Source organism: Ovis canadensis, chromosome 5 (assembly GCF_042477335.2).
Source record: "Ovis canadensis isolate MfBH-ARS-UI-01 breed Bighorn chromosome 5, ARS-UI_OviCan_v2, whole genome shotgun sequence".
NCBI lineage: Eukaryota > Metazoa > Chordata > Mammalia > Artiodactyla > Bovidae > Ovis > Ovis canadensis.
Genome location: NC_091249.1, coordinates 30,784,519 through 30,905,002, shown reverse-complemented (window position 1 = coordinate 30,905,002; position 120,484 = coordinate 30,784,519). Strand labels below are relative to the sequence as shown.

The following is a 120,484-nucleotide window of genomic DNA, read 5'->3' as shown; positions in this document are numbered from 1 at the left end:
TCAGGGTAAGGGGCAGGCACTTCCTTCACAAAAGTCCTGGCGGAAGGATGGGAGGGAGGTTGGAACGAAGTGGGACATTCCTGGGAATTAGCCGGACATCTCAGGCATTCTGACTTGGCAGCCAAGGGCCTGTAGAACTGGGTGGGGAGGTTTTCCACCTGCCATCTCCAGCATCCTGCCACCAGCCAGATCACTCAAACAGGGGTTTCAACGTTGTTCCTGCTGCCAAGTTCCATTTCCAGCAACGTGACTCTCCATGAACTCAAAGAACCCTCTTGCTTACAGAATGCCTAGCCATACTTGATAAAATAAACGCCTTACCAACTTGTGAGACTCTACAGGGAAGCTCCAGGAACCCCACTGGGAAGTTGAAAAGTAGTGTCCAGATGCCAAGACCAGTAACGGGATTGGGATTTTGTGGCCATTTGGGACAGAATCAAGAGCTGAGAATCTTAGAATGACACACCTGGGGCGTGTGTGCATGCTAAACTGCTTCAGTCACTTCCGACTCTTTGCGACCCTAGGGACTGTAGCCCGCCAAGCTCTTCTCTCCATGAGATTCTCTAAGCAAGAGTACTAGAGTGGGTTGCCGTGTCCTTGTCCAGGGGCCTTTCCAACCCAGGGATCAAACCCGGGTCTCTTATGTTTCCTGCATTGGCAGGCAGGTTCTGTACCACTAGCGCCACCTAAAAACCACTTTTGGGGCACCTGGTGGCCACATGCAAAAACCCTCTGGAAGAACTTGCCTGGGACTTCCAGGCAAGTGGTGGTCCAGTGGCTAAGGCTCCATGCTCCCAATGCAGGGGGCCCAGGGTTCGATTCCTGGTCAGGGAACTAGTTCCCACACTCTGCAACTAAGACCCAGCACGGTCAAATAAATAAATAAAAACAAACATTATTTAAAAAAAAAAAAAAAAAAGAACTTGCCTCCAAAGCAGTCCTGCCAGGAGCCCCAGAGACAGAGCCTGGAACTAGGAACGAGTCCCCTATCCCAGGTCACAAACACGATCATAAAGTGGCATCCGAAAACAACAGGATGCCCGTCTGCTTCAGGTACTAGGTGAGTGTGATGGAGACTGTAAGACAAGGATGTTTACAACAATGGAAAAGAAGGCATCAAAAACAGAAGGGGCCATACACTCAAAATAGACCTACTGATCTGAAAGAGAAACATATTTGCAGAACTGAAAGATAGCGACATAAGTACTTATGGGTTTGTGCATGTGTGCTCAATCACGTCCGACTCTGCCACCCCATGGACTGTAGCCCCACCAGGCTCCTCTATTCACGGGATTTCCCAGACGAGAATACTGGAGTGGGGTGCTACTGCCTCCAGGGAAACTTCCTGACCCAGGGATTGAACCTGCATCCCCTGCACAGGCAGAGCAGATTCTTCACCACTGAGCCACCTGAGAAGCCCTTTTAACGGGTTCAGCAGGTGGATAAGCCACAGCTGAAGAGAGAACCAGCCAAGTGAAAGACAGAGCTGAAAGAAATCAGCCAGCAGCTCCACGGAGGAGGCTGAGGGGCTGAGGAGAGGGTTAAGTCCTAAGAGGTGTCTACAGGCAGTGGGACGAGAGGCAGCGAGTGTGGGTATGAAGACCCTGAGGATTGTGGAAAATAGACCATGTTTATTGGGGGGAGCGTCACTCCTTGAGGGAGAAATGCATCTTGTCGTTGATCATCTTGCGCTCAGGGTTCAGGCGCTTCAGGATCTGAGCCAGCACATTCACTGTCTGCTCGCTGCTCAGCCCCGTCTTCTTGGTCTGGAACTTCTTCAGCAGGTCCTTGGTGGTCATGGGCTTCCGTGTCAGGTAGCGGCGCACGGCGTCTTCAGTCACTTGAACGTCACTGGAGGTGGGGAGCTGGGTGTCAGCGGGCGTCCTCTGTCCCTGAGCCCCCTGACCCCCACCACCCACCGGCCCCTGCTGTGCTCGCCCACTTACCCACTGCTGGGGGTTGACTTCCCAGACTGGGGCTGAGGAGTGGATTTTCCGGACAAGCTCTGGGGCCCAGCGTCCAGTCGCAGCCGCTTGGCTGCCGGCGTTTCGCTGGTGCGCTTCCCTGTGGGAGGTGGCGGTGGGACTGAGACCAGGTCTGGGAGGCTGGACCACTGGGTAGGGGGGTGGGAGGACAGTGCTGGGATCATGTGTGCAAGGGGCTCAGAGGATGCGGAACAGGAAGACCAGGATGGGGTCAACAGCGGGGTAGGGCGGGCAGGGTGGGATGGTGGGGTACTACTCACCCTGCTCCAGCTTGCTGGCGGCTGCCCGGAGGGTGGAAGAAGTACTGCCTGCCTCAGTGCTGGGTGTGCCTGGCCGGCTGTTACCCCTGGAACTGCCCCCTGATGGCTTCCGCTCCCTTTTGGGGGGCGTCTTCTTTTTCTGTGGAGATCGCAACTGAGCATACATGTCAGGAGAGGGGCCCCCCACCGTCCTCCCTGGCCAGCCCTGCCTCGGCTGGGCCTTACCGCCATGAAGAGTGCCGAGGAGGCTTCACTGTCGATGTCACTCTCCTCCGAGCTGTCGGACTCCTCGCTGCTGTCTGCAAGGGGCCAGAGGAGGGGATGTCAGGACCGGAGACCCCTGAGCCAGCTCTCAGCCCTGTCCCAGATCAGGGCCTCAGAGGGAACAACCCACCTTTCCTCCGCTTCTTCTCCTGCGGCGTGGGCGCCTTCTTCTCCTCCTCCTCCTCCTTGTCCTCCTCAGGTGGCTTTTCCTCCTCACTCTCTTCGCTGCTCTCACTCTGCTCATCCACGCCCTTGGGGCCCTCCTCCTGCTGGGTGGCCTTGGGCTTGCCTTCCAGCTCATCCTGGGAGCTGCTGTAAGACAGAGAGCGGGCAGAGGGTGAGTAAGCACGTCTGCAGGCCGGCCCAGGGTCTCACACCCGCCTCCCGCCTGCCTCACCTGGAACCATCGGACATATAGTCCACCTCCTGGCCCTCGAAGTCCCCGTCATCACTGTCCTCAAAGGCCTCATCATCTGAGCCCTTCTTCTTCTTCTTCTTCCGGCCCCCCTTGCTGGGCAGTGCCTTCTTCTTGGTCTTGGGGGCTCTGCCACCTGGGGAGGGACAGACAAGGTGAGGGGCTCAGATGGGCATGCATCGTGTTGTGTGTATCTAATGATGCCTGGACATCTCAGGGGCTGTGGTGATGCCAGGAACGGCCCTAATTCCTCCAGGAGGCAGAGAGCTGGCCCAGGGTTGTACCAATCACCCACCGCCAAGCAAGCAATCCCAACTTCACACCCCTAGACAACCCCTTTCTCTAACTCACACTCAGGGCCGCCATTGCTGCCCTAAATCACCTGGGCCAGCCAGCCACCGGGCAACCAGAGACCACCCCTTGGCCCAGAGGCTGCTGGCACGACTCAAACTGGCCAGTCTTAAGGCCATTCCCATGGAAATCCCAGGTGAGGCCATGGCCGAGAAAGACCTTCCTGGGGCCTCCTAACCAACCCTGGTGCTTCCCCCAGCGGCCAAGCTCCTGAGGGAACAGGGGTCTGCAAGTAACCAAGCAATCCTTTCAGGGGCATTCACTTTTCTGAGTCATCACACAAGACCTGAATTAATTACAACTGCGGCCCCAGCTGCCCAGGGCTGGCTACATCTGCCTCACCCTCCTCGCCGCTGGCCTCGCTGTCATCCGACGACATCTCCAGGTCGTCCTCCAGGTCGTGGATGCGCAGCTCGCTGGCCTTCTTGCGGCTGCGCTTCTCCTTCTCCTCATCCTCCTCGTCCTGGTCCTGGTCTTTCAGCCGCCGCTGCTGCATGATGCTGAAGTGGTTCAGGACCTTGTTTCTCCTGTGGGGCAGGGGGCAGTGTTACAGCAGGGGCTGGCAGCGGGCCTGGCTCCGGGGACCCCCTCTGGGAGTGGGCCTCATCCACTGGTGCCTCCCTGCACTTCCACCAGGTGTGCCCCGAGGGAGAGCCACTGACACAACTTAGGTGATGAGAGGGACGACCTGCCCCCGCACGTGGGGACACAAGCACGTGGCAGAAAGACCCTGAGAGCACACAGGGAGAGCTGGCCCTCCTTTAGTTCCCTGTCTGCCCACAGTCCCTCAGGAGAAGGTCTCGTGTGATGCTGACACCCTAGCACCGGATCCAACTCCCCACTTCTCCAGTCCCTCTCCCCGCTGTCTCCAGTCCATCTGCCCCCTGGACTGGGTGCTCCTGAGCAGTGGAGAGATCTGGCTTGCTCACCGCTGAGTCCCCAGCTCCCAGCCAGGCACAATGTCGGGGGGTTGCAGCCCTTTTCTAGGCGTGGCCCCATCACTCACCTCTCCCACTCCTCCTCAGCCTCCTCGGCCGTGAGCGTGCGGTGCTTGGCCAGCGGCGTGAAGTTATACCAGTTGTGGACAGGGAAGGCCTCGAAAGCCCCATCAGGGCACTGGGTGAAGATGTAGTAGGAGGTGTTTTCTGTCACGCCGCCCTTCTTTATGCCCTTGAACCTGCAGGGAGTTCAAGGTCACAGTCTGTGTGGGGAAGAAGGACTAGTGCCACCTCCAGACAACACCCCCTGCATCCCTCTCTCCAGGGCCATCTGGGTTCTCCCAGCAAAACCTGAGGCTGGAAGGCTGGCCCACTGACTGCCTGAGCCTGGATTCCCACATCTGGAAAAGGTGGGCTTCCTGCCCTCACAGAGCAGACTTAGGGCTCCTGTGCACTATACATGACATGGTCCTTTCTGGAAGGACCTGTTAGATGGGCCGTAAAGAGCACAGTGCTCTAGTGTCAGACCCCTCTGGATTCCCCTCTGGAATCTTCCTTGAACCACTGCCAGCCCAGCTCCCTCCGGGCCTCCATCCTTCCCCTTTTCTGCCCCACCATGTGCAGGCAGTCTTACAGAGTGCCCCTTCCCCACCTACAGCCTTCAGGCTGCCCTGGGCCCCAGCCTACCCACAGTCCCGCTGTGCCCTGGCACTCTCAGCCCTCTCAGTCCACCCACTCTGCCACAGTCGTGCGCTGTGACAGTCCCTGGGGCTCGATGTTTCACGCCTTCGTGCTCGCTGTTCAACCGGAGTGCCCTTCATTTCCCTTAATCTCTGTCTCCCCCATGGTTCTCAACCCTCAGCTCTGGGCAGTCCTTGGCTGGGCGCAGGAGGACGGCAGGCCGGGATTCCTGCATCCCTAGCACACACTCGAGCAACCCCTTGGCTCATCTTCCCCAAGAAAACCCCTTCATGGGTGGATGAGCTGTCACCCCCAGCTGCAGGACCTAGAAGTTCGGCCAAGGGTACCGGGGAGTGGCGGGAAGGGGCACTTACTTTCGGCCTGATTTACCGTTGACCCGCAGCAGCCACGGCTGGTCCTCCGGCCGGAACTCCTTGAGGACAATGCCGTACTTCTTCCTCCGCGCCTCCTCCCGGAGCTTGCGGTTGAACTCGCTGCCGGCGCCCGACTCCGGCATCTCCTCCTCTTGGTAAATCTTCTTGTTGCTCAGGTCTCGTTCCAGCCGGGCCTGGGAGACGGAAGGCGAGACTTCTCATCAGGCAGCCTGCTCCCCATCCAACAACACCCCTTCCTCCCCGCAGGCTGAGCGGTGGACCCTCTGAGCCAACTTCCTGCTTGGCGAAAAGAGGCTCTGTGAATGTGGGTGAAGGGATCTGTCTAAAGCCCGCTGCAATGTCTGTTTTTGCAGCTTTTTGAAAGTTTGAAGTTATTTCCAAATGAAAAATTAAAAAAAAAGAAAAGAAAAAAAGACACCCCAGAGTCCAATAACTTCTCGTAACCTGTTTGCTGCAAACCCCATCACAGGCTCACCTGGTCCAGAGCCTTCACCTCCGCCCTGTTCTCCCTTCACTTGCCCTCGACCCCACAGTGGACAAATCTCTTTACAGACTGTTTGTAATCCTTTAATAGCCTCTGCTATGGATGAATGTTTGCATGCCTCCAAAATGCATTCTTTTTGGCTGTGATCTCGGACTTCTGGAATCTTAGTTCCCCCACCAGGGATGGAACCTAGGCCCCCAGCAGTGAATGGGCTAGAGTCCTAGCTGGAGTCCTAACCGCTGTATCTACAGGGAATTCTCCCCAAATGCATATAACCTAATTTCCGGTGTGATGGTATTTGGGGGCGGGGCCTCTGATAGATGATGATTAGGTTGTGAGGCTGCAGCCTATTAGGAGTGAGATAAGTGCCCTCTTTAACAAAGGATTCCAGAGTGCTGTGTACCCAGGTGAGAGTACAGTGCAAACGCACCAGCTATGAACCAGGACACCAGATCTGCTGGCGCCCTGATCTTGGACTTCCAGCCTCCAGAACTGTGGGAAATAAATGTCTGTTGTTTACAAACCACCCAGTCTCTGGACTTCTGCTAGAGCAGCCTGCAACTAAAACAGTTTCTAAAGACCGCTCTGGAGTCTCCAACAATAGGGGCTCTGAGTCACCTCTAGGAGGCAGCCCCCTCCTCTCTTGCCCAGATAGATCTCGACCCAGAATGCCCATCAGTGGGCACAAATTTCAGGAGAAAGCCTCCTGCAAGGCCACACATATCTTGTCCTCAGGGGTGCCCAGAGGCTCAGCCTGGGCCTTAGTTATCATTTATCTGCACGTGGGGAGAGGGGAGGATCCTAAGCCTTAGTTACTATCACAACCAAGCAACTATTACATCAAATCCAGGGTCAGGTTTTCTCACACCCTCAGAACTCGGACTTACCTGATTCCAAGTAGTGAGGTTGACTTTATCGGCTGCATTGAAAGCCATGATATTGTATTTTTTGGTGGTATTTCTGGTATGGGCAAAAAGAGGCAGTGCTCAGTTAATCATTCATTAATTCAGTAAACCCTCCCAGGCTCAGTTCTTTGTGCTGGGCAACGCTGGGGACCCATGAAAAAAACCCCAGAGATCAGTTAAGGACAAATATTTCTGGGAACTCAAGATGGGATAATTGGGAACTCAGCCCTGGGCAGCGGGGTGGACAGGCAGGGACTGCCTCCTGAAGGAGGAAAATACTGTAACGGAATTTCGCAGGATCAAAAAGAATCCACCCAGTAGAGTCACTGTTGCCATTCCTGGCTGAGGGAATCCTAGGCAGGCAGGCTGCGTGTTACTGTATATTAATGTACTTATTCATTCACTCTATTAAAAAAACAGTGATGCCCCAGAGGCCTCGGCTCAACCCCAGCCCTGGAAGAATCAGACACTCCTGGAGCCTCGAGATTTTAATTCTTTTCTGGAGGGAAAGGGGGTTGGTAGGGTCAGGGACTTACTTGGGAACTCTGACGACATACTCAGTGACATTCTGGCTGTTGGGGCCCTGAGGGGAGAGAAAGCAGGACAGTGAGTGAGAGGCTACAGAGGCCACCTCCGGGACCGCAGCCGAACCGCCTGGCCGCACACTTACGAGGGCCGCCATGGGCGATGGGCGATTGACCCGGGTCTGATCAGAACCTTTCTTTACGCCTCCCTCCGGGTGCGCGTCCCTCGGAGGCCGCCCTCGAGGTGTCCGGTCTCCGGCCCGGGATACAACCGATCCTGGGGAAAGCTATCCGGAGGCGGCACTGGGTCGGCGATTGGCTTGAGACCGCCTGTGCCAAGTCTGCGCCTGCGCAGCCGCCTAAACCGGAATCGAAATCCTCCCGCAGGCCTAGGGGAAGCAACCTACTCCCAACTGAAGGTAGCGCCTTCTGTATCTAGCGCTCTGGCGGCCCGCAGTTTGTATAGCACGATAATCCCATCAGGCCGATAACCTCATCACGCGGATAACCCAATCAGGTGACGTGGAGACGCCCCCAGTGACATTACATCTCAGGACCGCGGGGTATCTTGGGAAGGAAGGGAGGAAACCCGCCACCCTCGCGGCCTGTCGGGCCATTTGCGCATGCGCTACTTTACTGCGGAAGTGAGTCCGGGGAGGTCGCGTTACCACAGCAACCGAGGCCTCCTTGGCAGCCGACTGCTGCGGCTCTACCTGAGCCTCTTTGGGGTTCATTTCTCCCCACAGCCCCCGGGGGTAGCCCTATCATCTCGCCAAATAATCGGGCCAGGGGCCCATGTGACGTTGAACCGAACCAGGAGAGGTCAGGGCCTGTGTAGGGGATGGAGTGCGCTCACCCCACGGGCCTCAGGCGGGTTGGGTTTGTGCAAGTCCAAACTGCCCCAAATAGGCAGGCCCCTGAGGCCCCAGAAGAAGGGAAACATCGCGGGGGTGGCTGGCTTACTCGGGAGAAGGGAAGGAGGTTATGGAGGGCGGGAGAATGCAGGTAACCCCTCCTCAAGTCCAGGTGTGCACACGCCCTTCCTCCCGGCCCCCTACCTTATTGTAACACAACTTCGCATGCTCAGGGTCAGGTATTCAGTGATCCACGTTAGCACCTGCTGGGCTTCCCTTGTGGCTCAGCTGGTAAGGAATCCACCTGCAATGCGGGAGACCTGGGTTTGATCCTTGGGTTGGAAAGGTCCCCTGGAGAAGTGAAAGGCTACCCACTCCAGTATTCTGGCCTGGAGAATTCCATGGGTCACAAAGAGTCGGACACGACTGACTGACTTTCACTTTTAGCACCTGCTGCGCTGGATTCTGGGAAGTCCGTGGGGAATGTAGGAAGCCAGCACTATAAACTACAGGTCTCCATAGATGTTTCTGATAGTTATGGACATTTATCTATTCCTCACTTGCTACGATTATGTCAGAAACTATGCCAAGTACTAGAAATACAGGGACAAGGAAGACAAACAGATTCTGTGCTCTTGTAGTACATAGTCTGACTGGGGAGACAAACAAGAACAAGTAAACGGGCAGACTCATTACTGATAGTGACCATTACTGGAGGAAATGGAATTCTTTTTGTGGGGTGGTGGGGAATTAGGGTTTTGAGACTGGGAACAATGGGGTGGGAGGCTCTTTAGACAGAGATTAGCTGAAGGGTGAGCTGCAACCTGAAGGGACTGCAGTATGGACTTCCAGCAGGGGTGGGGGTCGGGGAGGAGCAACAGGGAGGTGATGAGTACAAGGGTCTGAAAGGAGGCCACTGGGCTGAAACAGTAAAAAAAGGGGAGGGTGGTATGGGATGAGACTGGAGGGGTGGACAAGTCCCTGTCCGTCTCAGAGCCTCAGTTTCCTCAACTGTAAAAAGGGGTGATTCTTCGAGGAGAGGCTGCACACAAAGGGCCTGACCTGCTTGGGTTCACACCTCACCCACATGACCTATAGCAGTATTAATGGGTGCCATGCCTGGATATATCACTGGGTGTGGACACCCCCCCCACCCCAGATACCACCCTAGGGCAGAAATAGATCTGCCAGCAGACATGTGTCCAGAGTAACCCATTGTAACTGTGGACACAATCCCCTCAGCACCAACTGACCCCTACAGGCACCAACCCCTTTCCCCTGTCCCTCTTCCTCAGGCACGCAGACATCCTCAAGTCCCCCTAATCGTCTTTGTGATGGCCGGTCCAGGCTGTGAAAAGGGACACAGTGCAAATACATGGCAACCAAGTATGGCTTCTGCCACATGGGGCTGGACCAGCTGCTGCAGCAGGAGGCCCAACGGGGCACCCGGTGGGGCCAGAAGATCCATGACCTCATGCTGCAGGGGATCCTGGTGCCAACAGTGAGAGCTCCCAGGCACGGCAGCAGAGGGATGGGGGGGCCCATTGGGAGGGGCTTCCCAGGAGGATGTAGGAGCCGAGGGGCCTCTTGAGGGCAGGGGACACTGGCTGCTGCTTTGTCAACTGAGCCTCTGTGTCCTCAACTGTAAAATGGGAGAGGAGCTGGACCCTCAGCAGAAGGCTGGGGTGTGGGGTGAATGACTTCGTTCCTATAAAGGGCTTGGCAGAGTGCCTGGCCCTTAAAACGCACTTAGTGAACTTTGTTTATTGTTTGTCATTAAGTTGTGTCAGACTCTTTAAGACCCCATGGATTTTATCCTTTCAGGCTCCTCTGTCCTTGGGATTTACCAGGCAACCCACCAGAGTGGGTTGCCATTTCCTCCTCCAGGGGATCTTCATAACCCAGGGATCAAACCTACATTTCCTACATTGGCACTGGGATTCTTTACTGCTGAGCCACCTGGGAAGCTCTCAGTAAACTTAGCTAGTATTTATTCACTTTGTGACCTTGGGCATGTTGTCAGTGGCCCCTTCTGCCCCCAGTTCCTCACAATAAGATGGAGGTCATCCCAGTTCCTCATGATAGTCATGAGCAAAGGAGCCCAACAAGCCTGGCGTGGGGCAGACGCTCCCCACCCCAGCAGACGGTAGCTGAGCCCCAGTCTCAAAAGTGCCCCCAAAGACCCCAGCTCATCAGAGCTGACTCAGGATCCAGGGCACCCACCAAATGTTCCCCCGAATTCACCAGAACTTGCCTAGGTGACCTCGTAAGTGAGGGGCCCCCAGGCACTGAATGCAGCCGCCCCTTCCCTCCCCAGGGAGTCATCCTTGATGTGATCAGCATCCACATGCTGTCCTGCCCAGAGAGCCAGGGCTTCCTCGTTGACAGCTTCCCCCAGGAGCTGAGGCAGGCCAAGGAGTTTGAGTGTTTTGTGAGTGACCCAAGAGGGTATGAAACCAGGCCTCATCCACACCTTGGATGGAGATGCCAGGCTAGAGGAGCTGATGACAGGGAAATGGAGTTTTGTGTTAATTAGGGGATGGTAGGGAGGTGGTTGGAAGTCTCTAGACCCCCAGGTGAGCTCTTCAAGGGTGAGGACAAAGTCATTTTAACATCTTCCTACACAGTCAATCCTTTTCCTGGTGGCTCAGACAGTAAAGAATCTGCCTGCAGGAGACCTGGGTTCAATCCCTGGGGCAGGAAGATTCCTCTGGAGAAGGGAATGGCTACCCACTCCAGTATGTTTGCCTGGAGAATTCCATGGACAGAGGAACCTGACAGGCTACAGTCCATGGGATGGCAGAGTCAGACACGACTGAGTGACTGACACTTGCACTTTCCACATAGTCCCTGGCAACTGGTAGACAAGCTGTTTGCCCACTGAGTGGCAGGTGGGCTTAGCATCACCTCTGGGTCGTAAAGATGGACTGTAGCTCCCCACTTATCCATTTATTCAAACTCCTGTGCCCAAAATAGTTCTTGAGGACAAGCTAAGTCCTCTGGACTTCACCAGACACATGGGACAGGGACCAGCAGTATCTTCCATGCAAAATACAACAGAATTTCTGGTAGCGATAAGTGCAGTGAAGAACAGAAAACAGAATGACATTACGGAGAGGTTGTTGATCAGTCTCTAAGTCATATCCCACTCTTTGCGACCCCAGGGACTGCAGCACACCAGGCAGGAAAAGAGAAACTGTGGCAGGCTAGGGGCCTCCAGGCTTTCCTGGGACTTGCTGGGCTTGCTGAATGCGGTAGAAACGCATTCAGGTGCCAGGCGTGGGGAAGGAATCAGACAAAGGTCGCAGGGGGCTGGCCCCCACCCCCCGCCCCCCCATCCTGCCCTCTGTATGCACCTCTACTGAAGCAGTTTTGTCCGGATCGTTGTGATGAAGGTAAAAGGCAAATAGTGGGTCCCTCTCCAGGCCTGGGAGCTTGAAGGGCAAAGGCCGAGCTAATGAATGACTCTAGCCAGCACCTGGCTTAGGGTAGACGCCCAGTCACTCACGCCAGCTGGATGGTCTCCACAGGTGGTTGAAAAGCATCAGGACAGAGGCTGCAAAACCCCCAGGGCCTCGGGTCCCACGTGATCCACTGACATGTTCAGTTTGGACTATTCACTGTTTCACACATTTTTTTAAAATTCGTGGCCAACCTTCAAAAATCCAGAGATGCCACATGAAAACTCCCGGCTCCTCCTGAAAAAAACGCCTGACTTGGCAACACGGGAGCCTGCTGGTCCCCATGGCAACTGCAGCCTGAAGTCCTCCGAAGCTTTTCACCAGCCCAGCACTGTTCTCCACACTCTGCACAGATGAACTCTGATCTTCCGGAACGTTCCATGCACCCTGCTTTTTCACAGAGGGATCAGGGAGCTAGCCTGGGTCACACCATTCAGGCAGCCAAGGCAGGACCAGGGCTCCGGTTTTAACACGTGGACGGGATGTGCTCCCTCTGTTCCCTGCCAGCCCCCTACACCTACCAGCTCCCTCTTCTTTACGGAGGCCCGTTTAGGATCCTGCTCATGTGGTGGCTTCATGCTAAGAAGCACAGCACACGTGCTTTTCTCTGGTACCCGTGTGGCTCTAAGAAGTGAGAAAATGAAAATAAACAGGGTCTTAGCTCCCTGACCAGAGACTGAACCTGTGTCCTCAGCAGTGAAAGCTTGGAGTCCTAACCACTGGGCCACCGGGGAATTTCCAAGAGTGGGCTTTCTTTTTTTTTTTTAAAAAACATATTTATTTATTTTGGCTGCACCAGGCCTTGGTTGTGGTATTCAGGATCTTTAGTTGTGGCATGTAGAACTCTGAGGTGTGGCATGTGGGATCTAGTTCCCTGACCAGGGATGGAACCTAGGTCCCCTGCATAGGGAGTGCTGAGGCTTAGCCGCTGGACCACCAGGGAAGTCCCAAGAGTGCGTTTTCCTTACCGAGAATTTTGATCTCTGTGAGCCATCTGACCCCTGCCTTAGGGTCTATCTAGGGTCTGCGTTAAAAGGCCACCCAGCTTAGACCTCCAGCCCTGATCCTACCAGGCTTTTGAACCTGTTTCAGGCCACTCTGGCTGGTGTGAGTTGGAGCAGTGAGTCTGGCTTGAGGCTGAAGCTCCACAAGAACATGATGCCCAGGAATTCTTCCCTTTATTCTTCCTGCTTTCTGTGTGCTGTTGGGGGGACAAAGGTGCTGAAATTCACAGGAAGCCAGAGCTAGACACTGCCTTGGCATTCCTAGAAGACCAGAATCCCTATTTTACAGACAGGAAAACTGAGGCCCAAGCAGGGAACATTCTCTGAGGTTGGCCCCTACTCTGTGGGTGGCAGTGGGCTGGCCTGGTTCACGTGCTGGCCTTGGAGCCTTTGAGACCAGGGCTGAGGTCACACTCAGCTGCTGTCTCCACGTGTCCACTCTGGGTCAACACTCCTAGCCTGTTTCCTTGTCTGTGCACAGAAATACCACCAGCATCTCCTCACTGCTAGTGAGGCTGATGCAGGGAAACTGTCACGTCTGTTTCTGAGTTGACTGCAGTCACGTCTGCCCCCATCCTGAGAACACACGCTCTGGGGAACTGAGGGGTCCTTAGCCGTTTGTCTAGAACTTGGCCTGGCTCATGGCAAGAAGCCACTGTTTGTTGTTGTGGTTGTTGCTTTTGTTGTTTTTTACTTTTTTGGCCACATTCTGTAGCATGTGGGATCTTAGTTCCCCCACAAGGGATTGAACCTGTGCCCCCTGGAGGTGGGAATGCAGAGTCTTAACCATTGGACCACCAGAGAAGTCCCCAAGCAGCGTCTGTTGAATGAGCACACAGGAAGCCCCCAGGAAGCACTAGGCTTGAGGGCCAGTGGGCCAGACCAGACCAGACACCAGTAGCCCTGACTGTCTGCATCAGGTCAGGTTGTACAGGAGATCCATGAACAGTCTCCCCAAGATGCCCAGGGACAGAAGGCCCAGTTATGGAGCCTCATGTTTCTCCCTAAGGATCACCTATACTGTAAGACCAATGATTTGGGGAAGTTCACAAAAGAATGTTTTATTGTTCATTTTTTGGCCTTGAGGCATGTGGGAATCTTAGTTCCCTAACCAGGGATCGAACCCATGCCCTCTCCATTAGAAGCATGGAGTCTTAACCACTGGACCACTAGGGAAGTTCCAGAAGTAGGTTTTATAATAATGACATGTGTTTTCAAACTTTTTCCTAAGTATAGCCTCACAGGAAGCTGCCGAGATGGTGGAGAGGTCCTGCCGGACCCTTCATCTGGCTTGTATTTGTTTTCACAGTTGCCTCCATGGCAAGTGACATCCGCTTTCCATTTCCCAAACTGCTACCATTACCTTTCTTTTTTTTTTTTTTTCAAAAAAAAAAAAAAGGTAGAAAAGGGAAGTGGATAGAATTCAAAGTCTTCAATAATAGCACAGGCAGTGACACGTGGACTCAAGTCAGTCAATGAACGTTTTTTGAAATGCATTTATTCATTTATGGCAGTGCTAGGTCTTCGTCGTGGCAAGCGGGCTTTTTCTCCAGCTGCAGACAGTGGGGGCTACTCTTTGTTGCGGTACTCACTTTTATTGTTTCAGATCTCAGGTTCTAGGGCTTCAGTAGCTGCAGCTCCCAGGATTCATTGCTCCTCTGCGTTTGAGATCTCCCTGCTCAGGGATGGAACTCATGCCCCCTGCATTGGCAGGCAGATTCTTTACTGTCTGAGCCACTAGGGAAGCTGGGGGACATCCTTCATTCTTGAAAAAAAAAAAAAATTTTTTTTTTTTTTTTTTTTGCTGTGCTGGGTCTTAGTGGCAGCACGTGGGATCTTCAATCTTCCTTGCAGGAGGCGGGATTTTTTGTTGTGGCTACAGAACTCTTAGTTGAAGCATGTGAGATCTAGTTCCCCAACCCAGGCCTCCTGCACTGAGAGTGGAGTTTTAGTCACTGGACCACTAGGCAAGTTCCTGTTCTTTTCTTTTTAATCCATGAATATTTTAGTACATATTTCCTAAAAAGTGAAAGCCTTTGTAAAATTGTATCATGCTTCCATTATTACACCTTAATATCCTCCCTGTTGTGAAATAACCAATCATTAGGGAAATTCCTGTGAACACTTCAAAATCTTTTTCTTTTCATGTCTTGTCTTAATCGGGATTGAAGTAAGGTTGGCCCACTGTGATCGGTTGCTTTGTCTCGGTCCTGACTCAATATGACCAGTGTCCTTTTAAAAAGAGGAGATTTACACAGGCACAGAATGGCCACTGAGGACACAGGGAGAAAACAAGCCAAGGAGAGAGGCTTCCGAAGGACTCCATCCTGCCAGCACCTCAGTCTCAGATTTCTAGTCTCCAGGACTGTGAAGTGGAATTTCTTTTTTTAAAAAAATATTTTTGGCTGCTCTGGATCTTGGTTACTGTGAGTGTGTTTTTCTCTAGTTGTGGTGCGCAGGCTTCTCGTTGCGGCGCCTCTAGCAACTGAAGCATGCGGGCTTCAGTAGTTGAGTCTCCCAGGCTCTAGAGAACAGGCTCAGTCTTGGCGGTGAACAGGCTCAACTGTTCCGCAGCACGTGGATCTGAATTCCCGGACCAGCGATCGAACCCCTCGTCCCTTGCCTTGACAAACAGATTCTCAACCACTGGACCACCAGGGAAGTCTCTAAGAAATGGAATTTCTGTGGCTGGAGTCATCCAACTGTGGTACTTGCTGTGACAGCCCTCACAAATTTAAGATAGAGGGTCAATCAGGGGCTGCTGTAACACACCCCCACCGGCCCCTTCTCTTACAGATTCATTCATTGCTGATCGGAATCAGTAACTTCATATTCCAAATCGATGTGAAATGTGTAACTTACATTTGTTTCCCCCACATCAATTAGCTGACATTCTTCCCTTAAAGAAGGAATGTCTTTCTTCAGTGAGGACTGTTTGAAATATATTGGTTCCTGCCAGACAGGTGGGACACAAGCTCATCTTCTCCCTTCCAAGAGCCCATGTTCAGACTGAGGGGTTGAGGGTGTCCTAGCTGCCTCCAGTGGCGACAGTGAGGTTCATTATTTTGTCTTCCTGTGTTTTGTTCTCTTGCATCCTTACCATCTTAGTTGCTGCTGCTGCTAAGTCGTTTCAGTGTCTGACTCTGTGCAACCCCATAGACGGCAGCCCACCAGGCTCCCCTGTCCCTGGGATTCTCCAGGCAAGAACACTGGAGTGGGTTGCCATGTCCTTCTCCAATGCATGAAAGTGAAATGCGAAAGTGAAGTCGCTCAGTCGTGTCCGACTCTTAGTGACCCCATGGACTGCAGCCTGCCCGTGGGATTCTCCAGGCAACAGTACTGGAGTGGGTTGCCAGTGCCTTCTCCGGACCATCTCAGTAAAATAAGTGAATTTAAAGTATTTAAAGTAAGTCTTCTTTTATTTAAATTTATTGGCGTCTAATTGATTTACAATATTGTGTTGGTTTCAGGTATACAGAAACATGATTCGCTTGTATATATACTCATTCTTTTCCAGATTCTTTTCTGACATACATAGATTATTAGAGAATATTGAGTAGAGTTCTCTTTGCTGTACTGTAGGTCCTTGTTGCTTATCTGTCTTGTATACAATACTGTGTATACGTTCATCCCAAGCTCCCGATTTATCCTTCCCCTCCTCCCCACATGTCCCCTTTGGAAACCATAAGTTTGTTTTCAATATTTGTAAGTCTGCTTCTGTTTTGTAAATATGTTCGTTTGTGCCATTTTGAAAACTAGGTTTCACGTATGACTGATACCATATGACATTTGTCTTTGACTTACTTCACTTATATGATTATCTCTAGGTCCTTCTATGTCACTGCAAGTGGCATGATTTCATTCTTTTTCCAATTTTTATTTTTTGGCCACACTGCATGGTATGTGTGATTTTAGTTCCCTAGCCAGGGATCTAACCCGGGTCCCCTGCATTGGGTGTGCAGAGTCTTAGCCATGGACCACTAGGGAAGTCACTATTTCTTTCATTTTTTATGACTGAGTAATATTCCATTGTGTATATGGACCATATCTTCTTTGTCCATTCATTTATAGATGGATATTTAGGTTGCTTCCTAAATATCCATGTCTTGGTTATTGTGAATAGGGCTGCTGTGAACACAGGGGTGTATGTATCTTTGAATCATGCTTTTCTCCAGATACGTGCCCAGGAATGGGATTGCTGGGTCTTACAGTAGCTCTGTTTCTAGGTTTTTGAGGACCTACCTACCGTTCTCCATAGTAGCCTGCACCCATTCACACTCCCAACGACAGTGTAGGAGGTTCCCTTTTCTCTCCAGCCTCTCCGGCATTTTCTGTCTGTGGACTTTCTGATGATGGCCGTAGTCGGTCTTCTTTTTTGTGATTCAGTGTGTCTCATTCGGGGCCTAGGAGTTCCCTCACGCTGCAGTGTCCTCCAGGACACAGCTCCAGTTCACACTCATCTTCTCGCTTTCTTTCTGTGCAAGACTTCCCACCCTCCACCTTTCCCATCTCTGGCCCAGCCCTGGAATCAGCCATTTCTCCTGGAGGCCCCTGGGCAGTGGTGTTCCATCTGGGGCCCAGGGGCATTATTGCTACAGGTGCTCATCGTTTCCAGGCCTCTCCAGCAGACAGGGCCAGGAAACACATACTTTTGATAGGAAAAAAAAAAAAAAAAAATATATATATATATATATGTATATATATATATATCACAAGTTCATACTGTTGTTTCCAGCTCACACTTAACATCACAGTGTTTTACGTTTCTCTTTTCCCTAAAAAGTCTGCTTCCTAAAACCACTGATATTCTCATTTGCATTATTAAATTAGATGCAAAATAGTTTCCAAATAAGTAGCATACCAATGTTAACTACTGAGAATCAAACTACCATAGAAAGTTTAAGACTTCCTTGCAGCTATGGCTTTCCTTGGGCTTCCTTGGTGGCTCAGATGGTAAAGAATCTGCCTGCCAATGCAAGAGACTGGGGTTCAATCCCTGGGTCAAAAAGATTCCCTAGAGAAGGCAATGCAAACCCACTCCAGTATGCAGTCCCTAGAGTCACAATAGTCAGACACAACTGAGCAACTAACACTTTCTGGTTTTCCTTATAATAGCTCTCCCTGTGGACGGACCACAAAAACACTGGGTCCCTAGCGATAATTATTTTCTCCCTGCATTTGCAGCATGACATTGACACAGGGTTCATTCATTTCAGCCTGGCTTTCAGCATCCAGGGATTGCTTTTTTAAATTAAAATTTTGCATATGCAGCATACTTAATGATTTCAAAGTCACATAAAAAAGTAGAGTCACCCCTGCCCCCAACTATGCCCTCCCCTCCCTAGAGGCAACCATTTTCATGAAGTTTTGGACTGTCCTTTCTGCTGTTTGTTTTTGCAAATATAATATAGGTGTGTGTGTGTGTGTCCCTCCTTATAAAAACTAGCATTCCATATACACCAGGCTTCATTTTTCGTTTAACTTTACAGTATACTCTGAGATTTTATATCAGTGTCAAGAAGTCTTCCTCAGACTTCCCCACTGGTCCAGTGGCTAAGACTGTGCTCAAGGGGCTCTGGAATGCACAATAGTTGTGGCTCAATAGTTGTGGCGCATGGGCTTAGCTGCTCTGAGACATGTGGGATCTTCTTGGACTAGGGATTGAACCCATGTCCCCTGCATTGGCAGGCAGGTTCTTATCCACTGTACCATCAGGGAAGTCCCTCTTAGTGGTTTTAAATGGGCATTTCTCTTACGATGAATGAAGCTGGGCATCTTTTCTAAAGTTTTGGGCCAGTTTCTTTTCTTCTTCAGTACAGTCTATATCTTTTGCTCATGTTTTCCCATCCTAGAGGACTGTTGGTCTGTTTTTCTTCTTGAATTCTGGGAACTCTTTATATATTAGCTGTTTGTAATATAGGTTGCAAAATTCCTCCCCGCCGCCTCTCCCCCGCACTGTTTGTCAATTATTTTTTTACTTTATTGTGCATTTGTTTTTTTTTGGCTGTGATGCCCAACCTGTAGGATCTTAGTTCTCTGACCAGTGATGCAACTGGGGCCCTGACAGTGAAAGCACCGAGCCCTAACCACTCAACCGCCAGGGTGTTCCTTACTGTGACTTTATACATTTATTTGGCTGTGCCTGGCTACAGCATACAAACTCTTAGTTGTGACCTGTGGGATGTCGTTCCCTGCCCAGGGATCGAACCTGGTCCCCCCTGCATTGGGAGGGTGGAGTCCTAGCCACCAGACCACCAGGGAAGTCCCAAGAGTGGGCAGTTTTATCTTATTCCCAACTTTACTCAGAATGAAAGTTTCCATTAAATAAGATGCTGGCTTAGGATGTTTATCAATTCCTTTTCTTTAAATTAAATCAGGAATGTGTGAATTTTGTCAATTAAATTGCTATTTCTCTGTTTAAAAGGATTCTCAGATGACTTTTTCTTTAGTTAAGATAGTAACACAATAAATTGTACTGAATCGTCCTTGCTTTCCTAGAATGAATCCCACTGGGCTGTGGTTTTTTTTTGTTGTTATTTTGTTTTTTAATGTGCTGACAGGTTCTATTTCGAAAGGAAATTCTGGAAGAACTAGGAGGTGGGGTTCAGGGATTGGACCAGAGATTGAACCCATGTCCCCTGCACTGGCAGGCAGGTTCTTCTCCATTATACCATCAGGGAAGTCCCTCTTAGTGATTCGAAATGGGCATTTCCGTTACAATGAATGAAGCTGGGTGGCCTTGGAGATCCTGGGAGGTCTCCCTGGAGTTAGGAGGGGACAACTCTTGTATTTTCCCCAGTCAAGTGGTTGCGTGAGAGGAAAGCAATGTAAAACTGCTCAAATCCGTCTTAAAGGGAACATGTGTGTGTGCTTAGTTGCTCAGTCATGTCCGACTCTTTGCAACCCTATAGACTATAGCCCAACAGGCTCCTCTCTCTGTCCATAGGGTTCTCTAGGCAAGAATACTGGAGTGGGTTGCCATTCCCTTCCCCAGGAGATCTTCATGACCCAGGGATGGAACCCAGTTCTCCTGCATTGCAGGTGGATTGTTAACCATCTGAGCCACCAGGGAAGCCCTTTAAAAGGAATATTTCAATCCAAATACCCATCAGCGAGGAACCAGTTAAGTAAATTGTGACACACATCCATACAACAGAATGGGCTTCCCTGGCAGCTTGGAGTTAAAAGAATCCGCCTGCAATGCAGGAGACTCAGGTTCCATCCCTGGGTGGGGAAGACCCCTTGGAGGAGGAAATGGCAACTCATTCCAGTATTCTTGCCTGGAGAATCCCATGAACAGACCGGGCTACAGTCCATGGGGTCGCCAAAGAGTTCGACACAACTGAGTGACTAAATGAAGCAACAATAGAACAGAATAACATCTAGTGATTAAGTAATCAGTACCTTTCTTGTGTGTCAAATACACAACCATCTCCAGCTTACTAAGTGAATAAAATCAAGAGCAAATCAGTGTCTTTATATGAAAAAGCTTTTTCATGTATATGAAAAAGCAGGGAAAATAACATCAGAACCAAATTTGCTTGGTATATGCCCAAAGAGTTCCAGGAGACACAAGAAACAGATTAACTTGATTGCGTCCAGGGAGGGTGAAACTGGGTGCTTGGGGGCAGCAAGGAGACTCTTCACCCTTTCCCACTGGTCTTGTTTGGCTTATGAGCTCTGCCAACGTCCTACCTGTCCAAAACACAAACACATAGAAGAAAAACTTGGAAAGACAAGAGTAAAACAGACCCAGGGGGCCTGGTTTTTTACTGGGGCAGCACCACCCTTGATCCTTGATCTTGGGGCAGGGGTGGGTACAGGAGGCCACCTCACTCAGCCTCTTCCTCACCCAGCCCCCTTTCAGGGATGCCCAGGTGGGCTGGGCCCCCAACGTCAACGTCGTCATCGTTCGATGGTGACGACGATGCAGAGAGCCCTAAGCCAGGGCCAAGTGGAACGCTGAGCAGATGACTGTGAGGCAGCCTTCAGCCAGCACCTGGAGACATACTACACCCTATATGAACCTGTCCTGACCTTCTACCCGAAGAACCTGCTCCCAGCCTAAGTACCATCCCCCCATCCCAATCCCAGGCCCCACTAGGGGACCAAGTCCAGCTGAAACAGAGCAGGGGTTACACTGTTACCTGGGTCCCAGACGACTCTGGGCCTGCCTGGGTTTCCCCGAGCACATACACTGGGGGGGTGGGGGTGGGGGTTCAGTCTCTTCCATTAGGCAGAATGGGTGCAGCTGTGTGGATTACGAGATGCTGCTGCAGGTCTGAACAGAATGGCTCCAAAACCACAACATTAAGTATGTTTTAGAACATGGTGGAGGCAGTTTAGTTGCTCATTCATGTCCAGCTCTTTGCAACCCCATAGACTGTAGCCCACCAGGCTCCTCTGTCCATGGGGTTCTCTAGGCAAGAATTCTGGAGTGGGCTGCCATTTTCTTCTCTGTGGGATGTTACAAGATTTAGGATCACGGCAAGCGGTCAAGCACAGCTCAGCTCCGATGCAGCCATGGGTCCTCAAGGTGTAGAAAGCAGGAATCTCTGTTTCCGTTTGGATTTTTGGCTGTGCTGGGTCTTCGCTACGGTACACAGGCTTTCTCTACTTGTGGCACGTGGACTTCTCTTGTTGCAGAGCTCAGGCTGAGAGCGGACTCGGTAGTTGTGGCGTGCGGGCTTAGTTGCATTATGGTTTGTGAGATCTTAGTTCCCAGACCAGGGATCGAAACTGTGTCCCCTGCATTGGAAGCTGGTTTCTTAACCACTGGATCATCAGGGATGTCCCCCAAAGTAGGGAATCTCTTAACTCTTGAAGTGACCCATGCAGTTCCTATACGCTGCTATGGAGGTAAGAGAACTTTGGCGTCATTCCTGGTCCCCTCCCACAACCAAAGGTAAAATCCAAAGTGAGAGGAAGGAGCCTGGAGCACCATGGGTGGGGTGGGAAGGCAGTGAGCCAGCCTGGCACAATCCCCATCCCGTGGGTTGTCCCAGGGGACAGCGCCCCCGTGCAGTCTGTGCAGCCGACTGAGTGCCCAGCGGTAACGCATGGCCTTTCTAACCCAGTTCCCCCTCCCCTCATCCGTGTGGCCCTGGGGCTGCACCGACCAGCCCTGCCCTAGCAACTGGAAGGGGAACCTGTTCTTCCCTGGTGGTGTGTGGGAGAAGAGGTGTGGAGGCCATGACCTCACTCTACTCTGAACTGACCCCCTCTGCTACCCCTTGTCTACATCTTGGCCAAAGTTCCGGAAAACATTTTTGCCAAGTGCTGCTGTCATTGAAAGCCTGCAGCGAGTCGGGAGAGGGCCAGGGGCCCTGACATCCCCCTCACCCGAGGTCAGAGCAGGTGCACTGCCTGAGGTGAGATGCTGGTGAGGGGAGCCTTGGGTTCCAATCTAAACTGAGGCTGTAACCCCAGGGTGACAGCCTTCTCCCTTTCCTGGGCCCACAAATGTCTGACTGGGGCCACTCCCACAGGGGTAGGTCCCTAAGGAGCCTCGCGTGGGAGGTCAAGAGGGCCGCGAATAGCCCCACACCATGACACCTGATTTCCCCTGCTGGAATTCGACCATACCTCCCAGAACTCTCCCATCAAAGTACGCCTCTAGATGACCCTGGGCCAGACAGCTCAAGGAGTCCTCCACAACCGCTCTCTCATCTCCCGTCCTCATCCTGAGGCTGCCAACCCCTGGGACAGATGTCCTTCCCTGGGACAGGCCAGGTTTCCACCTCAGGGCTCGCCAGCCAAACAGGCCACAGCAAGGACCAGATCACACAAAGCTTGGTGTGGGTTTGCTCCAGCAGTGGCAGGCCGTATCCATGGGAACACCTGTCCCCAGGGACCGTCCTGAGTGCCCTGCTCCCCAAGTTCTCAGTGGGACAAATGCTGGGGATGAAGGAGTGGGGGACTGCACTGCTGGGGCTCTGCCTGCTTCTCCCTTCCTTCAAGACCAGACTTTAGGCAAAGTTTTTTGGGGCCCCCATCCATCTCTCATTGGCCAAGCCTTATTCCTCTTCAACTTGTTTCCTCTAGAAACACAACTGCGGCCGGCACGCAGTTTTAGACAAAAAGCACTTTATTTAACCAAAAAATGGGGGGGGGGGGTAGGGGTGGTGAGAGTTAGGAAAGCACAATGCGCCTGCAGAAAACTATCATCTCTTAGAATTGTTCTTTTTTTAAAATAAAAAAAATAAAGGAAAAAACCCAATACAACACAAAGCTTATAATTTCCAATCACCATTATCAGGCTTTTACAACATCTATAAAGAACAAACATCTGCTTCAAAACTCTATGGGGGGGGGGCGGGGGGAGAGAGAGAGAGAGACAGAGAGAGAGAGACGGCACCCGGCAGACTTGGGGAGGTTTTGTTACCATTTATTTGTGAAGTTAAAAACGAGCGATAAAAAGTAAAAACTGCCATACAATTTTTTGTTTTGTTCTCAATTGTTTTCAGTTTCCATGTCCTCTTGAACAAATGAAACACAACAGACCAGTCCTGGGGGCAGGGGGCAGGGGGCAGGAGGGGCAGCGCAGCGGGTGAGGGGGAGCGGAGCTGGGTGGAAGAGGAGCAGAGGAGGAGCAGACAGGCTGAGGGAGGGGCTGCCTGGCACAGGGTGGAGGATGGGCTTTCCTAAACATCAATACCTGGTCCAAGGAATGTTCCAGCTCTAACTAAAAAGAAATAGCAAGAGTGACTTTGTTTCCTTTTTTAAAAGTTTATTTTAAAAACATGAAAAGGGCCAAGGGTGGTCGCAGGGAGTGAATGAATTGCTTTCTCCTGAAAGAGGCAGTTTCAGGAAGGCTGGGGCAGGGTGGGGGACGATAGAGATTTTTATATATATATATATATAATTTTATAAGTTTTGTTTTGCTTTTTAGTTTTTAACTTTTTTTTTTTTTGCAGAGATTTAGTTCTCGCTATCTTCTCTGGCTGGCTCAAGATGAAGGATCCCAATTTTGAAAGAAAAAAAGCATATGAGACACACAGAATGAGCAAGAGAGCGAGAGCCTGGCACTGCCCGTGCCACGACCCCCAAGCCACTCACAGGGAGGGCTCCCCTGGCACCCCCCCTTGGCAGCCATCGCTCTCTCGACAAACAAACGGAAAAAAACAAACGAAAAAAAGCCCCCAAACAGAACAAAATGGAAAAAAAATAATAAAAGATTTTCACAGATGAAGAAGTTCACATTCATTCGATTCATTGAGCCTGCGGAGAGGGAAGAGATAGGAATTGGTCACTACGGGGCGGGGAGGGGGACAGGGCGCAGGAGACTGGGGGAAAGTGGCAAGGAGGGGGCCAGGAAGCCCCTCTCCCGAGCCTGTGGCAAGCGCAGGCTGGAAGGATGTGTTTGTAGCTGTCTAGTCAGTGCTCTAGGACTGGCTTCAGTCAGACTGGCTCTGAGATGGAGGAGAGTGACAGGAAGAAGCAGGGGCCGCACAGAGAGAGCGAGAGCGAGAGAGAAGCACTGAGGGCTGGGGAGGGGGAGGCGGGGGAGGGGTGCCCTGTGTCTTCAGAAGGCAGGCGGGCGGGCAGCTCCCGGCGCATCACGACATGACAACCAGAGATCACGGTGTCCCCACAACACCCCTGTGAGGTAGGTTGGAAGGTGGCAGCGATCGTCATGCCCACTTCACAGACAAGACTGGGACACGAGGCGGGCGCAGGCGCGAGAGCAGAGGCCGAGCCTGGGCGTGGCGGGCGGGCCCTGCGGCCGGGCCCCTTGGCGCCGCCCCCGGCCCCGAGAGCTGTGGCCGGGCCCCACGGGGCAGCTGGCAGCACACACAGTCACTTGGACACGCGGGGAGAGATCGTGGGTTTAAAAATAAAAGAATCAAAAGAACAAAAACCATGAGAGTAATGCAGAGAGGGGCAAAAATATCCGTTTTCTTCCCAAGTGGCCAGATTGTGAGTGAGCGAGTCAGCAGCCGGGACGGCGACCTCCGGCTGAGCGGATGGCCTACCCCCCACCCCCAGGACTACCCACCAGTTCAACAGTTCCTCCTTTTATCTGCTGCGCGCTCTCCCCCAGCATCACGACAGCGTTACACAGGAACAAGCAGGCCGGCGGAGAGGCCTCTTCTTTAACCTCTGGACCCAGCGCACACTTCCCCCAGCTCGTGGGGGCTCCCGGAGACCTCTGGCCACACGGCCCCCGCTGCAGGCATCAAGGACACACCCCGCAGGGGAAGGGGTTTCCGGCGCTACCCACTAAGGCAGGATGGACGGTGGCCGGGGGTTGGAAGGAGAAAGGAGGAGGAGGAGGGTGGCAATTCCCACTTGCCTGCTGCTGTCCCTGCTGTGTGGGCGGAGGCTGGGGGCCGCCGGGACCTGGAGTCTGTCCGTAGTAAGCGGCTTGCTGTCTGTAATATTCAGCCCAGGCAGCACTGTAGTCTGGCTGGGAACCTGGGGGTGCTCCTGGACCCCCTCCGGTGGCCACTTGAGCTGTGGGGGAGCAGAGGGTGGGTGAGCAGACCAGGAGGCCGGCACACCTGGTCCCACCCCTGTGGCCTGCCAGCTCACCCTGCTTCTTGTAGTACTCTTCCCAGGCCTTCGTGTAGTCCTGCTGCGGGGGGGCTCCAGGCTGCTGGGGCTGCTGGCCTGTGGGAGCAGGCCCTGAGGTCAGAGGACAGGCGGGGATGTGGCCACCCACTCGCCCACCCCTCCCTGGTTGACCGGAGCTCCTGTGGTGGCTCACGCACTCACCGATCTTTTTGTAATACTCTTCCCAAGCCTTAGTGTAGTCCGACTGACCAGCAGGTGGAGGCTGAGGGGGCTCACCCTGGGTGGGTGGGGCCGCGGGGGCTGGTGCCGGGCCGGGCACGGGGCCTGGGGGCTGCTGGTAGTAGTGTGAGTAGTATGCGGCCCAGGCGGCGTTGGGGTCAGCTGCGGCGGCTGCGGCTTTATCTGTAGGCAGAGGGTGTGCAGGCTAAGCATTGGCCAGGAAACCGGCCCCTCCCCTCAGCCCTGCTCAGATCATTATACTCACTTGGGTCATGAGGAGCAGGCGGCTGCCACTGAGGGTAGGTGTTGCCCCAGCCCTGGGGTGGGTACTGGTGAGGAGGGGGGCCTCCAGCACTGAGGGTGAAAACAAGGGACACATGAGCCAGGTTACCCCAGGGTCCTTGCAGAGGACGGCCATAGCCTGGAAGGGGGCCCAGAGCACCCCTTACGTGGAAATGCAGATTCCTGGCCCAGGTAAAGGCGTTAGACAACTGATGCAAGGGATATAGGCCACGTGGACTCAAGGCTGTGACAATCCCCCACCACACCACACAGGATTACAGGATCTACACGTGGAGCGGAGACCTAGAGCAACACCCACAGCATCTTTTAAAAATGTTGTCTCTAAAACAAGGGTTGGCCAGAGTTGTTTGGCACCTCTGCAAGGTGGAATGGCCTTCTCGGAGGTGAGGAACACGGACATAGGGCCTGCCGGCCTCCTTGTCAACACTGTGACCCCCACATCCCAGGAGCCCGCAGGAATACTCACTGAGGGGGAGCCCCCGGTGGGCCCTGATTGAAGGGCCCAGGGTTGAAGGGCCCCATGGGGCCGGCAGGGCCTGGTCCCCCGGGGCCTGGTCCGACTGGGCAGAGGGGACCCTGGAGGAATGAAAAGTGGACGAGATCAGTGGAAGAGGAGGAGGAGCTGGGCCCAGGTACCCAGAACCCCCCTTGAGCTGAGCCCACCTCGATCTTCTCTTCAATGAGCTGTTTGGCATGGTCGATCTGCTGGGGCGAGCCCCGGATGATGAACAGCTTGAAGTTGGGGTCTCCGTTGGGTGGCAGCTGCCGAGATATCTCTACAAAGGCGCCTGTCTGCTGGTTTATGGCTTTCACATTCTCACCACCTGCAGAAGCCATGGGCAGTGAGCCGAGGGCAGGAGGAAAGCGGGGGGACGGGTGGGGCCTGTGGAGGAGCCACTCACCTCGGCCGATGACCAGCCCGCACTTGTGGGTGGGGATGGAGAAGGTCATCTCCCCGCCTGGAGGGCCCCAGTTGCCTTGGCCCCTGCCTCGACCTCGGCCTCCTGGGGGCATGCCAGGACCCCCTGGAGGACCTGGGGGACCGCTCTGCAGGGCAGGGAAGAGATGGGACAGTTAATGCAGACAGCCAGCCTGCCCTCCCACCCGAGCCCACCCACTCAGCACACCTGACAACACCCACCCTGAGGCTCTGGAGGAGGTCGTTGATAATCCGCGCGGCGTGCTCACACCGGTCTGGGGGTCCCATGATGTGTGCTATCTTCTCAGGACCCGTCCCATCGTCTGAGCCAGCAAAGGAGAACAAAAAACAGTTACAAGAGACGCACTATTCCGAACCCCCAATGTTGCCTCTTCATGGCGGTCGCTGGCCCAAGCCATGTCTGGAACATGTCAAAGTGCCGCTGGCTGCCTTTCACGTGTTCAGGAGCAGATGAGGATCCCTCCTGCACTTGGTGCCCCCAGAACTAGCAGACGCACTTGGCAGAACCAAGAACTGACAACAAATCTCTCAAAAAGCACGGGGGAGTCTGTCCTCCCCAAAAACCACTGGGACCGGGCAGAAGCCCACAGCTAGGGCCTCAAGAGCTAACCTCACCCAGGGGCCCAGGTGGCCTGTCAGGAGAGCCCTTGAGAGGGGAGAGGGAGAGATGGCTTGACAGGACAGGAACACACACTCCTCAACTTGGGAAGCCTGCCTGTCATTCACCTTCTTACGGGGCTGCTCCCGAGTGGGGACAAGGCATGTCCCGTTGGTCTAGGAGTAATGAGGCACCACAGACACTAACTCCATTGCCAAGCTGCCTGCCTTGGACCCCAAGAGTGAGTCTCAGCAGATCCCAGCTAGCCCCTGACCTTGTTTAAACTGTATCCGAACACCAGCGTCATTCTGGATCTTCTTGATCATCTCCCCACTCCGGCCGATGACCACACCCACAGAATGCCTGGGTACTGGCACCTGAGGGCGGGCGGGAAAAAGGAGGATCAGCTGGGCTTTGTCACTGTCTGCAGTCGCCCCACTGACCACAAGCCAGCCGCCACCCCTGCCACTCCATCCACCCAAGAGGCCCGCACTCACATCGATGCCCCCGCCGATCCGGGACCCATACTCGTTCCGGTCTCCAAAGCCACCCTGGTCACGCTCCCGCAGAATGTCCATCACCATTTCGCAGGCTTGCTGTGAACATACAAAGTGTGGTGCTTGCACGAACACTGCTGCCCCACTGCATGCCCCAGGGTCACAGGCCAGAACTAAGGACCAACACAAGGCTGCCAGGATCTTTACCCACTGCCCTAAGAGGCGGACATGGTGAGCACCCCGGCTTTCTGGACTGAGGCCAGTTGAGGCCACCTGCTCATATACAGACGGCTGGGAGTGAGCTCAACAGAGAATGAGTCCAGGACTGACCTCAGAGACTGTGCTCTAGAAAATCTCTCCACTTGCATCCAAATCTCCAGCCTACCCGCTGCCCTCTCTCTGCTCCCCAGAACCACCCCCTCAGCCCTGGGGCACCCACCTGCACTTTGTAAGGGTCTCCGATGATCCGCAGCGGTTTGTCCACATTCGTGTTCTGGGAGCCATCCTGGATTAAAATCATCTTCACTCCAGCCCGTTCCTGTACAACCAGAGTGGCGTTAGTGCTGAACTCTCCAAGGACTTCCTGGGGCATGGGGAGGCGGGTCACACCTGGTCCAAAAGGACGAAGGGCTCTGGCTCGGTGGCGGGGGGCAGTGGCGTGCACAGGCACAGCCACGGGAAGGAGGCTGTCCTGGGACGGGAGGAGCCTGCACCCTCACCTGCAGCTGCTTGATGGTCTCCCCGCCTTTGCCAATGACCAGGCCAGCCTTGCCAGCGGGGATCATGATCTCCTGCACTGTGCCGTTCTGGCCCCCATTGGCGTTGTCGTGGAACTGGCCTGGGGGGCCCCCACGGCCCCGGGAGACAATGTCATCCAGCATCATCTTTGCTTTCCTGGAAAGGGAAAACACAGGCGCTCTCTGAATGCTTGCCTGGAGGCTCAGCCCTGCTCCCAGGAAAGGGGGTTCCAACCCCCTCTCTGGGTCTGACAGAGGGACCATCCCCAGGGCTGGGGCTATTCTGGGCCAGGTTCCCCAGATCTCAGGAGGCTCACTATGTCAGGCAGCCCCCCAGTGCAGGCAGGGCATGAGGAACATGATGTGGGAGTCACCCTAAACTTCAAAGGGATCCAGAGGGCTTCGCCCACCCACTTTGTCATAAGAGGCCCAGCAAGAGACTTACTGCACAGACTCCGGGGCTCCTGTCAATGACACGCTGCGTTCAGGTAGGCCACCGCTGTCTGGAGAGAGGAGCGGAGAGAGGATCAGCACTTTTTTCAGTCAATGTCTTGGGCAGACAACCAGAAGGACCTTCCATGGAGATGAGATTTCCAGGAACAATTGACAGCTACTTCTGCCACTGTACAGCACCCTGACAAATCAATTTACCTCCCCAAACACTTGAGGGTGCTTTATGCACGGCCAAGATGAGGAAGCTTGACGTCTAGCAAAGGAGGCAAACATTTTAGTGATGATAATATGGAAGGAGAAGCAGATTCCAAAAGATTCAAATGGGCCCCTTCCATCACCACCCACGTGAGTACCTTCCAGTCAATGTACTGCGTGTCAGGCAGGGCGAGCACTCAGAAACCCCTGCAAATCAGGTACCTGCCAAGGTGCAGGCGGGACTGGATTCAAGCAAAGGCCTGACCTCAAGCTGGTCCTTCCTAAGGAACTCCCCTGCCTCACACTTTCCCACAAGGTGTTGTAGCTCAGGTGGCAACACAGTCAGAGTGGGATGTGGGGTGCAGCTCCCTATAGTGGATTCTAGCCTTCCCCGCTCATGGAAAGCAGAGGGAGACAAGATTTGCAGCTACACCTTGAGGCGCTGTGCAAAGGCAGCACACAGAACATGCTCAGTAACACCAGCCCGCTTCACCTCCATCCAATCGCAGCTTTCGGGATCATGAGAGAAAGCGCCAAGAGCCCCAGCACAGCCACCCATCCCCACCCAGCTCTAGCGCTCCTACCTGGAGAGATCTGGACTTTGCAGCCTGAGTCCTGCTGGATTTTGTTAATCTGTTCACCTCCTCTGCCTATGACTGGGTGGAAAAAAAGAAGAAGAGCAGAGATGGATGGGGGAGGCTGGCGCTGAGAGCCCCCCTGCCCAGAGAATGGATGAGAGAGTAAGCACAAAACAGCTCCTTCAAAATAAAAGAAAAAAATAACAAAAATGAAAAACAAACAAAAATTGCACAACACATCAGGTTCCTTCAGTTCTCCTGTGGCCTCTCTGATTCTGCTCAGCCCCTTCTGGTGCCCCTCACCAGATCTCTGAGCTGGTGGCGGGGGGGGGGGGGGGGGGGGGTGGGCGGGCGGGCTGCCCAGGCAATCACTCCCCATTCCACTCACCCTTTTCTGCACCTGCCCTAAAGCCTGGGCCTGGGTCAGAGGGACAGGGAGAGGAGAAGGCATCAGAAGGAAAAAAAAGTATGAACAGACTCATCTTTGGGATTTCCAACCACAAAAGAAACTACATATATAAATATGTATCTCCACCATATGTAATGAGGGGAAAAAACAATCACTGGCTCCTTCAGACCACAGGTCTCAGGGTTGGCAGGCACCCTCCTGAGAGACTGCCCTGGAGGACACGGGGCAGGGGTTAATGGGCACCACGGGATCACAGCAGTTCACACTCACTTAGTCCCACCATGCCGTCTGGGACCCGGTATTCCTCTGTCATTGAAGTCCTACAAAGAGAAACAATGAGAGTCAGCCTCAAGTCAGGAAGAAGCAGAGAGGATGGAAGAGCCAGAGGGCTTCCTGGAAAAAAACACCCTCAAAACCCAGAAGCCCTGCCTCCTGCAACATGGGGACCAAGCCCCCACAGGCCTAAGCAGAGTCTGACAAGTGCATGGGGGCTCCCTCACCCCACAGCAGACCACCCAACCTCTCGGGGGCCCCGTTTCCCACTCTGGGCCACAAGAGGCTTAGCCTGGGGTAGCATGACCCACTGGACCAGTGCTGCCCACCGACTCAGGGCAAGAGTGAGAACCTGGGACACTTTCACAGCAATCTGACAGTGTCATCCAATACCTATAGATTCTAACTTAAAAGATCAGTTTTCTATCTTTTTCACTTCATTCTTCTAGTGAGTGGTTTTTACTGCATTTCCCAAAATTTTAGCTAATAGTAAAAAAAAAAAAAGAACATGGTCCTTCAGAAAGAATGCTCTAGGGTAAAAAGGTAGGCAAGGAACACACCCCCACCCCAGCTCTCAGGGAACAAGAATCCGCAGAAGCAGGTGAGAGGTCAGGGCCAGTCCCCAGGCTTTTCCAGGAGGAAGGATGGCAGGGCTTCTGAGAATCCCCATCCAACAAAGGGAACAAAGGTGCACAGAGAACCCCTTCCCCATTACAGCTAACAGCCACAGCCCTACGCTCCCTATGGCCCCACAGACAGCAAGCAGGAAGGACAAACGAAGCTCCTTCTGCCTTTCAGTCTTCTCCTTGGTTGACCAGAAAGTAAGACAAAGCCCTCCCTCCAGTTAGCAAGAAAGGCCAGAGACAACGAGGAAACGACTTGCTCTCCAACCCACCGCTTACCTGGGGGGAGGATGAATGGGTCCGAGTTGAGAACTCATGGCTGAAAAGAGAAAACACAAAGGACAGATTGGCCCAGCTCCTCTCTGGGACCCCAAACACCACACCCTGGGCACACCTGCCATGCAAGGGACCAAAAGCTACATCCCAGTGCCTCTGAGCCTCCCTGAGTGAGCACAACAGGGCCACCTCACAACAGCCATGCTCAGAGGTGGCTGCTTCACAATCCAGGCTCTGGGGTCTCACAGGCCCTGGAGGGACACCAAGCGCCTCCATAAAGGAGAGGTGCTGTCTGCTCAGTACTTCCAGCTCCCCTCTGGAGAGTACTTCCTGCTAAAATCTCTTAAGATCCTGAAGCAGCCTCTGCCAGTGTCACCCAGTGGACTTACAGTCTCCCTGGGAAGCCAGCTTCTTGCTCTCTGGTTGGTCTGTGAAAAAAAAGAGGATGTCAGATGCAGTGCCTACCCACCCACAGCTGCCTCAAATCTGATGCTGGTGCCACATGTCCTGGCAAACAAGCCTCCTGCCCCCCACTCTCAACATCAGATGCAAGACAGGAGAATAAGAGACCTCATCTTACCACCAGTACTCAAGGATAAAGAGCCCTTTATAACGGGGAAAATGATGGTGACCCCAGTCCTTCCAGCTTAGATCCAAATCAGCCTTGGGGAAGTTAGGCTGATCAGTGAGTGATAGTTTAGGCTGCGTGCCTCCAGGTCAGCCACACTGCACTGACATGGGGCCTTAAGAAAAGACTAGCTTAGCAGAAGAGAAGGAACAATCTTGAAAACTTACGACCTGGACCTGGTCACAATCAATCTGCCCTCCTCTCAGCCACCTGATACTTCAGGACGGCAGCCCAGACAAAAAGAACGAACAAAGCTGGAATTGCTGAGGTTTTAAAACACCAAATGGCAGCGGGCTCCCCCCACTTAGAACCACATTCCAACAAAGGCACTTCACTCTCTGCCCCCAGCCCTTCCAGCAAGGCAGGTAGTTACCTCCATCTTCTAACTGCCTCTTTTGGCCCCCAAAACCAAAATCAGGAGTGCTGTTATTCACTGTGGTAGCTGCGTCGCCTCCAATCTTGGCTGCGATCTAGAAGTGAAGTTGCGAGCAGAGAAGAATTACCACCCAAAGCCAGCCTCTGTGGTGCTCAGGTCAACCTTTCACCTCTTTGGTTCATGAATTCCCCAACAGGTCTTGCTGTCTGGCCTGGGAGTGGCATTCCCTGGATTTAGGGATGAGCCTGTTGGTTAAGGCTTCCCTGATGGCTCAGCTGGTAAAGAATCTGCCTGCAATGTGGGAGACCTGGGTTCGATTCCGGGGTTGGGAAGATCCCCTGGAAAAGGGAATGGCTACCCACTCCAGTATTCTGGCCTGAACAATTTCATGGACTCTACAGCCCATGGGGTCGCAAAGAGTAGGACACGATTGGGCGACTTTCACTGTTGGTTAAGACATTTCAAGGAGTTCCAGGAATTTCAAAGCAGCTCCCTTTCTCTATCAAATTTGTGCCTAAACTGTTCATGGCCATAGGGTAACCCACACTAACTTGTTCTAGGGATGAAAGGAGCAAAAGTTCAGGTGCCCTCTACCAGGGAGAACTTCCAGACACTTCCTTGCCCAAACACCTGGGCCTCTGGGATGCTCAAGAGCACACCCTCAAAATTTTTCCATTTGTTGAACAAATCTTAGGGAAGTTTGCTTTAAGGCATCTGAAACCCTCATCTAGACCAAAACAAAAGGCCCTTTTCCGAACACATGTTACATTTTGGACACACAAACACTGAATAAACCCCAACCCAATAAATTTAAAACCAGAGTATGCTGGTAGGATTACTACAAGTTTTCCAAAGAGATACAAACCATGAGCTGAGGATCTATATTTTAACCTAAAACTTAAAAAAAAAACTTGAAGCCTAAACTCTTGGGATGCCCAGATGGGGTCTTATCCAATCAAACAGAGAGCACCACCTCCCCTTGTTTTAGCTGCCTCTCAATTAAGCCAGTGAAGGTGGGGAAGTGAGGGGTCAATCATATCAACTGCACCTAAGAACTCTATCGCATGCCTAGGGTGAAAGCCACAGACCACACTGGGAGGGGATCAGGGCGTTCCCCTAATGGGACCTCCCTGTGCTGGAGGCTTTGGGGGCAATTCTGACTGAGAAAGCACTAGATGGCCTGAGCCCGGTCAGTTTCCTTTTGAAAGGGCGGCAAAGTCCTCGCTTTCTGTGGGCCTCTTCCCCTCAGGCCGTGGGGCGCCAGGGAGGTCACACATCAGCATGTGAAACCTCCATGTAGTAATCACGCCCCAGAACACAGCGGTGGGACCCTTCCCTTCTTTCCCCAAAAGAGAAATAGGGTGCTTGCAAATGACCTGAAGCATCAGAAAGAGTCAGTCCCTAGGCCTACCCTCCCCATTTCAACGAAACGCTTGGCCACCGCCTGGCAGCCACAGGGTCCCCTTTCTACTTTCCAGGTTCAAGAGGAAGAACTTTTCTAATCCCCTAAAGTCCCTCCTTCCTGGGGACCAGGCAGAAAAGGGACTAAGTTGGGAGCAAAGAAGGCTCTTTGCCCTGATGGGGAGATGGGAGCAGAGAAAGACCTTCCCGGGAAGGCGGAACCCCTGCTTCTACGAGTAGAGTGTGCTAAAGGGTGGGAACCCCAAAGTGAGTCCCCGCGCTGCAGGGGACCCTGCACACTCTGGGGCCGCTTTTGGGTGACCCCTCCCAGACGACCCTTCCCCCCTGTAGGGGGTCACTCCCGGGGGGAGTGCCCCACTCCAGGCTTCTGGGGAGGCCCAGGCCCCCGCCTACCGCCCCACGTGACCCCGTGGCGGCCCCGGCCCCCCCCTTGCGACCCCGCGCGCGCGCACGTGACCCCGCCCCCTCCCCCGCCCGCCCGCGCGCCCCTCGGGCCCGCGGCCTCCTCACCTGGCGGGCCCGCTGCACGGCGTCTGCGAAGGCGTCCTTGCGGATTCCCGGGCCGCCCCCGCCGGGTGGCTGCGAGGGGCCACCGGCCGACCCTCCACCCGGGCCACCGCCGCCGGGACCGCCGCCGCCCCGGTCCCCCGCGCCCGGCGGGCCCGGTGGCGGGCCTCCCCCGGCGCCCCCGGCTCCTCCGGACCCCCCACCCCCGCCGGCGGGTGGCGGCGGCCCGGGCGGGGGTCCTCCCGTGCTGTAGTCCGACATGGCGCGGCGGGGCCGGGCCTGACGCGGAGGCTGAAGCTGAGGAGGAGGCGGCGGCAGCGGCGGCTCAACGCGGGAACAAGGCCTCGCTCCACACGGCCGCGGAGCACTCTGGGAAGCCAGCGGCTGGGAAGACGATGCGGGGGGGGGGAAGGGGGGCGGAGAGGGACGCCCCCTCCGGTCGCCGGCTTGACGGACGGCGCCGCCGGGCCAATGGGAGGTGGTCGCCCCTCCCGGGACACCAATCACAGGCTCTGGAGGCGAGCGGCCAATCGGAGTGCCGCGAGAGGCAGCGGGCGGGAGGTACCGCGAGATCGACAGCTCTGGGAGGCAATGGGCTGCGGGCTGACGGCTTTGGGCGGGCAAATTGAGGTGACGGGGGCGGCCGAAGGCCCAATGAAGCGGGAGTTCCAGAATCGCGGGGCGGCTTCTGAACCGGATTGACGGCTCCTAAGAGTCAAGCGGACAGGAAGGAGGAGTCTGGCGAAAGACTTCTTTGAACGGTCTGGGTGGGCGTCCAGTGAGATCGTCGTGTACGCAAGCCAATGGGTACACACGGAAGGCGGTCTTTACAGAGATTGGCAATTAATTTAAGCCAATCTCTGGCGAGGTCGGTGTGATGCGCTTGCGTTAGGACTGAGTTACTTTAGCGTTAACCAGAATCCTTTTCTAGTCCCGTCATCTAAGCCAATGGCTGAGTGGCGGGGGAGGGTGTAAGGTGACTGACCTCACCCTAGGCAAATGACAATGAAGGAAATGGAGGTGCCCCGTTTTGGTGGGAGCTAGTGGAAGCGCCGCTGCATTGGGGCGGAGTCAGCCACCAGAAGCCGGGAGGGGATTAGCCGGAACCGGATTGAATGGCAGCCGACGTGGGCATTGGCCACCGGCTGCAGGAATTCAGGCCTGACGTCTGGGTTAGAGTCCCCGGACGCCGGCCGGGTAAGCCAGGCACGTGGCCTGCTTGAGGCCTTGGAGACGGGTGCTTCCGGGGGTGGGGTGGCCCCCAAAGCAAGAGGAAACTCAGGGATCCTCTCATACCCTCTCCTCTTTCCATCCAGGGATCTCGAGTGCTTACTTCTCTTCCAGAAATGGAACCAGCTCTCCTGCCAACTCAAGGGTCTAGATTTCCTCCCAGCACCGAGGGATCCTAGACTCTTAATTCGACACCCTACACCAGCTTCACATAAGGTCCTTGGATCCGAGCTCCAAGCTCTGATCTAGGCCCTCAGTTTATCTTCTGGACCTAGGCGTCTTCCAGGCTTCCAATTCCCGTTCAAGACTAAGACGCCCAAGGTACTCCCGCCCTTCCTCCCTCCTCCCCCCACCCTCCACAGGACCCAGGTATCCAGATCCCCAGCTGCCCTCCTGAACCCAGATATTCCAGACATGGCCAGCAGAAACCATCTGTTTATTCCTCATTGTCTCCACGTTCACCCTTTTGCCCTGGAACCAGGACAAGTCGTAGCAAGCCAAACTGGAGTCCAGACTAGTCCCAGGCTGCACCCAGGGGAGGAGGCACCAGGAATCTTCTGACCCAGGCAACCAGCCTGCTTCTCCTGAAAAGTCTGCCTTCGGTCCCGAGCCTGGAAGGCCCTTTGGGGCCAGGAGACACTGGATCTTCCCCTCCATTTCTGCCCAGGGTATGTCGCCTAGTTCACTGCTTATACTCCCAGGGTCTTCTTCATGGCTTCATACACCACGTAGCTGATGCCGCCTGCAGGCAACACCTTCAGTAATGTGGGGGTCATGCCTCGGTACAGCCCTGGCCAGCCCTGCTGGGCCAGGATTCTCCGGAAGACTCCACACATGGTGGGGTTTGAACCCTCCACAGTGTCTGTGGGGACAGAGGCAAGCTCAGGACCTGGGCCAGAGATGACTTGGCATCAAGGGGCGGGGGTGGAGGGTCGGGCGCTGGAATGTTGGGAGATGGGGACTGAAGCCAGGAGCAGAGGGTCTGGGGTGTTAGTTGAAAAGAAGCTTGAAAGCCTTTTAGAGGAAATTGGTCAGTTTACGGAGAGTGAGGAATTTTCAGGATTTGTTTTAGGGAACATCTTAGAAAACATTGCAACTTCAATATTCATTGGAAGGACTGATGCTAAAGCTGAAGCTCCAGTACATTGACCAACTCATTGGAAAAGACCCTGATGCTGGGAAAGATTGAGGGTGGAAGGAGGAGGAGGCAACAGAGGCTAAGATGGTTGGATGGCATCACTGACTCAATAGACATGAGTTTGAGCAAACTCCAGGAGATAGTGAAGGACACGGAAGCCTGGCAGGCTGCAGTCCATGGGATCACAAAGAGTCAGGCACAACTTAGCAACTAACAACAACAAAGATCTGCTAGAGCTTTGCAGTGTGCTAAGGGGTAGTTTGGGGACATTTTCAAGCTGAGGGTGGTAAGCTAAGAACCTCTTTGGGTATTTGAGGATTTGTTTAGGGGTTTGAGAGCCCATTTGTGGGAGGCACATTTGGGGAGTTCCCAGGATATTGGGGGAGGTGGTTATGAGTTTGGGAATGTCTAAGTGTCAGTTTTTGAATATTTAGGAATGATTTGCCTTTTGGCGCCAGGTGTGGCCTGAGTCTGATTTGGACAAGTTGGAGGTCATTTGGGAACTATATGTCTTGAGATCAGTATGGGGGCCTGAGTCATATTCAGGGTTTGTGGGAGTCCTTTGGGAGCTGGGTGTTCATTTTAGTGATATGTAGGGTTGATTGAAGGGACTGGGATCAGGTTTGGGGTAAGTGTAAGTTTGGGTGGGTTCAGGGGTCAGCAGAGATGGCCAGGATCAGATATGGAGTGTCTGGGAGTCAGTTTGTGTGTGTGTTTGGGGGGTGATGAGAAAGTTCAGAGAGTAGACGCAAGGGGTGGTGGTATGCGAGGTTGCTAAAAGGGCCAAGCTGACCTTGGGCTTGCATCCTGGTGCGCACCAAAGTCAGCGGGTAACTCGCCATCTGTCCACAGGTGGTGGACAGTGTCACAGACGACAGACTGACCAAGCCACTAGGGTCCTTCATGTCCCTGCCTGATTTCAGCCAGAGACACTTGAGCATCTAGGAGAGAAGAAGGCCAGGAGGAAGCTCTCCATGGGCCTGGGTTCACACCACCCCTGCCAACCCCTCTGCAGGACCCACACCTCATAGACGGCCAGGTCGGTGCAGGCATACGGGATGATGCCAAGCATGTTGGGGAGGTACCCACGGTAAAGGGCACGGGTGCCCTCCTGTTCCAGGATCTGCCTGGCACAGTCCAGCAGCCCCTTGTACTGGCCAGTCCGGCGCAGGGTCAGCCGCGTCTTCAGCACCTGGGGAGGATGAGGAGTAAGACAGCTTATTTGAGCTAATCGCCTCAATGACTCCCCAGCACAGGAGGCAACTGCTCAAGAATGCACATGGCTGGGTTTCAAACCCAGCTGCCTTGGCCTGTAAGTACTCTCAACCCAAAGGGTGAGGGAGGGACTTCCTCAGCAGTTCAGTGGTTAAGGCTCCATGCTTCCACTGCAGTGGGCACAGGTTTGATTCCTGGTTGGGGAACTAAGGGGGCTACCCAGGTGGTGCTAGTGGTAAAGCACCTGGCTGTCAACACAGGAGACATAACAGATGCAGGTTCAGTCCCTGGGTCAGGAAGATCCCCTGGAGAAGGAAATGGCAACCTGCTTCAGTATTCTTGCCTGGAGAATCCCAAGGACAGAAGAGCCGGGTGGACTACAATCCATGGGGTCGCACAGAGTCAGACACAACTGAAGCGACTTAACATGAACGCATGGGGAACTAAGATCCTGCGTGATGTGAGATACAGCCAAGAAAATAAATAAAACTACAAAAGAGGATGAGAGAAGTGATTTGAGCTGGGTGGGGTCTGCAGCGGCCCTAACCCAGCCAAACTCGCCCTACCTGGACCCCAGGTAGGCAGATCTGCCAGTTTTCCCAAAGAAGCCAGAAACTGGAGTTTTTATGAAATGCCCAACATTTCATAAAATGAAAATGTTGGCAACTCAACAGTTGAGCAAAAGACAGCACACTGTGTGTGGTAGGCAAAGTTCTCAGGTGGTCCCCATGGTTCCTGTCCCCCTTATACACATGCTCTGTTTAATGGCCTCCCTTTGCCCTTGAAAATGGTCTATACCTGTGAGCCTGATGGACTGTGACTCTTGGTTCACGGTACACAAAGGACAAAGGCAGAGGGATTTTGCAGATATAATAAAACCCCTAACCAGTTAACTTTATTTATTTTTTAGGCTTTTTAAATTGGCATATAATTGCTTTACAATGTTGCCTTAGTTTCTGTTGTACAATGAAGTGAATCAGCTTTACATGTACATATATTCCCTCCCTCTTGGATCTCCCTCCCACCTGCCCCCCATCCCATCCATCTCGGTTATCACAGAGGTGAGCTTCCTGTGTCACCAGTTGACTTAAGTTAATCAAGAGAAATCATCCTGAGTGGGCCTGACTCAATCAGGTGAGCCCTTTAAAAGAGTCTGAAGAAGAGACTGAAGGATCGGAAACACTCTTGGATTGGTTTTTTATATGTTGGCCATGCTTCTCTCTCAGGATCTTAGTTCCCCAACCAGAGACTGAACTCAGGCCCATGGCAGTGAAAAAAGTGTGGAATCCTAACCATTAGACCATCAGGGAGTTCCCTAGGGTTGGTCTCAAACAAACTGTTATGGAGAGGACCACAGGGCAGGGAACACAGGGCGCGAGTTGAGGACTCTCAGTCCTACAACCATAAGAACCTGAATGCTGGTAACAACCAGGGAGTTTGGCAGAGGACACCCAAGCCTCAGATGGGTTCATTGGTTGCCCAACTGACTGACACCTTGATTTCCACCTGATCAAATCCTGAACTGAGGACCCGACTAGCCAGTGCCCAGACATGACCCAGGGAAACAATGGGATAATAAATCTGTATCATTTTAAAAGCTCTTGAGTGTGGTGATTTGTTATGTAGCCATCAAAATAAAAACACTTCACAGATGCAAACTATTATATATAGAATGGTAAAGAAGGTTCTACTTCTACTGTATAGCACAGGGAACTATATTCAATATCCTTTAATAAGTCCTAATGGAAAAGATATATTTTTTCATTAATATATTTATTAAAGATTGTATATGTATGACTGAGTCACCTTGCCATACAGGAGAAATTAACACAACACTATAAATCAACTATACTTCAAAAATAAAAATACGAAGAAACTCAACCAGACAAGGGCAAGAATTATATGAAGAAAGCTTTTGGGAAAGCATGTAAGAATTAAAGATTTTAAAATTTAAAAAATAAAAAACTAAAAAAATAAATAAATAAATAAATAAAAGGAAAAAAAAAAGAAAGCTTTAAAAGACTGTTTAGGGGACGACAAAGGAGACTTGACCAAATGGATGCATTCTTGGATATGTAGACCCAATATTGTATAGAAAGTGAAAATGAAAATGTTAGTCGCTCAGTCATGTCTGACTTTGCAACCCCATGGACTGTAGTCTGCCAGGCTCTTCTGTCCATGAAATTCTCCAGGCAAGAATATTTGAGTGGGTTGCCATTGCTTCCTCCAGGGGATCTTCCCAACCCAGGGATCAAACTTGGATCTCCTGTATTGCAGGGAGATTCTTTACTATCTGAGCCACCAGATGACAATAATCTCTAAACTCATCTGAGTTTAGAGTCAATGAGTAAAAAACGAATACCAGTGTGTGGTTTTGTTTTCTGAACAAGGCAGATTACTTCTAACATTTTAAAAGGAAAAAAAAAAAAATCAATAGAGAATAGCCTGAAAAACTAGTAAAGAAGGGAGAATAATGAGACATAATATCAAGCCTGGGACTTCCCTGGGTGTCCAGTGGTTAAGACCCTAATCCAGTGCAGGGGGTGAGGGTTTAAATACCTTGTTGAACATATGCCACGGGGTGCCGCCAAAAGAAAAAAAGGGGGCAAAACTACATAGGCAGTAACATGATCAGTGGGTGTTAGGGGCTGGAGGAAGGAGGGAGAGGTGCTTACTAGGGCAGTGGAACTTTTCTGCGTGACACTGTTACGGTGGCTGCATGTCATACGTTTGTCAAAACCCTTAGCGAGCCACAACGCCAAGGGTGAACCCTGATGTCAACCATGGGCTTTAGTTAATAATAATGTATCAATATGGGCTCATCAGTTGTAACCAATGTACCACCCAGATTCAAGTTGTTAATGATAGCGGAAACTTCGTATGTAAGCCAAGATATATAGGCATGCTCTTGCCCTTTTTACCTAATTTTTCTGTAAACCTAAAACTGCTACGAAATAAAGTCTACTCATTAAAAAAAAATTAGATCATTTAAAATTTAAGAGAATTAGAAGTGCATGAAGAGAACCCAAGTGATCAGAAGAGAAAAAGTGAAAGTGTTAGTTGCTCAGTCATGTCCCACTCTCTGCGACCTCATGGGCTGTAGCCCACCAGGCTTCTCTGTCCATGGGGATTCTTCAGGCAAGAATACTGGAGTGGGTTGCCATTCCCTTCTCCAGGGGATCTTCCTGACTCAGGGATTGAACCCAAGAAGAGAAAGGTCAGAAGTAAACCCAGGGACCTCCCTGGTGGTCCAGTGGTCCAGCTTTCACTGCAGGGGGCACAGGTTCCATCTCTGGTGGGGAAACTAAAGATCCCATGTGTCAGGTGAAACGGCAACAAAACAGAACAAACAAACCCCACCAAAACAAACATACCAAGACATATAGGAATTTGGGGCTTCCCCAGTGGCTCAGCAGCAAAGAGTCCACCTGCAGTGCAGGAGCTGCAGGTTCGGTCCCTGGGTCGGGAAGATCCCTTGGAGGGGGATCTCCCCCCACCAAGTATTCTTGCCTGGAGAATCCCCACGGACATAGGATCCTGGCAGGCTACAGTCCTTGGGGTTGCAAGGAGTCGGACACGACTGAAGCAACTGAGCACGCGTGCATATAAGACGTTAGTAAAGGACAGAGGTGGCATCTTTTGTCATTGGTGATGGAGAGGAGAGGACCCATTCAGTAAATAGTGTTGAGATGACTGTGTAAGCCATCTGGAATACAACTTTGGTATGTGTCTTACGATAAAGAGGAGGAGGGGGCAGGGAAGGAGGAAGCCCTAGCAGCTGCCACCCAATCATCTTACTTCATCTTCTGTAGGGCAGATACTCTTACCTCCATGGGGTTGATGAGCGTCTGGGAAGTGGCCACAGCTAGAGAGCCAGCGAGGAGACGTTCCTGAAAGGGTGGGGACTCGTGCACTCCACAGAAGTAGTTTTTACACTGGGATGGGAGAGAGGAATGTGAGAACTAGCCTCCTTTCCTTCCTGAAACTCACCCAGGGGAAGAGGTGTGGGACCTGGAGAACTAAAATATGCCTTGGGGGCTTCTCTGGTGGCTCAGTGGTAAAGAATTTGCCTGCCAGGGCAGGAGACGTGGGTTGATCCCTGATGTGGGAAGATCCCACGTGCCTCGGGGCAACTAAGCCCAGGCACCGCAACTACTGAAGCCCCGTGCCCTAGATGGGGCTTACTCTGCAACAAGAGCCCTACAGCCCTTACTCTGCAGTAAGAGAAGCCACTGAAATGAGCAGTCTGCACACCACAACTAGAGAAAGCAAAGAGGAGCCTCCACTCGCCGCTACTAGAGAAAGCCCAGGCACAGCAACGAAGACCCAGTGCCACCAAAAATAAATAAGTAAAAAAAAAAAATTTTAAGTATGTTTTGGATAAAAATCTGAGCTTTAGGGGGTCGTGGGTACCAGAGAGGTGACGGCTTGAGGGTGGGGCTGGGGAAAGCAGATCATCCCCTCCCCCCTACCTGTTCGAAGACAGAGAACTTGATGGCGTACTCCGGGGCAATCTTGAGCACGTTGATACCGTTGCCCCTCCAGAGTGAACGGATGCCCCCTTCCTGGATCAGGCTCCGGAGACCTCCCAGCAGATTCATGAAATTCTTCTTGGAGGAGTAGACCTGGAAATATGGAGCCCGCGTCAGCCCTCTGAGGAGCCCTTCACCTCATCTCCATTCAGCCCCCATCTTTTGGTATGTGGGATATTCGTTCCCTGCTAAGTCGCTTCAGTCATGTCTGACACTTTGCAACCCTATGGATTATAGCCCACCAGCTGTCCATGGGATTCTCCAGGCAAGAATACTGAAGCAGGTTGCCATTTCTTTCTCCAGGGGAGCTTCCCAACCCAGGGATTGAACCCACATCTCATGTCTCCTGCATTGGCAGGTGGGTTCTTTACCACTAGCGCCACCTAGCAAGCCCTGACCAGGGATCAAACCCGTGCCTCCTACAGTGGGAGCGCAGAGTCCTAACCACTGTCGGACTGCTGGGGAAGTCCTGCCCCTTCTAACTCCAGCTCCACTCCCAACCCTACCCTTGTCCCTCTTTCTGATTTACATTCTCACCCCCTCCCTGAACTCCATCAGCTCCACTTCCATCCATCCCCAGCCCAATGGTCCCAGCGCCATAGTCCCCACACACCTGCATGTACACCTTGGCACGGTCCAGAGGGGCTGTGCCCGTGCGAGACACTGCCCCAGCCATGGCTCCCGAGAGGAGGAACTTCCACAAGGCTCCCTCGTTATCCACTTCCAGGACATCCACGGGGACCATCAGCTGCTCCCCTGTGTCCAGAACCTGCAGGACAGACCCAGCTCCTACCCACACTCATTCAGGCTGGAGGTCCTTTTCCTGACACATCTCTAGAACCTCCCCTCCCCCTTGGCTTCAGTCCAAGGCTTGCCCTGGTCCCCACAGCTTCCAGGTGGCATTCCACCCAGGCTGGCCTGGAGGGGAGTGGGGCATCCAGAGCGGGCCGGTAGGGTGACCTGCTCCCTCTACAGTTCCAGCTGCAGGTTCTTCAGGGCCTGTAGTTGCCAAGCTCACCTGCTGCGATGGGGGATGCTCCGGTTCTCTCTCCCCCAGGTGCCCAAACACGTACCCGTACACGTGGGTACAGCCCAGGTTCCGGGAGGGGGCTGGGGGTGGGGGTGGGGGACCGGTTTTGGTGAAGAAGGCCTTGACCCTCTTAAACAGGGTCCGGACCCGTGAGCTGGGCTTCTGAGCTTGCTCTGGTTGGGCTCCCATCATAGCTGGAGGGTCAGGACACTCAGGTTCAAATCTCTGGCCAGAGGTTGGCCCATCCAGCAACTGTGTGGGAGGGGTGCTTTGTAAATTTGGGTCCCAGGGGATGATGAGGTCACAGTGGTCCTTGTGACCTCACTGCATATGGCAGACAGAGTGAGTGTCTCCCCACCCCACCAGAGGTCCAGATCCCAATCGCTCTAAACCCATGAATGTGTTATGTTACATGGCAATATAAGGGAGAGGGAGTGGGTTAGATTTGCAGGTAGAATTCAGATTATTAATCAACTGATGAGGAGATGGAAAGATGACTCTGAATTCACCATAGGGGCTCAGTGTAATCTTGCAAGTTCTTCAACAGGGAAAAGGGAGACAGAAGGGTCAGCGTTAGAGGGATTGGAGGTGAGAAAGACTCCTCAGGCTGTTGCTGACTTTGAGGACGCGAGGAAGAAGGCCACGAGCCATGGAATGCAGGTGGTCTTTTTAGAAGCTGGAAAAGGCCAGTCAGCTGATTCTCCCCTGGAGCTTCCAGAAGGGGCCAGTCTTGCTGACAGCTTAATTTTAGCCCAGTGAGCTCCATGTCAGGCTTCTGACCTCCACAACAATGTGTTGTTTTAAGCCACTGAGTTCGTGGTCTTTTGCTACAGCAGCCACAGGAAACTGACACACTGCCTTTCATTGTCACGTCAACAGGAGATGGAAGTGGGGGAGAAGGGGAAGCCTTTAGAGTTCTGAGAGAGACACACACCGTCAGTCCCTGAAGTGACACGGGCATAGGTTTGGAGTCAGATGGCCCTGAGTTTGGATTCCATCTCAGACTCTTCTTGCTGTGTGCCCTTGGGGTACCTGCTTTACTTCTCGGAGCGGCAGTTTCCCCATCTGGAGATCGGAAGTCATGACTGACTCTACCGCACAGCATTGTCAATAGGATCCAGTGAGGGTCTTTGTTGGGAGCATCTCCATTGTCCAAATTGTCTGATCAAAACCCACGATGTCATCCTTGATTCCTCCTTTTCTCTCTTGTGCAGTCTGTCACTACATCCCGTGGGCTTAATCTTCAAAGTATATCGAGAATCTGACTGCTTCTTATCATGTACATGGCTACCACCTTGGTCCAGCCCCTTGTCACTTACTTGGACCAGCGCAGTGGCCTGCACCCCTGTTCCCCCTGCTCCAGACCTAACGGTTTAGTCTGTCTTCCCTGCAGCAGCCACCAGAGGGCGCGCATGAGTACCTGAGTCAGGGCCCACCCCTCCTCTGTTGCACAGCCCTCCAGGGCTTCCACCTACCCGCCCAAGTCCTTCTCGCAGCCCACAAAGTCCTGCTCTACTTGCCCCATCCCCTCCCGGCCCTCCCCTTCTCCCTCTCTCCTACTTGCTCACTCTGCTGCAAATAGGCCTCCTCGCTGTTCCTCCAACACACCAGGCATGATGCTGCCCGGGGACCTTTGCACCTGCTGTGCCCTCTGCCTGAGATGCTGTTTCCCTAGGCATCCCCATGGCTCCCTCCCTCACCATTTAAAACTCTTTCTTCAAACATTACCTTCTCCTCGACCACCCTTGCTGTTGTCGTTGTTTAGTCACTAAGTCGTGCCCCACACTTTTGCCACCCCACGGACTGTAGCCGGCCAGGCTCCTCTGTCCGTGGGATTTCCCAGGCAAGAATACTAGAGTGGGCTTTGCCATTTCCTTCTTCAAGGGATCTTCCCGACCCAGGGATCGAACCTGCGTCTCCTGCAGGTTCCTGCTGGGATCGAACCTGCATCTCCTGGCAGGTGGATTCTTTACCACTGAGCCACTAGGGAAGCGCTAAAATAGAATATTACTCAGCCTTCAGAAGGAAGGAGATTCTAACACCTGCTACAACATGGATGAACCTTGAGGACAAGATGCCCAGTGAAATAAACCAGACGGAAAAGGGCAAATAATTGCGTGATTCCAGTTCTAGGAGGTCCCAGAGGAGTCAAATCTGGAGACAGGAAGTAGATGGTGGGCCCAGGGGCTGGGGTAGGGGATGGGGAGTGAGTGTTTAATGGGGACAGAGTTTCAGTTTGGGAAGATGAGAAAGTCCTTGAGATGGATGGTGGGGATGCTTGCATGACAATATAATGTACTTAATGTCATAGAACTGAACACTTAAAATTGGTTAAAAGGGTAAATTTTATGTAACGTGTATTGTACCACAATAGAAAAATATTTATTTTCTTGTTGTTTTAAGCCCCTTGTTTTTGATAACTTTTTACAGCAGCCCAAGGAAAAGGACACACTTGTGTAATTAGAAAAACATACAGGACAAATTAGGAGGGCTCTTGAATGTGGACTTGCCCCTGCACCCACTTTATGGATGTGGAAACTGAGGCTCATGGAGTCATTTCCTGGTCTCCGTGAATGATGGATGACAACCCATGTGTCTTCCCTGTGAATAGTTAGAGGTGCTCCCATATCCACCCACCCCCTTTCAGTAAAAACCACAATGAAAGAGCTTAGAAAATGTATTCCTTTGTTCTTTTCTTTCGAAATAACACACACAGGCAGGGCACAGGCAGGGAGATGGGGCGCAGTGTAGGTGGAGGAGGTGGAAGCATTAGGGGAGTGGGTCCTCCCATCCCCCAAACATCCCAGTTCCTCTTTCACAGTCCTTGAATGGGGTTCCCCAAGGACTTGGAAGGAATGGAGAGAGGGGTTCCCCAGTGATACTAAGCTCAGCATCCAAATATAAAGTGCAGAATGTACAGGGTGGGGGGCTGGGGTAAGTAGGGGGGATGGGTTTGTCAACTCCTCTCTGGTAGAAAAATAGACCTGGAGTGAATTTGGAGGCTTAGGGGGTTGGGGCTTTGTTTTGCATCCTTGGTTTCCAACTCTGAAGCCTGGGGAGGGGCTGGCAGTGCTGGGGTGTGTGTGCGTGTGGGGTCCCCTTCATGTGTTCCCAGCTTCAGATTGCCTGCTTGCCGGCCCTAAGAGAGAGGGAGCCAGGCTCTGGGGATTGTGATCAGCCTATAGGTGGGAAGAGGGTGTGAGGCCAACAGAGTGCTGGAGGAGCATTTGAGCACGCCCTTCCCCCCACCCTGGCCCTGCCCCAGGCCTAGGGGCATGTCCATGCTAGGGAGCTGGGGGTCCAGCATCTCTGCAGGGCCTGGGAGGGATGTCTCCTCCCCTTGCCAGCGTCAGCTGTGTCAGGACTGTGGGCACATCCTGTAGGTTTTCAAGCTGGGAGCCTGGGACCTGGGCTTCCTGCAGGCTCCATAGACTGTGGGGTTTGTGCCATGGGGGAAGGTCTCTGGTATGTGTCTGGAACAGGGGTGTGTGGGATCCAGGGTGCTGACTGGCCTAGTGGGAGCTAGCTGGGGGCTCTGGGTTTTCAAGGTCCAGTGCCTGGGAGGGTTCAGGTCAGAGATCAGGGGTTAAGGGGTTGGCACCCAGTGCCTAGAGGTGGCAGGGTCCGCCTCTTATGGGTGAAGTTTCAATGTCCAGTGCCTGCAATGCAGAGATCTGGGGTCCTACAGTTGTAGTCACCTGGAACCGCTCCTCTGCCATCGGGTTCTCGAGAATGTGGTTTGAGGAGTGAGGATCTGGCAGATGAGGGCTTGGGAATCTGGAGTCCATGGTTGGGGCTGTTGAGGGAATGATGCTTGAAATGTGGGAATTGGGGAGCTGAAGCAGCAGGATCTGGGACCCTGTGTTGAGGTAAAGGGATTCAGGAATCCAGTGGTTAGAGGGAGAAGATTCAGGATCCAGTGGATGGGGTCCCAGGATCTAGGCCTCGCATTGTCAGGATACCGTGGCTGAGGTTTCTTGAGATCCAGAGTCCAGTGGTTGAGCTTGGAGATCCAGGACTTGAAGCAGAGGATCTAGGATCCGCCAGTCTAGGGCTGGGGATCTAGGATCCAGCACTGCCTGAGGACACTGGATCCGGTGCCTGAGGCAGCTGGTGGGGGGGGCAGTTAGATACTGGGTAGGTGCTGCTGTGGTTGGGGTGTCAGGATCCATTAGCTGGCTTGTGGGGGATCCAGTGGTTAAGACATGGAGGTCCAGCACTCAGTACGGGGGTGAGGGGACAGGGAAACGTGGGATCCAGTGGCTGGAGTATGGGGATCCTGTGGTTTGAATGGTAGGGTGGGGGGAGGACCTGGGATCCACTGGCTGTCTTGTCGGTCTCCAGTGGCCCAGGTGTGGGGGGACATCATGATTGAGGTGAGGGATCTGGGGGTGCAGGGGTAGGTTCTGGGTCCCTCACCTGGACGTGACCCCCAGGGCCTGCTTCATGTTCTCGTAGACCACATAGGAGATGCTCACAGCAGGGATAACCTTCATGAAGTTGGGGGCAATGCCCCGGTAGAGGCCCCGCACGCCCTCCTGGGATAAGATGTGACGGAGGAGACCCAGCATGGAGAGCTGGGGGGCTCCCTCAATGGAGGCTGGGGAGGGGTGGGGAGGTCAGGTAAGGCCAGAGGTCCTCCTCTCATTTCCCCCTCTTTCCCCACCACCCCCACCAGGGCTGGGCCAGGTGGTCATTGCAGCAAGAGGGACTAACAGTGGAACCTACTACTCCACGTTGGGGCTTCTACTGGCCTTGGACTTGGCTGCTCAACTTTTCACCCCAATCTGGAGGGCCCCATTTGGGGATGATGAGAAGCAGAGCAGGTATGTGTGGAGGGGGAGGTGGGAGAGGGCACAGAAGTGTCCTCTTCCTGGAGCTCCATCCCTTCCTTCTCTCAGCTAAACTCTGACTCATCCTTCCATTCTCCATCCCAAACCAGCTCTTCAGGGGAGCCCTCCTTGGTGCCCCAAGTCTGAGTCTGGCTTTTTTCCCCTCCCCTTCATTCAACCCTAAATCCATACTTAATTTTGGGATGATTTATTCAGCACCTTCCTCTCCAGCCTGGAAGCCCTTTGAGGGTTGGGAGACTATATATGTGTTACGTGTAGATAACCCCTGGCAAAAATCCCAACACACAAATGCTAAAATCCCCATAGAAATTCTCAAAAAAAAAAAAAAAATTGAGGGATAGTAGGGGGGGAGAAAAAAGAAAAATAACCTCAAAAACCAATCCAGAGAAACACAATAGAACAACTGTAGCCTGTAGCCTGGCCCTGTTGCTCCCTGGTCTGGCTATAACCCAGCCTTGCAAATTAGAACTCAGAGAACCAGCCCAGAAAGCTTGCCTCCCAACTGAGATCGCTGGGATGCTCACCCAGTACTGACTGTGTCTGTCCTCCTGCTTAGGATAAAGGGCTCCCATTCCAGTGTCACAAAAGGGTAAACTGAGGCCCAGAGAAAAGTCAGGGCTTGAGTCAAGGCCAATCCAAATTCCAGGAGGATCCCAGCCTGGGACTCTGCCTTCTCAGGAGGAAGAGCTGGGGGATGGGGAGATGGGCCCGAGTTGTGAGACCTTCCCTGTCTCCTTGTCCCACCCAGGCCTCACCTTGGGCCTGCATGCGGGTCCGGACCAGGGCCAGTGGGTAGCTGGCTATCTGGCCGCACGTGCTGGAGATGGTGCCACAGGCCAGGAGGACGAGGATGCCCGGGTCAGCTGAGTCGTGGCTATACTGCTGGAGCCACTGGTTCTTCAGGGTCTGGGAGGGGTGGAGAAGGAAGGAGGGTGGGTTGGAGCTAGGTGACACCAGGACCCTGCTGGCTGGCTTCTGTATTCTGTGATAGTTGGTCTTAGCCAAGCGGGCTTTTGCTTAGACCTCACCTAAAGGGGACTTCCCTGGTGGTCTGGTGGTTAAGATTGAGCACTTCTAATGTAGGGGGCCTGGATTCCATCCCTAGTCGGGGAACTAAGATCCCACATGCCTGCTGCACCATGGGGCCAAAAAACAAACAAAAAAAAACCTCACCTAGACTCTTTCTGGGCTTCCCTGATGACTCAGATGGTAAAGGATTTGCCTGCAATATTGGAGACTTGAGTTTGATCCCTGGGTGGGGAAGATTCTGGGGAGAAGGGAATGGCTACCCATTCCAGTACTCTTGACTGGAAAATCCCATGGCAGAGGAGCCTGGTGGGCTACAGTCCATGGGATTGCCAAGAGTCAGATGCAACTGTGCGCACTCACACAGACCCTCTCTGGTATGTGGAATAATGGCCCCCCTATTGTTCCTGCCCTAATCCCTGGAATCTGTGAATAGGATACCTTCCTTGGCAAAAGGGACTTTGCAAATAGGATCAAGTTAAAGATCCGGAGGTGGGAGATTATGCTAGAGCTTTCAAGTGGGCCTGATGTCATCACATGTCGCCTTCTAAAAGTCAGAGAAGGAGATGTGATGACAGAAACAGACACGGGAGAGACATGAGGTGGGGGAAGAGGCTATGTTGCTGACCTTAAAGATGGAGAAGGGGGCCACGAGCCAATGAACGTGGGCCATCAGAAACTGGAAAATCTAAGGAAATGGATTCTCCTAGAGCCTCCTAAAGGAAAGAAGCCTTGCCGACACCTTGATTTTAGCCCAATTAGACCTATTTTAATGGAGAAGTCAATGGCACCCCACTCCAGTACTCTTGCCTGGAAAATCCCATGGACAGAGAAGCCTGGTGGGCTGCAGTCCGTGGGGTCGCTAAGAATCGGACACGACTGAGCGACTTCACTTTCACTTTCATGCATTGGAGAAGGAAATGGCAACCCACTCTAGTGTTCTTGCCTAGAGAATCCCAGGGACGGGGGAGCCTGGTGGGCTGCCGTCTCTGGGGTCGCACAGAGTCGGACACGACTGAAGCGACTTAGCAGCAGCAGCAGATCTATTTTATGGGTTTCTCTGGTGGCTCAGTAAAGAATCCCCCTGCCAATCAGGAAACGTGGGTTTGATCCCTGGGTCGGGAAGGCCCCCTGGAAGAGGAAATGGCAATCCACTCCAATATTCTTGCCTGGAAAATTCCATGGACAGAGAACCTGGCAGGCTACAGACCGTAGAGTTGCAAGGAGTCAGACATGACTGATATGACTAAATAACAATTACTATCCCCATTTCACTGATGAGAAACTGAGGCTCAAGGGAAGTTACTTGCCCAAAGCCACAAGATAAAGGTGACAGCATTCAGAGTCACCTCCAAGTCCAGAGCTATGCTCTTGGCCAATCCCTTCCGAAGCCTTCTGTGAGGCCTCGGAAAAAAAAAAAAAGTCCAGGATCTTTTTTCTGACCTTGGGACTGGAAAGGCTCATCGGTTGCATTTCCTGAGTCAATCTTAATCCATTGCTAATGGCTTCCCAGAACTGTGCTGAGAGAGACTCAAGTGTGGTAATGGATTGGTGATGTCTGGTCTGGGTGTGGAAGGGGCAAATTAGAAGTGTTTACTATACTGACTTTGGGGCTAGAGCTGCATTAGCCAACTAGGTGTTTAATGAGTTTTTAAGAACAGTCATGTTAAAAAGAGGTTTTGATACTTGGATAAGTATGGCCAACACTGTACTTAAAAAAGAGTAAATCGTGTTTCTGCAGGACTTCTTAGAGTCTTTAAGAGACTAATTAAAATCTTGAAATGTCAAGAGGGCTTCTCAAACTACTTAGACCTCTGAAATCCCTTTTAGGGTGAAGAATGAATGAAATAAGGTTGTGTCTTATTTCTGCTCAGGAGTCTTAATGGCTTCCTATCACCTTTGGGAGAAACCCAAACTCGTGATCTTTGAGTCCTTGCTATGTCAGCTCCGTCCGGCCACTTAGGACTTCCACTCTTCAACAGCAAAACAACCAACAAATCTAATCAAAAAATGGGCAGAAGACCTAAAAAGACATTTCTCCAAAGAAGACATTTAGATGGCCCATGAGAATGTGAAAAGATGCTCAATGTTGCTAATTATTGGAGAAATGTAAATCAAAACTACAGTGAGGTATCACCTCACACTGGTCAGACTGGCCATCATTAAAGAGTCTACAAATAGTAAATGCTGGAGAGGGTGTCGAGAAAAGGGAACCCTCCTACACTTTTGGAGGGAATATAAATTGGTACAGCTACTGTGAAATACAGTATGGAGGTTCCTTAAAAAAATAGAGCTGCCATTTGATGCAGCAATCCCACTCCTGGGCATATATCTGGACAAAACTATAATTTGAAAAGATACATGTACCACTATTCACAATAGTTGAGACAGGGCAACAACTTAAATGTCCACTGACCATATAAGTACTTACTTAAATAAGTACCATGTAAGATGGTACAATGGACTAATAGCCATAAAAAAGGATGAAATAATGCCATTTCCAGCAACAGGGATGGACCTAGAGATGATCCTACTAAGTGAAGTAAGTCAGACAGGGAAAGGCAGATAGCATATGATATCACTTGTATGTGGAGTCTAAAATACTATACAAATGAACTTATCTACGAAACAGAAACAAGGCTCCAGATGCAGAAAAAACTTACGGTTGCCAAAAGGGAAAAGTGAAGGGGGAGGGATAATTTTGGAGTCTGGGATTAGCAGATACAAACTGTGTGTGTCAGTAGCTCAGTCGTTTCTGACTTTTTGCGACCCCATGGACTGTAGCCCACCAGGCTCCTCTGTCTGTGGAATTCTCCGCAAGAGAATTCCGGAGCGAGTTGCCATTTCCTTCTCCAAGGGATCTTCCTGATCCAGGGATCGGACACAGGTCTCCTGCACTGCAGGCAGATTCTTTACCATCTGAGCTACAGGGAAGTCCCATAGATACAAACTACAGTATATAAAATAAACAACACGGTTCTACTGTATAGCACAGGGAACTACATTCTATATATTGTAATAAGCTGTAATAGAAAAAAAAGAGACTTTCACTTCTTCAAGAGACCAAATTCATTCCTGTGTCTGGCCCTTGGCATTGGCTGTGCCCTCTGCTTTGTTCACACTCTCTTTTGATATATATTCAGCACATCACTCCATCACCACCTCTCAGAGGCACTCCCAGCAATGCCCCACTCCTGCCCACAGCTACTTTTGATTACACATTCTCTTTGTTGTCTTCTGAGAACTTTCCACGATCTGAAACTATTTATTTGCTGGTTTACTGCCTTCTTTGTTCACTGGAGGGGCATCCCAGGAGCACAAGAATTATGTTGTACTCTTTGAATGCATGCATTGGAAGGACTGATGCTGAAGCTCCCATACTTTGGCCACCTGATGCAAAGAGCTGATTCACTGGAAAAGACCCTGATGCTGGGAAAGATGGAGGGCAAGAGGAGAAGGGGGTGACAGAGGATGAGATGGTTGGATGGTATCACTGACTCAATGGACGTGAGTTTGAGCAAACTCAGGGAGATAGTGAAGGACAGGGAAGCTTGGTGTGCTGCAGTCCATGGGGTCACAGAGAGTCGATTTGGCAACTGAACAACAACCTTGGATGCAGCAGCCAGCACAGTGCCAGGCACTGATGGATGCTTAGGAAACAGTTGCTAAACCAACAAACGAATGAGCGAATGAATGAAGCTTTATCTCATTTGGCTATGTAGACGCTGGGTGCTGGCAGGGCAGGTAGGGTTGGCATGTATGGGGGATCTCAGATCAGGACCAGCTATGTCATTTGTGGGACCCAGTGGGAAATAAAAATAAGGGAGGTCCCCTGTTCAAAGATTACTGAAAATTTTAAGATGGGACTTTCCTGGTGGTCCAGAGGTTAAGAACCCACCTGCCAGTGCAAAGGACATGAGTTTGATCCCTGGTCCGGGAAGATCCCACATGTCACAGGGCAACTAAGCCCGTGAGCCACAGCTACTGATCCTGAGATCTAGAGCCCAAGTGCCATAACCCCCGAAACCCACGCACCCTAGAGCCTGCGCTCTGCAACAAGAGAAGCCACCGCAGTGAGAAACTTGTGCGCCGCAACTAGACAGTAGCCCTGGCATGCCACAGCTAGAGAAGGCCTGAGTGCAGCAATGAAGACCCAGTGCAGCCAAAAAGAAAGAAAGAAAGAAAAAGAAAACAAATTCAAGATGGCAACAGCAAAGCATTCAGCCAAGCCCAGGGCCCTTTTGAGTTGGCAACTGGACAGGTTGCCCACCCAGGGAGCTGGGCTGGATACAAACATTGGGGCAGGGATGCCTGGGGACTTCTGTGGTAATTGGGAGAACCTGGTGATCCTGCCAGGAGAAGGGAGAAGCAATGGATGAGGCCCCTGGAAGAGAAACGGCAAAAACTCCCAGCTCCTTCCTTTCCTGATAAATGTCCCAAGATGCTGACCATGGGGTGTGGATTTTATCATGACGATGGACACTGAAATGGGCAGGCCTTAAAGATAACATTAGCTTGGAGGTAGAGGCGTGTTTGAAGGGAGGAGATGGGCATCTTTGAAGTTCATCTTTGCCTGCTCCCTTGATTTTCTGAGCTGGAGTGGTCCCCAACTTTCACGTGTCCTGAGACCTGGGAAGACCAAACTACAGATGGAAGGTTCTTGTGGTAGGAAGTGGAAGAGTCGCAAGGGGTGGGGATGCAATGCCTGGAAAGGTTCCCCAGGATCCCATGGCCCATGGTGCTTTGCTTCTCCACCTGTAGCTATGGAGGTCAACTGATTCAGACCCCAGGGAGAGTAGACCCCAGAGAAGGGAGTGCCACAGACCTCATAGACGGCCAGGTCGATGCCCGCATAGGGGATGATACCCAGAACGTTGGGCAGGTAGCCACGGTAGAAGGCACGGGGCCCTTCTCTCTCCAGGATCTGCCACGCACAGTCCAGCAGCCCCTTGTACTGGCCCGTCCGGCGAAGGGTCAGCCGTGTCTTCAGCACCTGGGGAGAACCTGATTATCCCTGGAAAAGCTGCCTTTGGAATCACAACATCCAGGAATGAAGACAGCTGGGTGGAGACACCCTGAGAATAACTGAATTAAAAGAATCACTTGCTCTAGAATCTATCTTCTGCCTCCAAACTCTATACCGACAAACTGTTAAGGTTGCATGTGGCACCCACTGCTAACCGTCTCCCAATATCTTGTTATCTTCACCCTTAGCAATAGAATCTGTTATTTTCAGCAAGCACACAGCCTCTAGAAATATAGACTACATTTCTCAGCTTCCCTAGGTGTGTGGCCATGTGACTGAGTCCTAGCCGATGAAGGTGAAGAAGGATACAAGGCTGTCAGAAAGCATCCTTAAGGTCAGGGAGCTGTGCCTTCCTTTGTTTTTCCTTCTTGGCTGGAATGTGGATGTTGTAACTGGAGCACAAGCAGCCATTTTGGTCCATAAGGAGGGTGCCACATGCTGAGGTGGTAGAACAAGATAGAGTCTTGTTCTCCAACATTCTGAAGCCACTATACCATCCCTGGACTGCTCACCTCTGGACTTCATTTATGTGATTTAGGTTTTCTATCACTCAATCCTAACTGATGCCTGGTACAACCTGAAACTTGAAATGATTTCTCCAAAAACGGTTTCACTTGGAAATGATTCCCTTGGGGACAAGCATCCTGGAAACCAGGATCCTTAGAAGAGGCATATCCATCAATGGCTGGCCCCCGCAACTGTTATTTAAACAGTTAAACCAACACTGATCAAACCAGCCAATCCTGGAGGAAATCAACCCTGATTATTCATTGCAAGGACTGATGCTGAAGCTCCAGTACTTTGGCCACCTGATGTGAAGAATTGACTCACTGGAAAAGACCCTGATGCTGGGAATGACTGAGGGCAGGAGGAGAAGGGGGCCCTTCTCATCCAGAGCATGAGATGGTTGGATGGCATCATTGACTCAATGGACATGAGTTTGAGCAAACTGGAGATAGTGAAGGACAGGGAAGCCTGGTGTGCTTCAGTGCACGGGGTCGCAGAGTCAGATATGACTGAGCTGAGCGACTGAACAACAAACCAACAAACCACTACTGTCCCCAGAAATCACATGTCAATCTGTGATGCCCAGACCAGCTACACAAGAAACAGCACTGCTGTAATGAGTCTGAATCAGGAAGAGACAAAGTGATCACCCATTGCTTAGTGGATCAACGTGAAGTGGATCATCCCACTTCACACCTTGGAGTGAAATGGTGATTGCAGACCTCCCACAGTGCCACGAGGTCTCTGCCAGGGCTGCTCCTCACCTCCATGGGGTAGATGATGGTCTGGGCTGTGGCGCCAGCCAGGGAGCCAGCCACAAAGCGCTCCTGCACATGCAGCGTCTCCTGTTGCCCCCGGATGGCCCGCTTGATCTGAGGAGACACAGAGGTGGCGGGACCTCAGGGCTTAGCCTTCCGTGGGCTTGAACTTCCCCTCTGCTGCCCTGCTGGGGGCGACCCGTAGGGGAGCAGATGCCCACTCCCAGGGACCCGCAGACATTCCCCCACTCCCAGGCCAATCCTGCAGACCCCATGTCTACAGTCCATGCCTCCCCACACCTGCCCCCACCTGCTCATAGGCCATGAACTTGATTGCCGACTCAGGTGCAATCTTGAGCACATTAATCCCGTTGCCACGCCACAGGGAGCGCACGCCCCCCTCTTGGATCATGCTCCAAAGGCCCCCCAGGATGTTCAGCCGGTTGGTCTTGGAGGCGTGGACCTGGGTGGGGGGAGACAGGTGGCTTTGGGGTCCCTTCCAGAGGTCCAGGCCTGGGAAAGGAGGGGGTGGGTCTCTCAGGGGCCTCTCACCTGCATGAAGACCTTGAGGCGGTCCAGAGGGGCTGTGCCTGTCCGGGACACAGCCCCCGCCACTGCGCCCGCCACCAGCTGCTTCCACCACATGCCAGTCAGTTTCTCCTGCTCCGAGAACTCATCTGGGACAGTGAGGCACTCGCCAATGTCCAGGACCTGGGGATGCAGAGGCTGGGGGTGTCATGACCCACTGAGGCTGGGGAGAGGTGACTCTGCTCTAAACTGGGGTGTCTCCGCCATGAATTCCAGGATACCCAGAGAGTCCACCAATCCAAGAGATCTCTCTCGGATCCCTACCCGACCTAGCCCCGCAGTCTCCATGAGAGGTAATGTCCTTCCTGGGGACCTCCACCAAATCCCATCAAAGCCTCCTATTCAAGCCTCTGCTCCATAAAGATCCCTCCAGGGCTAATGAAATCCCTAGGCAGGATTCCACCCAAGGGTCTCTCACATAAGGATTCCAGAAGATTCCTCCAGGGCCACACAAGATCCTACCAGGGGCTCCCCATATCAGGAGCCCAGTGGCTCTCTCCTGGGGTCTCCCCCTGATCCCCAGGGGTCTCTCCCACAGAGATCATCTGTCTTCTAGCATCTTCACTTGTGGACTTCTTAACCAAGACCCTCATAGGTCTCCCAGGGTGGGAATCTCTGGATCTCTCAAGAGATTCTCAGCAGATCCCAAGGATGGATCCCCTCCAGGTGCCATCAGATCCTATCAGAAGCATCACTCAGGGATTCCCTCCCCAGAAATGACAATCCAGAGCACTTCTTCCCTCAATTTCTAATGGATCTCATCAGACCCTCCAAAAACAGTGGCTTCCTAACTTGTCTTTTCAGCAGCAGAATTCTTTATTGGGCAGAACTAGAAACCAGCAGAAGGAGAGCTGCGTGGGTAGAGGGTGGGAGACCAGAGGCCCCATCTGGTGAGCCCTCCCTTGCCTACCTCCCCAAAGCCCTGCAGTAAGTCTAAAGGGCTCCCATCAGCTCCCATCAGTCCCAGAGCCCCAGATGAAGGAAGCGGAGAGCAGAACCTCACACTCAGGCTGCTCCCAGTGGCTCCTCCCACTAGAGTGCTGATCCAGCTCCTGCCCCTATGCCATGGGGAAGAGAGGTCCCAACCATCAGGCTGGGATCGTCACCCCCACCTCACCGTGGAATGCTTCCAGAAATACAGCACATCTTCCACGTTCTCCAGCGAATGCAACAGGAAGTGGTCACGCCACTCCTGCCAGTCAATGGTCATGGTGCCATCACGGTCCATGCTGGTGGGGGGAGGGGCACAGGTGGGACAGAATCAGTGCCTGGGGCAGGGAGGTGAGTTGAGGGAGGTGAGAGATTCTAGTTGGTTTGGGGAGGAGACAGAGCTCCTTGGCACTGCAAGGCCCCCCATTTTACAGAGGGGCACACTGAGGCTACGAGCGGGAAAGCAAATGGCCCAAGATCTCAGCTCCACTCCCTCCCTGGGATTGCGTCCAGGGTTCAGAGGCTTGAGGTGGCTAAGGGGGTCTTGGAGATCTGAGTTACCTGGGATTGTGGACCCAGCTACTCACCTGTGCAGGATTTTCTCTGCCTGTTCCAGCGAAATGGAAATGCCCAGGGCTCGGAAACTCTGTTGGATCTCAGAGACGTCAATCTGACCTGGGGAGGGGACCCGAGGAGGGGACCTCGAGTCAGAGGACCAGAATAGCTTGGACTGGGGATGTCTAACAAGACCAGGGCACACAGAAACCCAAGGTGAAGTGTGTGGCAGGGTTGTGGGGAGGGGCCCTTGACCCACTGGGATCAGAGAGGTGGAATTGGTTCATATTGAGAGGGACTTGCATTTGCTGAATGAATGAAGGATTAAGTCCAGGGGTAATTATTGGGGTCCCCATGCCACAGGGAGTTGAGGCCACATTGGACATCCAGAAAATGCGATGGGGGTGGCTCTGTCTCACAGGGAATCCAGGAGCAATGTGGGGAGGGGAATCTTTGCGCCACAAATAATAAGACTTATAAATAATAGGGTCCCACCCCGTTAGGAAAAGGAGGTGGGATAGGCCAGCTGGGCCCAGAACCACCTAGCTGAGGGTGAGGAGAGCTCCCGAAATAGCCTGTGAGTCATCACGGAGAAGCGGCCCTCCCCGCTTCCTCCTGGCACTGCCAGTTCTAACCCCATTGGGGTCTCCAAGGGCCCCACAGCCCCATCCCTGGGCCTTACCATCTTGATTCCGGTCCAGACTGTGGAACAGAAGTAGAAGGCGCTGTTCCCGCTCCTGCAGGTAGAGGATAAACTCCTCCAGGTCAAGGCCGCCATCTGGGTCAGTGCCACCCTCAGGGGCGATGCCCTGGCAGGGAGAAAGGTCAGAGGGAGCTCCTCTAAGCTGCTCCCACAATGTAGGGCATAACAAGCTTATGTCCCAGGAGCCTGGGCCCATCAGTCTGCCATCGGCTCTCCCCTCAACAAGATGCCCAAGGCCATGGTAGGTCTGTGAGGTGGACAGCAGTCGTCCAACTTTCTTGGCGAGCAAAATGAGGCTCGTCAAGGTCAAGTAACTTGCCCAAAGTTACAGAGCTGGGAAGTAGATAGGTGGACTTGGGCTCTTGTTTCTGCAAGCCTGTCCTTCCAGCTGTCTCTTCTAAAAACTTGTCTGCATGGCAGTTTCAAGAGCTCTCACTGGAGACAGCACTGGGCAATGTGGTGGCAAGGACACAACCACACTGAGCATCCACTGGGCCTCTGTTTGCCCATCTGTAGAGTGGGAGGGTGATTGGAGGTTTCAGGGTGCTATGGAGACAGTCCAGTGGCATTTGAGTCTTCAGATGTAGAGGGATTGGGGTCAAGTTCCTGCTTGGATAGGAGCATCCCCAGCGGAGGGCAGCCTCAGATAGGATTGGGTCCTTGGCTGGGAAAACTTGGGGCATTGAGCCAAGTCTTAGAAAGGACAGGGAAGGGAATGTAAACAGAGAGTCTGGGGCAGCTGCCTGGGAGAGTAGTGGGTGCCCAGAGCCGGGTAGGAGGGAAGGGAGAGCATGTTTCCCGTAGGTGGGTGCAGGCCATGTCTCTGGGTTGTGCAAAGAGTTCAGAGGAGGGTGTGTCCCGGGCAGTGGGCAGTAAAGTGCACGTGGCCCCATTCCCTGGCAGACATCCTCCACCCAGAGGGAGGAGGGGGCTGGGTTTGGCAGCCTGAACTGCAGGCCTGGGGCCTCGGTGGTCCTGTCTTGAGCGATCCCGTCAGGCCCGGACACGGGCGGGCACGGGCAAAGAGACAGGGACGCTCAAGCTAGGCACGGGTCCTGGAGTCCAGCACAGGCTGTCACGGGCGACTCCTGGCGCTCCATTCAGGGGCTCAGATTACCAGGCGCCAACTGGGCCCAGCGCCGCGCATCAGGAGGGGTATCCCAGCGGGGGTACCTGTTGGGCGCCGCGGTCCGGATCGCCCCCGCCCAGCCGGGCCAGTCCCTGGCGCAACTCGCGGATGTCCACGCGACCATCCTTGTTACTGTCCAGCTCTTCGAAGAGGCGACCCCAGCGCTGACGCCGCTCGGCCTCGCCCGGGCCCCCCCGCATGGCGCCAGCCCGGGGGGGAGGGGAGGCCCGGCAGCGGCGGCCTCAGCGGGGGCTTGACGGCTCCCCCTCCCCCCCCGGGGCTCTGCAGGGCCAGCTCCGCGGCCACTGCCACCGCAGCCTCTGCGCTGCCTGCCGGGCTCCGGCACTTGTAGGAGGCGGTGACTGCTAGCCGTCGCCGCCCGCGCCAGAACTTGCTTCTCCTCCCCCGACCCGCTTTGGGGGGGAGGGGGCTGAGGGCGGAGCTGGTGGGGGGCGGTCAGGGATGTCCCGGTATCAGCACAACCTAGGGAGCACCACATTCATTCTGGAAATGGAGTGGCTGGAGAGAGCAATATCTCAGGTCTGGTTTCGTAGCTCCTTTCTACGTGCCTCAGTTTACCCTCTGCCCAAGGAGGCGAGGTAAGGAGATCTCCAGGATTGGGTTACGTAATCCCTTTCCACTTGACCTCCTGCCTCTACTAATTTTCATCAGGAACTAAAGTTCTCTTTTTTCCTAGACGTTCTCATGGACCAACTCCGCGCCATCTAGGCCTGCAACAGCACGCCCGTTCCAATTACATTCCCTACGCGGCCTCTGAAGCACAATATCTAGCCGTGCTGTCATCCCGCCCGTGCGCCTCCTTTCTCGGTTCCACTCAGCCTGGGAAACGGAAGATCAACGCGCCAGGCGGCTGCAAAGTCGGTTTCCTATTGGCCAGAGCCGCAAAAGCTGCGCCCGCCCGTCCCGCCTCTCCCACCCACCTAGGCGGGGCCTCCCCTCTGACCCCGGGCAGCCTTCGGCCCCGCGGCTCCGGGCTCTCCAGGAAGTCTTAAAGGGGCCCCGACCTGATCCGGACACCGAGAAAATTGCTCTCTCCGGACTTGCCTGGGGAGGAGTCCCAGGCACGGTTGGGGATAAGGACCGCGTAACTGAAGGCGGGCCCCCAGTCTGTCGCGCTCTGTGCACCTGCCGAAGGTCCCTCCCACTAGTTTGGGGCGCAGTTTCTCGATTCACCATTAGGGGGAGGGGCCCCCAGGCCTTTTGACAGCAAATAATAATAATAGCTAACGTTGATTCATTGCGTTGCACAAGCCTGGTCTTTTATTCACCTCTCGCGTCGTCTTCTCTAAAACCCTGAAACGTAGGTGGGACTGGCTTTCGCACTTCACGGATGAGGAAATAGGAGGTTAAGCCGCTCACCCCAGTTCATATGCCCAGGAAGGGGCAAAGCAGAGATTTCTCTAGACTTGGGATTCTTACCCATCGTTGATCTATGACCTGGAAGGGATTAATTTTCCCTTAACCGTAACACTTCACTCTAGAGTCCGCAGGATGGGGTCGCTTATTACCATCGTCCTTTATCCAAAGATACAGCCGAGAGGGCAATATAGTTCCCTGGCAATATGCCCAGATAGGTGTGCCCTAACAGGTGTGTTCCAGACAAAGCCTCTTATAGAGGGTCTCCTCATAGACGTTTTCATTCACAGATGGCCCTCGCAGGTGCCCTACAGCACAGGGGGATACAGGTATTTTCGCACGGAAATGTCCCAAACAAATGGTTTCTCACAGGTGCATCCTTGACAGGTGGACCTCAGTACACACGAGCCCCCCTCAGATGTGCTTCTATGTTAGTGTGCCCCACGCAGGCGTGCTCAGGTCTCCCTCTCAAGTGACCTCAGTTCTATGCAGCTGTCCCTCCTGCAAGGTTGTTTCCTCCACCTCATAGGTATGTGTCTCAACAGGGATTCCTCCACCCAGGAATGCGTTACACAGCCTCCCCCACCACAGGTGTATTCCATTTAAATATCAATCCATATGGGGCTTTTTCATATAACTGGGTCCCCTACAGGTGCACTTCAATACAGGTGTGTCTTGTACAGGTGTTTCTAATGTCTTTCTACACGGCAATTCCTCCTGCAAGTCTTGTTCATTTCATAGGTGAGTCATGCAGATGCATTCCCAAAACAGATGTGCCCCGCGCCACAGTGCCTCAGCCAGGTGTTTAACATGTAGATGTGTTCTCTACAGCTGTTTTTCCCCCAGGCAGGCTTCCATTCAGCTATACTCCAAATAGATGTGTTTCAGGGCAGATGTGTCCCATCGGCGTTCTTACACTTCCGTGCAGATGTCTTCTTTACACGTTAGCTCTCATGCAGGTGTGTGCCACATAGATGTGTTTTCCTTAGAGGCTCCCCATCCCGGTCTGCCCAAGACAGGAGTGCTTCACACACCGATGTTTCCATGCCCTGTGTGTTTCCACACCTGGACAATTCTACAGGTGTACCTGCAGTGCAGGTGAGAGGCCCCTTTTACACCTGTGCGCTTACACTTCTTTTTATGCCTTCGGATTGTAGGATTGGGTTCCCGTTACAGGTGCGTCCGCGGCGCGGCCCCGCCCCCTCTAGGCCCCTCCCTCTCATCTAGGCTCAGGTGCAGAAGCCGGAAGTGCGCTGCCCTCCCAGGTGAGTGACTAAACTTTCCGGGTCACGTGAGCGGGCGGAGCTGGAACAGTGCGACCCAGCCACTGACCGACGTACCGAGGGTTCGAGCGAAGGACCGGCATCCAGACTCAGAGCGAAGTCGAAGACGCCCGGATCAGGTAAGGAGGCAGGTCGTACGGCTGGGCCTGCCGCCCCCTCCCCCCTTCCCTCCTCTTCCTCTTTCCCTAGCCCAGGAACGCGCCGCCCAGAGTTAATCTTTAATCTCTGACCTCTGGTGGTGGGGCGGGGCGGGACTCGCGGGTGGCCGGCAAGGGTCGCCCCTCCCAGAGGCCAGTGCCTGGATCCGGCCCCCTCCCCCACGCCCTGGCCTTTCTCCTTCAGCTCCCAGGTGCGGGGTCGAAGGTACCCCCGGCCGGAGATGCGGTAGGAGCGGCCCCTGCGACAAGCCCCTTCCCTGTGCCACCAGCCTGTCACCCGGCCCATGGCGAGCCCGAGCCTGGAGTCGCTCCTGGCGCTCGGCCTGCCACTGCTGCTGGCCCGCTGGGGCCGGGTCGGCGGGCAAGGTAGGTACCGGTCCGGGGCGCTGGGGGGTCTGGGCTATGAAGAGCTATGTCCCTGCAACACTGAGAGGTCAAGAACCCAGGAGCGGGCATGTGATGCCTTGGGAGACGGAGTCGATAGAGTCAGAGCTGGAGGGTTAGAATTTCTGTGTCCTTCCTTGGAAGGTTGGAGTTGGTCTAGGAGAATTCCTGAGTTGGGTGGAATTGTGAGCTGCTGGGAGAGGAGGCCTGGGGGCCGGAGTCTCAGTAAGGTTGAGAACTCTGGGAAATGCGAATCAGGAGGAAGCCTGCCTGGGGCTTTAGGCCCAGGTTGCGCAGACTGGCCTAAGGTGTGGACCCTGCCTTTCTGCCCTCTATTCTAGTTTCGGGTGCCTGGGGGGAGGTGTGTGAGTCAGACACTCCGGGGAAATACAGGATCCGCCCAGCTCCTTAAGGGCTGAGGGAGGGCTGGGGAGGTGGGTGGTAGGGGGGAAGGGTTGGGTTTCCGGACACTATCCATTATAATAGCCCCCAACTCAGTGCAAACTGCAAACTGCTGTTGGTTGATTACTCGCTGCTGGGCTAACCAGGGGTGGGGGGTCCCCAGAGAAGCAAAATCAATGAGGCCATCCCCTTCATGGAGGGTACCCACAGAATGAAAGTCTCAGAAGAGCAGAGTTCTAGTGAGGGGAAATGCCCAAGGATGATGAAGATGTTTCCAGATGGGAAGGAATAGATGGGGGTTCATTTATCTTCTCTGGAGCTTCCCAGATGGCTCAGCAGGTAAAGAATCCACCTGCCATGGAGGAGCTGGGTTCGCTAGTATTCTTGCCTGAAAAATCCGGTGGACAGGAGCCTGGCAGGCTATACAGTCCATGGGGTCGCAAAGAGTTGAACATGACTGAGCAACTTGGCATTGGCTTCTCTACCACTCCCCAGCACTTTCTACGACCTCTACAAGTGTGAACACCACCACTACGACCTCTGGCCCCAGCCCTGGTTCCAATGGAGCCCTGGTGAGTTGAGTGGGGAGGGTGGTGTATAGGGGAGGAGGGCAGAAGGGATTTTATCGAAGAGTCCCTCAGGTAGCAGATGGGAGGGCCTAGACTTTCAGGGGTGACTATTGGGTTTGGTGGGGGGAGGCATTGGAGAACCCTATGGGAGAGATCAGAAGGCCAACTTGGCAAATGGGGAGACCAAGAATGCCTGGAAGGGAGTGAGCAAGAATACCCAGCCTGGCAAGGTCAGGAGCCCCCTGTGCCTCTCAGGCAGGGGGAAGGGGGAGCTAGAAGCTTAGGCGTGGCAGCACTTGGAAGGAGGACCCCAGACACAGCAGGTGGAAGAGCCCAGGAGCCCAGGTATGATAGATGGGGATCAGGAACCCTGGGGGAAGGAACCCAGTCACCCAAGGCAGCAGATGTTAGGGAGAGCGGATTACCATCCCCAGAGGCTTCTCCGGGTCGGGGGGGTGGACAGGATGTCCAGATTCAGGGGTAACTCACACCCATCCCCCCTCCCACGCAGTCACAGGAGGCCGTCACCGCCATCATCGTGGTTTTCTCCCTCTTGGCTGCCCTGCTCCTGGCTGTGGGTCTGGCTGTGCTGGTGCGGAAGCTACGGGAGAAGAGGCAAACGGAGGGCACCTACCGGCCCAGCAGCGAGGAGCAGGTGGGTGCCCGAGCTCCACCGCCCCCCAACCTCAAGCTACCGCCTGAGGAACGGCTCATCTGAAGGCTGGGGCTGGCCACAGCCACCACCACTGCTCAGGACTGCCCGGCACTTGCTCTCTCACAGCCACTGAGATACCAGCCTCTGATGGTTCCGGAGGACTTGGGGGGCCGCGGGGCACCTGCCGGGCGGGCTCTGCGAAGCATGCCGCCTCTGCTTGACTCTGCCTGCAGTTGGGGTGCCAGGGCTGGGGACCCACCTCCTCGCTTGCCGCACCATCGGTTATCTGTCCCGCTGCCGCACAGGCCCGACACTCCCCCCCTCTCCTTTCCTTTCAGTTCTCCCACGCAGCTGAGGCCCGGGCTCCCCAGGACTCCAAGGAGACGGTGCGGGGCTGCCTGCCCATCTAGGTCCCCTTCCTCTACCCATTACCCTTCCTGGTTGTGTGACCTTGGGGGAAGGCAGAGCCCTCTCTGGGCAATCAAACCCATCCAGTGCTTAACAATAGAAGGGAATAAGGTGCTTCTAAGACTGTGCCCTTGAGGGCAGGGGACACTGAGGCTGCTCACTTTACACATATATCTATATAGTGGGTGGTGAGATATTATAAGACCTTCCTGTGGGCTGGTAGGAGTAGGAATTAGCCTAGATGAAGGAGACTCCTACAGGGCACATAGGCTGTTGGGAGAGGAATTCTAAGTTCTTGAGGGCCCTAGGGGCTGGGAGGGCTTCCTGGAAGGGAGGGGCTTTTAGCTGCACCTCAGAGCCAGCCTGAGGTTGCCTCAGGATGGAGGTGGTGAGTGGTGTGGGTTCCTGAGCACAAGAGGGCTCCCAGATAAACTCAACAGGAAAATCCAGCTTTGGGCTCTTGAGGCTTTATTAACAAGGGGCCAGAGTCTCTCCCAGATCCTTGGTCCTTAACCTTCAAAACACTTTTTAAGCTCAGCGACTCTGGGCCCACTCCTGGCCTGGGGCTCCTGCCAGTTGCTTGCAGGTGAAGCTGAGGACCTGGGGGCTTCTGGCTCCTCGAGGGGCTGGAGGTGAACTGCGGGCAGGCCCTCTGAAGGCAGGGCTCCGGGGTTCTCTGAGGAACCCAGATCCGAGAAAGAATCAAGGGCTTGGGATGTCCAGGTAACACCCAAGTTGGGCTCAGGTCGGGGGCTTTCTGGAGGGCTGGGCTGGCTGGGTGCTGCCAAGAGCTGGGAGCAGGGCTCCTCCTGGGCTGTGGGATCTTCAGTTGCTTCATGGGGAGGGGAGAAGCAGAGAGGCTGGGGCTCGGTGGGAGAGGATCCAGGGTCCCCTTTGCTGCTGGGGCCTGCAGAAGCTGTCAAAGACTGGGACAGAGACTCGATTTCTGGGCTGGCCTCTGAAGGCAGTTGGCAAGTGGGGTGCTTCCCGGAGCTTGTGGCATCCGAAGGCTGAGGGGTGTGCAGAGGCAGCAGGGACAGGGGCTGGGGCTCTGGAGGTTTGTCGTCATCTGCTTGCCAACTCGATCTTCCGGGTATGTCAGGCTGGGTGGGGGTGGGAGATGGCAGATTGCTGGCCTTTGGATGAAGCAGGCGCTGGCAGGTTGGATGGACAAATGGGGAGGGACTGGGTGGCCAGGGAGTGGGGCTCTCACCAGGCTGAGGCAGCTGTCCAAGTCCTCTCTGTGGCAGCAGTCTAAACTCTGGCTGGGCCGCAGGCTACCAGTCCGCGTGGCTCTCGTGCTCAGGCTATCCAATATCTCACTTAGCAAATCCAGTTCTTCTCCAGACCCCAGGAAGCTGCCATCCAGCGCTTCCTCTGCCCACGGGTCCTGAGCATCCTCTGGGCTCAGGGAGGGTGTCCTGGGTAAGGATGGGCAGCCTCAGGTTTCTGCCCCAGACCAGCTGCCCTAAGTGTCTGGAGTCTGGGGACCCACTTTCCCATCAGTCCTGGCCCCCACTTCTAACACTACCCTCCCTCCAATCCCCTGCCTTGGAGTCTTACCTCTCTTCCAGGGACTCAGAGGGCTTCTCTTCCAGCCTGAGTCTCCTGCTGGGGCGACTCCTAGGGCGAAGGGGCCGGTTCTGCAAAGGACACATTTGGGGCCTGGGGGCAGGGCCTCAGGAGCTACAGAATCAGGGGGCTCTGTGAATGGGGGATGGTGTGGGCATCCCATTTGGGGGTAGTTGAGATGTCTGATTGGAGGCAGAGAAGGAGAGAAGGACTTGGTGATAATTCCAGGTATGTGCATTGGCACTAAGTGGGAGGGGGCTTACCTGTCCAAAGTGCTGGGTGATAGGCAGGCGCTGCTGCAGACGATCTGAGCGGCTGGTGAGGGAAGGGGCCCTCAAGGAGCCCCCCCTCTGCAGGCCAGAGTCCCCTTCCTAGGAAGAGGGTGGGTAAGCCAGGAACTGCTTCCCCCCACTGTCCCCTGGCATTGGCCACTGACTTTACCTTGTACATGAGAAGACTCTGCACACCCTTCAAGCCGCTCTTTGCCTATGGAGGAACCGAAAGAGTGATTTGACATGGGTATTTGAGAACCAGGCCCTCCACCCCGGAGGACAGATTCATCTTGCCATCTGCTCACGGGTGACTCAAAATCCATTCAGAATCCCCCTGTACCAGCTAAGGAGTCAATACAAACATGCCTCTTTGACTAATATAAAAGGAATATTCCTCGAGGAGATAACCCCCAAATGAAACAGGGAGTGGCAAAGCTGGAACGCTGTAAAAAATCAGTGTTCAAAAGCAGAGCAAAGAATAAAAATCCAACAGACGGTTCCGAGCTGCGGGAGCCGGTCCCAGGAAACTTTTGGATTTGGGAGAAAAACAAAACACTAAGCGTGCAAGCAGGAATGTTAGTGTCTCAGAAGGAATACCCCGAGACGTTTGCCAAAGAATCCTGGTGATCATTTTTAAATAGGAAAGACGTGATCTGACAAACGGGAAAGAACACAGTCAGTGGAAAATAAAAGGAGGAAACATTGCAACTGGTTTAACTGCTGGTTCAGTTTGATAAACTGTCCTCTAAACAGAAGGTTAAAACATCCTCTGGCTTGGTCACCCTGGTAACTGGTCTGTCCGCCCCAGCCTCACCGAGCGGTACATGTTCCTGACAGCTGGTTGGGTCTTGGCCTTGACGGAGTGCAGAAGGGCACCACCACCTTTCTGTGGAGAGAAAGCCAAGGCAGAGAGGCATAGGCATATCCCAGACCCCACCTGCCCACCTGGGTTGTGTGTTGCTGGAAAAACCCTTCTCCCTCTCTGAATTTTCTTTTTTATTAAATTAAAAAACTGAGTTATAATTTACATACCATACAAGTCACTTGCCTTACTTGCACAACTCAATGACTTTTGGTAGGTTTCCAGTAGTTGCATAACCATCACCATAGGCATAGAGGTTTTCTGTTTGTTGTGTGTTTTGTGTGTGTGTGTGTGTGGTATGTGGGATTTTAGTTCTCTGACCAGGGATCAAACTCTCCTGCCCTCTGCATTGGAAGCGCAGAGTCCTAACTGCTGGACTGCCAGGAAAGTCCCTCTCCCTGAGTCTTGATTTTTTTTCACCTCTTTCTATACATGGGCATAGTGAGGATGGCTATGGGTTTAATTTAATCCTGCGATAAACACTAAAAGTGGTATTACTACCTTCAGGTTGTCTGCCCAAAGCTGGTAGGATCGGAGTGTCCCTGCAGAGAAGAGAGCAGAGAGCATAGCATCTTCAGGGTGGGTGGGCTTGGGTGGGGGTGCTGGTGAGGTGGGGCCTCTGAGGCCAGGTGCAGAGCTTACCTGAGGAGGCCCCACTACAAGTGATCTCCTGCTCAAAGAGGTCTGAGAAGCCTTCACCCGTGTTTAGCTTCTCCAGTCGGCCTTCGATGAACTGGGCGTGTGGGAGAAACAGGAAATCAGGGTGCCCCAAACATTAGAATTCGAGGTCTAGGGATCTACTCCCAACAAGACATAGAAGACATCCTTGGCCCCACCCTTCCCCAACATGAGGCCCCAGGAGTCTGGAGCCCGACTCAGCAAGTCAGAGGTCCGCCCCTCTCCACCCCAAGTCAGGATCTGTCTTCAGGCACCAGACTCCCTCACAGGGTCGGAGAGGTAAGACTGCCACTCCACACATGCCTGCCTCCTCTCAATGACCCTGGGAAGAGGTCGACTCCACCTCCAGGGACCCTAGAAGCCAGTTCACCCTGAAGGACACTGAAGTTCATCCAACTTTCTTCCCAGAACCCAAAAGTCCGGTTCCCCCTCCCCCTCCCCCCATCCCTGGGGTCCAAAAGGCCGGCCTGCCTCCCCTCCCCGCAAAGGGAGTCTGACATGAACCTCCATCCTCGATCCAGGAGGCCCCCGCGTTAGGACTCAATAATTTGGTTCCAGCCCAATCTCCTCAGGGACCTAGAAGTAAAGCTTATCCCTAGGAACTCAGGTCAGGGGCTTCCATTTTCAGAGACCCAAGGATTCATGTCTCTCCCACCCCGGAGACCCTGGAGTGGGGGATCCGGCAGGGCCAACTCTCGCCCCGCCCAGTGAACCCAGGCGTCCATCCCTCCAGCCCCGGCTCCGCCCTCTGGGGTGCGCGCATCAGCGCCCCAACCCCGCCCCTTCGGCCTCAGCCCCGCCCCCAAGGCTCTGGCCCACCTGTTTGAACAGCTGCAGGTGCACAGCCCGCCGGTGGAAGGCCTGCAGCGGCGCCCCGGGTTTCTGGGCCAAGAAGGCTTCTTCACTGAAGGTGACAGGCTGGCCCTGGAAGAAGGACTCGAATTCTAAGCTCCTCGCGGCTCTCTTGGATCCCTTATTCTGCCTTCCTTATTCTACTGTCCATCTGTGTAGCGAACATTGATGGAGTGCCTCTGTGTGCTTGAACTCCAGCAGGACTTCATGGGCAGCAGGGAGGACCTGGGCTTTTACCCGGAGCGGGGTGGCAGATGGGACCTGACTCATACTCCTAAGTGACCTCTGGCGGTCACTTAGAGTGACTCGATGAGAGCGCTGATTCGGGCAACAAACAAACAAGGGAGGCCAGAATGGAGGGGAGACAGAGGAGGAGGAGAAATGGACAGTTTCCAGCAGAGCTGACTAGAGCATCAGATTCTCAAATGATCGAATTCTCCGACAACCTTTTTATAGAACAGTTGTGAGAAACTGGGGGTAGGGGTGGGGAGGGTATCAGGGTTGAAAGTCAGCAGATCAAAGCCCTGGCTTCAACACCCACCTGCTGCGGGTTTTCTCCAAGTCTTGGTTTTTTCATATGTAAACTGGGACCATAATAGTATCCCTCTCATTGTATTGTTATGAGCATTGAGACAATAACAGCAACTGTAAACCTAGCGTTTGTCTATTGCAATGTGCCAAGCACTGTCCGAGCATTTCAGACACATATGACCTTTTTGGGTGGGTACTGTTGTGGTCCGATTTTACAGATGAGCAAACAGAAGCACTAGAGAAGGAAATGGCAACCCACTCCAGTATTCTTGCCTGGAGAATCCCATGGACAGAGGAGCCTGGAGGGCTATTGTCCATGGGGTTGCAAAGAGTCGGACACGACTGAAGCGACTTAGCACGCAAACGGAAGCTCAAAGCAAGCACTCCATTACAAACTGGGTATTATTATTCCGAATCCTGCAGGCACCCACGGGGCTGCTCCCTTCTCGTTCCTGCTACTTACCGGGCTGCAGACGAGCGCATCGCGGTACCCTCCGAAGAGCAGGGCCTGAGCTTTGAGGAAGAGACGGGACACCCCTTCCCCAGGGGCCAGCGCGACCTTCCTTAGCCGCAGCCTCAGTAGAGACACCTGGGGGACAAGCGGGCAGCGCTGAGCGGGCCGGCGCTGAGCCTCGCCTACCGGATGAGGCAGGAGGCTGGGGAGCGGGCGACACTGACCACGTCTGGGGGCAGCGCCTGCAAGTCGTCGAACGGTGTCTCCAAGGTATTGGAGTCCACGTTCATCATCACGACATCCTCCAGGGCTTTCTCCCGCACTCTCTGCATTGGGGAGTCGGAGGGGGTGGCCGCTAAGGGCCCGAGTATCTCGGGCGGGGGAGGGTACACACTCCGCCCGCCCGTGCCATCCAGGCCAGCACCCGCTTACCTCAGCGAGACTGGCGTGCACTCCGATGAGGTAGGGCATAGGCGCGCTGCGGACGACCGAGGGGGCCCGGTCATGCAGGCGCCCCCCCCCCCGGGTCCCCAGGACCCCAGGCTTCTTCCCAAAGCCCTCCCTCCCCAGGCCCCGCCCCTCACCAGCAGTAGTCCAGTAAATGCGGCGGCAGCGTGGGGATCAGCACGTGCTCCCAGCGCATGGGATACAGGAGAGCACAGGACGCGTGGACACAGGAGGTCAGCTGGGGACGGGTGGAGGGGACCTTGGAGTCAGAGCCTGGACTCCCAGCTTCAGACTTCCTCTCTGGGACGGTGGCTCCCCCGACTTCATTTCTCATGTCCTCCGTCTCCTGTCCCCCTCCACCCCCTTCCTCAGCGAATACTGGGTAAGAAGTGAAAACTCAAACACTTTCACGTGAAGGCCAATAATTCTGCAAATTACACTGCTGGGGGCTGGTGGTGCCAGGACTCGGCACGTGCTAGTCTCTTCCTCTCTAGGGGGAGAAGCCAATATTCAACTCTCCGGATCACTCTCTTTAGAGGTAGGACAGCGACCCAGCCCACCAACCCCATCCGGAAAGAGGCAGAACTAGGATTGAGCCGGACCTGGTCCCGCCTCTAGAGGTGGAGCAACGGTTAGCCTCATTGACCCCACCCCTAAAGAGGTGGAGCTAGAATTCAGTCCCTCCCTGGTCCCACCTCTAGGGGTGGAGCAAAGGTTCAGCCCCATTGACCTCACCCCTAAAGAAGTGGAGCTCGAATTCAGTCCCTTCCTAGTCCCGCCCCTAGGGGTGGGGCCAGCATGCAGCCTTCATTTCCCCCGTCCTTCCTCCTGGTGGTAGGGGCGGATGCCTGGCAAATCCCATGGGAAGAGGAGCCTGGTAGGCTGCAGTCCGTGGGGTCACTAGGAGTCGGACACGACTGAGCGACTTCACTTTCCCTTTTCACTTTCATGCATTGGAGAGGGAAATGGCAACCCACTCCAGTGTTCTTGCCTGGAGAATCCCAGGGACGGGGGAGCCTGGTGGGCTGCCGTCTCTGGGTTCGCACAGAGTCAGACACGACTGAAGCGACTTAGCAGCAGCAGCAGCAGCGCTCACCCTTCGTGGGGTGGAGCTAGTCTTGTTCCGGCCCGTAGTGGGTGGAGCCTGGACTCAGCGCACCAAAGCCAGACTACACAGCATCCCCCTCGGATTTCCCCCAAGAAGGTGGAACCAGGGTTCAACGCAACCATGACCTTCAAAGGCGCAGAGCCAGGACTTTGTCCTCTGGTCTCTCCTAGTGGGGTTAGAGCTAGGAATCCGCCCCGGTTGTCCCGCCTCTAGAGGCTAAGCGAAGCCTCTGTCCCTCCCTGGCCCTGCGACCCCCGCCTCACTGTGCTCAGTTTGCTGGACGTGAGCAGCACCCTTCGCTCTGCCAGGAGGGCGGCGAACAGTCCCAGGATGTTCTCGTCGGTCACCGCCACCACCAGCTCCGTTAGGTTCCTCTGAAGAACAGAGAGAGACGCTGGACACAAGGGACCATAGGATCTCACAGCCCCCTCCTGGTTTCTGGACCTCTACCCTCCCCCAGACCTCCCTCCCGGGGTCTCCACTCACGTTCTCAGGAATGGATGGCAGGCGGCCAGAGTCGGGAGCCACGAAGCAGGAAAGCTGGCGGGGGATTGGGGGAATGGGGGGAGGGAGAGGACCGATCAGTCAGTGGATTGTCGTCACGTGGATCCCAACCTTCCAGCGTTCCCCATCTCTGCTCACCGACGTGTTCTTCCCAGGGACAGGGGACTGCAGGCCTTGTGCACTGGCAATCCTCACTCCACTGCCCTGGGGGAGAGATGTACGGGCGTACTCCTCAGGGCCTGGGTGCAGCCTCTCCTGCCACCGGTGGTCCGCCACCGTCCAGGGGTGAGGAGTACTCACCAGGTCCAGACCTACTGAAGCCTGGGTCCCAGGAAGGGGCTGCTGCAGCAGATTTAGAAGAAGTTCGTCCACCTCTGAGACCTGGGTGGGGGTTGGATATCTGAGCCACGACGTGGGTTGGGGACTCTGAGGGTCTTGACTCAGGCTAGGTGGTCTGGGAGGAGTCAAGGGGCCCAGGTCAGGCCTGGGAGGCTGAGGGCTTGGGTGGTGGGGGGGGGTGGGGCGCGGCTGGGACTCCTGCAGAAATGACAGGGAGGGTTGGTCTCACTTGGTCTTGAGCCAGGAGGTCCCCCACTGTGTTCAGCAGCTTGTAGAATACCTCAAACCAAGGCAGGTGGCTGTGGAGAGTGGACACAGTTTCCATGGAGTGCCCCTGGGCAGAGGCCCCAACCCCCACCCCAGACCCCCGTCTCCCACACCTGAGGATGCAGAGACAGCTGAGAGCACCAGCCCGCAGGCGGCAGAAACCAAACCTGCGGGCGCCGGTCAGATCCGTGAGCGTGAAGGTGAAATGCTGTACCGCGGTGCTGGGGGGCTCCCTGGGGGCAGGAAAGGCTCTCAGAGACCTGGGCACCCCACCCGTGTGAACGCCTCTCCCCTCCACGCCCGTCAGTGCTCCTCATACTGTGTCCATCAGTCTGGGGCCCTGGGCACATAGATCCCTAGTTGAAGGGCCCCTGGTTCTCTGAGTCCCTGGGTCCCTCTGTCCCTGATTCTCTGAGTCCCTGGATCCCTCAAGTTCCTGGTTCTCTGAGTCCCTGGATCCCAAAGCCTCTGAATCTCCAAGCCTCTGGGTCCCTGAGCCCCTGGGTCCCTCAGTCCCTGGAGCCCCTCAGTCCTTAGATCCCTAAAGCCCTGGGTCCCTGAGCTCCTGGGTCCCTGAATCTCTGAGCCCATGGTTCCCTGAGTCCCTGGGTCCCTGGGCCCCTGAATCCCTGGGCCTTTGGAACCCTGAGTCCCTGGGTAAATGAGTCCCTTTGTGTATAGGTCACTATTTGTCAGATTCCCTGGGTGTCTGAGTCCCTAGGCCCCTGAATCTCAGATCCCTGGGCATAGGAGCTCTGCTGTCTGAGTCTCTGGGTGTTTGAGTACTGAGGGTCCATGAGAGGTCTGGATCCCTGCGTCCTCGGGTGTCTGCTTCCTTCCATACCTTTCCACATCAAAAGGGAAGCAGAATTTAGGCACCATCTGCATAGACTCCTGGGGATGGAGAGAAGCATACACTGCTTGGCCACTCAGGTTGGGCCCCACCACAGAGCTCCCGGGGGTGGTCCGTGGTCCGAGACATTGGGTCCCCTCCCCCAGGGGAACAGGCCCTGGCCCCGGGGGAAGAAAGGAGCCAGCCTGCATACCTGGTCCTGGAAGTCTGGGGGGAACTGCCGCAGGATGGGGGGATCTGAACGGAAAATGAGCCACTAAGTTCAGGGTCCCAGGCCCACCCTCATCTCCTGCCCCCCCCCCCCCCCCCGCTGCCGAGCGATGGCCCCTGACTCACCTTCCTGCAGGGAGGCAGGGTAGGCTGCTTCGAAGAACCAGTCAAACAGGGCAGGGGGATCCCCTCTGTGGGACAGAAAAGGGTTTATTGGGTCCAGGGACCTGCTTCTGTGTGTGTCTGCACACGTGTGTGATTATGTGTGTGTGTGTGTGTGTATGTCTGTGTGTTCACGATTCTATACAGTGTCTGACTGAAAAAATCAGACTCTCCAGGTAAGACTGTGTGTGTGTAGCCGAGCCAGTACACTCCCCTTTTCTTGGATAGCCGGTCGGGTCACTGGGTATATGTGCGAGGCCCTGCCCCAAGACTTCATTGGGCCCTGGCGACTGACCCCAGGTTTCCTATCCAAGGAAAGAGGGCAGTGTGCCCTGATCCTCCTGGAAAGGCTGTAATCTCTGCCTTCCTCCCCTGGCCCTCTCCCTCCACCCACCGTGCAGAGGCTTCGGGGACTGGGCTCAGAGAGAGAGAGACAGAGAGAAAGGATGGAGAGGGAGTGCAGACACACTGCCCCAGACATGGGGACCTCCTCACACTGAGCTTCATCCTCACACTGACATAAATCCCACACAATCAATCACACACACACATGGACACACAGAGTCCCCCTTCCCCCACTGCTGACCCCGGAAGCCAGACTCCCCATCACTGAGATGTATCAAAAGGCACACGCTCAGAGCAACAAACTTAATCATAGAGAGGGAAAGGGAGAGAGAGACTGGGGAAAGTCCCAGAGTGGCCTGAGTGTGCCTGAGAGCAGAGTCCATACTGTAGGCCAGCTGAGTCCTGCTCTGATTCCAGCCACCTGCCCCTGTGCCTCACGGTCCCTCCCTGGCCTGCCCCAGCCTTGCTCCCCTCAGCCCCAGCCCAGGCCTGGTCTGGGAATCTTGGTCCAGAGGATGGGAGAGGGGGCAGCTCTTACTCGGCTGTGGATCCCATGGTCCCTGAAGGGCTGGCCCAGCGGGACCCTTTCCCCAGGGGTCCTGGGGGCCCGTGCTTTCTCAGGGCTGGGCCCTGAGCCGTCTCAGCTTCCTGTGTGGCTGAGAGAGGAAGTTTAACGGCTGACGTCCCCAGAGGAAGGCTCCTGCCCCCACCCGCTGTGAGAGACCCAGGCGTCTTGCCTTCTAGCCTTCCGCAGGATGGGTGGGCAAGAGGTCTGCAGGCTGAGAGGCCAGATCCGCCCCCCAGGTCTGCCAGGCTGGGTATGTGTGGACCCCACCATTACACCCAAGCCTTCCCTTCTGTGCAGCAGCTCAGGACTCACAGTTTGCCTAAAATGCTTCCTCTTCCCTTAACTCTTTTCCCTTTGGTCCATCCGCACTGGCCATTCCTCATGGGACCACCAGAGGGAGCCAGGATTGGAGAGTGGACACAGGGGGGGCACCAGGAAGGTGGATGGACAGCAGACAGAACAGAGGCAGCACACAATGGCCAGGAAGTGACCAGCACACACAGGCCAGAACAGTCACAGACCACAGACAGACACAGGGAGATAGCCAGTTGTAAAGGCAGCACATAGTCACAGACACGAAGTGACAAGTACAGAGGGACAACACATACATAAAGAAGTCCTTGTCCATCCAGATGACAGGTGCAGGGGGATAACACACAGGCTGCAGCCAGCAAACAGTTCCAGACAGAGACAACAGACACACACACAGTGACCACAGTTGTCAATACAAATGGAATATCAGAGAAACAGAGGCAGACAAGAGACCAAAATGCAGAGGGCACAGATGTAGAGCAGAAACAAAGGGACAGACACAATCAGGGCTCAACCTCAAGTCAGATTCATAGCCGGACATAGTCACACACACACGCAGATACGCAGCAGTGTTGTGTGTCACAGACACACAGTGTCAGAGACACACCCAAGCAGTGTTGCAGACTCAGAAACAGACAGACACCTGGGTGGACAGATGTCATGTTGAAAAACAGAGATCTGCAGACACACTTGAAAGCACCAAGGCAGGAGACATTTATGGTCATGCACATACATGCAAAATCCCACAGACAGGGACTTCCCTGGTGATCCAGTGGCTAAGAGTCCACCCTCCCAAATGCAGAAGGCTTGGGTTCAATCCCTGGTCAAGGAACTAGATCCCACATACCACAACTAAGAGTTTACATGCCACAATTAAGACCCAGCGCAGCCAAATGAAATGAATAAATATTTTTTAAAAAATTCCACAAAGCCAAAATGCTGCAGAGTTTTCAAGACTCTTCGGCTCCCTGTAAGATACTGAGAATGTCTGTGTGGACAGAGGCGTGCATTTCCACAAGCCCACATGTGACCTGGTATGGCCTGGGGTATCTGGGGTTGAACACGGTGTCCGTGTGCTTTTAGAATTTGTGTCTGCTCCATCAGGCTGTGTGAGAATGTGGATGACTGGGGATTTTCCTTCTGTGCCTGTCCACATGACTGTGGGTACCAGGGTATTTCCACTCTGGTGGTGGGGGTAAGTTACTGCATAAGCGTATGAACACACACACAGATATATACATACAGACACAGCCCTCCAAGGCCTCCAGCCAAGATGCACATGGATGAGGCTGATCACATCTTGGTCCCCCCTTTCTCTCCAAGGGGAGCTGGATCTAAGCCAGGGCTGGGGATCAGGGGTACAAAATACTCAGGCCATCCTTCTCTGCTTCACCCTTTGAGGCCTTGCTATAGAGTGCATATTTGTGGGGCCCCTTGAATTTATATGCTAAATCTCTCTCTTTTTTTTTTGGTGTGAGGAGCCAGGCTTGATGGATCCTAGTTTCCTGACCAGGCATTGAACCCAGGGCCATGGCAGTAAAAGCTCAGAGTCTTGACCACTGGACAACCAGGGAACTCCCAATGCTAAATCTTAACCCTTAAGGTGATGGTATTAGGAGGTGGGGAGTGGGTCTTTGGAAAAATGATTACATCATAAGGGTGAATCCCATGAATTGTATTAGTCTCCTCTTAACCCTGAATATTCATTAGAAAGACTGAAGCTGAAAGCTCCAATACTTTGGCCACCAGATGTGAAAAGCCGACTTGCTGGAAAAGACCCTGATGCAGGGAAACGTTGAGGGCAGGAGGAGAAGGGGGCAACAGAGGATGAGTTGGATAGCATCACTGACTCGATGGACATGAGTTTGCCCAAACTCTGGGAGATAGTGAAAGACAGAGAAGCCTGGTGCGCTGCAGTTCATGGGGTTGCAAAGAATCAGAAACAACTTAGCGGCTGAACACCACCACCACCACCAAACTCATAAAGGAGATGCTAGAGAGATCCGTCACCCCTGCCATCATGTCAGGACATGGCAAGAAGACTGCCATCACTGAACCAGGAGGCAGGCTCTCATCATAACTTCCGGCACCTTGATCTTGGACTTCCAGTTTCCAGAACTGCGAGAAAGAAATGTTTGTTATTGATAAGCCACCCAGTCCATGGTGTTCTGTTAACGGTAGGAATGAACTAAGGCATAGCCTTTGCAGAGATATTTCAGATCTTTCTTCATTTCTGGAATTCAGTCCAGTGCAGTCCAATGGCAGACCCATGGGGTGGGAATGAGAGAGGAGCTCACGCCCCTTTGCGAAAGTGGGACCCCATCTGTCCTTGTTTCTGCATCTTTTCTTGGCTGCGCTGTGCAGCATGCGTTATCTTAGCTCCCCACCAGGGACTGAACCCGTGCCCTGTGCAGTGGAAGCATGGCATTTAACCTCTGAACCACCAGAGAATTCCCCTGATTATGCATTTGTATCATAAATGAACATGGTGCTTGTTTCAGAGATCCCACGACGGTTCAGTGAGAGATTTCACGCGATATATTTAGTACAAAGTCACGCCTGAATCAAGCTTTTGGTATGTTCTGTCCATGATTAGGGGAGACGGGTCAGGAAATTGATTAAGAGAATAATTTTGGAGTCAGAGATACTTGGGTTCAAGACCTGACTTAGGTCTTTAACATCATTTATACCTTAGGCCGGTCATTTGACCTCTCTGTATTAGTTTTGTCTGGCTATGTAATCTATCACCCTATAGTTTGTGGCTTAAAAGAACACACATTTACGGACTTCCCTGGTGGTCCAGTGGCTAAGACTTTGCACTCACAATGCAGGGGGCCTGGGTTCAATCCCTGGTCGGGGAACTAGATCCTGAATACTGCAACTAAGCATTCCCATGCCACTGCTGAAGATCCCACGTGCCACAGTGAATGTGCTACAAAGATCCTGACCTGACACAGCCAAATAAATAACAAATATTTAAAAAGCACACATTTATCTGAAAATTTCTACGGGGGCCAGGGCTCTGGACACAGCTGAGTTGGGTCCTGTACTGTGGGCTCTCTATGCTGTAATAAGGTGTCAGTTGGGCTGTGGTCCCTTCTGATGCCTCAGAACAAAAAAGGATCTGCCTCCAAGCTCACGGTGGCTGTTGGTAGGAGTCAGTTTATTGTGGACGGAGCACCCCAGTTCCTTGCTTGGCTGTCGACCAGAGGTTACACTCAGGTTTTTTTTTTTTGCCATGGGGACCTTCCCAACCTGCTTCTTGCTTCCCCACAACAAGCAAGCTGAAAAGGCAATAGAGAACTCATCAAGGCAGAAATCACAGGCTTTCGTAAGCCAGTTTCAGAAGGAGCATCCCATCGTCTTTGTCATATCCTGTTGAGCAGAAGAAATTTCCAGGTCCAGCCTGTGCTCAATGGGAGGGGAGAACACAAGGGCGTGAACAGGGAGACAGGCATTATTGAGGGTCATCTTAGAAGCCACCTTCCACCTTCCCTGTGTCTTTGTTTTCTTGCTTAATCTTTAAAATTAAAAAAAAAAATTTAGGGACTTCCCTGGTGGTCCAGTGGTTAGGAATCCATTTTGCAATGCAGGGGATGAAGGTTTGATCCTTGGTCTGGAACCAAGATCCCACCTGCCTCAGAGCAACTAAGTCCCCACACCACAACTACTGAGCCTGAGAGCTACATTAGAGAGTCTATGCACCGCAGTAAAAATCCCACGTGCCTCAACTAAGATTCAACACAACCAAATAAATATTTTAAAAATTAAAAAAAAATTTTTTTTTTTGGTCACCACGTCGTTAGTGGGATTTTAGTTTCCTGATCAGGGATTAAATTTCTGCCCAGGCGGTGAAGTTCAGGCCCAGGGACGGAACCTCACTCCTGCAGTACAATCAGAGTCCCAGTGACTGGACCATCAGGGACATCCCTGTCTCCTTCCTTTGAAAGTGAGAAAACATGGGAATTCTCTGGCATTCCAGTGGTTAGAGCTCTGTGCTTTCACTGTGGAGGGCAGGGGTGCAAACCCTGGTCGGGGACCAAGATCCCACAAGCCACATGGTGCAGCCAATAAATAAGGGAATACACTTCATACATCTTTATTTTTCGCTGTGCTGGGTCTTTGTTGCTGCGGCAAGCAGGAGCTACTGTCTAGTTGCCGTAGTTGTGGCTCCTGGGCTCTAGAGCACAGGCTCAGTAGTTGTGGCTTTTGGGCTTAGGTGCTCTGTGGGATGTGGGATCGTCTCGGACCAGGGATCGAACCCATGTCTCCTGCATTGGCAAGCAGATTCTTTACCATTAAGCCACCAGGGAAGCCCCGCACATCTTTATTTAATTTTTTTTTAAAGGAGGAAAAGAATACACCTCACGCTGTGTTGTGAAGTCTCATTGATTCTCTTGCTCCTTCATTCAGCAAATAATTACTGAATGTCTGAGTTGCATAAACTGGTCTACACATGTGGTGAGCAAGGCAGACAAGGTTCCTTGAAGCTTACCTTTCAGTGGGGAGGGAAGGGGGACAGACAAAAGAAACTAGAAATAGACAAGATAATTTGCGTTAGTGATAGGTGCTATCAGGGAAACACCTGATAGGAGAAAATGGAGGGAAAGCGACTAGGTATAATTTAGAGTCGCCAGGGCAAGGCTGTTCTGAGGAGGTGTCCTTTGACCTGAAACCTGTGGAGAAGGAGGAGCCAGCCATGTGCACACCTGAGGGAAGAAGGAACAGGAACTGCTCGTGAAAAGGCGCTGAAGCTGCACTGAGCTGAGCACAGAAAGGCCACTGTAGTTTCAGCTTCAGGAGGGGGAAGGTGATGAAGTTGTCATCATCAGAGTAAAGGCCAAGGTGAGAAGACTGGGTTTCAGTCTGAGTAAGACGGGAGTTGTGGGTGGGAGGGTTATTATTTGCATACAAAGGCTGCTCTGACTGCTGTGGGAGGAGGTTGCACACTGGGGGAGGGGGAGGAGGTGGGGTGGGGGTGGGGGTGGGGGTGGGGTGGCAGGCAGCAGCAAGCCAAGGGAAGTGATGAAGGGGATTGACTGGGTGAGCAACAATGGCGGCTTAGACCAGAGTGTAGATGGGAGGAGTAAACTTGCTCAGTCGTGTCTGACTCTTTGTGATCTCGTGGAGCCTGCCAGGCTCCTCCATCCATGGGATTCTTCAGGCAAGAATACTGGAGTGGGTTGGGGAGGAGAGGAGGGGTCAAATTCAGGACGCATTTTGGAGACAGAGACAACTGGATTCAGCAAAAGAGCTGAAGAATGTTTTGGGTCTAGAAAACAATGAATCAAGGCTAACTTCTTTTTTTAATCTTTTACTTTTAAAAAATTTATTTTTAATTGGAAAATAATTGCTTTACAAGAGCTTCCCCGGTGGCTCAGTGGTAACGAATCCACCTGCAGTGCGGGAGACTTGGGAGATGTGAGTTTGATCCATGGGTCGGGAAGATCCCCTGGAGGAGGGCACAACAACCCACTCCAGTATTCTTGCCTGGGAAATGCTATGGACGTTGGAGCCTGGTGGGCTACAGTCCATGAGGTTGCAAAGAGTTGGACATGACTTGGTGCCTAGACAACAACAATAAGGAGTTTTTCTGTGGCCATGTTATATTTAGGATAATAAAGACAGCCAAGCTTGCTGCCTAGTTCATCTTTCTGCTCCACCATCCAGTGATGTGCTGAGCCTGCTGAGATGGGGGTGGCTGCAGGCTGGACTTCCCAGGCTGTCTTCCTCCTGGCTGTAGTGGGACCCAGGGACGGGGCTGGGGCCCCGTCTGGAGCTGGTGGTCTGGTGGAAGAGCTGGGTGGGAAAAGTTGGTTGGGTTTCAGCATCCCTCGCTTTCTTTCAGTCTCTCTCCCTCCTGGTTTGCCTTCCTGTGTACCAGAAGTAGGGGGAAAAACTACATTGCCCAGAGTTCTTTGCAGCTCTGGCTCTGGATGCTGATTAGGTTCTACCCACGAGCAATGCTCCTGAGAGATCTGGAATGTAGAAGTGAGACAGAACAGTGTGTGTGTGTTTAATTATTTTAAAATAGTTTTAAGTTCATTTTAATTAATTTTGTTCAGGGTCCTAGTGGACCTGTCTCTGGGGCTTTGTGGGTGTTAGGGTGATGTTTTTTTAACTCAGTTATTTCCGGCGGCAGCCCTCTGATTCTCCAGTCTGCAGAGGAAGCAGCTCCCAGGGTGGTGTTCCAACCTATTCTAGGGCTACACCGAAGAGGGCCTCATAGGCAGCAATATCAGCATCACTTGGGAGCTTGTTAAAAATGCAGCTTTTCCCCTTCCCCCTGCCCCTTACTGAATCAGAGATTATAAGGTGGAACACAGGAAGCTGTGTTCATGCAAAACTTTCCTGGTGACTCTGTGCTATACTGTGCTGAGTCACTCAGTCACGTCCGACTCTATGCGATCTTGTGGACTGTAGCTGGCCAGGCTCCTCTGTCCATGGAATTCCAGGCAAGAATACTGGAGTGAGTTGCCATTGCCCTCCTCCAGAGAATCTTCCGGACCCAGGCATTGAACCCACTTCTTTTGTGTCTCCTGCAGGTTCTTTACCACTAGTGCCACCTGGGAAGTCCTCTGGTGACTCTGCTGCCCATCAAATTTAAGCAGCACTGGCTTACAACTGTCTCCCTCAGCCCCTCCAGAGATGCTGTAAGCCCCTAAATCCTCACTCTAAATGACTCATACAGCTGCCAAGTGGATGCCTGGGGGCTCAGCAGGGCCCTCCTGCTGAGTATCCAATCCCTTTCTGCTTAATATGCCTAGAGTCTCCCACACTGAACACTGGCTGATAAAGTGCAATCAAAGTTCTTGACCTAAACTATCAGTTTGAATCCCAGGTCCCTGCTTCATAACCAAGGGATCGTGGGCAAGCAACTGTGCTGCAAATTGTACTTTCTAAAGATGGTCATAGTTGTAGCTTCTGTTTCACATGCTCTTCTAGAATCTTGCTACTCAACCCTCAAAAGTTGGAGTCTGCAACCTACCCTCTGGAATCTGGACAGGCCTTTGTGAACACTTCAATTAGAGTCCTCAGGACAGCAAACGACCTCTAAAGCTGTTAGAAAAATGCAATGGGATGTTTGCTGTTGGAGGAACCCAGCCCGGGCAGATCATGGAGAGGTCCAGACACCCTCCTGAGCCCCCAGGAATCCATTTGGTGGCTAGGTGAGTGAGTCAGTCACCTTGAAAGGAGACCTCTCAGCCTCAAAGAAGATTCTGTAGCTGATGCCACAGGGAGCACCAATAAGCTACCTTTCCAAGCCCTGCCCAAACTGTAGATTTGGGAACAAAATAAAAAATTGCTGTTGCTTTAAGCCCCTAAATTTTTGGGGGGGGGGTTAGTTTGTATGCAGCAAAAGCTAACTGATACACTGTCTAAAAGCTCAGATCTTTTTTTTTTTTTTTTTGCCATGCCATGCAGCTTGTGGGATTTTAGTTCCCCAGCCAGGGATTGAACCTGTGCCCTGTGCAGTGAAAGCAAGGAGTCCTAACCTCTGGATCACCCAGAGATGATTAGGTTCATTATGCTATCTGTGCTTAGTCGCTTAGTCATGTCTGATTCTTTGCAACCCCGTGGACTGTAGCCCACCAGGCTGTTTTTGTCCACGAGGAGTTTCCAGGCAAGAATACTGGAGTAGGTTGCCATGCCCTCCTCCAGAGGATCTTCCTGACCCAGGAATTGAAGCGGGGTCTCCTGCATAGCAGGCAGATTTTTTTACCAGCTGAGCTACCAGGGAAGCCTGCTTAGGTTCATTGGTAGAAACTGCATCCAGAACCAGGGAATTTTCTAAAAGCTCAGATCTTACAGGGTTGGTGTGAGGGTTATAAGACATGTATGTATCAGGCCCATCAAAGTGCTTCAGTGTTGTGACTATTACCCTGGCAGGACTGCCCCTGAGGCACTACCCATGGCTGCCATCTCCCCAGCACCCTTTTCTAGAGGTTCCCCCTTCAATGTTCCATACTTGCAAGATGCCCCAGAGAGTGGTGGCATCTCCATCACTAAGCACCCACCCAGTACCAGGTACTGTGCCCTGAGTCCTTACAAAAATCCTTGAGGTATGGCATGGGGGGAAAACATGAGCCCATTTTATAGGTGAAGCAATCAAGGCTCAGAGTGGGCAAGCATCCTGCTCAACACTGGAGAGTGAGTTGGTAGCATAACCTGGTCTGACTCTGAAATCACTGTCCACCCCCAGATTAAAAGTCCCTTCAGCTTCCGACTCCATCCCACAGGGAGAGGAGGGGCGATGAGAAATACACTTGGCAGAAACATGGCAGGACAATTAATTTATTGAGAGTGAGGCAGTGGGGAAGGTCAGGGAACAGCCTCTCTTGTCCACATGCTCCAGGGCTTCTTTCTCCCCAGCAGCACCCTTGAAAACTCAAGGTTGGCAGGAGCTGAGGGGAGTCAGTTTAGAGAAGTGAGGCTCAGGGGATCCAGAGAGAAGCAGGGATTAGAGGGTGGGTGGGGCTTGTGGGATAAAAGGTGAGGCACATGGGAGAAGAGAGGAGAGGCTCAGAGGGAGGGGGCAAATAAATCAGGGTTTATAGGTCTGTGGGTGTAAAGGGGGCTGGAGGGGCTTAAGGGAAGGTCAAAGATAGAGAGGTCAGGGGTGAAGGAGGGATCACGGAATTAAAGGTGGGACTTGTGGGGTTGGAGGTAAAGCAGGGCTCATGGTGGGGGGGTGCTCAACGTGGGAGAGCTCAAGGGCAGGAATAAAGTGGGGCTCAAGGTCAACAGTTGGCCAGGGGAAGAGGTGCAAGGTTGTAGGGTCAGAGGTGAGTCAGGCTGGGAGGTGAAGCGGGGATTCTCCGCGGTCAAAGGTTAGCCTCCTAGTAGGGTGCAGAGGTGAAGTGATAGAGGCGCCCTAAGCTACCTCCTCCTCAGCCTCCTCCTCAAACTCGCCCTCCTCGGCCGTGGCGTCCTGGTACTGCTGGTACTCGGACACCAGGTCATTCATGTTGCTCTCGGCCTCAGTGAACTCCATCTCGTCCATGCCCTCGCCCGTGTACCAGTGCAGGAAGGCCTTGCGCCGGAACATGGCAGTGAACTGCTCCGAGATGCGCTTGAACAGCTCCTGGATGGCCGTGCTGTTGCCAATGAAGGTGGCAGCCATCTTCAGCCCGCGGGGTGGGATGTCACACACGGCCGTCTTCACGTTGTTGGGGATCCACTCCACGAAGTAGCTGCTGTTCTTGCTCTGCACGCTCAGCATCTGCTCATCCACCTCCTTCATGGACATGCGGCCCCGGAAGACGGCGGCCACGGTCAGGTAGCGGCCGTGGCGTGGGTCGCACGCGGCCATCATGTTCTTGGCATCGAACATCTGCTGGGTCAGCTCAGGGACGGTCAGTGCCCTGTACTGCTGGCTGCCCCGGCTGGTCAGTGGGGCGAAGCCAGGCATGAAGAAGTGCAGGCGTGGGAAGGGCACCATGTTCACAGCCAGCTTGCGCAGGTCGGCGTTGAGCTGGCCCGGGAAGCGCAGGCAGGTGGTGACCCCGCTCATGGTGGCCGACACCAGGTGGTTGAGGTCCCCGTAGGTGGGGGTGGTCAGTTTCAGGGTGCGGAAGCAGATGTCATACAGCGCTTCATTGTCGATGCAGTAGGTCTCGTCCGTGTTCTCCACCAGCTGGTGCACGGACAGGGTGGCGTTGTAGGGCTCCACCACCGTGTCCGACACCTTGGGTGAGGGCACCACGCTGAAGGTGTTCATGATGCGGTCGGGGAACTCTTCGCGGATCTTGCTGATGAGGAGGGTCCCCATTCCAGACCCTGTACCCCCACCCAGCGAGTGGGTCAGCTGGAAGCCCTGCAGACAGTCACAGCTCTCAGCCTCCTTCCGAACCACGTCCAGGACGGCGTCCACCAGTTCAGCGCCCTCTGTGTAGTGGCCTTTGGCCCAGTTGTTGCCGGCTCCAGACTGGCCTGAAGAAGGAAAAGGAGGGGACACCCAGGCTGATACGGGGAAATCCCACGCTCCACCCCACCCACAGTCATCCAGTAGTTAAATCATAATAAGAAAATTATTATTATTACTATTCATTATGAATTGTTCTTTGGGGTTCCATCCTTGCTTCCCTTCACCCAGCAGCTAGAAGGACATTTTTTTGGAAAGAATTAATCCCACAAGGTCCTGTATGACCTCTGTGGTCCACTGCCCCCCACTAATATCCTTCCCTCCTCCCTCTCTCCCCCTCGCTCATTCCGCTCTAGACACACAGGCTTCCTGGCTGCTCCTCCAGCACACCGAGCCTGGTCCTGCCAAGGGCCTTGGCATGGCTGTACTCTGCCTGGAGTGCTGTTCCCGCAGATACATACATGGCTCCTCCCCCTCTCCCTCCTTTAGGACTTAGAGGCTCTGCCTGACCAATCTACACAACTGCAAATCCTCCCCGTTTCTAGTTCCTCCTCCATACTTGATTTTTCTCCAGAGCGCTGATAAACTCGTTTTTTAATTATTAATTATGCTTATTTCTGTACTCTTGCAGGGGAATGCAAGCTCCAGAGGACAAGGTTTAGGATTAGACTATCAGCTGTTATTTCTGTGAACCGCTACTATTTCTTCTTGCCCCCTTCTCTGCTTCCAACCTGGTCCGGCCCCCTTATCACCCATCCGGATCAGAACGGTGCCTTCTGCACTGACTGGTTCCCCCAGCAGCAGCTTACAGCCTCTCCACAATCTGTTCTCCCTGAAGCCACTAGAGGGCGCCTGTGAAAACCCACGTCAGGTGCCACCCCTCCTCTGCCCGCTGCCCTTCTCCCTGCTCCCATCTCCCTGGGATAAAAACCAGTCTCCCCAGCAACGCACAAGGTCCTACACAACCTGCGCCATCCCCTCCCTGTCCTCCCCTCCTCCCTGCTTCAGTCACATGGGCCTCCTCACTGTTCCTGCCCCAGGGCCACTGCACGTGCTGCCGCTGTTGCCGCTGCCTGGAATGCTCTCTCTCTCAGGTATTCCCATGACTGAAACTCTCTTCAGGTCTCTGTCCAAAGTCACCTCCTCCAAAAGAAAAGGGTCTGAAGTGGTGGTCTGGCTCCTGCGTCCACACTTTTACCACCATCTCCCCCTACCTTATCTCTCAGAGGCCACAGAATCTTTTGGCCCGACTGGAGCCACCCTTGCTCACCCAAGAATCCCTCACAGCCTTTGGCCAATCTCATGGAGTCTCCCCATAGCCATTTCCTGAGGACTTATTGTGAGCCCTACCCACACAGAATCATCTTTATCTTCCTGAATCTTTCTCAAATCAGAGAGGGGAAGTCACTTGTCCAAGGTCACACAGCTTGTCCTGTCAATCCCGAGGCTCCAGATTAAACTACTGTGTACTGAGGAGGAGAGGTGCTGGGGGAGGGAGAACCCGGGCTCTGAAGTCATGTGGGCGTGTGTATTTAGCTTGACCTAGTGCATGTGCTAAATTGCCTCAGTCGTGTCTGACTCTTTGCAACCCTATGGACTGTAGCCTGCCGGGCTCCTCTGTCCATAGGATTCTCCAGGCAAGAATACTGGAGTGGGTTGCCATGCCCTCTTTCAGGGGATCTTTTTGACCCAGGGATTGAACCCAGGTCTCTCATGTCTCCTGCACTGGCAGATGGGTTCTTTACCCCTAGCGCCACTTGGGAAGTCCCTGGGAAGCTTGACTGAGAAGTATGAGGAAAGCTTTCCTAGAAGGTTGTTCAGTGTGTGCATGCCCTTGAACTTGAGGGCTGCAAATGTGTCCACTGTCTTCGCCTATGCTGTTCCCTGTCTTACACACCTTTCCTCTTTTCACTGCCCTTTGGTCAGCCCAAGTCCCCCTTATCTTTTAGGCTGAAGACATCATTAAGAATGATACTGATAACAAAACCTACAACAAAACAAAATGCTTATGTATTTTTTCCTCTGTGCTAGGCATTGTTCTGAGTTCCTTATTAGTGGCTTTAAGCCTCACAGTCTTGAAAAGTAAGTATCTGTATTAACCCTGTTCTAAAGATCAAGAGACTGAGGCAAAGGAAGATTGTAGGGCCTGTCCAAAATCAGCCAGTGGATCCAATCAGTGATTGAGTTTGACTTTTTTTTCCTTCTCTTCCCATTTATTTATCTTTCCAGCTCCCTCCAGCAGGATGTCAGCTGCAGGGGTGGACAGAGCTTTGTTTGTTTTGTTCTTGGCTATATTCCCAGGGTGGGTACAGTAGGGCCTGGGGTATGTAGTAGGTGCTTAATAAGTATTTGTCGACTGCATGAAGTGGCAGAGCTGGGATCTGAACGCTGCAGCCTGGCTCAGGTCCATCGGTTAAATTAAAATGCCACCTCCTCTGGGAAGCCTTCTCTACCCTGCACTTCGCCTGTTGTGTCAGAGGCCTCCCCTGGATTCCCACAGTGGCCTGTGTATCCGCTTTGGCTCTGAGTGCCTCAGTCTAGATGCTAGGTGGAGAATTTTCACCAAGCATGTGGAAGTGAAAGAACTGGGGGGAGGGGGGTGCTTCCCTGCCTGTGCCTCATGGTGACTCACCAAACACAAAATTGTCAGGACGAAAGATCTGGCCGAAGGGCCCAGAGCGGACAGAGTCCATGGTGCCTGGCTCAAGGTCCACCAGGACAGCTCTGGGCACGTAATTTCCTCCTGCAGGGAAGCAGATGGACAGCAGCTTCGTCAACTCCAGAAACCAGCACCCAGTCCCCTCCCAGGCCCTCTCCACCCCCACTCTGGCCAGGTGCCTCTGCCCCCTTACCAGTGGCCTCATTGTAGTACACGTTGATTCTCTCCAGCTGGAGGTCACTGTCCCCGTGGTATGTGCCCGTGGGATCAATGCCATGCTCATCACTGATCACCTCCCAAAACTAGAGAGGGGGAGGTGGAAAGGACCAAGAAGGGGGAGTCAATGGCCAGGCCTTCCCCCACCTCCGTCTTCTGAGCTCAGGATCCCCAATCACCTCCCTGGCTGCCACCTGTCCCCCAGCAAGGTGAGTGGGGGACCGGGTCGCAGGGTGGGCAGGCGAGGATGAGGCAGCAAGTAGGGAGAGGTGGGGGCGGGGTGAAGCAGATTCAACACCCCAGCCAAGACGGCCAGTGGGGGCAGCTCTCCCTGGCTGCTGCCGTGGGCAAGGGCGGGGTCTCTTTGTGCCTGTGGAGGGGCCAGCGGGCCAGCTGTGAAGCCAGCTGTGGCGAGCGGACAGAAGGCCGGGCCCCACCCCCATCAGTTCTTTGTTTCCCAGCTTGGCCCTGCCCTTCGCGCCCCTCCCCCACCGTCCCTGGGGTGCTGGCTTCCTGGGGGACCTGGCCCCCGCACAGTGGAGGAGCGCTGCGGGGCTCAGTGGACCGCGCTCAGCATCCTCCCAGGGCCCGGTCCCCCCGCACACCTTGGCTCCGATCTGGTTGCCGCACTGGCCGGCCTGCAGGTGCACAATCTCCCGCATGGCTGTGGCGCTGATGCTGGACGCGGCGGCGCTGGTGCTGATGCTGCGAACTGCGGCGGCGAAGGCGGCGGCGAAGCACGGCTCCTGCGCCCCCGGGGCGCCTCTATATGAGCAGGCGGGGCTCGCGTCACGGCCCGGTCACCGGCCCGCTCCGCCCCCTGGTCCCGCCCCGGGACGGAGGGTGCAGGGAGGGAAGGCTATCCCTCCCCTGCCTCCTAGAGACCTCTCGGGAATTGGGATGCGCTGGACCCCCTTTTACCCCCAACTCCGGGCAGTGGGGGCGAGGCCTCTCGGGCGCCCTCAGTACCCTCTTCCTCCGTCCCACCCCTCCCGCCGCCAGCCCGGCCTGGCAACCTGGGATTTGCCGGGATTGGGTGGGGAGGCGGGTGGGGTGGCCGAGAGGGAGGGAGAGAGCCCGGTAAACATGCAGCGGGGAGATTCAGCCTCTCCCCGCTCCCGCCCCCGCCGCGAACGACGCTGCCTCAGTTTCTCCGGCTCAAGCCTCCCTTCCCATTCCGAAACGCTCACCTTAACCACGAGGGCTCATGGTAGGGGCCGAACTGGCCGCTCCAGAGGAGCCGTCTGTTTGGGGAGGTGGGAGGCGGTCGGTTCCTGCTGGACTTATATTGAAGCTGCGTAGTAAGTAAAACCACGATTTGCCTTCCATGTTCGACTGCGGATGCTTCTGGAAGCCGACGGAGGTGGGTGTGTGTGTTGGGGTGCGGGGTGTGGGGGGGTACTGTGCACTCCTCCCGGACACCTCTGTTGGGCTCTGAGTGTCGCAGGTGGGGTCATCCTTAGCGTTGCCTGGAGTCGAACATCAGTGATAAAGACATAGCTGTGGAGAAGGAAATGGCAACCCACTCCAGTATTCTTGCCTGGAAAATCCCATGGATGGTGGAACCTGGTAGGCTACAGTCCATGGGGTCGCAAAGAGTTGGACACGACTGAGCGACTTCATTTTCTATCAAAAATTTAAAAAGTTAAAAAAAAAAAAGACATAGCTGGATTACAGATTGCAGGGGAATAGAGGGCCCCTCCGAGGTGGGGGGCTGCCTTGCTCCCCCCAGCTCGGCGCCATCCTGTTCCACTGTTACAATTTATTACAAGTCATCGCCCTGCCTTTGCATTTGTAATTAGTACATGACCTTGCACAGACAGGTCACTTGGCCTCCCCCTGCTGAATTTCTTGCAAGATGGAGCCATCAAGAATGCCTGCCCTCTAGGCAGTTGGGAGGGCCCGAAAGCCCGCCCCAGGGTCCCCCGGGAGAGTGAACAGTAAGTTGTAGCTATTGGTATTGCAATTATTATTGTGACACTGGGCTAGACTGCCTGTGCTGCCCCTGTTGGGGTCGGCTTCTGCTGGCAGCCTCCCGCTCTGACATCCCAGGAAGCCTCCACATCCTCTGTGGCTTCTGGCTACTTCGGGGTAGGGGTGGGTTTGGCCAGGCCCTTGGAAGGGCTGGGACCTCACAGTTCTCACCAGTGGCTTCCGATTTTGTGGTTCTCCACAGGGCAGGGACACTTGGCAATGTCCTGGGACGTTTTTAGTTATGCCTCAATGGTTTGCGTGCGTGTGTGCGCATGTGTGTGTGCATGTGTGTGTATGTGGGTGTGCTACTGGCACCTGGTAAGTCGGTGTTGCTGAGCATTCTAGGGTGCACAGGCAGGACAGTCGCCCTCTTCTATAAAAATTATCTGGTCCAAATATCAATAGGGCTCAAGGCCAGGGATCAGTCCCCAACCCCCAGGGTCTAATGCCTGATGATCTTAGGTGGAGCTGATGTAATAGTAATAGAAATTAAGTGCACAAGAAATGTAAGGTGCTTGAATCGTCCCCAGACCTTCCCCCGACCCGCCCTCCATGGAAAAATTGTCTTCTACGAAACCAGTCCCTGGTGCCAAAAAGGTTGGGGACTGCTGTTCAAGGCTAAGAAATCCTGTGTTAATTATTTGAGAAAAAAAAACAAAATTGAGTTGGACCTTTAGGTTCACACTAGACACCAGAGCACTGCAGGGGTTTGATCTCTGGTTAGGGAAGATCCCCTGGAGAAGGAAAGGACAAACCATTCCAGTATTCTTGCCTGGAAAATTCCAGGCAAGGAATTTTCAAAGGAGCAGAGGAGCCTGGCAGGCTACGGTACATGGGGTCGCAAAGAGTCGGTCATGACTGAGTGACTAACACAACAAGAAGACATCAAAATAAATTCCTGATGGATCAGATCATACAAATAAGGTGACCCCCGCCCCCACCCCAGGATCAGTGAATTACTTCTTCTGTTATTTAAATATGTGTAGCATCCTGGGACTTCAGTAGGTCAGATAATTATGGAGCACGGTCTCTTGAGGGAGCTCCACAGAATCCCCTAACCCAGAAATTCTCAGCTGGGACTGACTCCCCCTCCACTACAACCTGGGGTTGTGATTGGCACCCGGTGGGTGGAGTCTGTGGAGGCTGCTCACTGGCCTACAGTGCACTGAAATGGCCCCTGCAGCAAAGAATTATCTGGCCCTGAAAACTAACAGCAATAACCAAAGTCGAGAAACCTGACTGAGACTTTCGAGATTATCAGACGTTACAATTGATCCCTGGGACATGGTTCCCGGATTGATATACAAAGTCTATCAATCCATGTTAATATCTCTCAAGAATTCATAAACCCGGTGTTGGCATTTCATTCTTTAATATAGCAAGAAAACATAAAAACATGAAGTGGAAGTGGTCCTGCTGGGAAGGGCTAATTTGGGGTTCAGCCCCAGGAAAATGGGACTTCCTGTGTCACCCCTCCAGGGCAGGGCTGATCTGGGGTCAGGACTGAGCTCCAAACAGGTGGGGCTTCCTGGACTAGCCCACCTGGGGAGGGACGGTCCCCCTGGGGAGCACAGGCCCTGGAAAGCAGAGGGTGCCCTCTGTCTTTCTCTGCATCAGGGCATGCCTCGGGTTCCCTGAGGGTCCGCGGGGGAGGAATACAGAGAGGGGAAGTGGGGAGGAACGTGGCACACAGAGCATAGGTGGTCCTGGGACTTGGCATTGCCTGAGATGTAGAAAACCTGCAGGGATGAAGCCGAGAGAGGCTGTGGTGGGCTGACACCACCTTCATTCCATGGCCACCCCCCCACTCCAGTCTGGCCTCTCCTGCACTCCCTTCCTGGGAGATGAGGAGTGCCAGGCATACCCAAGGGCTCCCAGACAAGCAGACCCTCCCTGTACCCAGGTGTCCCATGGCATCACTTACTACCCAGAAAGCCATCAAAGCTCCCTGAAAGAAGCCGAAAAAAGCATCGCAGGGGTGGTGCCAATGGTCCAAGACCCGGATGTAGCCAGTCAGCAGAGCCAGGGACAAGAAAAGGAGCTGGACGGTGGGCCGTAAGAGCCAGATTTTCTGTCCCCAGGAGCCGGCCTGTATGTAGAGCTGGAAGGCGGGTGGCAGTGCCTTGAAACCCTGGGAGAGGGTAATCAGAGGGACTCCACCCCGGGGCTGCATTTTTGTGCCCACCCGTGTTTTCTATCTGAACCTGCCAGTTCTGTATGGAAATGTATTTCAGCTTCTAAAGAGGATAGGGGCTGTGTCCATCACTGTAAGAGAACTGTGTGCTCTTAACTACATGCTAGCATTGGGAGAATTGTTAGGTGGTGAATGATTTCCTAAGAGTCAGGTGAGACCCTCCGGGTAGGCTCAAGCTGTGAGTGGGCACTGCCACTTCCTGTGTCAGGTCTCCAATCGAAGCAAAGTGGCCTCATCGGCGAACCCTCAAGGAGCAGAGTTTGGGCACTTGATTTTGAAATGGAAAACAGAAAACAAAAAATCCCATCAGGTGAAATTTACTTCCTTGAGATGAGCAAGAAGAACGGGACAGTGGTGCTTGTGTGTTTCAGGGAAAGATCAACTGTGGGCACTTGAGGAACACTTAAGAGGTGGGGGAATTCCTCGAGATCCAGAATATTCTGTTCATGAAATTGTCCACTCCGTACAAAAATCAGACCAAGGCCGGCCTCTGAGTTGTGTGTGGTCTGTCTGTGCACGTTGGCATGTTGGCGTGCACCCAGTCCCTCAACCACCGCCCCATCCCGGGGACGAAGGGAGTCTGTTTTGCTTGTTATTAATGATTAATAGTGACCTTTAGGCCAGATCCTGTTCTCAGTCCTTTGAGGGTATCAGTTCATCTATGTGTTAACTCATGAAACCACACCTCTAGGAGGCAAGTGCTATTTCCAAACATATGAGGAAACTGAGGTTCAAGGTCTCACCTAGTGTCACACAAAGTTGAGGTTGGGAATAGAGCATGTACGTCCACCTCCAAAACCCTGCACTTTTATCACTACAGGAAGCTGTAATTACTTTGTCTTAAAATGCAAAGGGGCAGGGATGGTTTGGGGGAGCTGGCAGCTGAATCCGCTTCCAGGGAGAAAACATTGCTGGTGTAAAGGCAGTTGTGTGACCGTCACGTGCCCCGGTGGCTGGAGCCTCTGTGTCGTTCTGTCTGCCCACCACTGAGCTTGGGTGCTTTGGGCTGGCTCTAATCTGCTTCTGCCACCCAAATCTATGCCCCTGGGTTGTTGGCTCCTTCCCAGAGGCAACTCCCTCTGCTCCACTCCCACCCCCCCCCTTCCCTTCCTGCCATTTTATTACCTAAATATTAGATCTTCACCTCAGCTGGGTCTTGGGTGATTTCCCTTCCTGCGGTCCTTGGTGGAGCCCAGTCCTGGGCACAGACCCAGCCTGGCATGAGCCCTCTCCAGCTGCAAGGGCAGGGGCCGGTGGGGGGTGGACAGAGGGTTCTGCAAGTTGCTATTCTGGGACCAGGACGCTGAATGAATCTTAAGAGGAGACGGGCCCACCCCACTCTTGCCCTTCTGACTCGGGGAACACACAAGCTCTGTGGGAGCTGTGCCTGGCACTGTGGGCACTGACCATGGGATGGCGGGGGTGGGGGGAACAATGGAGCATTTTCTGGCCTTGCTGGGTGTGCAGCTCACCTCCCACCAACACTCACCACCAGATACACCATGCAGTACATCCCCAAGGAGGCGTTCTCAGAATAGAAGGACATCCTAGGGGATGGGCAGGGGGAGCATGGATATCAGCTGGGGGTGGAGTGGGGTGGGGTGGGGACACCTCCTGGGTTCTCCTCCCTGCCCACCCACACGCCTGGCATCGAGGACATCTTCAGGATGCCCTGTGCAGCTGTAGTTGGTGATATAGCCGTTCTCACAGTCGAAGGAGGTTGGATCAGGCAGGCACGTGGCCAGGAAGTGGGGCCGCAGTTGACCTGTGGTTATCTTGGTGATACTGGTCAGGGAGAAGCTGGCCAGGCCACCAAAGATGAAGGTGCCCAGCTGCTTGTAGATCATGGCCGTGTAAGCGCTGCTCAGGAAGGCTGGCGAGCTCAGCTGCAGGCCCCTGACCCGAATCAGCTCTCCCAGGCTGATCTGTGGAGCCGAAGTGGATGGGTGAGGGGGTCACTACTGAGGGCAGAGGGTGCAAGGAGGGAGGGAAATCCTCCACGCTTTATCGCATATAGAAGGGAGGCTGTTGTTTCCCACTAAACCAGCCAAAAGTGTGGGTCTTCTCATTCCATCACACACACACAAATGGGTGACTTCTCCCACCCCTGTGTCTGAAATGGGCAAGACTCCTAAGCCAAGGAATATGGCTTCCCATTATCACCAGGGAAAGAGGGGGGGGCCCCATATTTGAAAGGGGTAGGATTTCAATATACCAGGAAAAGAGGCAGGGCATGGCTCTAGCTTATGTCAGACATAGGTTGGATTTCCTGTCCTATATCTGAAAGGAGTGGGACTTCCTGTTACACCAGGAGAAGAGGTGGGACATTATCTCCCTAGTTTATGTCAGCCATAGGCAGGATTTCCTGTCCCATATGTAAAAAGGGCAGGACTTCCTGTCATACCAGGAAAAGAGGTGGGACATCTCCCTAATTTATGTCATATATAGGCAGGATTTCCTGTCTCATATCTGAAAATGGCAGGACTTCCTATTATACCAGGTAAAGAGGATGGGCTTCCACCCAAATGCTGGAAAATTGTGGAACATCCCCTGTCACCAGGAGGAAGAAGCAGGATGTTCCATGTTTGAAAGGAGGAGGTTTCCCACCTTCCCAGGGGGCAGGGCTGCTTCCTACCTTCTGCATAAAGGGTTGAGGCTTCCCAGTCTACTGGGGGGAGGTGGGGCTGAACTTCCTGTTCTATGCCTAAGGCAGAGAGGGGGTTATTTCCCCTACGAAGTCAAAAGTGGGGGCTTACGTTGTCCTCAAGGAAAGGGGTTTTATGCCATTGAGCAGTGAAATGTCCCATTTCAGTAGGAAAAAGAGGTTGTATTTACTCCTGCTTTAGATCTATAATCAGTGGGGGTTCCCACTGTGCCAGAAAAAGGGGTGAACTTGCTCATAGCGTGTCACCACAGTTTGAAGTGAAAGTGGCCAGCCTCTTACCGTGAAGATGGAGATGAAGAAGCTCATCTTCATGAGTGCCGAGTCTTCGATGATGTAATGGGCCATCCGGGGGTATTGGATGGTGGTGTCATTGCAAAAGAAGCCCTGGATGTGGGGTTCCAGCAAACCGGTCTCACTCAGCACAATGGGGAGGCTGACTGCAGGGGGTGGAGATGACCCCACTCATGGACGGGTCACCTGAGGTTGACTCGCCTTAGGCCTTCTGGCCAGTCTGTCCTCCCAGCATCTCCACAGCCTGGACATGGGGACATGGGCGGGGAGGACAGTCTGGCCAGGAGGCCAGAGGAGGCCAGAGCCCCAGGGACCCATTCAACAGGTGGGGTCTTGGGAATGAGGTGGGTAAGGGGCAAGGATAATGATGGAAGGGATAAGGGTGGAAGGGCTCACTCTTTCCGTATGTGTGTGTGTCTTCACGGATGCATGTACATGTGTATGACTGGCTCTGCGTGTCTTTGTGTGTGAATGTGTATGTGTGCTGATGGATAGCTATGTCTATGTTATGTGTATGTGGTGCTCATGAGTACATGTCTGTGTGTGTGTATGAGAGAGACAGAAAAAAAAAAGATTATACATCGTATCCACGGATGTGTGGGTTGTGCTGGTGTGTGTGGTTGTGTCTGGTATCTGTGTGTGTTTCATGCCTGTGTGGATGGTTCTGTGGCTGATCGAGCTGGGAGAAAATGGTAGCAAAGTTGTGTGTGAGCCGCATCTGGGGCCCCTCACCTGACACTACTATCCTGAAGTCGGGCAGACCAGGGGGCCTGTCTCCAGCCGGTGTAGCCCTGCTCATTCTACAAGCCTATACCAGGCCTCCCTCCCTGTCTTGACTCTGTCATCCACTGAAGCCTAGTGGAGGCAGGCAGCTGGAACCCGACCTCTCACCATCCCCAGCTCCCTCTCTGGGCTGGAAGGGCCAAACTAGTGTCCCAGCCTGGCCTCCGCATCCCAGCAAAGGAGCTCTGGTCACTGGTTCTACCCACTGGGGAGTTGAGGGTACACTGGTCTATGCCAGCCACACATCTGGACCCCAAGCAAGCCCAGGCCACATGGGTACCCACACACCCAGAATCTGACACAGACAATTATACAACCACACAGTCTGACCCAGACACCCAGATTCAGATGTACACACACAGTCATATAACAGTATACCCACAATACACATAGGCCCATATAGACCCAGACACAAAGCTGGCTACACAAATACCATTGGATCGACCACCAGATGCATAGTCACGGGCTCCCATAGATCAAGTGCATGCATAGGAGTCACCCACAGTGAACTGCGCCCCCCCCACCAAGCCAATACAGCAGGTATCACTGCAATACAATATGCAACTCAGGGATCCAAAGGGACACATGCATACATACACACATGTGCACACACACACAGAATTATGCATTCACATGGATATGAGTGCAACACAGACCAGCCCCAGACATACAGATAGACCCAGGAGCTTGCACACAACATACACATAGTCAAAACGTACACAGAGATATATATAGTACAAACATAACCTCCCACCACAGACACATAGACAGACTCAGATACACGACTCAAGGAGACTTACAGCACGTAAAGTCATATGCAAGACTGAAAAAAAAAAGATGAGCAGCTGGATGCTGCCAGCTCCAGGATGACAGGTAAGCACACAAAATCCATTCTTGTGGAGAGTCCCTTTCTGCTCCCTTCGCGCAGAGTCTCATTGACCCAGACATCCCAGAAATATGCTGATGTCCCAAGTACATACATTAGGGCAGGCAGCCAGCCCCAGGCCTAGCAAACCTCAGATAAAGACACACAGGAAGACAAATTCCCTCCAAGGCTTCTTGGGTGTCCACATGGGGCAGGGGCTCAAGGATGGTAGGGAGGGGGCTCACCCAGCATAAGACAGAATAAGTCCAAAGCCACCAACAGCTTGGCAGTCCAGAAGTGTGGCAGCGGATGGAACAGGGGTGTCCTGCGCGGGTCTCCAGGCCACAGGCACTGGTATCGGACCACCAACTCAGGCAAGGCCAAGATGGTATATGGTAAGTTGATTGCCTGTGGGGAACCAAGGGGTTGGCATGCCCACCCAGATTGGATTAGAACTCGAGGCGATCTGGTAACAGCGGGGGACAGGCTGGTTTGAATGGTAAAGATCAGGTGGGCAGGGAGGGGTCCCATTGCAGGCCAGTAATTAGATGGCCAAGGGGGCAGGGCCACCCCGAGAATGGCCAAGGGGGTGGGACCTTCCTGAGGATGGCCTAAGGGTTGGAGGAAACTGAGGCCTCCCTGACTCCATTAGTTGGGAGTCCTATTCCATTCAGGGACTTGACTGATTTGGGGGTAAGGTCTTGAAAGTTTGAGTGGGGTCTGGAAGAAGGTGGAGAGGAACAAAGTGGGTGGGGACTAAGTGCTCAGACAAAATGCTCCGAGACCAGAGGACTCCAGGAAAGTCAGACTAGGAGTGGGGATGGTTCAAAGACTTGGAATGGGGCAGAGAGCTGGAAAAGTGTAACCCAGGACAAAATACTCAGAGGCCGGAGTCTCCAGGAAAGTCAGACAAGGGAGACAATAAAAGGGCGGAGCCTGGCGAGAGGGCAGTGCTAGCCCGAGAAAAGTAGAAAAGTGAGTGGGCCAGGAGAATGGGCAAGGCCTCAGGAGTTGGTCTGAGAAGTGGGCGGAGCTTACGGGAAAGTGGGCAGGCTGGAGGGTGGGTAGGGCTTGGGACAATGGTGGCTAGGAAGTGGGCGGGGCCTAGGGAGAATGACAAGGGAGTGGGAGGGGCTGATGAGTGGGCAGGGCTTGGGATACCGAGGGCGGGAGAGTGGGCGGGGTCTGGGAGAAAGGGAAGTGGAAAGGGCTTACGGAGTTTGACGGGGAAGTGGTGGGGCTTGGGAGTGGGCAGGGCTTGGGAGACTGGGGCAGCACTGCGAGGGGCAAGCCCACCTTTCTCAGGGTCCCGCGGGTCAAAGTCATATCGGAGTTGAAGAGAGTCCTCCTGGGAGAGACGTCTCCGTGCTGGCGATTGCAGACCTTGGGCGATTCCCTGGTGGTCATTCTCCGGCTGAGAGCCTGGTTGGGCAGGTGGGACCCTTCCATCTCCATCAACGGCTGCCCTGTCCCTCTCCGCCACGCCGGGAGTCCTCGCCGCTCCTCATTGGTCCGCCGCGGGCCAATGGGAATTCGCCTCCAGGCTTACCCTGTCTTTACTGTCCCCGGAGCACCGTCCCCGCGGGGACCCGGGGTTGCACCGAGTGGGGATGGGTGAAGGTCTTCAGTCCCACTCCTGCTTCCTACGCCCTGTTCCCGCGTCCAAGACCCTGTTTGGTCCCGTTCCAGCCGGGCTCCGGTGTCTCCCTTTCCCTGTTGCCACGCTCCTTTCTCTAAGTTTTTCAGTAAACGCCGAAGCATCTTTTCATCCTTTCAGCCTAGACACCCTCCTCCCACCCGCCCATTCCTTGAAGCCCTGGACCGAGGCGCCGGGTCCACCAGGGGTCGCCCGCGGCCCACACTGCCAAGGAAAGGGACCCAGCGTTTCCTTGAGGGAGGGAGGGAGGGATAGGCCCCAGAAGGAGAGCCTGGAGGGGTGGATCTTTAGTGGCTCAAAAACCCTGGATCTTCCCTGGGGGCGGGACCCAGGTTTCCTTGGTTGTGCTCCCTTGTATTTGTGTTCTTTTCCAGTCTTTCCAGGTCAGCCTGTGTCAGTCACTTAAGTGCCTTTGGTGGTCTTTGGGCATCTGATACTGTGTGTCTTTGAATGCATATCCCAGAGCCTTCAAGACTCTTTCAGGCTATATGTTAGTGGGTGTGTGTGACTCTGGGCATGAATCTGTCCTTTTGCGCTCCTGTGGCTGGCTTGGGCAGCTGTGTGTCTAGTATTGCATCTCTGGGCATGTCTTAGTGTGTGACTGTGTGTATGCCTGTATGGTGTATCCCCACCACTGTTTTGGTATGCTTATGATTGTGGGTCTGCTATTGTGTGTACTTATATTCTTGGGTGTATATGCTCCGAATATGTATCTGTTGTGTCTCTGTGTGTGTCTGTGGCTAGCTTTGGTGGTTACTCTTGTGTATCTGTGATTATGTGTCTCAGTGTTTGTATGTGTGGTGTGTTTGTGTGTCTGTCTTTGTTTGTGTACTTGTGTACTGCCTGAATCGGGATGTCTTGTACACAAGTGTCTGCCTGGTGGCTGCCTTTCTGGGTCAGTTGGAGAGTCCCTTCCAGGTGTTAGCCGTGCTGGGGCCTCCTTCCTGGGACAGGCTGGCTTGCTTCCCAGCAGAGTGAGCTGGCTTCTCAGGGACTGGGCCCTCTGAGGGGTACCCCGGGCCTGCCCTGGTATGCTTGGGCCTTCCCCATCCCTGTGTTCATCCACTGCCATTAGCAGGGAAACACCATTTCCTACCTTTGATGTCACTGGTGTGAAAATTTTCCCTTCCTCCAAATAGCTCGGGTCTTTCTCTTTTTTATTTTATCTCTTAAAATTTGTGCGTGTGCGGCCTGTGTGTGGCCACTGGTTTCTTTCTCTATGTACTCATACTTGACCACGATTCTGTGTGTAACACACACACACAAACCAAGACAAAGCAAATGTGGAAAATGTAAGTGGGCAGAAGCTTATACAGTGGAAGGTTCATGATCTCTTTTGCAGATAATTCTCCTAAATACCTCTAGCTTCCTTCCCTTTTTTTTTTTTTTTTAAATTTACTTATTTATTGGGCCGCCCTGGGTCTTAGTTGCAGCATGTGGGATCTAGTTCCCTGATCAGGGATCGAATCCAGGCCCCCTGCATTAGGAGTGCAGAGTTTTAACAGGGAAGCCCCCCTCCCCCCCCAACTAAGCTTCTTATAAACCTTCTAGATATGTGCTATGCAAATGTGTCTTTGCTCTGAAACCAAATCCGCATTCTTTGTTTTCTTAGCCCTTAGAGATCTCTATCGAGCCCCAAATAGATGACTCAACCTCCCCCATGGCTTGATTACTGGACTGATTCTATGAGTGATAATCTGACCATTTCTCTTTAGATGACACTTTTGACTATTTCCATTCTGAATTCTTCCTGCCTCTCTTTTGGCCCAGACATACACACTTGTTTCTGGACTCTGCTGCTTCACCTACAGGATCAAATCCGCGCCTACAAGTCACACAGAGGCCCCAGACCATCAGCCTCAACTGTGGCGGAGAGCACTTGCTGTATGCCAGGTGCCATTCTGGCTTCCAATTCGGGACAGTAATCCTAGGAGGTGGTCCCTGTATTAGCTATACTTCCCCGATGGGAACCTCGAGGCAGAGAGGTGAAGGCATTTGCTTTGAGACAGAATTGGGATTTAAAACTAGCTATGCACCAAGACCTTCTCTTATTTCCATTTCGGTTCAGTCGCTCAGTCGTGTCCGAGTCTTTGAGACACCATGGACTGCAGCACACCAGTCTCCCTGTCCATCACCAACTCCTGGAGCTGGTGTGAAAAGCAAGGCTCAGAGATGGGATCATGTGCCATTGTTGTTCCTCAACTAGAAACACTCTTGTAGGCACATCCCCTCACTCCCGCTTTCCTTATCCTGAACACTCATTACATTGGAAACACTCAGTTCAACAGTAGCTGGGTGAGCACCCTACCTCCAAGAAGTCTAAAAGCACCATCGTGCCTTGCCATGTTTACACAATATGGCAAGGGCATTCACACGCCAGGTCTGTGTTTCCCTGGCCTCCCCAGGACCAAGGAGACTCGGACCCAGCTTTTTTAGAGACCTAACCTGGAGAACGTGATTCCTCTCTCAGTTTCAATTTCCTCCTTCAACACGTGTGGACACTCCCTCAGCTCAAAACCAATCTCACTCAGTTCTTTTCTTCTCATTTTTCTTCTTTTCTTGGTTTACAGCCCCCTACTGGGTCCCATGCTCTCTCACTGTGCACTTACCCAGTAATCACTAAAGATCTCTTTCAGGCTTTGCCTGTGGGGACTCGAAGGATCCAGGCCAATGGACTTCATACAGGGTGGCAGGCAGTCAGGAACTCAGAAGGAGGTGAGTTTGGCTAGGAAAAATCAAGGCATACTTCCTGGAGGAGGTGCCTGTTTGCTGGGCCTCTGAGAGGGGAGAAGGATCCTCCCCCCTCCAACTACTTCCTGCCCAATCCCTCCCTTGAGCCCTGGAATGGCAATGGTGAGAGAATTCAGGTCCTTCCCCCAGAGGGGAGGGAAACCAGGGCCCACTATCCCCTGGGGAGACAGCTGAGCACAGAGGTGCGACTACTGAACCATGTGGTGCGAGGCAACTGATGCTGAGAGCTCCATGGTGGGCGGGGCCGTCTATGTCAGATGTGCCGACCACAACAATGCGTCATGGTGCTCCCTGGCTGCGGCCTGTGCCTTCCCCAGGCTGCCAGGCCTTGTTCCCCTACCCTAGAGGGGGTGTACAGAATTCTGCTAAGTCCCTTGGCATCTAGAATTCAGAAGTCACTGGAAGTCCTTGACTGTGACTTTGACTTTTGGAGTTTCAGTTTTTTTTACTCCTCCAGCCATTGGAATTGTAGAAAACTCAGTGATCCAGCTCACCTGGAATGAGCCTTTGCCATGGGCCTGTCACTGCTCACAGCAAGTTCTCAGCTACCCTTTGAGGTTTACTCTTATTCCCATTTAGCAGATGTGAAAAGTGAGGCTCAGAGAGCTGAAGCAGCTTGCCCCAGACCACACAGCAAGAAACTGGAGGGCTGAAATGCAAGACTGTTAGAGTGGGGGCAGCAAACTTTCCACTGAGAGACCAGAGAGAGTAAACATCTGGGGCTTTGTGCGCCAAACAATCTCTGTTGTAACTACCCCATTTGGCTGGAACATTGCAAAAATCACCACAGACTGTATGGAAACGAATGAGCGTGGCTGTGTGCTGATACAATTTTATTTGTGGACACTGAAATTTGAATTTCACACATGATTTGTACCTGTCAGGAGTCTTATTTTGAATTTTCCCAGCTGCCTCAAAATGAAAACACACAAAATGTCAGTGGACTGAGGTTTTTCCACCTCTAGAATCCATGCTGGTAACTATTATACTTTATTCATTCCTTTATTCAGTAAATACTATCAAGGCCTATAATTTTCTACGTACTGGAGGTAGCACGGAAACCAGGCAGGCGAAGATACTCCTCTTTGGGACTTATCAGTTTCTTGGGGGAAAACAACCACGAGCAAGTAAACAAACGAACAAGAATATCTCACGTGGTGGAAACTGCTAGTAAGGAAATTTCAAGGGGTGATGTAACTGGGGCCTGAGAGAGAGACACTTTCATTTGGGTTGTCCGAAACAGTGCCTGGGAGTTCTCTGAATTCCTCTTTTTTGTCAGCTTAGGCAAACCTTGTGAGCTGCCTTGGGGTGGGGTTTAATAATAAATAGAACGGCCCATGGCCTGTGAGCTTCTTGGCAGGGCGATAGTATCTGGTGAAACCTCTTTGTCCTCAGAATCTTTGTATCTATCTTCCTGGCTGGTCAGATTCCTCGGAGAAAAGATCGCACCATCCCCATCTTTCAGGTCCTGGCTGCTGGGTTGAGGGGGCGAGGGTTAAGGTGGGACAGTTTCAACTCTTGCATTCAAGTTCACACATTTGATTCACGCATGATCCTATCATGATTCTTCTATTATCAACTGCATTCCTCCCACCAGAAATGTTGAGATTTCCGTGGTCTGGAGGGGAAAAAAAAGCAACCAAGAAATGGCTGTGTTTCCACCCTACTGGGGAGCAGAGCTGGTATCTCTTTTGGGAATTTACTTTCAACCAACGCTTCTACTTTAGCTGCCACCCACCACATCTCTTTTGGAGTTGGCAGGAGGTCACCAATAATTGAGGCGTGAGACACGGTGGTTGATGGTGGTATTTTGCTAGGGAATGTGTATTTGGCATTCCACCCCATGGCTGACAAGTTTTGGTTTAGGTTTTAAAACAGTCCCTTAACTATGGCTGCAGTGAGATTTTGGGAGACAGGAAAAGTAGGCGCTGGACCTTAATTCTTCCTCTTTACTCAGAAGGACAGCTGACCGCACTTCTGGGGGGAAAGAACATTCCAGGTGTAGGGGACAGCAGGTGCGAAGGAACAACCTTGGTACAACGCAGTGGGTTCTTCAACTTGGGCAAGTGTCAGAATGTTCTTGAAGGCTCCTTCAGACACTGACTGCAGGGCTTCAGTTCCCAGAATGTCAATAGGTCTGGCTGAGGTGCTAGAATGTGCAGAGCTAGCAAGTCCCCAGGTGATGCTGGTTTGGGCACAGCGCTTTTTTATAAACCGCTAGTATTAACGGAAGCGTTTTACACCTAGGTGTCAACAAGAGCCAGTATCATTAGTGTTTTCTCCTTTTAATTCCTCAGAGAGGCTTAATACAAGGTTGAATACAGGGCCGGTATCCGATCTTTGTTCCGTTTAACCAAAACACCCCTCCCCCCATTTCCTGGGCCGCTGGTGGACGGCTGAGATCAATTCCCGGGTCCATTCTCCCTTGCGCTATAGGGGAAGTGAGACCTGAAGGATGGCGAGGTCCACCCTGCTGGTCTGGGGTGAGCCGGGCTTCTCTGGGAGCCCAGGGCTTTTCTAGGGCTGGCCATCTGTCAATCCACGGTTGCTTCCTCTTTTGAGGCAGAGTTCTGGCCGCATCTCCGCTCCTCCTCCCGCCCCCGCGGACACCACGGGAGCGCGAACGGGAAATTTGAGTTTCCTCCGCCTCACTCAAAGTTGTCCCTTTCCTACAAGGGGAATTTCTCCACCTGGACTCTCCAGCCTTTTGCTTGCGGGGTCCAGGGAGTCCCTGACGGGAAGCGTCTAGGTGGGTGGGTGGGGGCAGGCCAGGGAAGGTCCGGGGTCCCGGGAAAAGAGAGGGAAGTAGAGAGAGGACTGAGCAGGGCACTCGGGGTTCCGTTGGGAGGACTTATCCTCCAGAGGACAAGCGGGCTGAGGCCTGGCTGTTCTTTTGACTCCTCCGAAGAAGTGCTGATTTTAGGGGAGCCCTGGAGGAGCCCCAATGCTGGGGGGGCGCTAGGGAGGGATAAGGAATCAGGGAAAGAGACAAGAGAGAGAAGCAGAGAGGCGAAGAGATGACCAGGGAGATGCAAGAGAGATAACTGGGGGTCAGGAGGATTTGATGGAGCAGAGCGTGGAGAGCTAGAGAGAAAAGGAGACAGAGACATTCAGGGAAGAGAAAGTTGGGGAAAGTTTGGACCGAAGGTGGAGAGGGCGGGGCGGGGCCGCAAGGGGCGGGGCGGGCGGGAACCAACCTACCCAGCGCGTCGCTGGGATCCCCACCGGCCACTCCCCGGAAAGCCGGCCTTAGCTATAAAGGGCGGTGCGCAGGACCCGACTCGCAGCCGCCCGCAGCTGGCCATGCACTCCAGCACCCTCGCCACCCCGGACCCTGAGGCCCAGCGGTCGCCAGCGCCTCCGGGTCGCGTCTGCAACCCGCTGCCCTGGGCTCTGAGCGCCGCGCTGCTGCTGCTTGCCGCTGCCTGCGCCACCTGCGTGGTGCGGGTCTGGGGCATCCCCGGGACTCCTGCCTCGCCGGTTTCCAGTCCCGCGCCCAGCTCGATTCTCCCCGTGGGCCTGGAGCAGACTTCCGACCCCCACGCCAGCCTCCCCAACTCTCCGCAGGTGAGATACTGCCCGATCTAGACCCCGAGAGAGACCCGTACCCAGCCCCGGGACCCCTTCTCCATCCGCGTCCCCGCCTCCCGCAAGGTCTTTTCTGCGTCCCAGGCCGAGGGTGGAGAGACCTACCTCCCCGTCCTTCTTGGATTTCTGAGGTCACCAGTTCCTTATCCAGGTCTCCAGGGGGGCACCATTCTAATCCTAACCCCCCGTGAGACCCCATCTGCACCCCGGGCTTCAGATGGGGACCGTTTCACCAATGCGCACCCTGAGGGACACTGTCTGCAACCATCGCGGGGTTTCCCTTTTCTTTCGTAACTCGCAAAGAACCTCGGTTTTCTCCCGGACCCTTAGGGTACCTTCCTTTCCTTCTCAAGACTCTGCAGTATCAAGCCCCCTGGAGGGACTGTCTCCTCGTTTCCCTCCTAAGCCCTCGGGGTCCTCTCCTTGCAGACAGCCAGGGCTGGGGCAGCGCGTGTGTGTACGCGCGCGCGCGGGGTGGTTCTTTTGGAACGCGAAGGGAAGGGACCATTAAGACTAGGCTCAAGGCCTGCGCAGATCCCGGGGACCCCACTTTCCAAGGGGCTGCGTGTTGCGAGTAGAAGGACCTTTATTCACTTAGCGTTTGTCCTTTCTCTCAGCAGGGCGTGTTCGCGCAGCTGGTGGTGGCCGATGGAGGTGAGTGACTCCCTAAAGACCCGGGGGAGCGGGAGGAGGGTGCAGTAAGTGGGAGAACTCCGGGAGAGGGAAGCCTCCCGCTCTGACCCAATCTGACCCTCTTTCCCTCCCTTCTCTGAAAAGCTCCCCCTGCCCTCTTAGAACCTCGGCTCTCCCTCTCCGGGTCTCCTTCTCTGACCTCCATCTGGGCCCACCTCAGACCCCCGGCCCCTTAAGGCTGGGCCTGGATCCGCGCAAATCTCAGCGGGGTCGGCTCCTTCTACTGGACTCTGGGAGATCCGGACCCCTCCTCCCCAGCCGTTTCCCCTCCCTCAATTCTGGAAGCCCCGTTTCCTACTCACTTCCCTTCCCCCCTTCCGGAGACCCGCCTCCTCCCTCTTAGGGAGACTCTTGCCCGGTTCCCTCTGACCCTCCCTCTCCCAGACTCTCCTCCTCATCCTCCCTCTACAGACCGTCCCCCTTTCCTCTCCGTCTTCTGGGGACTCTTCCCCCCAGCCCTTTCCCTCCCCCTTCCGGACTCTCCTGCAACCTCCGCGCGTCTCTTTTAAGGAGACCTTCACCCCATCCTCTCCTCTGTTTGAAATTCCCTCCTTCTTCACCCTCCACCCCTTTCTCTCTCCCGTTAGCTTTCCTCTAGCGTCTTCGCTCCTTCCTGACAAGCTTCCCTTCCCCGCCCTCTCCCTCTCGTCCCGCCTCCTTCTCGGAGTCCCTCCATTCTATCCCCTTTCTGCCTGTCCCCTCTCTTTCCAAACCGCTTCCTGCCATCCCTAGGAGCCCCCTTTCCCCTCCGTCATCCTTTCTGGCTTTACATGTCCTCCTCCTCCTGGTTCCTGGAAGTCTCTCTCCCTCCACCGACACCCCCTCTCTCCCCTCCGCTTCCTCAATCTCCAGCTTTCTGAGTCTCTCCCCCTTCCCCCCCCAATCCTTTCCTCCCTTCTTAGCCCCTCTTTCCCCTCCTCAAGCCCCACTTCCCTCGAGACCCTCTTCCTTCCCTGAGCTCCCTTATCTTTCTCACACACTCCTCCTCACTTTTGCGTCTCCCTTAGAGCCGCTCCCCTCCTTTCCCAGGGCTATGCTCCCCGCTCACCAGCTATGCACACCTGCTCAGTGTACCCCACCTTCCCCTCCCACAGCACAACTGACCGAAGGGCCGGTGCAGTGGCGTAGCGAGCCGGGGTTGACAGGCGTGACTCTGGCGCCAGGCATGCGCTACGACAAGCGCACCCAAGAGCTGGTGGTCCCCGAGGCCGGAGTCTACTATATTTTCTTGCACTTGACTCTGAAGCGCGTGATGGCCGGCAACCTCAACAGCTCCGACTCCGTCTCCGTGGCCCTGGACCTGCAGCCTCACCAAGCCGGGGCCGCCCTAACCCTCACCTTGGACTTGCCACCCCCACCCTCGGGGAACTCAGCAGCTGGTTTCCGGAGCAGCTTGCTGCACCTGGATGCGGGGCAGCGCTTGAGCGTCCACCTGCGCCCCACGATCCAGGAGCCTCTCTCCTGGCAGCTCTCAGCCGAATCCACGGTCTGGGGCCTCTTCCGCGTGGCCGCCCAAGTTCCCAGTGGACTCCCCTTGTCAAAGCTCACGTGACCCGAGGCCTAGGTGTCACCTCTTTGAACAAGACTGCATCTTCCCTTCCTTCGTTGGGGCCCCAGGTGATGGGACCCAGCTCCTCTACCTCACTGGGCTGGCCAGGGGTCAGAGCTGCTGACCCTCTTCCTCCAGGATCCTCTGGGTCCCTCGGTATTTATTCTGAGCTGAGCTCAGACACTGTACATTATATTAATCCATTCAACTGATATTTATTGAGCTTCTGCTCCATGCCAGGCACTGTACAGGGCTAGAGAAATAGGAGCAAATAAAATAGACCCTCTCCCCATCCTTATTTATGTTAATATGTGCGAAATAGAGACTCATTTCCAACCCCTCTCCTCCCCACTCCATGGGACTCATGGGGCTAACTTGTGGGAGGGGGTCCAAGTATCTATGCTGTGTGAGCTTTATTCACTCATGCAAAATTTATCAGGCACTGTTTTAGGTGTTGGGGATCCAGCCAGGAACAAGACAAGACAAAACCTCCAGCTTTTGCCAAGCTGATGATCTAATATGCTGGCTTTACACTATGACTTTGTGTGACCCCATGTAACAGGGACATACGGGAGGGTGTGAGGTGGTACCTGATGCTGGATAATAAAATATTTTTATATATTATGACTGCTATGTACTGTACATTTACTAGACAATGTGAGTTATCTTGAGGCTTCAAACTGCCCTGTGCCTTAGGCATGGGATTTTTGTTATTCTCGTGGTATTATTTCTATGCCCTTGAGATAGTTCACCTCTACTGTATCTGGTAGTGGAAATACTGTGTAATTCTGTTTCGCAGGACATTGCTTGCCAGCTCTGTGTTCAGTGTCACCACACTAGAAATTTAAAATGGACCATGGTGATAGTATTTACACTAGGGGAAGCGACAAAGCTTACAAGTCCGATTTGATGTATTTGTTGATTGCCTACACTCAAAAGTGCTGGGAAAACAGATGTTCACCATGTAGATGACATTTATGTGGGTTTTGCCTGTAACTGTTATATTGTGACTAGCACACAAAAAAATCGAGGAAGTCTTTCTATAGTGCTGTCAAACCATTATCTGATTTAGCAAAGAAGTTCCAAGCATCATCAAAAAGCAAGTGAAGTGTGAACACACATCTTGATTGTTTCGTTCCATCTCCGTGTCTAGAGGAAAATATCAACCTCCATTTGCTTGTTTCTCACCTGCAAGCATAGATTGGCTTTGGGTTACAAAAGTGGAAAAAAAAAAGTGAGAAAGGCGTTCTGTGACACTCAGTTTTGGCTGTATGGAATTTGCAGTGGGGAGTATCTTATTTTATCGCTGGAGGTTGCCTGCTAAACATTTATGCCAATAAAATTTATAATAAATACAGATTCAATTCTCTCCTTTTAAAAAATTTTAATTTTGTTTTATTCATTTTGCTGCATTGAGACTTAATTGCAGCACTTGAAGATCTTTTGGTCTTTCTTTGAGCATGAGAGATCTTCATTTGTGGCATGTGGAATCTAGTTTCTTGACCGGGATTGAACCCAGGCCCCCTGCATTAGGAGCGTGGAGTTTTAGCCACTGGACCACTAGGGAAGTTCCTCAATTTTTCTACTTCATGAGAGCTGGTTGTTAAACATTTGCCAGCACACCACTGTCCTGACCAGTTCTCCCAACCCCCCTAATTTTCCCATCATGAAAATCTGCCCCTTGGCCCTTGGCTCCTGGGGCTGGGGTGGACAGGGAGGTTTCCATAGAGCAGGTGACCTTAATGGGGACTTAAAAGGAGGGGTGGAGGTAAGGAGGAAGGGGAAGAACTTTGCCTGTGCTAGACAGCCAGGAGGGTGTGTGATGGGCAGTGAAGATGAATTTCATTGCCTGACCCATCTCTACTCCTCAAAGAGTTCCTTCCATTCCCCACATCCCTTCTGAGGGAGCAGAACTGACATTGAACTGACAACCGTGAATATGGGCATGAAAGTGAAAATGTTAGCTGCTCAGTCATGCTCAACTCTTTGTGACCTCATGGACTGCAGCCTCTGTCCATGGAATTCTCCAGGCAAGAATTCTAGAGTGGTTTGCCATTCCCTTCTCCAGGAGATCTTCCCAACCCAGGAACTGAACCCAGGTCTCTCACATTATAGGCAGATTCTTTACCTTCTGAGCCATCAAAGTGAAGTGAAGTCACTCAGTTGTGTCCGACTCTTTGCGACCCCATGCACTGTAGCCTACCACGCTCCTCCATCCATGGGATTTTCCAGGCAAGAGTACTGGAGTGGGGTGCCCTTTCCTTCTCCAGAGGATCTTCCCAACCCAGGGATCGAACCTGGGTCTCCCACATTGTAGGCAGACGCTTTACCTTCTGAGCCATCTGAGCCATCAGGGAAGTCTCAAATATTTGTAGCTCAGTTGGTATAGAATCTGCCTGCAGTGCAGGAGACCCGGGTTCGATCCCTGGGTTGGGAAGATCCCCTGGAGAAGGAAATGGCAACCCACTCCAGTATCCTTGCCTGGAAAATTTCATGGACAGAGGAGCCTGATGGGCTGCAGTCCATGGGGTCACAAAGAGTCGGACAGGACTGAGTGACTAACACACACCCACACACACATCGTTAAATTAGTAGTGAAAGTGAAAGTAGTGAAGTTGCTCAGTCGTGTCCGACTCTTTGTGACCCCATGTACTGTAGCTTACCAGGCTCCTCCGTCCATGGAATTTTCCAGGCAAGAGTACTGGAGTGGGTTGCCATTTCCTTTTCCAGGGGATCTTCCCGACCCAGGGATCGAACCCAGGTCTCCCACACTGCAGGCAGACGATTTAGTCTGAGCCACCAGGGAAGCCTAGCTTCCTGGAAATTAGCTCTATGCTAATTGGCAAATACCTATTACTCCCTGATGGCTCAGAGGTTAAAGCGTCTGCCTGGAACGCAGGAGACCTGGGTTCGATCCCTGGGTCGGGAAGATCCCCTGGAGAAGGAAATGGCGACCCACTCCAGTACTCTTGCCTGGAAAATCCCATGGATGGAGGAGCCTGGTAGGCTGCAGTCCACGGGGTCGCAAAGAATCGGACACGACTGAGCGACAACTACTACTAACTACTCCTTTGTTGGAAGCTTCCTCTGGACCCTAGGATGGCCCTGATAACCGAGGATCCAAAGTGTTAACACTGAGTGCACCCCTGGGATTTGTGGGGGAAGGGTGTAGTCCAGGGGCCAACTTCAAATCTGATTGGTCAGTCTCTGGCTACACTGAGTGAAGTGAGTGATTGAAGTCTCTCAGCCGCGTCTGACTCTTTGCCACCCCTTGGACTGTGGCCTATCAGGCTCCTCTGTCCATGGGATTTTCCAGGCAAGAGTACTGGAGTGGGTTGCCATTTCCTTCTCCTGGCTACACTGGCTGTTTCCAATTTCAGCGATCATCTCTGGTGCCATGTGGTGCCACTTCTCTGGCACAGTTGATTGGTCAGTGTGGATACATGACTCAAGGCGGGCCAATCAGATCTCCTTGGCAGGAATGCAGCGTGCCTGGCCCCCTGCTGCTCTTATTAGTCATGAACTGGAAGCTGTATGAGAGAGAGAGGCATGGAAGGGCCCACGGGCAGAGAGAGATGGGCGGGGATGTGTGGAGGAGAGCACAAAACCCTGGTGTCACAGAGGAGCCGCCTCGGTTTCTGTTTGTGCCTGCTCAGTTCCTCAGTCTTGTCTGACTCTTTTATGACCTCATGGACTATAGCCCACCAGGCTCCTCAGTCCATGGCATTTTCTAGGCAAGAATACCGGAGTGGGTAGCCATTCCCTTCTCCAGGGGATCTTCCCTATCCAGGGATTGAACCCATGTCTCCTGCATTGAAGGTGGATTTTTTACCAACTGAGCTTGATACCAGGGAAGGCACTGAGTCGGTGATGGCATCCAACTGAGAGAGTTAATTCTCAGGTAGGTTGATAAGAAGTCTGGGGTCCCCGAGGAGGAGAAAGGGGTCTGGGGCTCTTGAGGAGAAAAAGGACAAATTTTTTTCCCCCTACATTCCTTAGTCTGTCACATAAGATGTTATTTTCTTTAAGCCTAAAGCTGATGATTACACAAGAAACAACTCATCTTAAGCTCCATACTAAGGATTATATAACAACAATGTATCTTGCTCAAGGACATGTTTGTCCTTTTTAACAAGAACCTTTTGGCTAATCTTGTTATTTTACATGGGAGTGGGTCTGGTAAGACCTTTCTATTGTTAATTCTAATCTTTTAAATTTAAGATGTATGTTGTGGGAGTTGGTCTGGTAAAAGTATATAAGGCCTTGATAAGACTAGCAACGGGGCACTCTCCGTCCCTCTTCTGATGTCAATGTCAGAAGCTTTCTCTGTCCTTTTCATACTTTAATAAAACTCTTCTACACAAAAGCTTTTGGGTGATCAAGCCTGGTCCCTGATCCCAAAGCTAAATCTTTTTCTTTGGAGATCACGAATCTAACATTGTTCACCATAAGCCATCTCATCCTCTGTTGCCCTCTTCTCCTTTTGCCTTCTCCCAGCATCAGGGTCTTTTCCTTGCCTTGCAGCTAGGCTACTCACAGGAAGCACATAAATTTTGGGGGGACACTATTCAACGTCTAGTGTGTTCTCTTGTGGGCGGGACAGGAGAAACTCGAGTGTGCTCAGGAATTTCCTTCTGGGGTGTGTTCTATTCTGCCAAATGACCTCGAAGACAGTGTCTCCAAGGATGCAGTCCCCCAAGGCTCTCTCTGTCTTTCCTAGTGGCTTTGGGATTCCAGTGTTATATTGTTCTGTTGAGGATGAGTCTGAGATCCCTAAGTAGAGACCCATAGTCCCTCCCACCAAAGCAGGAGGGAGAAGACATGTCCTGGTGGGACATGGAGAAGGCAGAGTGGAGAAGCCCAATGCCTTGCATCAACTTTGCACATTAAGTGTATGTGTTTTGGGAGAACTACAGTGAGGCAGGAGCAGGGATGGGTCTGCAGAGCATGTTTTGTTTTTTATTACTTAATCATTTTTTTTTTTGGCTGTGCCACTCAGCCTGTGGGATCCTATTTCCCCATTCAGAGGTTGAACTCATGGCTTCTGCAGTAGAAGGAGGATTCTTAACCACTGGAACCACCAGGGAAGTTCCAAGCATTCTTAAAAAAAAAAAAGAAAGAAAGAAATTGTGTTAAGATTATAGCATAAGATCTACCCTCAACAAAAATTTAAGTGCACTACAGAGTATTATTAACTATAGTGGTAATACTGTACAGCAGGTCTCCAAAACAAATTCAATTTGCGTAACTGAAACTTAATACCCATTGAACAACAACACCCCATTTCCCCCTCTTGCTGGTCTCTGGCAATCATCATTCTACTTTCTGTTTCTATAAATTGACTCTTAGATTTTTCATAGAAGTGGAATCAGGCAGCACGTGTCCCCTCTTGGTCTGACTTATTTCACTGAGCAGAAGGTCTTTTGGGTTCAAACATATTGTGACATACAGTGGAATTTCCTTTCTTTTTAAGGCTGAATTATCTGCCATTGTATGAATGGGCCTCATTTTCTTTATCCATCTGACCATGAACACTTAGGTTGCTTCCCTTTTCTGGCTATTGTGAATAATGCTACAGTGAGACTGAAAGTACAAATTATTTCTTTGGGATTCGGATTTCAATCTTTTTGGATCTGTAGCCAGAAGTGGGATTGAGTGTCACACCGAGCTGAGTTCAAGCAGTGCTGGCTAAGCTGTGCATCCTTGGGTAAGTTCCTTCACCTCTCTGGGCTCAGTGTCTTCATGGAAAAAGTTTTGTATCTCATGGGCTCCTAGGAGTATTAAGTCAGTTAATGGGTTTAATGGCATGGTGCCTGGTATTTGACTCAATATGTAGAAGCTGTTGTGATAATCACATCAGTTGGGTCACGGAGAGATGGTAACTAAGGTTCAAAGTGTCTCAGGTGAAGTGAATTCCTGGTAGGAAGAACAGCACGTATAAACGGTCAGAAGTAGGAGACTGAGGGGTCAGATCATCCACGCTTGCGGATGACAACAGCCCAGAGCTTTATCCTGTGGGCAAAGGATTATGAAGACAGAGGTCAGACCCTGGAAAAGACCCTGATACTGGGTAAGATCGAGGGCAGGAGGAGGAGAAGGAGGAAAGAGAGCACGAAATGGTTGGATGGCCTCAAATTCAGTGGCCATGAATTTGAGCAAACTCCAGGAGGCAGTGAAGGAAAGGGAAGCCTGTTGTGCTGCAGTCCACGTGATGGCAAAGAGTTGGACATGACTTAGCAACTGAACAACAGCAACAACATTTCAGATTAGCTGGTTAGATCCTGGAACCAAGCAGGACTATGTGGGGCTCCTGGGCACAGAAGCCCTTCTGTGTCCCCCATGTCTTTCTTTTTTAATTTAAAAGTTTTCTTGATTTTTGACTGCACGGGGTCTTTGTCGCTACGCACGGGCTTTCTCTAGTTGTGAGGAGTGAGGGCTACACTTTGGTGTGGTACACGGGCTTCTCACTGCAGTGACTTCTCTTGTGGAGGAGCACGGGCTCTTTCAGAAAGAAAAGTAAAGATGTGGCAGGGAAGAAGGTCTAAGATTGAGGGCTGAGACTTCCCTGGTGGTCCAGTGGTTAAGAATCCACCTTGCAATGCTGGAGATGTGGGTTTGATCCCCTGGTTGGACTGCAAGGAGATCCAACCAGTCCGTCCTAAAGGAAATCAGTTCTGAATATTCACTGGAAGGACTGATGCTGACGCTGAAACTCCAATACTTTGGCCACCTCATGCTAAGAACTGACTCATTGGGAAAGACCTGATTCTGGGAAAGATTGAAGACAGGAGGAGAAGGGGACAACAGAGGATGAGATGGTTGGAGGGCATCACCTACTTGATGGACATGAGTTTGAGCAAGCTTTGGGAGTTGGTGATGGACAGGGAAGCCTGGCGTGCTGCAGTCCATGGGGTCGCAAAGAGTCAGACAAGACTGAGTGAGTGAACTGAACTGAACTCAACTGGGGAACTAAGATCCCACATGGCCACAAGACAACTGAGTCCATGTACCACAGCTACTGAGCCCACTCAAAGCAAGGAAAGATCCCTTATGACACAACTAAGACACAGTGTAGCCAAATAAATAAATAAACAAACAAATATTTAAGATCAAGGGCTGAGGAACCCTATTATCCAATAGATAATCTGCTTCAGTGGGAAGCCAGGTTGCACAGAAGTCTGAAAAGGAGCAGCCAAAGAGGAGAGAGGAAAATGAGGATTCCAAGGAATCTCTTTCTAGAAGGAAGTAGTGGTCAGTGGTGTTTGATACTGCTGTCAGTTAAGATGAGAACTGAAAATGTTTACCAGCTTTTGAATCATCAGATTCACTGGTGGCTATATTTAGCGGTGTGATCGAATCAAGTTGCATCAGAGTGGCTTGAAATTAGTAACAAGTGAAGAATTTGGGATTGTCTCAAGAGATACTGTCCTGAAAAAATTTAGTATTTGGAAATAATTTCAGATTTAAAGAAAATAACAAAAGGACCAGCATTACCTTTACCCAGATTCATTCACTGTTCATATTTGGCCCCTATTGCTTTGTCATTTGCTTTCTCTCCTTGCTTCCCCCTGCCATATTGTGAATGTAAGTTGGATGTATTCATTTAAGGATGAGTCAGAGGAGATCAGGATTATTAAGAAACAGAACAGGTGGTGGAAACCGCATCCTCAGAGGTTGGGACAGTTCTAGAAATTTCCCAAAGGTAGTGTGTGTGGATTTAAGAAATGGGAGGAAGTTTGGGGGCATTTATCAAGGTGATCACAAAGAAAGAAACATGGGTAAAGCTACATTAGCTGTACTCATTCTTTGGCCCATGTTCTAAGTGTTCCAGGTGGTTCAGTGGTAAAGAATCCGCCAGCCAATGCAGGAGATGTGTGTTTAATCCCTGGATTGAGAAGACCGCCTAGAGAAGGAAATGACAACCCACTCCAGTATTCTTACCAGTAGAACCCCATAGACAGAGGACCCTGGAGGGCTACAGTCCATAGGGTTGCAAAGAGTTGAACTAGACAACAGCAACGTGTTCAAAGCAGATCCAACTGATATAATTTACCCCTTGGCCAAATCAGTGAATAAAATATATCCAATATGTTACAACTTGACTCCTTTTCTGAGTCACATAGAACAGGCAGTGGAACATTCTTCTTCTTTTTTTTTTTTTAAAATTACTTAATAAAAAAAAACATTTTGTTGTTGTTGAGTCGATAAGTCATGTCTGACTTTTTGCGACCCCATGGACTGCAGCATGCCAGGCTCCTCTTTCTTCTACTGTCTCCCAGAGGTTGCTCAAATTCATGGCTGTTGAGTCGGTGATGCTATCTCATCCTTGCCATTCCCTTCTCCTTTTGCCTTCAGTCTTTCCCAGCATTGTATTCATTTCTTTATTTTAGTTTTGGCTGTGCTTGGTCTTTGCTGCTGCACTCGGGCTTTGTCTAGTGGTCGTGAGTAGGGGCCACTCTGTTGTGGACTGCTGGCTTCTCATTGCGGTGTCTTTTCCTGGTCGTGAGTAGGGGCCACTCAGTTGTGGAGTGCTGGCTTCTCATTGTGGTGTCTTTTCCTGTTGTGAAGCATGGGCTCTAGATGCATATGAGATTCAGTAGCTGCTGCATGTGGAATCTTCCCAGACCAGAGATCAAACCCATGTCCCCTGTATTGGCAGGTGGATTCTTTACTACTGGACCACCAGGGAAGTCCCTGAAATTGTCAAACAAAAGATGAGCAGAGAGCTAAGAATCGCCAGGCATATGACCAAGGTCAACATTGTGAAAGAAACATTTTAAACTCTGCAAATCAGAAAAGAATTGGCACCTGAAGAAACAGAGCTAATAGAACAACTAAGACTCCAGACAAGCTAAAGTCATTTCCCTAGAAATATCTTTTCAGATTAAATGACATTTAAATTCTCCAATATTAAAATCTATAAGGATATGCCCTCGAATTTGAGTCAAGCTTCCAGAGAGATGAAAGTTTAAAGATTAAATGCCATTGTCTTTGAAGTTCAAAGATACTAAAGTGCAAAGGGATTGACCTACCGAAGTGAGATTAAAGAATACTTTTTCATTCTCTCATTTGTTTGTTCAACAAATATTTACTGAAAGTTTTATTTTTTATTTTTTTATTTTTTTTTACTGAAAGTTTTAAATGTACTAGGTGCTAGGGATTCCTGGGGAAAGAAAACAGACATGGGTTCTCTCTCAGGTAACTTATGTTCTAATTAACAGTTAATATGTTCATTAACTGTTTTTGTAAGTGAAGTTTCCTTTTTTGCAATATATATATATATATATAATTCAAGGTGAATCGACAAGAATACACCATAAATTATTATTTTGATACTCATCAAAATAGTCACCTGGAAAACCTGCTTTTTGTTTCAAAATGCAGAAGGTTTGATTACATTTAAATCACTGAGAACTTGAGAGAAATATATCACAAATCATATTGCATCAATAAAGATTTTCTCAGCCCTTACCGTAATATTGCACAGTGCAGTTGTGACATGGCAAACTAGCACAGCACAGAAGCAAAAGCAAAAACAAACAAACCAAGGAAAGAAAGCCACAAGTCTAAAATTGTTAAACAGTGAACAGATCAAACTTAGTAATCAAATCTCTATCATTGGATGCTTTAAAACAAGTCTTCCTACACCTTGCACTGTATGATTTAATTTTTACTTAACACAAATCAACTTTAAAATTAGTAGTAGAGATTTTTTAAATGAAGTTTTGCTACTGCAGTAATATAGTTAAACACCCTGAAGGAAAAGAAACAAAATATCAGGATATTTGATTGAAAAACAATTTGTAAATTAAAGTACTATGCAATTTTTCTTTCATTAAAATTTTTTTTAAATTTATTTTTTAAAAAAGAAACATGAATATTTTTAGTGATAAAAGATACAATTCACAAAGAAGATAGACACCAGAAACCATTAGACACCTAACAACAAAGAAACAAAGATACATAAAGCAAAAATCAGAATAAATATAAGGAAAAGAAAAAAGTATATAATCATAGTGAGACATATTAACATTTCTCAGAATATTTTATCAAGTACAGAAAAAAAAATAGGAGCGTCTTGAATGGTGTCATTAATAATTTAAATATAATAGATTTCTATTTATATTAATTTACATTAATCTTATATCCTACACAAATATATTTAAATTTTTGTATCTCATACATGCAAATTTTCAGCTTGGAAGTCATGCAGTGGTTTATTTTCAAAAAAATTAAAATGAAAGGAAACTGGTGAAAATGGTTATAAAGAGGTTATAAATCCAGATTCTTTTGACAATAGGCTAAATTTAGACTTCTGCAGATTCTTGGATTTTTTTTCCTCTTTAAAAAGCCCATGATTAGAATCAGTTAATAGCAGTGTACTTAACTCAGGTACACCTTTATAAAAAAGGACTGTTATATTATGAAAACATTGAATTCTATCATTCACTGTCAATTTAACAAGACATCTCAGTCTTGGAACTGAAATACAGAAAATATGATGTTCCAGGGTAGTAGACACAGGCCTGAACAAAAAGAAAACTGTGCTGGTTTTGTACCTGGTACAAACATCAGTCAATCTTTTGCACTTGGGATTTCTGAAACATCCACTGCCAGCCCTGATTCTTCTGCAACAAGTGAGCAGATACCAGTAAACTGCTGGACCAGATAAATAAAATTAGAAAGCTGTGCAGGGCAGAAGTTTACTTAAATAGTTACTCAATCACTTTTCCATCTGTAAATAATCTTTTAAGTTAATCTTAGGCAACTCTTCTTACGTGTGAAAGTGTTAGCCACTTGGTCATAGCCAACTCTTTGCAACCCCATGCACTGTAGCCTGCCAGGCTCCTCTGTCCATGAGGATTCCCCAGGTGAGAATACTGGAATGGGTTGCCATGACCACCTCCAGGGGATCTACCCAACCTAGAGACCAAACTCACATCTCCTGCATCTCCTGCATTGCAGGAAGATTCTTTACCCACTGAACCACCTGAGAAGCTTTTTTTATGTGCAATATATATATATGTATTTCTATTTATATAAAATGCATAGAATTGACTACTAAAAACACTGAAACTTGTGTGGAAAATTAAGTCCTTCACTAAAAATTGTACTGCTGGTTTTTATTTTATAATTTATCACTGTAATTATTAAAATGAATATCAGGCACATTTATTTCATTGATGATTATTAAATAAACCACTGCTTGTATTAATGGAATAAAGAAAAGTTTATCCACGATTAACTTATTGTCAGAGCTATACTATATTTATGAAAGAAATGGTATAAATCCAAAACAGTGGGAGAGCTTTACACTCAAATGTTTTGTCCTGTTTATTCCAGTAAATGATATAAGATTATATTCCAGATTTTTAAGGAAAAAAATAAATCAAGCCTGTAAGAAACAGCTTTCTTAAGTGTCTACAATGCCAGTATAAAAATAAAAATGTGTTTCATCAATACATTCAAGTTTTTTTATATGCAGTGATGAGCACTAACATTCAGTTCAGTTCAGTTCAGTCACTCAGTCGTGTCCAACTCTTTGCGACCCCATGAACCGCAGCACGCCAGGCCTCCCTGTCCATCACCAACTCCCGGAGTTCACTCAAACTCACGTCCATTGAGTCGGTGATGCCATCCAGCCATCTCATCCTCTGTCGTCCCCTTCTCCTCCTGCCCCCAATCCCTCCCAGCATCAGAGTCTTTTCCAATGAGTCAGCTCTGCCTGAGGTGGCCAAAGTATTGGAGTTTCAGCTTTAGCATCATTCCTTCCAAAGAACACCCAGGACCGATCTCCTTTAGAGTGGACTGGTTGGATCTCCTTGCAGTCCAAGGGACTCTCAAGAGTCTTCTCCAACACCACAGTTCAAAAGCATCAATTCTTCGGCACTCAGCTTTCTTCACAGTCCAAATCTCACATCCATACATGACCACTGGAAAAACCATAACCTTGACTAGATGGACCTTTGTTGGCAAAATAATGTCTCTGCTTTTGAATATGCTATCTAGGTTGGTCATAACTTTCCTTCCAAGGAGTAAGCGTCTTTTAATTTCATGGCTGCAGTCACCATCTGCAGTGATTTTGGAGCCCCCCAAAAATAAAGTCTGACACTGTTTCCACTGTTTCCCCATCTATTTCCCATGAAGTGATGGGACCAGATGCCATCATCTTCGTTTTCTGAATGTTGAGCTTTAAGCCAACTTTTTCACTCTCCTCCTTCACTTTCATCAAGAGGCTCTTTAGTTCCTCTTCACTTTCTGCCATAAGGGTAGTGTCATTTTCATATCTGAGGTTATTGATATTTCTCCTGGCAATCTGGATTCCAGCTTGTGCTTCTTCCAGCCCAGTGTTTCTCATGATGTACTCTGCATAGAAGTTAAATAAACAGGGTGACAATATACAGCCTTGACATACTCCTTTTCCTATTTGGAACCAGTCTGTTGTTCCATGTCCAGTTCTAACTGTTGCTTCCTGACCTGCATATAGGTTTCTCAAGAGGCAGGTCAGGTGGTCTGGTATTCCCATCTCTTTCAGAATTTTCCACAGTTTATTGTGATCCACACAGTCAAAGGCTTCAGCATAGTCAATCAAGCAGAAGTAGATGTTTTTCTGGAACTCTCTTGCTTTTTTGATGATCCAGAGGATGTTGGCAATTTGATCTCTAGTTCCTCTGCCTTTTCTAAAGCTTGAACATCTGAAAGTTTACAGTTCACGTATTGCTGAAGCCTGGCTTGGAGAATTTTGAGCATTACTTTACCAGCATGTGAGATGAGTGCAATTGTGAGGTAGTTTGAGCATTCTTTGGGATTGGAATGAAAACTAGCATTAATAGAGATAAAACACTGATGCAAATAACACACCCCAAAATAACATATGCAACTATTTCCCATCACTTACAATTCAGTAGTTACAGTGACACTCTAAACAGAAAAGCAAAGTAAAAAAATCAGAACCCCAGTGAAGTTTTTTTAAATTAATTAATTTGTTTGGCAGCACCAGGTCTTAGTTGTGACATGTGGGATCGAGTTACTTGACCAGAAATCGAACCTGGGACCCTTGCATTCGGAGCATGGAGTCTTAGCCACTGGACCACCAGGCAAGTGAAATTTTTATTGGAATGTGGCCATGATCCTTTTTTATGTATTTTTTTTTTAGTTGATTTCATGCTTCAAAGTAGAGTTGAGTAGCTGTGACAGAAATTGTATGGAATGTGAAGCCTAAAATACTTAGTAAGGAAGTGTTAGTCAATCGTGTCTCATTCTTTGTGACCCCATGGACTGTAAACCTCCAGGCTCCTCTGTTCATGCAATTCTTTAGGCAAGAATACTGGAGTGAATTGCCATTCCCTTCTCCCGGGGATCTTCCTGATCCAGGGATTGAATCCAGGCCTCTTGCATCGCAGGCAGATTCTTTACCATCTGAACTATCAGGGAGCTGGACCTTTACAGAAAAGGTTGCTGATCTGTGTTCTAGATAACCCCCAGTACAATAATTTTATATTGTATGAATGCATATTAATGAGTTCTCCAGAACCAGCAAGATATGTATGAATATAGAGATTTATTTTAAGGAACTGACTTATACTACTATAGAATTTTGCAAGTCTGAAATTTAAAGGGCAAGCCAGCAGGGTGGAGAGCCAGGGAAGAACTGAGGTAGTCTCAAATCCAAGGGAAGTCTGGAGGCAGAATTACTTCTTCCTTTGGGGGAACCTCAGTCTGGTTCTCTTAAGGCTTTCAACTGATTGAACAAGGCCCACCTACATTATGGACAGTAATCTGCTTTAGTCAAAGTCTAATTATTTAAATATTAATTGCATATTAAAAACACCTTCCCAGAAACATTTAGATTGATATTTGACCAAGTATCT

The 120,484-nt window shown here is 52.3% G+C and overlaps 9 protein-coding genes, 2 long non-coding RNA genes and 2 other non-coding genes across 27 annotated transcripts; 6 read left to right on the top strand and 7 right to left on the bottom strand.

Moving 5' to 3' along the window:
• Positions 1-1,611: 1,611 nt before the first annotated feature.
• On the bottom strand, positions 1,612-8,260 carry GTF2F1 (general transcription factor IIF subunit 1). Its single transcript, XM_069591359.1, has 12 exons — positions 7,349-8,260; positions 7,215-7,261; positions 6,661-6,733; positions 5,269-5,462; positions 4,282-4,452; positions 3,618-3,802; positions 2,907-3,060; positions 2,640-2,821; positions 2,471-2,544; positions 2,246-2,384; positions 1,947-2,064; positions 1,612-1,851 (listed from the first exon to the last, which is right to left on the bottom strand). The coding sequence occupies exons 1-12, from the start codon at positions 7,358-7,360 to the stop codon at positions 1,647-1,649; spliced, it is 1,554 nt and encodes a 517-aa protein (XP_069447460.1). The 5' UTR covers positions 7,361-8,260; the 3' UTR covers positions 1,612-1,646.
• Positions 8,261-22,590: 14,330 nt separating this feature from the next.
• KHSRP (KH-type splicing regulatory protein) lies at positions 22,591-34,426 on the bottom strand. 5 transcript variants are annotated; one of them, XM_069591348.1, is made up of 20 exons: positions 34,075-34,426; positions 32,140-32,236; positions 31,528-31,566; positions 31,142-31,181; positions 30,237-30,286; positions 29,564-29,635; positions 28,777-28,834; positions 28,314-28,488; positions 28,034-28,132; positions 27,595-27,693; positions 27,372-27,474; positions 26,701-26,801; positions 26,462-26,606; positions 26,223-26,383; positions 26,026-26,135; positions 25,522-25,610; positions 25,239-25,439; positions 25,056-25,133; positions 24,864-24,977; positions 22,591-23,029 (listed from the first exon to the last, which is right to left on the bottom strand). In XM_069591348.1, the coding sequence occupies exons 1-20, from the start codon at positions 34,330-34,332 to the stop codon at positions 22,974-22,976; spliced, it is 2,145 nt and encodes a 714-aa protein (XP_069447449.1). In that variant the 5' UTR covers positions 34,333-34,426; the 3' UTR covers positions 22,591-22,973. The 5 variants fall into 5 exon arrangements, with proteins under 5 accessions (XP_069447449.1, XP_069447447.1, XP_069447448.1 ...); XM_069591346.1 differs by lacking the exon at positions 22,591-23,029 and adding an exon at positions 23,406-23,741 and having other exon boundaries at positions 24,817-24,977; positions 25,056-25,148; XM_069591347.1 differs by lacking the exon at positions 22,591-23,029 and adding an exon at positions 23,406-23,741 and having other exon boundaries at positions 24,817-24,977.
• A 318-nt stretch (positions 34,427-34,744) lies between these two features.
• Positions 34,745-60,549, top strand: LOC138441007 (uncharacterized). Of its 5 annotated transcripts, none has more exons than XR_011257198.1 (7): positions 34,745-35,268; positions 35,388-35,622; positions 35,783-35,969; positions 37,292-37,478; positions 42,200-42,351; positions 47,895-48,042; positions 59,989-60,549. It is a non-coding gene; the product is annotated as an uncharacterized lncRNA (long non-coding RNA). The 5 variants fall into 5 exon arrangements; XR_011257200.1 differs by lacking the exon at positions 59,989-60,549 and adding an exon at positions 42,490-42,544 and having other exon boundaries at positions 47,895-48,399; XR_011257201.1 differs by lacking the exons at positions 47,895-48,042; positions 59,989-60,549 and adding exons at positions 42,490-42,544; positions 45,647-45,892.
• SLC25A41 (solute carrier family 25 member 41) lies at positions 35,719-43,446 on the bottom strand. Its single transcript, XM_069591357.1, has 7 exons — positions 43,205-43,446; positions 42,800-42,955; positions 42,127-42,279; positions 41,482-41,589; positions 37,464-37,631; positions 37,233-37,380; positions 35,719-36,163 (listed from the first exon to the last, which is right to left on the bottom strand). The coding sequence occupies exons 1-7, from the start codon at positions 43,406-43,408 to the stop codon at positions 35,991-35,993; spliced, it is 1,110 nt and encodes a 369-aa protein (XP_069447458.1). The 5' UTR covers positions 43,409-43,446; the 3' UTR covers positions 35,719-35,990.
• SLC25A23 (solute carrier family 25 member 23) lies at positions 45,881-60,133 on the bottom strand. 6 transcript variants are annotated; one of them, XM_069591349.1, is made up of 11 exons: positions 59,336-60,133; positions 58,142-58,268; positions 57,492-57,579; positions 57,092-57,203; positions 55,939-56,097; positions 55,697-55,849; positions 55,393-55,500; positions 53,921-54,088; positions 48,825-48,975; positions 47,636-47,816; positions 45,881-47,326 (listed from the first exon to the last, which is right to left on the bottom strand). In XM_069591349.1, exons 1-11 carry the CDS (start codon positions 59,489-59,491, stop codon positions 47,170-47,172), a joined length of 1,560 nt encoding a protein of 519 aa, XP_069447450.1. In that variant the 5' UTR covers positions 59,492-60,133; the 3' UTR covers positions 45,881-47,169. The 6 variants fall into 6 exon arrangements, with proteins under 6 accessions (XP_069447450.1, XP_069447453.1, XP_069447451.1 ...); XM_069591352.1 differs by having other exon boundaries at positions 45,881-47,278; XM_069591350.1 differs by having other exon boundaries at positions 45,881-47,012.
• Positions 60,550-61,879: 1,330 nt separating the features above from the next.
• Positions 61,880-67,398, top strand: CRB3 (crumbs cell polarity complex component 3). The gene is made up of 5 exons (XM_069591356.1): positions 61,880-62,070; positions 62,294-62,475; positions 63,391-63,467; positions 63,976-64,119; positions 64,458-67,398. The coding sequence occupies exons 2-5, from the start codon at positions 62,394-62,396 to the stop codon at positions 64,527-64,529; spliced, it is 375 nt and encodes a 124-aa protein (XP_069447457.1). The 5' UTR covers positions 61,880-62,070; positions 62,294-62,393; the 3' UTR covers positions 64,530-67,398.
• On the bottom strand, positions 64,979-74,694 carry DENND1C (DENN domain containing 1C). Its single transcript, XM_069591343.1, has 23 exons — positions 74,522-74,694; positions 73,603-73,667; positions 73,460-73,503; positions 73,258-73,307; positions 72,527-72,646; positions 72,376-72,445; positions 72,108-72,188; positions 71,946-72,011; positions 71,790-71,843; positions 71,567-71,677; positions 70,333-70,433; positions 70,181-70,226; positions 69,973-70,074; positions 69,758-69,883; positions 68,731-68,835; positions 67,876-67,966; positions 67,735-67,775; positions 67,186-67,257; positions 66,541-66,585; positions 66,363-66,470; positions 66,091-66,170; positions 65,741-65,948; positions 64,979-65,630 (listed from the first exon to the last, which is right to left on the bottom strand). The coding sequence occupies exons 1-23, from the start codon at positions 74,536-74,538 to the stop codon at positions 65,037-65,039; spliced, it is 2,397 nt and encodes a 798-aa protein (XP_069447444.1). The 5' UTR covers positions 74,539-74,694; the 3' UTR covers positions 64,979-65,036.
• Positions 74,695-77,651: 2,957 nt separating this feature from the next.
• TRNAV-CAC (transfer RNA valine (anticodon CAC)) lies at positions 77,652-77,724 on the top strand. Its single transcript has one exon. It is a non-coding gene; the product is annotated as a tRNA-Val (tRNA).
• A 5,418-nt stretch (positions 77,725-83,142) lies between these two features.
• On the bottom strand, positions 83,143-88,600 carry TUBB4A (tubulin beta 4A class IVa). The gene is made up of 4 exons (XM_069589368.1): positions 88,209-88,600; positions 87,581-87,689; positions 87,361-87,471; positions 83,143-84,796 (listed from the first exon to the last, which is right to left on the bottom strand). Exons 1-4 carry the CDS (start codon positions 88,263-88,265, stop codon positions 83,739-83,741), a joined length of 1,335 nt encoding a protein of 444 aa, XP_069445469.1. The 5' UTR covers positions 88,266-88,600; the 3' UTR covers positions 83,143-83,738.
• Positions 88,601-90,932: 2,332 nt separating this feature from the next.
• Positions 90,933-99,162, bottom strand: LOC138440233 (phospholipid phosphatase 3-like). The gene is made up of 7 exons (XM_069589369.1): positions 97,672-99,162; positions 96,621-96,783; positions 94,716-94,873; positions 93,416-93,696; positions 93,261-93,318; positions 91,502-91,678; positions 90,933-91,316 (listed from the first exon to the last, which is right to left on the bottom strand). Exons 1-7 carry the CDS (start codon positions 97,828-97,830, stop codon positions 91,191-91,193), a joined length of 1,122 nt encoding a protein of 373 aa, XP_069445470.1. The 5' UTR covers positions 97,831-99,162; the 3' UTR covers positions 90,933-91,190.
• A 607-nt stretch (positions 99,163-99,769) lies between these two features.
• LOC138440231 (uncharacterized) lies at positions 99,770-102,146 on the top strand. Its single transcript, XR_011256975.1, has 2 exons — positions 99,770-100,747; positions 101,363-102,146. It is a non-coding gene; the product is annotated as an uncharacterized lncRNA (long non-coding RNA).
• A 1,415-nt stretch (positions 102,147-103,561) lies between these two features.
• TNFSF9 (TNF superfamily member 9) lies at positions 103,562-107,970 on the top strand. 2 transcript variants are annotated; one of them, XM_069589367.1, is made up of 3 exons: positions 103,562-104,350; positions 104,992-105,025; positions 106,159-107,970. In XM_069589367.1, exons 1-3 carry the CDS (start codon positions 104,087-104,089, stop codon positions 106,614-106,616), a joined length of 756 nt encoding a protein of 251 aa, XP_069445468.1. In that variant the 5' UTR covers positions 103,562-104,086; the 3' UTR covers positions 106,617-107,970. The 2 variants fall into 2 exon arrangements, with proteins under 2 accessions (XP_069445468.1, XP_069445466.1); XM_069589365.1 differs by having other exon boundaries at positions 103,563-104,350; positions 104,989-105,025.
• A 1,500-nt stretch (positions 107,971-109,470) lies between these two features.
• TRNAS-GGA (transfer RNA serine (anticodon GGA)) lies at positions 109,471-109,543 on the top strand. Its single transcript has one exon. It is a non-coding gene; the product is annotated as a tRNA-Ser (tRNA).
• Positions 109,544-120,484: the final 10,941 nt, after the last annotated feature.

Excerpts from the sequence above, each read along its gene's own strand:
- TUBB4A (XM_069589368.1), bottom strand. The coding sequence starts at position 88,265 with ATGCGGGAGATTGTGCACCTGCAGGCCGGCCAGTGCGGCAACCAGATC. Across the intron at positions 87,690-88,208 it reads GCAACCAGATCGGAGCCAAG|TTTTGGGAGGTGATCAGTGA; the intron begins GTGTGCGGGGGG and ends CCCCCTCTCTAG. Across the intron at positions 87,472-87,580 it reads GTACTACAATGAGGCCACTG|GAGGAAATTACGTGCCCAGA; the intron begins GTAAGGGGGCAG and ends GCTTCCCTGCAG.
- SLC25A23 (XM_069591349.1), bottom strand. The coding sequence starts at position 59,491 with ATGCGGGGGGGCCCGGGCGAGGCCGAGCGGCGTCAGCGCTGGGGTCGC. Across the intron at positions 57,580-58,141 it reads TCTGGACCGGAATCAAGATG|GTCAGATTGACGTCTCTGAG; the intron begins GTAAGGCCCAGG and ends TCCCCTCCCCAG. Across the intron at positions 48,976-53,920 it reads TCGACCTGGCCGTCTATGAG|ACCCTGAAGAACCAGTGGCT; the intron begins GTCTGTGGCACT and ends CACCCCTCCCAG.
- KHSRP (XM_069591344.1), bottom strand. The coding sequence starts at position 34,332 with ATGTCGGACTACAGCACGGGAGGACCCCCGCCCGGGCCGCCGCCACCC. Across the intron at positions 26,802-27,371 it reads TCGGATACAGTTTAAACAAG|ACGATGGGACGGGTCCTGAG; the intron begins GTCAGGGGCTAG and ends TTGCTGGCTCAG. Across the intron at positions 26,136-26,222 it reads TCATTGAAGAGAAGATCGAG|GGTCCCCTCTGCCCAGTCGG; the intron begins GTGGGCTCAGCT and ends TCATTCCTCCAG.
- SLC25A41 (XM_069591357.1), bottom strand. The coding sequence starts at position 43,408 with ATGATGGGAGCCCAACCAGAGCAAGCTCAGAAGCCCAGCTCACGGGTC. Across the intron at positions 37,632-41,481 it reads CGCTCATCAACCCCATGGAG|GTGCTGAAGACGCGGCTGAC; the intron begins GTAAGAGTATCT and ends CATCCTCCCCAG. Across the intron at positions 37,381-37,463 it reads CCGACCTGGCCGTCTATGAG|ATGCTCAAGTGTCTCTGGCT; the intron begins GTGTGGGTCCTG and ends CTTCTCTCCTAG.
- CRB3 (XM_069591356.1), top strand. The coding sequence starts at position 62,394 with ATGGCGAGCCCGAGCCTGGAGTCGCTCCTGGCGCTCGGCCTGCCACTG. Across the intron at positions 62,476-63,390 it reads GGGCCGGGTCGGCGGGCAAG|CACTTTCTACGACCTCTACA; the intron begins GTAGGTACCGGT and ends ACCACTCCCCAG. Across the intron at positions 64,120-64,457 it reads GGCCCAGCAGCGAGGAGCAG|TTCTCCCACGCAGCTGAGGC; the intron begins GTGGGTGCCCGA and ends CTTTCCTTTCAG.
- GTF2F1 (XM_069591359.1), bottom strand. Across the intron at positions 6,734-7,214 it reads TATGTCGTCAGAGTTCCCAA|AAATACCACCAAAAAATACA; the intron begins GTAAGTCCCTGA and ends TGCCCATACCAG. Across the intron at positions 2,822-2,906 it reads TATATGTCCGATGGTTCCAG|CAGCTCCCAGGATGAGCTGG; the intron begins GTGAGGCAGGCG and ends TCTGTCTTACAG.
- LOC138440233 (XM_069589369.1), bottom strand. The coding sequence starts at position 97,830 with ATGGAGATGGAAGGGTCCCACCTGCCCAACCAGGCTCTCAGCCGGAGA. Across the intron at positions 94,874-96,620 it reads CTTATTCTGTCTTATGCTGG|TCAGCCTCCCCATTGTGCTG; the intron begins GTGAGCCCCCTC and ends CACCCCCTGCAG. Across the intron at positions 91,679-93,260 it reads ACTGCATGGTGTATCTGGTG|CTCTACATACAGGCCGGCTC; the intron begins GTGAGTGTTGGT and ends CCCGCCTTCCAG.
- DENND1C (XM_069591343.1), bottom strand. Across the intron at positions 73,504-73,602 it reads CCCTGCCTCCCTGCAGGAAG|ATCCCCCCATCCTGCGGCAG; the intron begins GTGAGTCAGGGG and ends TTTTCCGTTCAG. Across the intron at positions 73,308-73,459 it reads CCCCAGACTTCCAGGACCAG|GAGTCTATGCAGATGGTGCC; the intron begins GTATGCAGGCTG and ends CTCCATCCCCAG.
- TNFSF9 (XM_069589365.1), top strand. The coding sequence starts at position 104,087 with ATGCACTCCAGCACCCTCGCCACCCCGGACCCTGAGGCCCAGCGGTCG. Across the intron at positions 104,351-104,988 it reads GCCTCCCCAACTCTCCGCAG|CAGGGCGTGTTCGCGCAGCT; the intron begins GTGAGATACTGC and ends CCTTTCTCTCAG. Across the intron at positions 105,026-106,158 it reads GCTGGTGGTGGCCGATGGAG|CACAACTGACCGAAGGGCCG; the intron begins GTGAGTGACTCC and ends CCCCTCCCACAG.